The sequence below is a fragment of the Schistocerca gregaria genome, chromosome 5, assembly GCF_023897955.1.
Source record: "Schistocerca gregaria isolate iqSchGreg1 chromosome 5, iqSchGreg1.2, whole genome shotgun sequence".
In the NCBI taxonomy this organism is placed as follows: Eukaryota; Metazoa; Arthropoda; class Insecta; order Orthoptera; family Acrididae; genus Schistocerca; species Schistocerca gregaria.
Window position 1 is genome coordinate 215,968,632 of NC_064924.1, and position 144,179 is coordinate 216,112,810.

Below are 144,179 nucleotides of genomic sequence, written 5' to 3' on the forward strand. Positions count from 1 at the left end.
GTTGGTGGTGCAATATAGTGATCAGTGTAAAATAATTTATTGCCACTGAATGTCAGATCTGGAGAAAGAAAGAAAAGGATGACAATGCTTCCCTAGGGCTGAGGAGCATCATAACATATAAACAGTGTGAGTGTAGGCATATCATAATTTTTTTGGATGCAGTACATATATAAGAGATGACTGCACTGTTTGTGTAAAATGTGTATATATTGCATTGTAAAATTACTGTGGCTTATGTTGTAGCGTGGCTAGAGAAAATGAGTGTGTGTCATATCATGAGGAACATATAGATTTTTACATGGAAAATTATGCACACTATAGATATGAATATTCGTTCCCAATCCACAACAGTAAATTACGTGCACATCGACTGATGTCAGACTGTTGCGGCAATCGCAATAATATTTAATTGTAGTTAGACTGGTAAATACGTTCCTGACTTCCTATATTCTTAAGAGTCTGGTACGTATGCATTTGACGATCAGTAGGTAAATTGTGTGGGTTTGACTGTGGGTACGATTTAGTGATCTGTGGAAAATAATTTTAGCACTGAAAGACTCCTCTGCAGAAACCAAAGTTGAACTGTGCTCCCACTGGATCCGTACTGCAGCTATAGCGGGATGACGCCAGCAAACCATTGACCAGGTGGTCCGGACCCATTGTGAGTGCATTCCGAAAAAATAGGTCTTCACTCTCATCTGGTCACGTTGGCAACTGTGCCCAGGTGAACACATATTTTGAGAGGAATTTCTGAGGTTTTTGTTGTTGTTGTTGTGGTCTTCAGTCCTGAGACTGGTTTGATGCAGCTCTCCATGCTACTCTATCCTGTGCAAGTTTCTTCATCTCCCAGTACCTACTGCAGGCTACATCCTTCTGAATCTGCTTAGTGTATTCATCTCTTGGTCTCCCTCTACGATTTTTACCCTCCACGCTGCCCTCAAGTACCAAATTAGTGATCCCTTGATGCCTCAGAACATGTCCTACTAACCGATCCATTCTTCTAGTCAAGTTGTGCTACAAACTCCTCTTCTCCCCAATTCTATTCAATACCTCCTCATTAGTTATCTGATCGATCCATCAAATCTTCAGCATTCTTCTGTAGCACCACATTTCGAAAGCTTCTATTCTCTTCTTGTCTAAACTATTTATCGTCCATGCTTCACTTCCATACATGGCTACACTCCTTACAAATACTTTCAGAAACGACTTCCTGACATTTAAACCAATACTCGATGTTAACAAATTTCTCTTCTTCAGAAACGCTTTCCTTGCCATTGCCAGTCTACATTTTATATCCTCTCTACTTCGACCATCATCAGTTATTTTGCTCCCCAAATAGCAAAACTCCTTTACTACTTTGAGTGTCTCATTTCTTAATCTAATTCCCTCAGCATCACCTGACCTAATTCGACTACATTCCATTATCCTCATTTTGCTTTTGTTAATGTTCATCTTATACCCTCCTTTCATGATACTGTCCATTCCGTTCAACTGTTCTTCCAAGTCCTTTCTGAGGTACAGAGAATGAATGAGATGTTGTGGGCGGTGCTCATGTGTGTCTGTTGGATTATTTTGAGAACAGATCTGTAGGCCGTGGTGTCGACAGTTTACTAGTTGATTTTGTGTCCACACATGAGTGTAATGAATTATTTGTGAGCATTTAGGAGTGGTGGAAAAGTTTTTGTGTATCACAATCTGTGACATCTGTATGTGCATCACACACACACACATCACGAGCGGTGGAACAGCATGATCTGTAACGTCAGTATGGGCGTCACACACATGTCACGAGTGGTGGAACAGCATGATCTGTGATGTCAATATCCATGTGTCAGAGGTATCCCATTAGAATGGCGATAGAGAGAAAGGTGTCAAACAGATGAGAGGGATGATTGTGTGCTCTGCTGGTGGTGCTGTGCACTAGGTCATTAGGTCACTGGACCTCGTGGTGAACACACCGGATGGTGGTAGTGGCTCATATTGTTTATATAAAGACTGGTGAATGATTTTGGCAGTTGACAATTAGAAAGCATGTTTGCAGAGTCTTTTAGTGGTTCACATGTCTGCAGGCTGTGTGACGTGGCCCCAAGCATGTCCGTGGGTGTGTTTTGTGTCAGTGTAATAAATATACTCCATCCCTAAATAAAAAGTTGCAAAATAAATAAAATACACTCCTTCCTCTCTCCACCATTCCAGTGCATGCTGAGTCCTTCTCCCACTAATCCCTAGGAGGAGCTGGCGGTCAGGTGACTTAGGCTGGTGGAGGAAGTCCAAGTGTCCTTTCTTTTGCGCCATTTTCTTAGGGTGGCAGAGGTAGACCAATTGACCTATCTTCCAGCCAAAATTAAAACTTGACACCAGTTCCTAGGATGAAGTGGTGTTGGGTTGACTTATGTTAGTGGAGGTAGTCCAAGTATGGTGGAGACTTAAACTATTTCATTCCATGTCCAGGTGGCTATGGCACTCGCAAAAATGTAACAAAATTTGAATTTCCCACCTGGGAGGGGGGCGTGACACTTTTTGAGTTTCCCACCGTCGCTATGTTGGATTTGTAGTGGGAACCCTATCAGTGTGTCTGTGACATCACAGTGTAACAATACTTGCATCATCACCTGACATCACGGCCGCCATCTTGGACGACAGCGCCCTCTGCTGGTGATAGTGTGTACTAACTCAGTTGGGCTCTGGACTTCATGGCAAAAACACACACTGGATGGCCATACTGCATGAAGTTATTTAAATAAAGACTTATATCCAAGTCCTTTTCCCACGAATAGGAGGAGGTGGCGGTTGGGTGACTAAGGCTAGTCCATTTTCGTGCCATTTTCCTGCCTTAGTAGACATACGTGAATTGACCTTTGTTTACAGCCAAAATGCAAATTTAGCGGCAGTCTATAGGAAGAAGTGGCGGTCGGGTGACTTACGTTAGTGTGGGTAGCCCAAGTGACCTATCTTCTCCAATTTTTTTAGGTTAGTGGAGATAACTACAGTGTGAGACATTATCCTGTTGGAATTTGAACTTCCCGCCATTTTACTGGGGGATGGGGGCGTGGCAGTTTTCTGTCAATGTTCATACTTCCAGCCAAAAGCCGCCATCTTGTGTGACATCAACGCCACCATCTTGGATAACGTCATGCACTGTTGCCCAAGTCTACATGCCGCCATCTGGCAACAATGTAAAGTGGGGCAGATTGCAGGTTGTTCTATTACTGACGAGGACGAACACTGTGCAACACAATCTATTGTGCTGGAAAATAAAACGACCACTTCCTGACACCAAATTGTTACAATCCCCTGAGCTGAGGGGTTGAAGTATGTCAGAACGACTGAGAAGTATGGTGTAAGAGAGAGGGGAGACTCACGCCAAACTGCGCAGGAAAACACCAGAAAGTGTGTCACTGACTTTATGGCATCGAAGGTAAACCGCCAGTCTTTCTCTGGGGACGACGATGGCGCTGTGCAGCATGCTTGCGTGGATCAGGGCTAGTGCCAATGCTAGAATCTGCCGCATCGGTGTCCAGTCGCTCAGGCCTCCAGCCTTAGCCCCCTTCACAGCTAAGTGGGCGACGCATGCGTTGGCTGCACTGGAAGGCCGGGACACCACCTCACTGCTCCCTCAACGGCAACTCGTAGCCCCCATGTAGAGCACAGAAGGGAAACAGCCGCCCCGTCGTCCTTTCAGTGATCCCTTAACAGCTCCGGCTGTCCGCCCAGTGCAGTAACTTCAATGTATGGGCTCTTCACAGCACGTCTGTGCCAGATGCTGTGCCCTGATAACTTCACACTTATTTACAGTGAGAGATGTGACGTGCCTTCTCACCTGCTAGCAGCATCGTAAAACATGCTTCCTAAATATCAACTTCACCTGCGCCCGTCATTCGATGTGACAACGGTCCCGTAACTACTAATTTTAGTCACAGCTGCGCGAAATTTACAATAATTCCCCAAATCCACGCCTATACTTATTTGTGTCATAGCACTTAGCCTGGTTCATTTCAGTGACGTAGTTATTACCACTTATTAGAGAATTGATCCTTAAGCTAAAATCTTCGGAGTTTTTAGGCCACTTCATACTTTTTCAAAACATCGATATTTCAATGCCCCTGCAGTGATCATCTTCAGGATCTTGTGATGTCCACGGCAGAGTGAGCACTGCCAGAGACTAGTGTCGCCTCCTCTTATGAATGGGTGTTTTCCAGCGTTTGTGATGGATAAAGTAGATCATTGGGGAAAATGTTGGGCTGCCATTTGTGGGCCATCGTCACTGGACAGTAAGAGAAGTTTTCCTGCGCTGATGTCGAAGAAAGGGGTTACTGGCTAAAACTCCTGTGGCTACCATTAATGGACCAACGTCATTGGTTAGGAACGGATTTCTTCCATACATTTGCTGGAGAAGAGTTACTGGTTAAAATTCACCTTGCTACCCACATCATTGGCTAGAAGCAAAATGGACAGAGCTTGAGAGGGCGAGCGTTTATCCAAAACGTTATTTTCCGCAGAGGTGGCTTCCAGGGCGTCGCATGCCGCGGCCGCGTATACACTTCCGTGATGACGCGGAGCTAGGAGGCCGAAAGCCTACAGCCGTCCTCTCTATTGAAGGTAAATGCTATCTTAGAAATATCAAACGCTTTATGGACTTTTCTTCTATTGATGTTGTTTGCTTATCCAGTGCAAGTACGTTGCTGAAATCTAAGTCAAGGCCGTAATTTTCGTGATTTTACACTACCGCCGGTTTCATGCTTTGCTTCCACTTCGCAGTCATCAAGCATAGATTGTGTACCCACCAGAGCAGCGCCAGAAACGGCATGGAGAAAGCGCTGACTTTGGCGGCAATCGGAAGAGCAGGCAGCGCCATTCCTCCAGAAAGACAAGGTTCAACACCAGCTGTCAGCGCGGACTTAATCAGCCGCCCATCGCTAGTTGGCCCCAGTTCGGTCGCAGACTTCAAGAGCATCAGTACTGGGTAATAGGAAAACAATACTTACCCTGCGTCCCGCGAGTAGTAATAGTGTATAAAAGTAGGAGGGACAGGTAGCACAGGAATTCATCTCATAGCAAGAAACTTTTTCGAAATAAAGTGTCCTATTGATTAGAAAGTTTTATATACAGATCATTTTGGGTAGCTGCCATCGGCCATTGAAACTTCCTTGTATGTGTCAGTGCTTACTCCCATAGTAGCTGACAACGTAAGCCGCGTGTGGCTTTCGTGTTCCTTAATACGTTCTTTAACAGTTCTTGTCGTTTCGCCGCAGCCATACGTCATTCCATACACGTCCACAGCTGAAACAAAGTTCAGACTCCATCTAATGACCCCACTTCTTCTGAAAAAGCACGATAAAACTCGCCCTTTATGAGAGAAAGTGACATCGGTTTGACAGGGAACCATCTCTAGGCGACACTACAACATCCTGAAGAAGAGTCAGCAGAGGGATCGAAACGACGATTGTCTGAAGAAATATGACGAAGCCCAACAACCTAGAAGATTTCAGTTTCGGTGACAACGTCAACGAAAGCCAGCAGATTTACATAACTGATCTTAGGCTATTATAATGCATTAGGAATGTTAGAAAATCAATTTATAAATAAATTAACTGTAAGAACAAATTCTAGGAGATTAAAATGTTAAAACGGAAATATCGTTTAAATGAAATAAAGTTTTCTTTAAAATTATTATCAACTCCTCTGGGTTTAATAATGTTGTCAAAAAAGATAATTATCGTTTAAATCAAATAATGTTTTGTTAGAAATAATTATCAAATTCGTAATTGGTAGCTTTGTGCAGCTATGAATTCTAATGACATCACAGATAAAAAATAATTGATTTAGAGGGGAGAACAATGTAAAAAGAATGCTTGCATGGAAGTTCGTTTAACAGCCCATTAATCACGGGATTCTAAACCAAACAATTAGTGCGACAGTGCAGATTCTCACTATCAATCGCGACATAAAACTAGTCTCCAGTATCCCAAATAATTACTGCGAAAAAAATCATAAATCTGTCACATTTGAATGCTGATATTAACTACAAGAAAACAGTTAAAGTTCTCAGCTGCCTCAGGTACCATAAATTAAATCAGTATGGGTGTTCAAGCTCAATCATCGAAACCACTGTCAGACGTATTAAGTCCAATGAAAATTTAGAACATAAGGCTGCGCTCAACAAAATTATCATAAATGTGCACCGAACAGAGGTACTGTTCAACCAATGCGGCTGCCTCGCCAGCTCCACAATTTCGACTGCCGCCAAGCACACCCACTTCTTTAGTATCGCTCGTACAATACGAAAACTTGCCCGGACGAAGGACTGGAAACCAAAGGCTCCGTGCGCATTTTCTGTGACATCGTATACTACTGATTCCAGGTTAAATATTGAAACATTGATAAACATTCAAATCTTATACTGTTAGGACTTGTACACATATTTATTAAAATAAACTTAATTATCACGATCATTTTGCTACCTCTAATTACAAAAACCACACAGCATTACGTGAGTTACTAGCAAAATTTCTAAACATGTTTACACTTCACTTCAAAATTACAAATTACTAAGTGTATGTGGTCAGCTTGAAGAAAGTGCCTCTAGATACACGTTCTTTTACACTTACGTTGCACCCTTTATTATTTGCAAGATTTAAGGCATTCGCCCTTAGTGGTGCGTTTATGCACCATGCAACGTTGTTCGTGACGCAACATTGGTCCTGAGGTTTACTCGTCGGAAACGAGTGAATGTCTATATTACTTCCTGCTCTTGTCTCAGTATAGCAAAGATACAGTATTACGAGTCCGTCATTGTTATACTATTGAACTGCTTTTGTGTGTGATCTTTTCCCGGGGTCAAACTGTTAGCTCATTTCAGAGAGCAAAATGGTTGCGCACTATAACAACAATTGGTGCGCATATTGCAAAAATCTTAGATATTAATAAACTATTGTTTGAATTGTCTTTGGTGAACTGTATTCCGTAGGTGTGTAAGATGGCAGGAAGTTATGCAAAATCGTCGGAGAAGCCTAGCTGTGAAAGCGGTCTTGTTTTGCTAGAGGTGTCTAGTATTGAAGATCTTTAAACGGCAAATTCGCTGGATATCTCCTTTGCTCCTCCTGGCGTCAGGGACGACACAGCCGAAGACAGTGCAGAAGAGGATGTTTGTGGCAACATAAATTATTTGAATTGCCATCAGCTGGCAGCAGAGTGGAAAGCAGCTGTAAGAAAGGCTAATTAAGGTCAAATAACTGATATCTGTGATATTAAACCTAAAAATGAAGGGCTGAACACCCATAAATTGACAGCGAAAGCTGAAGTAACTGTATCAAATACTAATGAAGATAGAATTATTTGTTGCATAGAAACAGAACAACTTAATCGACCTCATTTCACATACGCAAAGGACAAAGACGGCTCGTAGGAGGTTGGCTTCTGTATTGCCTGAAAGAAATTAAATGAAAATGAAAATGACTGAACTTGGTTGGCTGCTTGTTTCAGGGAGTATCACCAAGATACTATCTCGCTAGTATCTGCCGTGTCTCAAGGGTTTCTCCAAATATATCTCCTTAAACATTAGCGGCTACGAGAGTTACATATGCCACCACTGTCCGTACAATATCTCCTTTGTTGGTCTCGAAAATACCATTCCTTATCTCAACAATAGCTGTTCAGTTTTGAACTAGGCCTGAAATCCACTTGATGGTGTCCCATACAAACGAAGACTTAGTGGGACGAATTATAGAGGTTTGGATTTCCTTCCATCATATCTTCCTGATCTGTTCTGTAATATGAGGGCATTTTTCTCTCGCGCTTCGAAAGAAGGAAGGCTCTCAACTGCTGATCTAGACTAAATTTTGTCCTTAAGATTTTAGTGTGGATGCTTCAGTGACGTGATGAATTGTGCTGGTGACGTGATGAACCAATTTTTGGACAATTTCTCCCCATTATAACACAGCCATTTGGCTACACAGCGCCCAAGTCTACTAGCAGAGCTCCGATATTCGCGGCCCACTTTCAGCTACTCGTACTTCTGTGTCTGGTAAATGTGTGCACATTGAGAAGTGATAACTGAAGTGTATATTGTCAATAAAGGGTCTGCGTCCGCTAGGGTGGCTCAAAAGAAGGACCTCAGTATCCCGGCTAGCTGTCCCGACCGTTGTGCAAAGAATGAGTCTTTTCTAGCTGCAGGTATTCACCTTGATCTCACATTTAATCACTGTGGTGGTTGCCAAAAGTCAATAGTACTAGGAACAGGAGGAGATAGTACAACTCTATTTAAATAATAGTCGACTACAAACTTAATAGACAGATGGACCTAATTCGTTGCGTGGAGAGCCATAAATACACTTCCAAGAAGGCTCAAACATTCAATAGAGTGGAAAGCTCTGCGCTAGGTCACTAACGAAAAACCACGTACAAGTATTCAAGGAACATACACTAATTTGGAATTCAAACATAAAATATGGAGAATAAGAGATATTCAGTGCAGTATAGGTACACGGCAGAAGATCGTTGAAGATTAGGTTACCGGTGGCACGAAGGCGTCTGTGACTAGCATATGTTCCTAATTTTCGAGTTACCATCGGAATTCCGCTATCTAAGTGAACTGTCTCGACTAGCGAGAAACAAATGGTAAACTATTTTTCTCGACAAAACTCCGCAGCTATTCATGAACTTCTGCAGCCGTAGACACCCAGGTAAACTACATGAACCTGGCCCCAAGCTGTAGGTCCATGTGGCATAGGAGCTGTCTTTTTTAACTCCATAATACAGGTGTGGCCTGTAGATAAAACCAAGAAAGTGGGACATATCGCTAGGTTTCCGTGCTATTATTTTCTCGGCACTCAAAGGTAACAGTCGTCTGTCCAGAGGCGTGGTGCTGTTTACAGCCACATAACTGCGCTCTTTTTTCCAAATTTGGAGAGCTGCTCTGACACCTAAGTTTGTCAGGCACAGGAGCCTCGTAACGGTCTATACATGCATGAAGCAACTTTCCTCAAGGACTTACTTTTAACGGAAACCACCATCATGGTGAAAATTACCAACTTCTTAATGGAATATAATAAAGATCAACAAAAATTACGAAAGAGTATCTCTAAGGATACGTATCAGCACTAGTTACTGAGTATCTTACAAATCACTTGGTATGAGGTGCATCCACAGCTTTGATGATACATATCAATCGAAGAAAGCCGCAACAGTTGTGTCAAAACGATTTATTAATCACTACTTCCTTCGTGATATTATAATCACATCTTCATGTAAGAAACTGGTGACCCGATGTATATACAATAACCGTAATCAGAACTATCTTAAAACAACATTCTGACTGACATGTTAAATGGACCTGTCAATAGGTAACGCCCTTAAAACCCCGTGATGGTAAATAATGGTAAATAATACAAGTCCCCTATTTCCAGCACGTAGTTAGCACTACAAAGTACGCAACGGACGGGAATGAAATGACGTGAGAAAGATATAGCCCTAGAAACAAGAATTGTTATATAACAACCGTCATTATAAACTTAGAAACAACCGCTAACCTATAACAGCCTTACCGGGCATAGAATGAGATGACAAAAGTCATGGAATAGCGTAAGCAGTTTTATATACGGTGATAGTATAGCGTATACAAGATATAAAAGAGCCGTGAATTGGCGGAGCTGTCATCTGTATTGAGGTGATTCATGTGGAGATGTTTCCGACGTTATTATAGCCGCACGACGGGAATTAACAGACTTTGAACGCGGAACAGTAGTTAGAGCTATACACAAGGGACCAACCATTTCGGAAAATTGTTAGGGAATTCAGTAATCAGAGAGCCACAGTGTCAAGAGTGTGACAGAAACACCAGATTTCATCCATTACCTCTCACCATGCACGATGTAGTAGCTGACCGCCTCCACTCGACGACCAAGAGTAGCGGTATTTGCACAGAGTTGTCAGCGCTAAAAGACAAACAACAGTGCGTGAAATAACAACAGCAATCAACGGGGAACACACGACTAACATATCCGTTAAGACATTGCGGCGAATTTGGTGTTACTGGGCTATGGTAGCAGACGACCGATGCGAGTGCCTTTGCTAACAGCACGACATCGCCTGCAGCACCACTCGTGGGCTCGTGGGCAAATCAGTTGGACCGTAGACGATTGGAAAACCACGCCCTGACCAACTGAATCCGATTTCAGCTGGTAAGAGCTGATGGAAGGTTCGAGCGTAGCGCAGACATCAGAAAGCCGTGGACCCAAGTTGTCAACAAGACACTGTGCAAGCTGGCGATTTTTCCATAATGGTGTGACCGTTGTTTACATAGAATGGACTGGGTCCTCTGGTCCAACTGAACCGATCATTGAGAGCAATTGGTTATATTCGACTATCTATATATCATTTACAGTCATTCGTAGACTTCACGTTCCCAAACGACGTTGTCATGTCAGCGAGCCACAATTGTTCCCGATTGGTTTGAAGAATATTCTGGACAATTCGAGTGAATTATTTGGCCACCCATATCGTCAGACATGAATCCCGTCGAACATTCATGAGACGTAATCGACTGGTTATTTCGTGCACAAAATTTTGCACCGGCAACACTTTCAGAATTATGGACGGCTATCGACGGAGCATGGCTCAATATTTCTCCAGCGGACTTCCAGGGGCTTGTTGGATACATGCCACGTCGAGTTGCTGCACTATGCCGTGTAAAACGTGGTCCGACACGATTGGACGTGGGACGTCTTCTCAGACAGCGGCCATCTATGCTAGTGTCACATTGACAGACTAAGCAAGCCCGACCCTAGCAGGACTGCACAGCGGAGCATGGGCGTAAACCAGCAGAAACAACCTACCGAGCCAAGAGCTACCAACCAACGCGAGAAGTCAAGTGCTGAGCTAAACCGATGTAAATGCGGGTAAGCATTGGAAGATAGAGAAACTGTTGTAGAAATCAAATAACTGATCGGCATCCGTTAGCAGCATTGCAAGCACCAAGAAAATAGCACAGAAATCTGATACAGTGTCATATAAACAAGTCAAAAGTTAAGCCACAGAAAGGTAAGACAAACATTGGTATGGAAGGTATAAGCAGAGTGTAAACATATTTGTCACGTGTCACGCCCTCTGCCACCCATGTGTGTTTTGTATGACCAATCAAAATTTGCTAAAATGGAATGCTGACGTAATTCCACCTGATTATTTCCACGTCTCCTAATTGTTAAGCCGACGACCCTTAGGTTCACTACGTAAAATAGATGAATTTTTGAAAGATTAATATAATATCCTTCATCACGTAAGTAAGTACTGGGTACACGTTTCTTCCTTCTACGGCGGCGTCCTTCTCTAGTTATTTTGTTCATGATGGCTGCGTAATTTGTGACACCAATTTTGTGCTGAAAGATACGGGACTTTTATTATATACCTTTACATAGGTTTATGGACGTTACGTAATGAAATATCCGTATACTCGTATTTCACGTGTCATTCACAATTTTATCAATTCGGTGTTTTGTTTTAAATACTTCTAATAATGGTTATTGTATCTTCTTTAGTTCAATAGTTTGTAACTTGAGGATGTGATTAAACTTCACGAAACTAGTCGTAATTAATAAATCATTTTGACTGTGCTGTTGCGGTTTTCTCTCTACAATTTTTACCCTCCGCTCCAACCTCTACACTCCTCTCAGTTTGAAACTATTCCTTAACAGAGGACCTTCATGAAAAACACACGTTACTTAAAATATGCACTATATCCACAATTTTGGAGACACGGAAGTGAAATTTTGTACCATGCTTTACGTAAAATTAACACATTTACTATTAAATTCCATCGAATATATATATTTACCTTTTTCATCGAATTTAAAAATTCTATTTTCAAAAAATAATATAAGTACCTTTTTCTCAGAAACTATTCAAGAGATTTCTACAAAATTACGTCCGTTTATTCTCTTTGCATACAACAGGCTTCTCTCATGAAGTTTTTGAGTGTATTGAACACGAGGATTTTAATATTTTAAAGTTATGTTTCTGTTACGTATAATGTGAAATTCATCCAAAATTCCAAGCTTTTTGCCCCATATCTCAGTTTGCAATCAGAACAAAATTTACTCTTGAGACAACACTTACTAGATTTATAGAAATGAGTGTAGAAAATTTGATAATTGTATCATTGATGGATTCTGAGAGTACATAAACTTTTGAAAAACGTGATTTTCAGCAAATACAATTCAATGTTGTCTAAGGTTTCCTTTCTTATCTCACGTCTTCAGAAGGCTCTTCCCCTGTAAGGCAACTCTTATGGTGTCTTGCTTTTTCACTTCTTCCCTTTGCCAGCTTTTCAACTGGCTTTTCAACTGCGGAGTGGCGCTACAAATCTATTTTTCTCAAGATGTTTTGAATGAAATTTCCTATCTTGTAGCCCATTCTCCGTAATACATTCATCCTGAATTATAAGTTTAAATGGTGGATAAAATACTCAAGTAGAACAAGGAAAAATACGAATTGCATCTTCATAAACGAAGCAACTGGTTCTTTATTGTTTATAAGATAGGGAACAGAGTCAGAGATGACCTACGAAACAAAAGAATATACATCACAGCCTTCTAGATGTATTCCGTAAAAGTAATACTCAGAATCGTTATTCACTCAGCTATTATTGAAATGTTGCTTCAAAAAGTGGTCATTGCAAGAAGGTCGCGTATTGCATGTAACTACTTTTCAGGGCCTTCGGATGCAGTCTCGTCATTGAGACTTTCGAAACCTATTGTCCATGATTTCTACTAATAAATAAAAAATAAATTGAAAATTAACTTTTTCGGCACATTTCATGAACGTCCCACTGTAACACCACATAGTCTTTCGTATTAGTAGACTCCTCCTTATAGTCAAATTGTGTGCCATTAATTTACTTTCGGCCCGCTTCGGCTCAGTATATCATCATGTCGTCTACTCATCTAGTATTCAACATTCTCCCGTACCAATAAATTTCAAAAGCTACTATTCTTGTCTATGTTGTTCATCCTCTACGTTTCACTTCTGCATAACGCTACGATCCAAAGAAATATTTCGAGGAAAGACTCAGATTGACACTTATCAAAAGATGTCCCAGAAGTATTTAATGTCTAATAATGAAATTCCGAGAATACATTTGTCTAGGTAACATATTTAACTGGTTAGCATTGCAAGATCAGAGATTAATGTCAGCGCGAGATAAGTCTTCGCATATGTGAATTGCTGGCACATTAATAGCCCCTTTAACCGCCAGAATGATGAATGCAAGCGTCCAGACGTGATTGCATTGTGTTTTACGATTGCCGGCTGTCAGTTTGTGGGATGGAGTTTCATGCCTGTTGCACTTCGTAGGTCAATAAGGGACGGTTAATGTTGGTTGTGGATGACACTGTAGTTGTTATCCAACGATGTCCCATAAGTGCTCGACAGTAGGTAGATCTGGTTATCGAGCAGGACAAGAAAACATGTCGATACTCTGTACAGGAGGGTGGGTTACAACAGCGAGATGTTGGCGAGCGTTAACCTGTCAGAAAACACCACCTGGAGTGCTGCCCATGAATGACAGCAGAACAGGTGGAATCACCAGACTGAGGCACAGATTTGCAGTCAGAGTGCGTGGGATAGCTACAACAGTGCGCCTGCTATCATAGAAAATTGCAATGGGGACCATTACTCTAAGTGTAAGTGTAGTGTGTCTAACACGCAGGCAGGTTGGTTGCACACCCTCAACTGGTCTCCTATCCAACACACGGTCATCACTGGCACCGAGGTGCAACCAGCTTTCAACAGAAAACACGACAGACCTCCACGCTCCGTCCAGTTATCTCTTGCTTGGCACCAGTGAAGTCACGGTGGTTTGGAGTTAGAGGAATGCACGCTACAGGCGTTCTACTCAGAGCTATCATTGAAATAACCGACCTGTGAAAAGTTCGTTGCGTCACTGTGGTGGCAACTGCTATATCGAATCGTTAACGACGTCACACGGCGGCATTGCCGTAAGTTATTTTGACATCTATTAAAATTGCACACCAGTAGCATAAGACTTGTGCTTGCAGCGCCGCTGTGAAGATTCAAATCAGGTTTGCATTAAAAAAGGCGCAGTAAGGGTCGTGAGCGTTAGATACCCTTGAGATTGAACCTGTTGTTGTTGTGGTCTTCAGTCCTGAGACTGGTTTGATGCAGCTCTCCATGCTACTCTATCTTGTGCAAGCTTCTTCATCTCCCAGTACCTACTGCAACCTACATCCTTCTGAATCTGCTTAGTGTAGTCATCTCTTGGTCTCCCTCTACGATTTTTACCCTCCACGCTGCCCTCTAATACTAAATTGATGATCCCTTGATGCCTCAGAACATGTCCTACCAACCGATCCCTTCTTCTGGTCAAGTTGTGCCACAAACTTCTCCTCTCTCCAATCCTATTCAATACTTCCTCATTAGTTATGTGATCTACCCATATAATCTTCAGCATTCTTCTGTAGCACCAATGTAGTAGATTGAACTTAGTCAGTTGATATTAGTGAATAATGCCTTTAAGACGACGAAGTTGCCATTACCAATAGATTACTTTGAAGGACATTGTGTAATAGGGTTTTGTAGGAATGTGGCCCTGCAGATGCAGTATGATGCACCACAGCCATACGCCGAACATGCCAGTATTCCCCTTGGAATTGCCACGTGGCCGTTCGGAACCCAGTATTCTTGTGACCATAGTTTTCTGTGACTACCGCTGCGAGCAGTCGTGTACGGTGGCTACATTCCCACAAATTCCTAGTATACAACGACCTTCAAACTCAGTGATTTGTTGGTAACGGCACCTTCGTCGTCTTCAAGACGTTCTTCCCTAATATCAGTTCGCTACGTCCGATCTCAAACACAAATAACGCTCACAACTGTTCCAGTCTTTTTTTGAAAGCAAACCTGATTTGCATCTTCGTAGTGGCGCTTCTAGCTCCCCTCATATGTTCAAATGGTTCAAATGGCTCTGAGTGTTATGGGATGACTAAGGTCATCAGTCCCCTAGAACTTAGAACTACTTAAACCTAACTAACCTAAGAGCATCACACACATCCATGCCCGATGCAGGATTAGAACCTGCGACCGTTGCTGTAGCGTGGTTCCAGACTGAAGCCCCTAGAACCGCTCGGCCACACCGGCTGGCTTCTCATATGTTGCTGGTGCGCAATTTGAATAGATGTCAAAATAACTTACGGGAATGCAGCCGTGTAACGTCGTCAACAATCATCGATGTACCGATGGGAACATACCTGGTCATTTTCAAGGCAAAACTGCCAGTGGAAATGGCAGGGTGTGCTCCTGCCGAAATTCAGCGGTTGTCGAGGACGTCACCCAGCTGCATTTCTCTAAGTTATTTGAACATTGTGTACGCCAGTAGAAGATCAGGCCTTACACTGAATAGACGTAATGTTTCAGACGTAAAAACACACCTACCAACTTTTATATTCCACAACTCCTACATCGTTTTGGGACTATTTTTCCGTTAGTGTATATTATACGGCAACAATTTTTTTTCAGAAAAGTGTTTCTTGTGATTTTAAGTCCATTTTTTGTATTCTCCTTACTTCTACCAAGTCCACCCCGTAGCCAAGTGTTCAACGTGTGTAAACGCCATGCAGAAGATCTGGATCCGGTTCCCGGTACTGCCAGTAGTTTTTCATAGTGTGAGGACTGGCGTGAAATGCATTCAGCCTAGTGGGGCAACTGTGGATTAACTTGAAAGAGAAGCAGCGACGCAAAGATCCAGCAAGCCGACAGCGGCCGGCAAAGCAGTGTGCTAACTCCACGCCCCTCCGTACCACATCCGATGGCGCACTGGCAGAGGGTGATATGATTGTCGATCGGTTCCAATTGGCCAATGAGGGCGAATACGAGGAGATTTGCTTTTTTTTATTTCCGACGTCATCAATTATTTTGCTTTCTAAGTTTTGAATTTATATGTAACTTATTAAGTTGAAATATATATCGTCGGTGGATTGTTATGAATCAAATTATAATGCCCTGTATAATTGATGAATGGAGAAATACGTAAATTATATTGTTCAAGATTTCACCATAACTAGAAGAGTCAGTGTAGCTAACAGCTGTGACATAGGTCAACTCCACTTCTTTCTCAGTTGGGTAATGTCCTGTATAATTTGTGAATACCGAAGAATCTAATTGTATTATTCAAAGTTTTCACCGTAACTGGGAGACTCAGTGCAGATTACAGCTGTGACAGTCGCCCACTTCATTTGTCACATAACCGGGCTGCTGTGAAGTGCGGCAGAGCGGGAATTCGGCGGTAAACAGCCAGTAAAACGCCAGAGGAGAACAAAGGCGCTGCCGGCGTGAGGCGGAAGTTGTTTCGCGCGAGACGCGGCCGTTGATATTAGGTCGCGGAAGAGTGCGCTCCGTTTTACAGCAGCGGCATTGCGGCCCCGTCAGCAGATGAAGTCTCGGCTCTGGTATTCGCACCCCCGGAGCGAATTGTGTTTCGCAAACAGAGGCCGCCAAGTAGGGCGGAAATGCATCCGTCCGCCGGAATGGGACGGAATGGTGCACAGAACGGTTGCCGTGGACTATCTGCGTTAAAAGCAGTCTTCCGTCTCAACTCCCATTCCTCTCGTGACTTCTCACTACAGACGACTTTATGGGACGTGTGATGCATCGTATCTGGGGCATGGGAAACTGTAGTATGCAGTGGTCTAGCTGAATCACAGAACCATTCTTTTACGGAGAGCCCCTCTGCTGATATAACACCATTTCTCGGTTAGGCTGTGAAAGGCAGCTCTTACAACTAAAAATATACTTCATTTTAATAAAAGCTCTTTGTCCAACATTCTTCCAGTAAATAAGTATGGAAACAGAAATCTGACAAACTGGACACAGTAACTCCTCAGGTCGATACAAAACATTTTTCAGCCATAAATATCTTTATTCTTCGGAATAAGTGGAAGTCGGAAAATTGCAGCTATGATAAATAGGGTGGATATTCTAACAATTCGAACTTCAAATCACTCAGCAATCTAGAGTGAAATTTTCACTCTGCAGCGGAGTGTGCACTGATATCAAACCTCCTGGCACATTCAAATTGTGTGCTGGACCGAGACTCGAACTCGGGATCTTTGGAAATATCCTGAGTTTGTCACCAGATCCGTCACACAGCTTTAATCTGTCAGGAAGTTTCAGTCAGCATTTCCATTTCCCAGATATCTTATTGCCTTAATGCGCCCAAATTTTTGCCATTATACAATCAAGACTTTTTCTCTCGCTCTTTCTCATTCAGTTGGTCCAGAAAACTATCGTAGCAGCTTTTCTTTGGTCTAATCAGTAACAAGGAGCCCTTTAGCTTCTTACAAAATACTGGCTATAAGTTTTTCACTTTGAGCTTAGGTGCCGATACAGTCTTAGACACAGTCACCAGAGAAGTCTTGCTGCTCTTACTACGCGTGGTGCATACCAGTTACTAGCACTGAGGGCAAATTTGTGTTTGATATAGAGTTAACGATACGACTAACAGAGTGTCTGATAATTATTAAAGAGAACTTCTAGAGCGACGTAGGAACCGTAATAGCCAACGCAGGTTGAACTTGTGGACAATGACGTCCCTCGTTATGTAGTCAAAAGCGACATTAGGAAAAGTGAAAAGAATTATGTAACAGGTATCATGGATATGGTAATTGGGACTGTTACTACTTTTAAAAATATCAGGAATGCGATATCCCGATATTAGAAAATATGCACATTCTGGACCTCGATATATCTGAAAAGCTATCGATATTTCGTTATATCGACGGAAAAACTCATCAATGCGCCAGCCAAGAAAATATCGGCTGCACATTGTAAATATACTGCCACTTTTAGAGCTGTATATTTAAATATTGATTTATTATTAGACATTTTGTACATGAAACATACTAGCAGCCTGCTTGTCCCCTGTAGAGCAAGAATTGAAAGGAAAATGATCTACGTTCCCGCTTGCCGATAACCACTTTGCTAGCAACGGTAACTGAAGGTAAGTGGCACAATAAAATGTGTTCGATGAGTCCGTCATTCGGTTTCCTCACATACAGTGTCGGATTTGTCTAGAACACTTCATGCCGACTTCCCTGTTTTCTTTTTTCTTTTTTTTCATTTCTGCAAACGGTAGCGACCTAGCAGCTGTAGTGTCAAAACTGCGTGGAGAAGGTTAACTCTGCAGTTGCTATTGGTAGCACCGAGTGCCTATTGTGTAAGCATTTCCTTTCACACGTCTCCATCCACCGAAAAGAGCAGTCTTGTTATTTAGATTTTTGTTCATGAGTTTCAACAACTACTTCTGAATAATGCCAATGTGAAGAAACAGCACATTATTTGCGTTTAAAAATTGTTTTTCAACGTGCAATCGGACTTCCTCTTTGTGCCATCTATACTTGCTTCATGCAGTCTAAAAGACACACTAGGAGTAACAAAAGCTCAAAAATTAATAAGAGTCTTTCACACAATGAAAGTAAAATTATGTTTCAATACAATTACAAAAGAGCAACTTAAAATATTTATTGAAAATTGTGAAAAAATATAATATAAAATAAAAATATCGGCACTCGATATTACCATTTCGAAACCGTAGTATCGATATTTCGTTGAAGGAAGCACCATACACAAATATCGATACATGTTCGGAAGAAACGTTAGTATATCGATATTTTATCTACAGACCTACTAGTAAATCACCAATGGTAAACTTATCCAAGCAAATAAGACACCTAAGAACCAAGATCATGCTGCTATAAACAGGATTAATAGCAAACTAACTGGAAATAATACTGTGATCTTGAAAGCAGGTAAAAAGTTTTTCAGTCATAATGGCATCAAAATCATGGAGAAGGACACAACAGAGGAATTCCTCAATATTCTATCAACGAACCCATTTTCTTGTTAATCAGAAAAATTACCCATCTCCAAAGAAAGTACCAGCACCTAAACTTCGAGCGCAGAAAGAAAATGTTACAGTCAGGCCTATCATTAATTACTGAGTTAGCCCAAGACACATCTTCAGCAAAAAACTGAACATTATTCAGTCAGAACTGAAGAATAGGTAGTGAGATACACTAAGACTATCGTGATTCTGAACGAGACAGAGTTTCTTTTCGTTAAGTGTTACTAACTTGTAAACTAATGAAAACACGGAGAAACCAGTTTCAAGGCTCTTCAGTCTGGAACCGCGCGACCGCTACAGTCGCAGGTTCGAGTCCTGCCTCCGGCATGGATGTGTGTGTTGTCCTTAGGTTCTTTAGATTTAAGTGGTTCCAAGTTCTAAGGAACTGATAACCTTAGATGTTAAGCCCCATAGTGCTCAGAGCCATTTGAGAAACCAGTGAATCGATAAAGAATAAGCTACCTAAACATAGAAAATTATCCTATGGTGAAGCCATTGTGTTGACTAAATTACAGCAGATAGTATTGTCTCATAACTACTTCAGAGGAGCTCACCTGTTAGAATTTTTCAGAGAACTTAACGCATGGTGTAGGGAACAATGAACGAAGACTGTGTACGTGCTACAGACGTAGGGACCCTGCAGGATTCATCACTTAATGATACGGCAGAGACTCGAAGTCATATTTAAAACTCTAAGGCAATTTCCAGGTGCTGATGCCCACTTTGATTCATAATTAACTGCTTATGAACAGCAGATTATAACTGAAAAAGCTGCAGAAAGAAATTTCATTAAGGCTACGGGAATCGAATAAAATGAGGAGAACAGAGGTTGTTGAGAGTTTCAAGGTTAGGATCAGGCATTCTTGGATTGAAATTGGAGAAAGGAACAGAATTAATGATGAATGCTTTGAGAGACGAGACCAACAAAACAGCAGAGGATCACTTAGATAAAACGTCAAGGACTGTTACAAATCTGTGGCTACAACAAGAGACATTGCTGTAACTGACAAAAGTAGAAAATATAAAAATGCAGCAAATGAAGAAGGCGAAAGGAGATACAGTCATCTAAAAAACGAGAAGATCAGCCGGAATGGCTGGAGGACAAATTTTACCTTATAGAAGCATGTATAGCTATAAGAAATGTAGATGGCTGCCTGAATATCAACAGCTCAGATGACACATCAGTACTATGCAAAGTAAAGAAAACATGAAGATTGAAGGAATATACAGAATGTCTAAGAGAGAGAGATAAAATTGAGGACAACGTTACAGTAAGAGAAGAGGCAGTAGGTGAAGATGAAATGGGTGATATGAATATGTGAGAAGAATTCGACAGGGCACTGAACGACCTAAATGGATAGAAATGTAGAATAGACAATTGTCCCTCAGAATGAGAGACTTCCTGAGACTTCAGGAAGATCGTAATAATTTCATTTCCAAAGACGGCTGGTACTGACAGACGTAGATACTGCAAGACCATTAGATTTACATAAGAATGGAAAGGTTCATAGAAGCCAGCCTTGATGAATATCAGTTTCAGTCTGGAAAAATTTGGGAACATGCAAGAGATTTCTGATCCTACTGACCCTAGTGGGTGACAGTTTTAGTGGGACTACACTCTTTGAAATTACGATAGCAGAATGTTCAAAACCAAGGTAGTGAACGTTTATTTACAATTTATCCAGAAACGAGATGGTAGTTGTAAATGTTGAAAGATATGAAAGGGAACCTGTAATTAACAGGGGAGTAATTCAAGGCTGTAGCCCACCCCAGATGTTACTCAGCTGTGTACAGTGAGCAAATAGGAAAGAATATGAAGGTAAAATTTAGAAAAAGAATTGTTCTTTGTGGGCAAGAAATAAAAATTTTAAGGTTTGCTGATGGCTTTTTATCTACATCAAAGACAGTAAAGAATTTGGAGGGTCTATTGAAAGGAGTGAGTAGTGTCTTGAAAGGAGATTTTAAGATGAACCTCAACAAAAGTAACACAAGGGAAATTGAGTGTGATAAGGAAACGAGTGAAGCTGGTGGAAAAAGTGCAGGAAATGGATGATGAATTTTACTATTTGGGTAGAAAAATAACTGATTATGGCCGATGAGAAAGGTATAAAATGCAGACTGGCAATTTCAAGAAAATCATTTCTGAAAAGGAGGAACTTAACTTCAAATATGAAGTGTTATTAAATCTTTTGTGATGGTATTTGTCTGGAGTATATCCTTGTGTGGAAGTCAAATGTATATAGCTCTAGTTGTTTTTAAGTAGAAATTTGTCAATGGAACTGTCCTGGAGAAATGATTTTATATTAGACATAAAATTTGCTTCACTACTTTTCAGACATTTAATGTTATTAGGTAAATTATAAAAAAATTGTTGCTGCCTATTGAACTCCTGTTTTAGCCACTGACAGCCTTAATCTCGGTAATAATGTTCATTTTTCTATCTAGTTTTGTAGGTTTGTATGTATTATTCTTATCAAATTGTGATTGGTTATTTATGAGGAACTTCATTAGGAAATGGATGTATTGTAATGGCGCAATTAAAATGACTGCATCTGTGGGTCAACACCACACATTACTCTTACTGCTTGTTTCTATGCAATTAATACTTTCCTTATAAGAACATTATTGCTTACACCTTACTAAGAGGAAATGAGCAAAGGCTATCAGGAGGTTGATACGTTTCTTTCCGAGATTAGTAATTATATGAAGAGCACAAGTAACTGAACTTAATTGTTTGACAAGCTCAGTAATATGCTTCTTCCAGTTCAAGTTCTCATCAAATGTACACTCTAAAATTTGGATCATTCTACCCTACTTACTGACTTTTGCTCATGTGCTACATTAATTCCTGGCATCTGTTTGTTGTACACTACTGTATGTAGCATGTTTATTTCAAAATTTTCAGAAAACCACTTAATAATACTTTGGAAAATATTATTTACAAATTTTCTGTTGCTTTCTCTCTAATGGGGCTTTTAAAACACTAGTATTGTCTGCAAGGAATACCAAGTTTGCTTGTCAAGTCTTAAGTGGAAGGTCATTCATGTATATAAGGAATACGAGTGCACGAAAAATTGAGCCCTGTGGGACTATCTTTCTCTTTTCCCAGTCTCACTAAAATTTTCTACCTTCCCGACATCGTTTGAATGATTCAGCACAACTTGCTGTTGTCTGTTTGTGAAGTATGATTCCAGCCACCTGTCCATAACGCCATCAATTCCATACAACTTGAGTTTTGTAAGAGAGTATCATGATAACACAAACAGACACAGGGAAAAGATGACAAAAAATACCAACTGGCAATGTATTATTATTTAAGGCTTGTTCTATTTGATGAGTCAGTATATAAATAACATTCTCAGTTGAGGTTATTCAAATTAACCTCATTAAAATTAAGGAAAAAATTCTCAAAGATCTGTCACCTGCATCTGCTCACTGAAGTAAGGCATAAAAACAAAACCAGAAATTATTCATGTTCAGTAACGGAGTAAATGGTAAAACACATATATATGATATGCTACATACATTCTTTAAAGCAAAAAACTATATGATATCCTACTTACACACTCTAAAGCAAAAAACTATCAACATTCAAGTAGGATATCGATAAAACTTGATGTTGCATTGTGCACATGAGATGTGTAAGTGTATATGCACATCAGTGTAACAAAATTAAAATAAACAGAGTAACTAACTAGATGAGAGCATGCCCTACAGTGTATTAATCTTTAAACATGTCTGCCAGAAATATTCCTACTTACATAACATAACATTAGTCAAGAATAGTTCAATAACATTTTAATTTACTATGAGACATCAACAACTGTCAAAAGGAAAGTGCTTTGAATGATTCTACATTGCCTACACAAGGTACTTTAATTAAAAGTAGTGTATATCCGATCTACATTGACAGTTTCCTAACCATCTTCTCTGTGCTACTAAGAGTGTCAAAGTATGAGGGGCATTGAATACGTAAGACAACATGTTTCTTTCTGAAAGCAGATTGATTTAAATCAAGACACCAATTCGCCATATTACTATGCGCTCTTTTGGCTGCAAAATGCTAGTCTTCAACATAATCTCTGTTTACTGCGATAGCCTTACACCTACTCACTGGGAGGGCCTGCTATCACTCTACTCATCTACACTGAAGCTAACGGATGGTGATGGATGAGTTTGTCAGTTCAACCACCAGCGACGCCCAGTTGGGAAGCGAGGTGATTGTAATTAGTCGATCAACTTGAACAAGTGTCCGAATGCTCCAGTACTGCAAGAGATACAGTGTGTGTAGCTAGCTAGCACTCAAGAGATCGGACAATTTGTGCCAGCTTGTTCCGATGATGATAGATGCCTCGCATGACAACTCACTGTGGTTTTGTCTGTTGCAAGGTCTCCATAAACATTCTGCAAGCGATTATTTGCTTTTCCAGTTCTCTTCTTGCAATACACCTCCGTTACAGAGCCTGTTAGGAAGACTACCTATAGCGCCGTCTTATATCGGAACTTCATGAAACTATAGAGACTGAAGCGGAAATGTCCCACAAAATTTCCGAATTTTTTCATCCGAAATTGGCTGAAATAGAAAATGTATTGCCTTATTAATTAAACGACCCTCGTATTTAACGTTTTACACACTATCTTTCTCTAAAAAATTATGATAAAACTGTTAATAGGGAAAAAATATGACTTGTTCTGCAGGGCCAGGATGGCAATAGAAACGTTTCACATTGAGGCACAATTGTTTTCATCATTGTTTCGTGAACTCGGGATTCAAACACACACGTCTGCATGTATTTGTTTCATCTTACAATTTCTTATTATGGTGGGACAGATTTGACAAGTACATAAAGTAATTGTGGTCCATTTTTTTTGTCCACTTCTAATGAAAAATTTCGTTGTATTTTTAGTGCAAATAATAAGTGCTCTAATTCAAATTCTTTATACAACATTTCTACACATTGCACAGGTAGAGTTATCTACAAACCATTATCAACACATTCTTTATGAAACATATGATTACATATAGTTTTCACAAATTGTTAATCATTACTGGTTAAACATTTAGTGCAATCTGCTTCTGAAGAATCATTTAATTGGAAACATTGTCTGTTTCTTGTATGAAAGATTGAGATAGTTCCTGATTTTTTAAAAATGTAATCCCAATTAAATTTATTTTATATATTACAATAAAATTTTAGGTAATTTTTGTTCACAAGATATTTATTTCCAGTGTACCTTATCCTGAAATTCTCTTATAAAATCTAATGGTATGATATTTTTTCCAATCCACTTTGTCTTTAACTTGTCTTATAAAATCTTCAGATAATACGTGAAAGTCTGGCATAATTTCCCAATCAACTTCATCTTTAAATTCTCTTATAAAATTTTCAGATTATATATGATATCTTAATACAAATAACCAGTAAAATTGATCTTGACATTCTCTAATATAATCTTCTGATAAATTTTGGTAATGTGATAATTCATGCCACTCTAATTTGTACTCGAATTCTCTGAGAAAATCTTCAGATAAAATTATTTCCCTTTAATACATCTCTCCATCTGATTTCATCAAATGTGTTATTTCTAATACACTCAGTAACATTAGTACTGTATGTCTCATTTTTTGAAAACAATGTACTTAATTGTTCTAAATTAAAATTTTTCCACATAAGATATTTATCGTTATTATTCTTAAAAAGTGCAAGAAGTTGCTTTCTTCAATTCAGAAAAACCTTTTAATCTTAGGTGTTTTGCCTTATCTTTTAGATCTTTTAGGGTACAATTTAGCTTTTCATTGTTGTTATTATTAGACTTTTGAATAAGATCAATGATTTGTTGCTTCCTAAATTTAGAAAAACCTTTTAAGCTTAATTGTTTTGTTTTAGCTTTTTATTAATTTACGTTTAGAGTCCCGTTTTATATAGGAAAAAAATCTCTGGTGTTGTTGTCCATTTATAATGAGAAATTTTCTAGCTTTTATATCATTTTTTTAGTGCATTTATAGGCAGTTATATTATTGGGTAATTTATTCCAAATAATGATAAATCATTCATACTGCCTCTTGAATTTATTGTACTCCTAAAATCTACCATCTTTGAAAAATTCAACAAGCTGTTATTGTATCTAAATACAGAATTTATACATTTGGTTATCCTGAAAATTTCCTACATATATCACTACATACTTTATTTTTAAAAATTTTCCAACTAATTGTTTTGGAAATTGGATTTTCTTATGAATTTCTTATTTACATGTTCTTCCTTTATTTGGAATTAAAATGTCAGGAGGCAGTATTGCTAACATGAACAAATTTAATATCGTTATATTTTTGCCAAAAATTAAATGCTGCATCTGTTATTTGTAACACCTTTTTAGCGCCACCTTTATAATGCCAATTTATATATTTCTTTCTCAATTTAAATAAAGCAGTACTATGGCTACCAATATTATTTTTTACACAATATCTTTAAATTTTCATCAAATTCAATGCATTGGCGTTTATCTCACCAATTATTTCATCATTAGATGTTAACTGAAACAAACATTAATGCTTCTCTAAAATCATCTCCATTCACTTGAGTTTTTCACTGTCAGGTACATCCAAATAGCCTAAATAAATTAAAAACTTTTTTACTCTATTCCTGTCATCTCCAACCACTATTTGTGAAAACAACAGCAGTAAAAATTATTTATATATGTATAAAAAATACCTATTATTTAATCAAAGACATTTTATGGAACTTCAGAGTCTGTGACCATAGACTCTGAAAATATTAATCAACTACCGACAGGTATCTGATCCAAAATGACATTTCTATCATTTAAAAAATTTAACATTAACAAAATTGAATATAAAAATAAAATATAAAGAACTTTCTAACTCTATACTATATGGGCCTATCATATAGGAAAGGATATAAGATGAACATCAACAAAAGCAAAACGAGGAAAATGGAATGTTGTCGAATTAAGTCAGGTGATGCTGAGGGAATTAGGTTAGGAAAGGAGACACTTAAAGTAGTAAAAGAGTTTTGCTATTTGAGGACCAAAATAACTGATGATAGTCGAAGTAGAGAAGATATAAAATGTAGACTGGCAATGGCAAGGAAATCGTTTCTGAAGAAGAGAAATTTATTAAAATCGAGTATAGACTTGAGTGTCAGGAAGTCGTTCATGAAAGTATTCGTATGCAGTGTAGACATGTATGGAAGTGAAACATGGACGATAAATAGTATGGACAAGAAGAGAATAGAAGCTTTCGAAATGTGGTGCTACAGAAGAATGCTGAAGATTAGATGGGTAAATCACATAACTAATGATGAAGTATTGATTAGAATTGGCGAGAAGAGGAGTTTGTGGCACAACTTGATGAGAAGAAGGGACTGGTTGGTAGGGCATGTTCTGAGGCATCAAGGGCTCCGAAATTTAGAGTTGGAGGCCAGCATGGAGGGTAAATATCGTAGAGGGAGACCAAGAGATGAATACACTAAGCATATTCAGAAGGATGTAGGTTGCAATAATTACTGGGAGATGAAGAAGCTTGCACAGGACAGGGTAGCATAGAGAGTTGCATCAAACCAGTCTCAGGACTGAAGACCACAACAACAACAACATCATAACATAATATATTTTGAAAAAACATACAATTTATATTATTGAATCAGGAATATTTTCTTTAATTATGTTGACAACATTAATCCATCCTTTTTTCCTATATAAATGTGCTGTTTCATGTATGATGAATGTATTTAAAACATCCTGAATAGCAATCAGCATCATATATAACAGTGACATAGTTTTTGTGATAATTGATAAAGAGTATAATCCCCACTTTAAAGTGAAATATATGTTTGATATATTGGAATATTCTAACTCTAGAAAATCTTTGTGTATCCAGCAATTACACTTACATCCATACACCAACTTTATTAATAAGCCAGGTCTATATATGCTAGTTTTGAAATCAAATACATCTTATGCTGAAAAATTTCTAGATCGGGTTTGTGATGAAGTATTACCATCATTTCGAAAACATGTCAAATATAAACGACAATCAACTATCGAAAATATGCAATAAAAATTGACAATTTACAACTTGAAAAGAAATGGTTATGTGTGTTTTGAAAAAAAAGAAGACATTCAACCTTAAAACAGCGTATTAGATAAATACAGCCACATGTAATTCCACCAACTGAGGATATTAATTTGAGACTTATGTTAGTTCATTTAAAGTTGTTTGATGATGAGTGTGAATATGATTATTATGTGATTAGAATACAAAGAAGAAATTTACAAAGGTAGTAATATTGAATTATAGATAGTCATCTAAGCTGTTATGAAATATACAGCATTGAGTATGACCCTAATGCAATAAATTTATACCAAAGAATGAAAGAAAATTTGAAGATTTTCTGCCATTTGAACTATTTTAATATTGTAGACATCTATACACAAGAACAATCGACAGATAACATAATAAATCTTCATCAGATTCTGTTAATATAAGTTTGTTCCTTAAAATATTCATAAACAATGCATACTTTGTCACCATCCATAATTCAATTACTCATCATCTAACTGATTTATGAATACAGATACATCATCATTAGTATAACAAACAGATAGAAAAAGTTGAAGTTTAAGCTTCTTCATATCTTTATACAAAAAAGATTATTTATGTATCACAAAATTACATTATCTTTATTTACACAACTGTTATACATATTATCACCTTTTTGTCTCTACACTTTTTCAATAAGATATACATCTGGATATTTTGTTTTCTGTAATTCTTGTTCATAAAAATTTCCTTTAATATCTTTCAACTGGTGTGTATTTGCATCTGTATATATAACATCATCAATTTCCAATACCTCTATAGACCAAATAGCAGTGTAACCTGTTTCAAAAATTCCTTTATGGTTACTTATACTAACTTTATCACCAATAGACTACTTTGCTTTGGTTGGGTACATAATAACCATTGAATTAGGTTTAAAAATTTCTCATTAACTTCTATTGATTTCATTTTATAGTTATTTGTTTTGTGTTGTTATATTCATCAACTAATTTTGAAACCCTTACTATTCACTTATAGTTACCTTCAATAGAAACAATTTTATACATTTTTTTAATGTCCTATTAAATCTTTCAAGAACAGAAGCATTTATTTAAGAATATTTTGAATAATTATTGATATTTACCTTTATCAGTTTCTAAATAGTTTGGCGCTATATTTCTAAAAAATTTTCAAAACTGTCAGTTTCATTTTTTCCTGTTTTAACTTTAACTGAGATAGCCCAAGCATATTTAGAAAAAAATTACCTTCAACTCACTGTCTTTAATTTTTACTTGTTACTCTTTGAGCATATATGTTTCTGTAAATTTTTTACACTCCAAACATTGATATGGTGTTCCATTTATAAAGCTTAAAAATTATCTATCTACAAGCTTCAGTATTTTTAAATCTCTACCAACATTTTCGTCTAATCTTGGAGCAATAATTTTAAGTGCACTTTCTATGGAATTAATCTTTATTTTCATCTGATGTATCTCTTTATTATAATGTGACATGATGCCATCATAAATACTATTTCTTTCATTAAAATCTGTTTTAAGATTATTAATTGTTTCATCAATATGTATTACAGTGCTATAGCTATCATCATGAAGCTGCATAATTTTTTCATTATGCTGTGTTGTATTGACATAGTTATTAAATTGTGTTAAAACTGACATGCATTCTGGCTTTGTAATAAGATCACTTAACTTATTTTCAAAATTTGTTTGTGAACTTCATCTTTTTTATCAGCTGCGTCATTTACATGTACTACTCTTTTACGTTTTAAGGCAATATAGCTATTCAATGCCTTAAAGAAGTTATAAAATTGTATAATTACATTCTCTAACTCATACTTTTCTCTAATTCTTTAGATATTACGTTTACAGTGCTTTGTTTGCTTATTTTATTTCCAAGAAAGGCCATTTATTAGATTTCTAACATCGTTAAATTCATAACCATCTGATAGTAATTATAACATAAATAAACACAAATGACCACATATTATGTCGTTTTAATTTTGTATCCTCTTATTATTATAGTAGAGATCATTCTTCCTCAAATAATTAACCAGTTGTTTAGGTATATTTCCCCCAAAAGAATCAAAAACATTTTTTTTTCATTTTTCTATAGTAACATATCCAATGTGTACCAGTATTATCCGATGTATCTAAATTAACTATTTCACATTCAAATATTTTTGGCTGTTTAGGTAACTCATCAGTCATGAATACACCACGAAAGTGTTTAATTTTCATTTTTAGTAAGCTTTTCTATATGAAAAATACTTCATTCATTAGGACACTTATCAATTATTTTTTCCAATGTTTCTTTAACCCTCTACCTTTCCTTTCCATTTTTAAATTATGTCTCGATTGCTCCTATAATTCTCTGCCAACTTTTTTCGTGTTTATTAATGCATTTGCAATTGCTGCTGATATATGAGCCAGTAAACCAATTGTGGCTAGATATAGTAATGCTGCTAATAGTTATGGTAGAAACCCACCTTTGTGTTTATTTAAGCCACATCCTACTTTCTTTTTCGCTAGGTATTCAATAATTTTTTTCACAACAGGAGTTATCAATCAATTTTCACCAGTTTTTTATCTCTTTTTTTTTTGTTCTTCAGTTAAATATTGATCAATTCTGTAGAGTTGATGATTATTAGTTTTAATTTTAATTGCTGTTGGTTTAATTTTACCAGTAGGTAGCAATTTGTTAACAATATAAAAGCTACTCATTTGTATAATAAAAATTTGTAAACCCCATCCATTGTGATCAAGCTCAATTTTCTTTTTCCATACATTATTCCTCTAACAGCTGTTATTACTAATTTTTCACCAACTGCTGCATCAGTAGCATAGATTCTTTCTTTTGCACCTAATTGAAGCTCTTTATCTGCTTCATATCTTTATTATCTCTATAGCCTATTGATGTTGTTTGCAAGCTTCATCTAATCGATTTATTCCTTTATCTCCTGTAGATAGTATTTGATCTAATTTTGTACCTTGATCACAAAAATTAAATCCTGGACGATGCATTTTGAATGGAAGTTTGTTAATTAATGTGTTCACTAATTAATGTGTTTTTCCATATTTTTCACTTTTCCAAAATGTATGTACTAGGTTATACAAAAATCTAATTAAATATGGTATACCTTTTGGTTTTTTGACAATAAAATAACTAAAATTATTTGTTTACTCCTGTACTATACCAACTTTTTCATTATAATAGTTTTTATTTCCAGCTAATTCTTATCCATGTATTACTGTGAATCTATCAATTAAATCTCTAACATTATACATGAAAAAAGATTCTACTGGTTTTTCTGTATATTTCTATATTAAACTCATACTCATTTTGGGATCTGAACTTATTTCCAAATCTGATTCTGATCGTCTTAATTTTGGAAAATAATCATCAACAACTTGAATTTATTTTGTTTGGATTATTATCAGAACAAATTTGACCCTGACTTATATAATATACCTGCTTAATTTGATAAATCAACACCTTCAAATTTTTCATTCACGTCATTCATAGTAATCTGCTTTTTTGTTAAATTTTGGGATAGATACCATGAATTACTATAATTCAGTGGAGTTTGATATAACTTATTTTATTTTTGTGTTATTCAAACTAATCGAAAAATTAATCAGTTGATTGAGTCATCTTTATTTCATCACGTATTGCATGGTACATTATATTTGAAAAATTAAGAAATGAAGTATTTCGTCAAGAAATGTGCAATTTAGATTTATCTGAAAGCTTATGATGCATTTCAAAAATTGAAATGTATTACACAACTGAAAGTAGATGTTGATATAAAATCATATAATTTTATTTCAATCTGCCCTATCTATGTGATTAAAATGACATGTAGAAAAAATGTTGTAGCTACATAAAAAAACGGGAATGAAAGTATGTTCTACTTTTAAAGAAAAATATCAGATGATACACTTGTTACATAATTAAGTGTGGAAAGAAAAATCTGTTATGATACGCAACATAGAACACTAACAAAAAATTTTTAGGTCATCATATTTTACTGATATTGTATGAGATCTAAAGTGAGTCTGCATATATTCATAAAATACCTTTTTTTAATTATATCGAAAAGATTCACGTAAAAATTTTTTGTCATTAATAATTGTTACACTTTGTATCATTTATTTTTAATTCACACTAAAATTTAACAAACTGGCTATCTTTGCAATAAAAATTTTTTACGGTAAAGTTTTGGCTTTGTAACATTTGCTAAACACATCAAATACCTTTATAATACGATCCATATCACTACCATCAAACATAGATACAAATCCACCATTGCAATCACTTTTCATTAATCTAGTTAGATTATCCATAAAATATTTCTCTCGATATTTACGATTGCATTTTGGTTTAACTTTATCAGGACAGCAGTAAAGAGAATGAGGTAGTGTGTGGTCACTGTAATGGTTTCCTCAAGTAATTGTTTCCTCATTGGGAGCAGAAGAGAAAATGAGATAATGATAGCACAAGCTGCAGCTTGCTACTTAGATAAAAAGTCAGAGTGCTGTGGCTGTGCCTTACATGGTAGCTCAGTGTGTTAAGGCAGCAAGTTTCAAACCATACAATGTTTCCTAGGGACATTATGTAGTGTTTTGTAGTGTTGCCTGGGGTTTCTCCATACGAAACAGGAGTTTTGAAGAAAAAAACTATGGTTTGAGTGGCAAATTTTCAACTATAAATTTAATTCAAATGCTCAATGGCTCCATATACTAAAAATTTAATAAACAAAGTTGTTAAAAATAATTCTCCATTCAGTACGATAAAAGAGTAGTTTTGGAAAATAATGATACTCTTCCATATGGATATTAATTGAAAACCTGTTACTATGTAATTAATTGTATTATGTGTTAATATTTACATTATTTCCTTTTGAATCGTTTTCCAAACAACCGCCACTACACTCAGCAGTCCCATATACTACTGAAGACTATAAAGAGGAACTAATGGCCATCCATGGAGAATTGTTTGCATGTTACGAAGCGGAATGGGACAATTTTCTCAACATTATCACAGGTGATGAAACATGATCATCACTCATAACCGGAAAGCCTGTAACAATCCATGGAGTTTCGCCACCCCACCCCTCCTCCGCAGAAAAATTTGGAAGGATGCACTCAGAGGGAAGCCATATGTTAATGATGGGAAGGTTATTGATGCAGCGAGATGCTGGTTCCGACATCGACCAGTAGAGTGATACCATGTGGACATAACTTCCCTCCCAGTAACGTGCATATGCTATCCCACTGAACGGAAATTCTGTTGGAAAACAGTGTTCTGTAGCCAAAAGAGAGGGAAATAATATGGTGTATTGAAATCCTAAATAAAGCCAACCTTCTTTCAGAAAAAAATTGTCATGTTATTTACTGAACACCCCTTGTAAAAGAAATATTATCACTGATGACCACCTGTACTGCTTCCATATATAGTAACTAAAATAAAATCCTCACAGCCTATAGTGGGCTAAGACAAAAGATGATATTTCACAAACACAGCTTCAATACTTATAATCCATATGGAAGACAAACTGTTTATTTAATGCTCACTACTTCAGCGTTTACAAGATACACAGAATGAATGCTTCCTGTGCACAGCCCCGTACTAATAATACATAGACAAATAAGTGATCACAAGCTGTCCATCAAACAAAAGGAACACCAGGTACATGCAAACATAACGAAAGACAAGAAGATGACTATGTACACTACAAATAACCCAATGGCCAGAAACATTTCAGTCTATGCCTAAAATTCACAAACAATCACATATTGTGCTGTTCACTCAAAGGTATTAATGTAAGAATTAAAATGTACAACACTGCTATTGTTTCATAATTCCTGTGGTGGTTCCACATTGTTTCTCATCAATTTCTCTGCAACTGTTCAGGATATAATGTGCCTTCGCTTTGTGAAATAGATAGCAATGAGTTTCCTTCCAAATCTACAATTGCAGGCAAGCTGTGAATGTCTTTATAGCTTAAATGGCAAAAGGGGATTCCTCCACCCCAGTTATCTTTACTCTTCTTGAGTTTTCCTCTTAAATAACCACTAGTCTGCAATGCACTTTACTCCAGTAAAAAAACTTCAGTGCCTATTGACTTACATCTGTTCAGAAATCAGCATACCCAAACTCATCATCATTTTCAGCTAGGCTGTAGTGCTCATGACACCAGCAAATATCTTCATATTCTCAGGAACAGAGCTAAATACTGTCTGATGTTTTTGACTACTGCCCAACCTTAAACAGGGAACACAACAAGCCATCAGCTGTTAAGAAACACTATTCAATGTGAAAACCAACAAATACATCACATAGACTCCTTATTAATCCATAAATCAACACAAAAGCTACAACAACACATTAACTCAAACACTAGACAAAAGATTTACTTCAAAAACCATGTTCACAGTACACAAACAAATTAATCACATCACCTACCTCAAGAATTGTTCAGTACCACAACAGATAATGTCGATTATTACATATAATCAACCTTTAGTTCACAGAACATATCTCAAGATCTTATTCAACATAATTCATTCTACAAAATATATGGCTCAGAACCTGAAGCAGAACCACTTTACTTTCATTAACCATTGACACACTCATATTCATTAATTCGTCATTTCTCACAAAGTATTCCTCGAGAGATGACATAAATTCAAACAATCCCAGATTGTCCATGACCATTTCACTTTCATTTACCATTGACTTACATGAACATTCATTTCACACCATTATCACAACATTACTCATAACAATCAATTAATGCTTATACAGGCAAAATATTCTTCAAACCACATGCACTAGTTACCTAAGGAGCATTCTGTTGCAAAATTAAAATTCACTTATCAACATACAAGTAATGAAATCTATATACTCAGATTATGAGAACTGCTAACCTTTGCAATATATCAGTCCAGCTGTACACGTAATGCATAACAAGTAATAAATCTCACAACATAGAAAACCATCCACTCATTACCAAATATCACCGTTCAAATCTCACAATAACAAATAATCATATCACTTCACTATATCATACAAAATCCAGATGCATTCAAAATATTCATCATAAGCATGTGAGAAAACAATTGTGATAACACAACATTGTATATCATTAAATTTAAGCCAAATATTACACACAAAGAAAATCTATGTAAGACATATGGAAAATTACTTCATTGCGGAACACAGGTAAACATAAGAAAATATGCAACATCATAGGGTAAGCACATTCCTAATCAAATTATCTCCATTCACACAAAAAAATCCCTGTAAATTGCCTCATTAAACCTAAACTTCATCGATACTAACTTCCTCACCACATCTGATCACTCCTATGGAAAGAATATCTGAATAAATGAAAAATTGCTTCACTAATAAAAAAATTACCACATGAAGATTGCAATAAAAAGAGATACAGAATCTTCTGGAACACACTGAAGTCACCTTATTGTATACAGAGTTTCAGCTATCACATAAACCCACACACTAAATAAATAATGCTAAATATATGGAAATCATAATGTATGGGACTTACACACATCTTGACATTGATGACTGTGATTATAAAAGACAGAACATATTTTAAAGATATACCCCTTGATAGATTTACACACTCACAGTCATTCTCAATTAGACGAGCCGCAGAAGCTGAAACTGCACCTTGACTTTTCAACATCACTGCCTACTCACTTACCAATACCAGATTTTCAAAAACGTCCAAGAGAGGCTTCACAAATGACATATCCTTTTCCTCTCTCACATTAACAAGCAGATCAGGCTCTGCACTTACCATCAGTGCCTATATTGTAAAAGATTCTAAATCAGATTCAACTCCAATTTTACTTTCAAGTGTTCTGTGTGGCCAGCAGGTTCAGCTAGATCCTAGTCCTGAACAGTTTTTATCTCCATAAAATCACAAACGTTGGTAGGCACTGTGCCAGTTGAACTATGCAAAGCATCAAATAATTGTGCAAAAGAAGTTTCCAAGTCATGTGTATTCTTAATTCTGTGCTGGACCTCTTCACTGGTTTCTGATATCTCCTCCTCCGAACTAATCTTCTGCTCTTAAAAATTATTTTCTAGACTCTGCAGTAATATACAACTACTTGAGTAAATATTTCTGTCTCATTTTTCTTTCATTCCACCCTCATTTTCCAACTGTTTAATCTCCTGAAATTTCGTTAATAATGGCAACTTTTCTTCCAAAAAAAAATTATGTCATCAAAATCTTAATACAATTCTTGTCTTAATTGTGTCATAAGCACATCAAATTCATTAGTAACAATTTCACCTATGGATTCAAATTTTTGCTCTAAACTATCTATGTCTTTCTGTGAAGTAAGCTGTTCTGTGGCATTTGCTTCTAACTTTTCAACTGACTCACTAGCACTGGGCACTGTTCTTTCTCCTAACATCTCAGTCAACTATTAGTGGCCAACACTTTCTCATCAAGACCCTTGACACTAGTCTCTGCTCTCTAGCATACCCTTACTCCATTCCTTATTACTATCCTTAATTTTCTTCGCACTCCCTAAGTATTTTTACATTAAGCTCTAGCTCTTTTCTTCTCCTTTAATTCAGCCACAGTTCTTCCTAGTCTACTACCCATGGCTTGTATCAATGCACTGAATAAACCCTGATGAAATTCAGTTACTTTAACTGATCCAAAATTCTGTTGGTCAGTTTGAACAGGACAAGTTACAGAAGTCCCAGAAGTATCTACTGACAAGCCATTGCTTATAGTATATTCAAATTCCAGTAAGACATCATACCCAGCTGCTCCCTCATTCAAGAGAACATCATTGATCTATGGCTTCACAACACTAGTACACTACTTGGCTAACATACACAAAAAGTGAATCACTATGAGATTTTTGATAGAATTTTCGTAAGCAAACAAAGATTGGGAAGTGGAGTACCAAACCAGACAACATGAGGTTCAGTTCTGTACAAGAAAGTTCCAGTTGATTTAAAGTAATCAAGATAATTAAGAAAAAGTTAGTTATTTGAGAGGAAATTGAAATGTTTCCCGAACAGCTGCTTCTAGCTTGTATAATATGTCACATTGGTGTAGCAATTGTGGACTTCAATGTTGAATCAATAAAATAAATATCAAACTGCAGCATAAACAGAAACCTTTCTTATTTCTGTTGCCTAATATACTCCTAATAATAATACAGTACCGATCTACAATTATATCATATGTAATGTATAATATTTAATACTGTCAGAACAAAACTTGTAAAAAAGAAAGTTTACAAAAAAAACATGGTCAGTTATTTTATGAAGTGGTATCTCTAAAAGTGGGAAATGAGAAACATTCCAAATCCATTTGAAGCGCCTCATTTGCTGTGATATCGAGTATCATTAACAGTTATGTTAAAGGTTTTGCTAGTGTTTCTCATTCTTTTTATTCTTACTTGTAGGCAATTCATCTCACAAAACTTGTGTCGCATTTTTTCAACATTATTCTCATATTCTGTCACATTTCTTCCTGCTATACTAATTATTTAATTTTTTTGTCAAATTATCGAATCAACATTCTGTAAACTATGTATTGACTCGTTCCATGAAAAACCAGCTTTGAACTGCGTGGTCCCATGAAACATGGAAAACAATAATTTTCACTGAAATAAAATGGTACACTGTTAATACAGATTGTGTACATCAATGAGCTCATTATCTATCTCTGTACTTTCCTTATTGGAGTAACAAAACATTTTTGATACTTCTCTCTACGGCGGAAATAGTTCCGAAAGGTACAGATAATCGGACCAACTCCTACGCAATGCACACAGTGTACAATAGTCGTCCGACAGCGACTGTTTTGCCTGTATCGGGAAAGAGGAACACGCTTTGCAGCAACATTTTCTTTTTCCGCTGCAAGTGTTAACCTCGTAGCAAGAAACTGTACTGGGTTGCTGCGGCACGTGTTTAAGTTACAGGATAATTGCCGACTGCCGTTACTAGAGAGAGAGCAACGCGCCGGACGTCTGACACGTGGGTAATTACAGGCCCTGGGCTGGAGCTGGACGACGAGACAGGAGCGCGACGGCGGTGTCTGGAGTCTGCGAACGCCAGCCGGTTCGGCGGCCGTGTCTGCGGCCGCGCCGGGTAATTGATTTCCTCGGAAAAGCGGATAACGTCGACGCACGTCTTTGCTAGCAGCCGCCAGACTTCGGCGAAACCATGCATATTCATAAGCAGAGCGGAGCATCGGCTTGCAAACGCACCACCCGCTACCCTATTAGAGGCCTGTCGCTCAGTTCGTGGAATACTCGTGCCTGTCACTAAAGCAACACTCTCGCTTTCCCAGAAAACAAAACCCCGGCGGGCGGCGTCGTCAGCTGTCGCTGAAAATGCAGGGACGAGCCGGTTGTCGAATAATTCCTCGGTCCCGAGAACGTGGGCTTTGCCAGAAATGAACTAAATAATACATGACTGGTGCAGTCCACTCCTCTACCACGTTTCCGTGAAGCTTGCAAGGGATAAAAGCATGTTTCCAACCCTGATTTGTACTCTTCGAATGTACTACTGTTTGATTTTGCGATGACAAAATCTGTAAATGGACTGATAATTTCTTGATGTGGAGAATGTAGTATGGACGAAGCTTCATCGAGAGATAATTTCAGGACTGCCTCAGGGAAATATATTGGAGCCGTTATTGCCCTTGTTGCATATTCGCGATCTGGCAGACAACGTTAATAATAACCAAAAACTAATAGCAAATTTTAGTTGTCTACAGTGCGGGCGAGATGCCTCCGTAATTTCAGGACTGCCCCAGGGAACTACATTGGCCGGCCGTGGTGGCCGAGCGGTTCTACAGTCTGGATCCGCGCGATCGCTACGGTCGCAGGTTTGAGTCCGAACTCGGGCATGGGTGTCTTTGATGTCCTTAGGTTAGTTAGGTTTAAGTATTTCTAAGTTCTAAGGGACTGATGACCTCAGAAGTTAAGTCCCATAGTGCTCATAGCCATTTGAACCATTTGAACTATGTTGGGGCCCTTGTTGTTGAGGACATTCGCGATATAACAGACAATATTAACTGTAACCTGAGACTAATCGCAAATGTTGAGTTATCTATAGGGTTGCAGAACCCTTGAATCACTGTTTTTAACAGATGCTACTGTAGCAGTTTGGCAGCTATATTACTTATTATTAGTTCTTATAATCAGTTGTTGGAAGCCATGTTTACATGTTTCCGTAGGCACAGTTGCAGTCGAGTTCTAAATTGCAGTCTTGGCAGATGTGAACGGTCATTGCTACAATATTGAGGAGCGCTTACTGATAAGTGTGTGGGTGCACGAATGACAAAACACAGGGCAATGAGAGAGATTAAGGGAGCATTCCAAGAAAGTTTTAATAAGGCTCCAATGCAAAATGCAACACTTGGATTGAAGAAGATGTGCTTTTGCTTTGGGCAGTGATAAAGACAGGTCGCGGAGTGGAAGTTAGAAGACGCGAGAAGAAACGAGCGCTAGAATCTCATCTGCTATTGAACAGTCTAGTACGAAGTCGACAGGTAAACGTTCCTCGGAACTCGATATATCGAAGACAACGACATGAGATCACATGGAAAAAGACCTTAAAACCAGACATCTTTGACCGACGTTCGTAAACGAGTTATTGGATACAGACCAGAATGAGAACGTTTCAGTATGCCTCGCTTTGTTAACTCAATTTTTAAATGCAATGAACCATGCCAATGTTACGTTTGCAGATAAATGTGCCATTTATCGCAGTTCAAGTGCTATAAATATTGTCGTTTGAAACAAAGAGAATCCTCATTGCATAGAAGACTTACAAAGAAACCAGCTTCACTCAGTGGTATAGAGAGCGATAACATCACATCTACTTCAAAGTATTTTTCTGAAGGAAACGTGAACGGCGAAAATTATTTGCACTTCATGAAAGTCTCTTCGGGTTTGCTGCCGGATCCTAAAATCAACTTGACTCGATATTTCGGCGATACAACTGGTCACCATATTCCTGAAGATGACGACCAGTTGGATCGCCGAAATATCGAGTCAAGATGATTTTAGGATCCGGCAGCAAACCCGAAGAGACTCATTACCTATTACGCCGGGAAAGCCTACGTAATCAAATTATTTGCACTTGTTACAAACATGGTTAATACCTCCAGTTGAGGAAAGGAGCGTCTGCCTGCAGAAAGATGGAGCACCTCTTCACTACGCCCTTCCAGTGCGCGAATTGCTAAATGAGCACTTTCCAGAACGGGGATGGGTCGTGGTTTATCAACAACACTAGCTCCCTTGAAATGGCCACCAAGAAGTCCTGACCTCACCGCACTCGACGACAACTCGTTGTGGGGAGTCACTAAGGCTCATGTAACTGCACGTCGTTGTGCTACAAAGAACTGCGCAATGCTGTTGAGGACCCATTCCGCATTACAACACTATAAACAAAAGTACGTCAACAAGAAAATAGAGACGTATGCAGAACTATATACAATACCGTTAATTTCACACTTAAGACTTAAGAAGGTACTTCTGCTAAAATAGATCAAATTAATTAGCATTCGATACTAGAGGATACAGGGACCTCTCGCCTATGCTGTATAGTGAAGTACTATCTGGAAAACGGTGCACAGATACTCAGACATGACTTGATAAGATTTCTAAGTGGATGTTCATAGATATGAAACTACGCACTTCATCAAATGAAGAAAAAGGTGTAGTATGCCTACAACAGAAGTGAGTCACAGCTGGACTCAGTCAACTCATATAAATACCTGTGTGGAACAATTCATACGGATTTGAAATGGAATGATCACATAGGCTCAGTTCTGTGGAACTTTTATTCATTGGTTTGATAGTAGGGAAAATGCAAAGTCTACAAAGCTGTCTACTTACCAAACACTTGTGTGACCCATCCTAGAATATTGGTTAAGTGTGTGAGAGCCATACCAAGTACGACTAGAAGGTGTCGAATGTATACACTGATGGCATCACCTATGGTCACAGGTTTCTTTGACCCATGAAAGCACATCGTGAAGTACATGGGAAACCTGGATGATGCTTGAAGACATATGCCAAATATCCCACGGAATTTTAGTAAAAAGCTGCTTTGCAGCTTTGAAATTCGAACTTTAAGAGCTATGATCACTTACTCATCTTTGATACTACAGAACAACTATCTTCTGCTGCAAGCTCTTTGTTTTCTATACTTTGGGAGGTGGTAGTATGGATCACAAGAAGAAAAAGTTGTCTAGTAAATGTTGGCTCCAAAACAAATACCTTAAGAGTTTTGAGCGCTTATTCAGTAGAGGAGATGTGTTTCATAGTGGTCAAGGTGAACGAATTTAAAATAACTATTTACAGTTACTAAAATAACTAAAGCTATCGATATCTGTCAATGTAACATGGATTCGGACTTTTTGGTTTTATGGAGAGGCATTTCGAGTTGTTCTAACAGAGTTAGGGTCTTACCACCGGCTGCATTTATTTACCGACATTTAAAGTCAGATCTGTGGCAGTGCACAGTAAACTTCATCTATCACCATCTCTTACTGAACTACATTTGAGAGGTGTTTTGAAACGTATAACAAGTGTAATGCATGGGTAATGTGATGTGTGATTACAAAATGGAAAAATCACCTTCTGTTACCATGAAAATGTTAAAAATGTTCTTCCTAGATTTTTCGATAAGTTTTTCACTGTCTCTCATTATACGTTCCATCACCTGATTCGCAAATTAGAATAAATAATATCCCACTCTCTCACAAAAAATGTATTATGTATGACCTCACTCAAGATGGAGGAGACAGAAAAACTTTGCGGCATGCCAACGACATTTTCATTCTGTCAGAGACGGCAAGGGACCTGGAAGAGCAGTTGAACAGAATAGACAGTGTCATGAAACAACACTATGAGATGAACATGGAAGAAAGCAAAACCAGAATAATGAAATGTAGTCGAATTAAATCAAATGATGCTGAAGGAATTAGATTAGGAAATTAGACATTTAAAGTAGAAGATGAGTTTTGCTGTTTGGGGAGCAAAACAACTGATAATGGTTTAAGTATAGAGAATAAGAAATGTGGACTGGCAATGACAAGGAAAATGTTTCTGAATAAGAGAAATTTGTTAACATCCAGCATAGTTTTAAGTGTCAGAAAGTCATTTCTGAAAGTATTTGTATGGAGTGTAGCCATGTACAGAAGTGAGACATGGACGATAACTAGTTTACACAAGTAAAGAATAGAAGCTTTCGAAATGTGGTGCTACAGAAGAATGCTGAAGATTAGATGAGTAGATCACATAACTAATGAGGAGGTGCTTAATGGAATCGGGGAGAAAAGGAGTTTGTGGCACAACTTGACTAGAAGAAGGGATCGGTTGGTAGGACATGTTCTGAGGTATCAAGGGATCACTAATTTAGTATTGGAGGGGAGCATGGAGAGTATATACCATAGAGGGACACCAAGAGATGAATACACTAAGCTGATTCAGAAGGTTGTAGGTTGCCATTAGTTACTTGGAGATGAAGAAGCTTACACATAATGGAGGGCTGCATCAAACCGGTCTGTGGACTGAAGACTGCAACAGAAAGGAAAAGTGAAGATCAAAACCAAGTCCTCTGTAACCAAGACTGCCTCAAGGAAATTCTATATACTATGAATGAAGTCAGAAGTAGAATCTCATTGTAAGAAGAAAAAATAACGCTGTGTTACAAACATTTAAAAATAGTTATAATACTATATTAACTGTTTTTAGATATATGTAGTTATTGTATCAACAATTTATTTTCTTCTTATGTTATATACTATTACAATTAAAACTAAAATCTGCTGAAAGGTGTGTAGGAAGTATCATAAACTAAAAGCAAAATGAACTCATAAAAGACACCTGAATAAATGAGGAGCATTCAACGAAAACCTCATCAACAACAGCATGTAACATTATAACCTTTGGAGCCGTGATATGCTACCCTAAGCAACAATTTATACCTTGATTGTTATTGTATTAGCTGATGTGTTATGGAAGTGGAGTGAAGTGTAGACACAGATGGTACGGTGAGTACCAGTTCCGTGAGAAACTGTGCCAGTTTAGTGGGCGGACAAGCTTTGTGCATCATCAGTTCCTAGCTATATAAGTACCGAATGAAGAGATTCGAGTTGACCACTTTTGACTGAGCTGAGAGTCGGATGTGAGCACTCTGATATATGAGTCAGGAAGGCACAGTTCGGTATAAGGGTCTGTATAATTAAGTTCTATGTTGCACACTATATAGAATGATCTTAAATAATTGCGAATCTTACTGCAAATCACAGACAAAAAGAGATGGGAGTGCATAACTCAGTCTTTGAAGAAAATTTCCGCAATGTATTAATGTACCAGTATTATAAGTATTACAATCATTAACTGTGAATTTGTAGCTGTAATATTTCTTTAAGTATTTTGTTAGCAATATCTGCCTTTGTCTGCTATTTGATTCATGTATGAATTAGAAAACCTCTGGTATTCCTGATTGAAATTCAACTGATTATTTCATAGAGCTGAGGGCCTTGACTTCTCACTAGGTAGTTTATTACTGCCCCACCTCAAGAGCAATGGACTCACAACAAAAGTGCTACATCTGTACAGGGACAAGGACCGCTTTAGAAGACATTAGGTGAGTGGATATTTGCAGAATATTAGTGTCCTGCATTGATTTAGTGGAGTACAAGTAGGCCACTCAGATGTCCTACAGTTTCAGCACAAATGGAAACAGTGACATGTTATCAGTAGTAATATTCAGTTGTTTCAAGTGCTTAGTTCAATGATGTAATTGATGTTCACAAAAGGAAAACCAACCATCCAGTGAAGCATTAAATTATGTAAGAGTCCTAAATGAAACTGACATCACTTTTACTGAAAAAAATAACGTTTATTCAGGAAATTGGGACTGAGCAGTAGAAATCTACAAAGGCTCATCGCAAACACTAGGAAATCAGCTGCCACAGCTGAGATAGATACCAAAGAACTGATTGTCATATTACACAACATAATTAAAATAAATCACAATGGAGCAAGTGACTATAGACAAACCTCCAAAGCTGTTTATGAAGAGATGAAAACAGTGAACAGCATAAACATGAAACTCAATAATAATAAAGCTATGATTGTGAATGCAGACAGAGGTAACTCTATAGTACTAATGAATTAAGACAAGCACATCACTGAGACAACGATATTCTTTACTAATTAGCTTAAACTAGATGTGACTGTAAAATTCCAGAGCAAAATCAGAAAAATCTATAAAACTCGTGTTCCAACAGGTACCTCTGGTTCTAAAAATATAGCTTTCTTTAAATGGCAGTTACTGAATAAAATTCTGAAGAAATACAGTACTTTTGATAAGTGATACTCATTGAAGAACACAAATCATTTAACAACAAAAATTAAAGATATAGAAAGTACTGTAATTGTTAGGTTTGCTTTTTTATCTAAGTGTCTTATGTACAAATTTACCATTTAAGGAAACAATAGAGATAATTTCTATAAACATAGAAAACATCGAAAGTTGTCTATTTCTAAAATATCAGAAGTCGTTTTTATGTTGGAACTAATATTGCCAGTTAATTACTTTACATTTAAATAAATTATTACCAGAAGTAAGATTTCTTGGCAATTATATGTCTCAATATTTTGAAAACTAATTTTTAATGGAAATAATACTGGAAATATGATAAAGGTACGGTGCCACTCTATGGTAGCACAAAGGAGGAGATTGCTTCAATTATTCAATTTCTTTTGCAAAAATATAAAATTCAGAGTAAACGTTAAAAGCATAAATATCCTGGATCTGAGGATCATCAGCCTTCAACAAAAACATAAGTTCAGCCCTTATAGGAAACTCATAAATCCAGACATAGCAATACACAACTTATCATGCCATCCTGCCCAACAGAAACATGTGACGTTTGCGGCCATTCTGCATAGCATACTTACTTAACTTAGAAGTAAACAGAGTGTAAGGTAAAATTGGATGCAATAAAAAGTATCGACTTAAACAATGGCTACACATCCAAAACAATTGATAATTTCTACACACAAATACACTAAATGGGACAACCAATTGACACACTAAGACAGAAAAGAAAATAATAGTATTCTATACATAGGCCCTGTTTCACAACAAATCCCTAATCAGTTAAAAGAAGCAAATATAACAATTGTAGTCTCCACTAACAATACGTTAGGGCACTTAGCAAGGCATAAGAACCCATACCCAAAACTTCAAGAACTGTCAATCCACAATCTTAAAACAACTGGAAAGATACTTCCATAAAACATCAAAGCCTGCATCCATGTTAAACAAATAGGCAGACTTAGCTATTAATTTTAAGGCCTTAGTTTAAATTTATTTCCTTACATGTATAAATTATTTAGAAGTCTGATATTTAACACAATATAATAAACTTCATCTTTGGTCATCTTATACTAAGCTGCAGCTGTGAAGTGTCCTAAAATTATGAGCAAGTGTGTGCCTTGAGTGACGTGACTGTGCCTACAAAATCGATAAATGAACGTCTGCTGGCACTAAACTTTAAAAATTTTGTTTCTAGATTGTTCAGTATATAAAGTGAACATTAATAAAACTGACAAACTACAGGAACAGATTCCTGACTGGAAATGAAGGGAGAAAGGTTATATGAGACTGCGTGTACGCAATAACAGATCATCCTGGAAAACAGTACAAAGCTGCATCGCATCCACGTCACAACGGATTCTCAAAGTGGACTCCATGGGATTGCAGGTGATAGGCATAGTAGCAGTTGTCATTCAGGATACACCTAATCGTACTTTGGCTTCCATAATGTTGGTGGACTTGTACTTCAGTTTGACTCAATATCCTGTAGAATGTGGTCCTACAAATCTGGTGCATGCACAGTCTGTCACATCCCAGAATGTTCATCTGTCTGAAATGACCCAAAAAGGGCTTCAAAGGTTGTGTGATGTGGCTGGTGTCTGTGAGGGTACTTGTTTTGGTGTAGCTGTGCTGGCTCTCGGCCATTTCCATCTGCTTGGTCACACACAAGCACTATCTCGGCTTGTTCCTGACATGAATACTGGACATTTCTGCAGTTTACAGTACGCTTCGTCAGCCACACAGCCTGCAACACACAGGGAACACACAGCACATTGCCAGAGGAACTGTCGTTTGTCAGTTCCACCTACTGTGGCAACGATGCATTTCCAGACACATCTTCATAGGAACTTTTTTCCTCCGTTTACAGTCAGGAACCCGGCCCTGTAGTTTGCCAGTTTTATTAATGTTCGCGCTATGTTTTTCACTGTCTGTCATCTTATTTTATGTCAACTGTTTCATGAATAATAAAACCTAACATCTAACGTTCTCACTGAAGAGAAAAAGCAAATAGTATACTAAATCCTTTGCACCTGATGCCCTATGTAATTCAACTAACCACGAAAAATTAGCGAATGAAGATGTTATTATTCATACTTCTTGTATATTGAACACAGTCACATTAGCAATTGTAAAATATGGCTAAAACCAGTACTTCATTTTGTACATTTATATCAACATATTTATTAATGTGTGCTGTAATTTTCATATAGAAATCAGGAACTAGATTTAGTCTTTAAGCATTGGTTTACGAAGTCCTTAATGGAGTGAAAAATCAAAAATACTAAAGATACATTAAGCCCAGAGAAATCACCGAAAACCAACAGCTGAAGGTGAACACTATCTTCAGACCTATCAGTGGACATTAATACATGTGTATCCCATTCGCCTTTGTGTCTGCTTGAACTCGGCTGGGGACATGTTCAATGAGGTGTGTGAGTATCTATGTAATGATTGAAGCCCATTCTTCCTCAAGAGCCTAAACCAAGTAAGGTAGTGATGTTGTACACTGGTTGTAAGGTAAGTTGACATTCTAACTCATGCCAAAAGTGTTACATTGGGTTAAGGTCAAGTCTCCGCAAAGTCCTGGCCATCTCAGAAATCGTATTGTCCAAGCATAACAGTTACACAGATACTGCGTTGTCATTTAAGGAAAATAAACAAACAAATAAAGAAACTGCAGACACAACACTGTAAAAAAATCCGTCTTACTATTTTCTCTTAACAGACGGGCTTTCAAGCTACATATTAGTCTACTAAATTGAGCATTTTTTGCTTGCTATTTCTTCTCATTTATCTGGTGGCTTCCTCGCTCGTTGTTTGATACATCCATCGGTATTCTGTCTTGGCCATGTTTACTTTCTGCCATTCCAACACCTCTTATATTTCTAGATGGACTGACCAAAGAATAATGGTGCTTGTCCTGGTACTCCATTCATTATAATGTTAATTTCACAAACACTTACTAACAGTAGACACTGCATTTCTTCAAGTGAAGAAGGCCAGAGCCAGAGAAACTGTTTTGTGCTTTCCAAATTCCTTTGCTAAAGCACTGCTCCGTTATTTATGACAAGTAGTGGCACTGTGATTCAGGCATCTAACTGCGTCCAACGTGTGTGTGAGTCTGATGTCCAGCAATGTTGATACAGTGCAGCGTGGTTAAGCAGTGGTGTAACGCTACTGTTTCTGTCAGCGAGGTCCCCGCGCAACGGGACGCAGTGAACGTGACACTGCAGAAGCGCTGTGGCTGCTGCTGTGCTGTGTTCCAGAACGTGGCTGGCCCCACAGCAGTGCTAGCTGCACATTTCATGTCTCAAGGCAGGTTGCCTTAACGGGTGATGAACTGCAGATCCTGTACTGCATTCCAGATGGAGCCCCTAAATGTCATAGTCCCATGGTGATAGTTCTGCAGTACTAACACTAGACGATTTCACTACAAAGGTGCTAGGTATTTATATGTTCTTACTTGCTTGGCTTTGCTATGCCTTGTTGCACTTATACCAAACACTCCAGTGGTTGCTGGTGTAGAAAAGCTGTAGCATTCATCCATTCATATGCCTCTGTTTCAACTGTTTCCTCACATTACCTGACTGGCTCGTCTCACAACATGGGACAGTTGTGTTATGTTTCGTAAGGTCCGACATTCTTGCTCATCTGCGACTGGCTCTGCTGTATTCTATTCTCTACTTAATGCGTGTCTGACTGAATGTCTTCAGTGTGCTACACTGACGGCCCTCACTCTTTACAAGACCTGTTCCCTGAGGTCGTCTCAACTGGACTAGCTTTAAACACTAGAATGACAGATCCTGGTGGCTGGCCCAACTGGCCTCATTCTGCTCTTTCATGATCATTTTTACCATCAAGTTCCTTTAAACGCCTCTTATTCAAAGTCCCTTTGTTCTCTGCTCATCTTATTGTTACAGTTTTCTCCACTGCCTCGCAGGCTCTGGGACCCAAGCCACTGGAACCTGAACGATGGCTGGATCTGAACTTTGTCTGGTGTTCCACTATTTTCTTCATGGAAATCAAGTGCTATGCTTAGCAGAGTAAGTGTCCTTGCCGTAGTTGGGTTGACAATGGTGGACATTGTTTCCTTCCAGTACTGATTCTCGCTGTACTGCATCAGTGTCTCCATAGAGATTCGATGCTCCTACTCACTAACAAGCTTGTCTATGGACTTTGCTAACTTGGGTCCTAAAGTCTAGTTTATCATATTCAGATTTTCGGCTGGCAACAGTTCCATGTTTTCCTTTGGCCAATACAATCGAGACTGAGAAATACTTTTACCGGTTATCCCCAAAAATGTGGGAGGCAAATGGAAAGTAGGTCCCATTATTTCACATGACTTTCCATTTATTAATAATCTACTGGCATCTAACTCTAAACTTTTTACTGTTGTCTATTTCCACGCCTCGAAACAACTGCTTACAACTATTATTTTATCGAAGGTAGAATACAACCAATTAGCCTCAACCTGCTGTAAGTAGAACTCAGGTTCAGTTACCTCCTTCTTGCAATCCTTCTGCAGTTCTAACCCAGCAGTATGGCTTCACTGCACAGGAATTCTGACTCTCTCTCACTGCCCTGTTTGAACAAACGGTAATCTCAACCCTGTAACACTTCTCTACCTCCACTGCTTTCATTTCCACATGGCTGTTCTTGTCTTTGACAACTATTATCAGTCGTTGTACCTTCGATAAATTTGTCAGCATTTCCCACTTAATAGGCTACTTGTGGTATACGTTACATTGGTACCAATCCTGCTTCCCTACTGCTTGAGTGGAACCTGAAACATACACTATGGGCCTGCCGTTGTGCCCGAGCGGTTCTAGGCGCTTCAGTCTGGAACCACGCCGATGCTACGGTCGCAGATTAGAATCCTTTCTCGGGCGTGGATATGTGTGCTGTCCTTGTGTTGGTTAGATTTAAGGAGTTCTAAGTCTACTGGACTGATGACCTCAGATGTTAAGTCCCACAGTGCTTAGAGCCATTTGAACTACACACTATGTAATCAAAAGTAACCGGACACTTGGCTGAGAATGACGTACAAGTCCGTGACGACCTCCATCGGTAATGCAGGAATTCAGATGGTGTTGGCCCACTCTTAGCACTGTCGCGAAGTAGATTGAAGTTAAGGAATTCTCCTGCCTAGGCAGCAAAATAACCAATGACGGACGGACCAAGGAGAACATCAAAAGCAGGCTGGCAATGGCAGAAACGGCATTCCTGTCCAAGAGTAGTCTATTAAAATCAGATATTGGTCTCAATTTGAAGAAGATATTTCTGAGAATGTACGTCAGGAGTACAGCATTGTGTGGTAGTGAAACATGGACTGTGGGAAAATCGAAACAGATGACAATCGAAGCATTTGAGATCTGGTGTAACAAACGAATGTTGAAATTTAGGTGGACTGATAGGGTAAGGAATGAAGAAGCTCTGCGCAGAATTGGAGGGGAAAGGAAATCACTGATAAGGAGAAGGGACAGGATTACAGGACATCTGTATACCTGAGAGAATGACTTCCATGGCACTAGAGGAAGTTACAGGGCAAAAATTGTAGAGGAAGACAGATATTGGAATACATCTAGCAAATAATTGAGGACGTAGGTTGGTAGGTTGCAAGTGCTACTCTGAGATGAAGAGGTTAGCACAGGAAAGGGATTCGTGGCGGGGCGCATCAAACCAGTCAGAAGACTGATGACAAAAAAAAAGAAAAATGTCGAATGTCAGTATCATTTGTTTTATTTGAAAAGATTTAAGAGTTTTCACAGAAGAAAATCGGAGTCATTGCTTTTCAGCACGATCTTATAGTTTGCGCTCAAACTATGCAAATATCAAGCATAGGGATGTTAAAGCACAAACATTTTTCCATACACAGAATTCAGACTGAAAATTTCTCTTATACTGAAACTTTCCTATGCTAAACACAAATGGCTTGGGAGGAGACAGACATAAACTATTGATTCATAACACATTTCCGACTGTCCGCCACAAGATTGAGTGCCACTGGGCTGCGTTGTGGGTACGTGAGGCGGTAACTAAGGTACCAGGTTGTTGAAATTAAAGTACAGCTGCTCACGGAGTTCCAAAAATGGTTCAAATGGCTCTGAGCACTATGGAACTTAACATCTAAGGTCATCAGTGCCCTAGAACTTAGAACTACTTAAACCGAACTAACCTAAGGACATCACACACATCCATGCCTGAGTCAGGATTCGAATTTGCAACCGTAGCGGTCGCGCGGTTCCAGACTGTAGCGCTTAGAACCGCTCGGTCACCGCGGCCGGCGCGGGGTCCAACCTGGAGTTTTATAATCGTATGACAGAGAAACTTTCTAGACATGCTAGCGTGTTAATGCAGAACCGATGTACGCCGGAAAAAATTGTTTGCAACTTCGACCACGAGGTCCAAATCTGTGGCAGTGAATGCAAGAAAGACGTAAAACAATGTTTCCGTACATAAAGGATTAGGAACGGGACGTGGGCGAAAGGCATACGTTGATTTTATAATTAACCGCCGCTTACACAATTTGTTTAGTATGAGCAGCCGAGAGGTCAACGGGATGCTGCACCCGTAAAGTGAAGCGATCAACATTTGCTCGCAGCAGTTTCTGCGAAATCTGAGTAACGTTTCATAGAGTGAGATCAGGTAGAGCTTCAACATGTCCCTTGTCTTCTATATACACCTAGAGCCAAAAGTTACGGGGATTCATATCAGGTGATGTCGCAGGCCATGCACCTGGAAAAGTTTTGAAGGTAACACATTCTTTGAGGGTTGCATTGAGCAGATCTTTCATTGGACTAGTGACTTGAGGTGTTGCCCATCTTGCAGCGGGAATCACTTGCTGTACAAGGAGGCCTCGATAACGTGTAGACGTCACGATACGCATGACTGGCTCTGTGGGTGTATTCTCTTCAAAGAAAGAGGGATCGAGAATAATGGTGCTTGTGACTCCACAACAAACAGTCATACTCAGCGAGTGCAGTGGCTCTTCGTGCACAAACCGCGGTTTAACGGTACCCCAAACACGGTAATTCTGTATATTCAATGAAGCCTGTAATGTAAACACATTGAAGGGCCAAAGAAACTGGTATAGGCAAGCGTATTCCAATATAGAGATATGAAAACGGGTAGAGTACGCCGCTGCCGTCGGCAACGCCTATATAAGACAACAAATGTCTGGCGCCGTTGTTGCATCGGTTGCTGTTGCTACAATGGCAGGTTATCAAGATTTAAGTGAGTTTGAACGTCGTGTTATGGTCGACTCAAGAGCGATGGGACATAACATCTCCGAGGAAGCGATAAAATGGGGATGTCACGAGTGCACCATGAACATCAGTAATACGCTAAAACATCAGATCTCTGACATCGCTGCGGCTGGGAAATGACACTGCAAGAACGGGACCAACGACGACTGAAGAGAGTCGTTCAACGTGACAGAAGTGCAACCCCTCCGAAAACTGCTGCAGATTTCAGTGCTGGACCATCAACGAAACATCATCGATTCGAGCTTCCGGAGCCAAAAGCCCACTCATGACCCTTGATGACTGCACGACACAAAGCTTTACGCTTCACCTGGGCCCTTCAATACCGACGCTGGACCGTTGATGACCGGAAACAAGTTTCCTGGTCGGACGAGTCTCGTTTCAAATTGTATCGAGCGGATGGAAGTGTGCGGGAACGGAGATAACCTGATGAATCCATGGGCCCTGAATGACAGCAGGGGACCGTTCAAGCTGATGAGGCTCTGCAGTTGTGTGGAGCGCCTGCAATTGGAGTGAAATGGGACCCCAGATACGTCTGGTCACGACTCTGACAGGTCTCACGTACGTAGGCGACCTGTCTGATCATTTGCATCCATTCATTGGGCAATTCCAGCATCACACTACGACGCCCCACACGTCCAGAATTGCTGCAGAGGGCCTCCAGAAACACTCTACTGAGTTTAAACACTTCCGATGGCTCCCTAACTCCCCAAACATTAACATTATTCAACATAGGTTGGATGCCTAGCTACCTGCTGTTCAGAAGAGATCTCCACCCTTCGTACTCTGATGGATTTGTGGAGAGCCCTGCAAGACTCATGGTGTCGATTCCCTCCAGCACTACTTCAGACGTTAGTCGTGTTCATACCACGTCGTGTTGCGCACTTCTGCGCGCTAGCGGGGGCCCTACACGATATTAGGAAGGTGTACCAGTTTCTTTGCATCTTCAGTATAGAATATAGTGTAGAATTCCATAGAATCCATCACAGAACCGGAAGAGCAAATTCAGAACTTTGCTACGGACCATGACGTTTCAGTTTCTGCATCGTCTCCGTCTTGTACGGTGTCATTATGAAATAGACCGCATAATTCCATGTTGGTGTACATGGGATAGACAATTCTGGGTAGACTGCACGAGTATCAGCCCAGCACTACCAGGAGCAACTGATGCATGATCAGTTACAGCAACAGCAGCCTCTTCGTTTACTTCCACCGGAACAGGACGCCTTTTACTTCCAGTACCACACCAATGTCAACCTTTTCTTTCGAATTTCATTATCATCTTCTGTAAACCTTTTAATGACATCGGACGTCTCCTCAGACCTTCCAGTGTTTCCCTAGCAGCGTACGGTCTCCCTTCTCGATCGCCATACTTTTCACTCACGTTATGATTTGTCAAATGTCAGCGTGGATGTCGTACGTCGTACCGTCTACAAACAGCGTGTAGTGCCAGATTTTTCACCTGGGGACCGAAATAGGAACTATTGTCTTCCAGCGTAATTCATTTCCACATTAATGCATTAGTATATCTACCAAGTTTCGCTGATAGTCATAGACCACACTGGACCTCTTGTGAGTAGCTACTACAAGGATAACAATCGCAAGAAATATAGAAATTACTGTTAAAATTCCGAGAGTGCCGACCAATACACTGCTGCGCGCTACACATATTTCACCCAGAAATGTACAATAAACGATAAAAGTACAAGGTTCCGAGCTAACACGGAAGTTTTCCCACACTCCTTCTTCCCTTACACTATTTGCAGCTGGAACAGGAAAGGAGAAAACGAAAGTTTTACTAATTTCCCGTCTGCCACACACTCTATAGTAGACTGCAGACTACAGATATAGCATTAGATGTACATAAACCCAAACATATTATAAAACTGGATATCTGTATGTATGTATTTGTGTTGCACTTGATCGATTTGACCCAAACTTGGTACACACACAATTTACTGCCTGGAAAAAGCGTTGGGGGTAAGAACCACCCACCTACGAAAGGGAGTGGGGTGGTGGGTAGAGAAGGAAGGGAGAGGAGAAGTGACAGAGAGAGGCAAGGAGGAGAGGGACACAGATATCGGAGAGTAGGAGATGGACAGAGCCAAGGGAGGAAGAAGAGATCAGTATTTAACGTCCCATCGACAACATCCACTGTGCTGACCACTTCTCTACCCCAGTCGGTGACAGGGACAAGGGGAATAAACAGTTGAACTACCAGAAAATTCTACAAAATACACTCCTGGAAATTGAAATAAGAACACCGTGAATTCATTGTCCCAGGAAGGGAAACTTTATTGACACATTCCTGGGGTCAGATACATCACATGATCACACTGACAGAACCACAGGCACATAGACACAGGCAACAGAGTATGCACAATGTCGGCAATAGCACAGTGTATATCCACCTTTCGAAGCAATGCAGGCTGCTATTCTCCCATGGAGACGATCGTAGAGATGCTGGATGTAGTCCTGTGGAACGGCTTGCCATGCCATTTCCATCTGGCGCCTCAGTTGGACCAGCGTTCGTGCTGGACGTGCAGACCGCGTGAGACGACGCTTCATCCAGTCCCAAACATGCTCAATGGCGGACAGATCCGGAGATCTTGCTGGCCACGGTAGTTGACTTACACCTTCTAGAGCTCGTTGGGTGGCATGGGATACATGCGGACGTGCATTGTCCTGTTGGAACAGCAAGTTCCCTTGCCGGTCTAGGAATGGTAGAACGATGGGTTCGATGACGGTTTGGATGTACCGTGCACTATTCAGTGTCCCCTCGACGATCATCAGAGGTGTACGGCCAGTGTAGGAGATCGCTCCCCACACCATGATGCCGGGTGTTGCCCCTGTGTGACTCGGTCGTATGCAGTCCTGATTGTGGCGCTCACCTGCACGGCGCCAAACACGCATACGACCATCATTGGCACCAAGACAGAAGCGACTCTCATCGCTGAAGACGACACGTCTCCATTCGTCCCTCCATTCACGCCTGTCGCGACACCACTGGAGGCGGGCTGCACGATGTTGGGGCGTGAGCGGAAGACGGCCTATCGGTGTGCGGGACCGTAGCCCAGCTTCATGGAGACGGTTGCGAATGGTCCTCGCCGATACCCCAGGAGCAACAGTGTCCCTAATTTGCTGGGAAGTGGCGGTGCGGTCCCCTACGGCACTGCGTAGGATCCTACGGTCTTGGCGTGCATCCGTGCGTCGCTGCGGTCCGGTCCCAGGTCGACGGGCACGTGCACCTTCCGCCGACCACTGGCGACAACATCGATGTACTGTGGAGACCTCACGCCCCACGTGTTGAGCAATTCGGCGGTACGCCCACCCGGCCTCCCGCATGCCCACTATACGCCCTCGCTCAAAATCCGTCAACTGCACATACGGTTCACGTCCACGCTGTCGCGGCATGCTACCAGTGTTAAAGACTGCGATGGAGCTCCGTATGCCACGGCAAACTGGCTGACACTGACGGCGGCGGTGCACAAATGCTGCGCAGCTAGCGCCATTCGACGGCCAACACCGCGGTTCCTGGTGTGTCCGCTGTGCCGTGCGTGTGATCATTGCTTGTACAGCCCTCTCGCAGTGTCCGGAGCAAGTATGGTAGGTCTGACACACCGGTGTCAATGTGTTCTGTTTTCCATTTCCAGGAGTGTACATACCCGGCAGTACCAAGCAGTCAGATAGTCAGTAAATAAACCGGTTTATGTAAAACTCGGAACAATATAAAATATTATAGCTCCCTGTACCCAACTCATGAGCACACACTGCCACTACCTATGTTTGTGAGATTATTGGTCTAGATATTACCATATTGGCTCGAATATGAGGCGTACATTTTCACCAAACCACAGCCACAAAAAATTATGTTACGGACAGTTATGCGTGGCCCTACCAATGTCGACATATACGGAACTTCAACTGTTGTAGAAAATTCGTGGAAGATTAAGAGTGCCTACAGCCTTCCGATGGTGCTCAGCTACACTCATAATGTATTATTTGAAAGATTCCACCACCAGTTGACTGTATATTCCTTTATTTTTCTTCTGCAGAATCTATATTTTGGCTCTCACGCCATTATCGAGTACAATGTTCTTAGACCATTACCATCGTTTTACTGTGTAATATTCAGGATGACAAATACACAGGTCATTATGTAAGTCTGCAGGCTTTCGTGGCCGTTGTCACGGAAGTTAAAAACTTCTGGGTTATTAGGCTGCCTCATTTTCTTCTAAAATGATCGACGTTTCGACCCTTCTGCTGGGATCATCCTCAGGATCTTCCGGTGTCCACTACTGCTAGATCACTGTTAGAGACGAGTGTCCCTCTTACACATGGGAGTTTTCCCGCGTTCGTGCTGGAGAAGTAGCAGTATTGGTTAAAGTTCTTATGGCTATCACTGGTGGGCCATAGTCATAGGTCAATATTCCCACTCTGATGCAGAAGAAGGGGCGTTGTTGGCTAATCTCCTATAATTACTATTTATCTGCTAAATTGAGACATCTAGTTGGTAAAACAAATACTTTTGCCAAAGATTCGACACATTTTTTGAAATTATACGCACACTGACGATATCTATTAGCTAACATTCTTGTTAGCTTCGATGTTACGTCATTATTTACTAACGTCCCAGTATCAACTGCAATGGAGATCGTGAGGGAGGACCATCCTCCTGATGTTCGTGACTTAATTGAATTATGTCTTCGCCATTTTAAATACAGTCTTCAATTCTATAAACAGGCTGACGGCCTTGCTATGGGATCGCCCACTTTGCCAGCTGCAGCTGACGTGTTTATGGAACATTTTGAGCAACAGGCATCAAGTAGTGCTCCTTTGAAACCATCTTGTTGACTCCACTAAGTGGACCATACATTTGTTCTATGGCCACAAAGCGAAGAAGAATTTCATGTGTTCCACAAATTCTTATATGGAATTCATGTCAAAATCAAATTTACCTTTGAGGTTGTGAGTGAAGTCGGTCTCCCGTTTCTAGATGTGTTGGTATAGATAAGCTCTGATAACACTCTAGGTCACAGAGTGTATAGAAATGCTACTAACACAGACAGACATTTAGATGTCTCTTCGCACCACGACCAAGCTCAGAAACAAGCAGCACTCAACACTCTGTCTTCACGTACCTTCCGTATCAGCGATGACGACAAATTGGAATTGGAGCCGAATTTTTTAAAGAGGACATTGAAGGCGAATGGCTATGATAGTATTCAATAGAAAGGGCTTTTAGACGGAATATCAATAACGTTAATAAGAATGACGAGGAACCGCCTTCTCACTCCGTTAGGGTACCATTCGCTTTTGGGGTCACTAAGAATTCTAGGGAAAAATGGTATTCAGACATCTTTCTTTAGTCGAACCAAAATAAAAGATTTTTTCCTACGGAAAACGGATGCACCTGATTGCCTTCACATTGCAGGCTTCTATAAAGTGACAAGTGGCTGCGGCAAAGTGTATATAGGGGAAACGGGAAGAAATGTTAACGCATTAAGGAACACGAACGGCACATGAGGCTAAATCAAAGTGCAAAATTGGCAGTAGCGGTACATTATGAGAACTGTGGCTTGGACATCGATTTTGATAACGTACGTGTGCTGGCTAAGGAAACTAACTTTTACAGAAGAAAGGTCCGAGAAGCCGTTGAAATTTCCAAGAACAAATCCAATTTCAATAGAGAGGACGGCTATAGGCTTCCGGCATTGTGGCTCTCCGGCACCAAGGAAGTGAATACGCGGCCGCGGTGTGCGAGCGACATAAACAACGCCCTGCAAGTCGCCTCGGTGAACAATTATATTTTGGGTAAACATTTCCCCTCTCTTGCTCTGCCCGTTACGAATCTAAATAATTATGACGACCAACCAATAGCGGTAGGAGGAGTTTCTAACAATAACCCTTCTCCAGTATAAGTGTGGCATAGTGCCTTTCTATCCAATGACGAAGGGCCACCAATAGTATTCACAGGAGATTAGCCCTCAACGCCCCTTCCTCTGTATCAGAGCGGGAATAATTGCCTGTGACTAAGGCCCAACAATGGTAGCCATAAGAATTTTAACCAATACTACCACTTCTCCAGCACGAACGCGAGAAAACTCGCATTTGTAAGAGGACGCGACACTCGTTTCTGACGGTGTTGTAGCAGTAGTGAACATCGGAAGAGTCTGAAGAAGATCCCAGCAGAGGGGTCGAAACGTCGATCATTTTAGAAGAAATATTACGCGGCCTAGTAACCAAGAAGATTTTAATTTCACACAGTTCAGTACATTTCCATAATATTGATATAAACGGTACAACACTAACATCTTCTACGAATGCAGCACATCGTACCATTTATATCAATATTAAGCAAATGTGTTGAACTGTGTATTTGTCATCCTGCACGTTACTCAGAAAAACGATGTTAATGGTCTAAGAACATTGTACTCGATAATTGCATGAAGGCCGAACTCTAGATCATAGAGAAAAAAATTAATTACTATACAGTCAAACGGAGGCTTATTCTTTCCTTCCGTTTTTCTCAACAACAACAAAAAAAACCTGCAGAACTTCTGTGAGGTGGACAGAAGTACTGGCTGGAGGGCGGTGCCTGCTCTGACACCAGAAACGGTTGAGCACTTAACCACCAGGTAAAAGTCTCAAGTTAGAAAGTAGGTCTGGTGCTGTACATAGATTTAATGTGTTTTGGGAGGTTTCCATTTTAGTTCAGACTTCGCTGGAGAGTGAAAATCCAGTCTCGATTCAACTATAGTGTTCTTTCCTTAGTTCGAAATCAAGCAAAAACATGTCTGCTATTTTGAAGTTAAAATTTCTACATAAGGTAGTACTGTAACCGTCTCCGATTCTTGACGTTTCATAAAGGTAGTGATTATTAACGTGCTTACAGTTCCTCTATTTTATACGTCAGGATAACTGCAGTTTTTCTCTAAGGAGTAAAATTTAGTCACCACTATGGGTGGTACCACAGAAGAAAATGATCCACCAGTAACTTCGAAAATCGGTGCACTTACGATACAAATAGCAACGGCCTTGCTGCTGTGGATACACCGGTTCCCGTGAGATCACCGAAGTTAAGCGCTGTCGGGCGTGGTCGTCACTTGGATGGGTGACCATCCGGGCCGCCATGCGCTGTTGCCATTTTTCGGGGTGCACTGAGCCTCGTGATGCCAATTGAGGAGCTGCTCGGCCGAATAGTAGCGGCTTCGGTCAAGAATACCATCATTACGACCGGGAGAGCGGTGTGCTGACCCCACGCCCCTCGTATCCGTATCCTCCGCTGAGGATGACACGGCGGTCGGATGATCCCGATGGGCCGCTTACGGCCTGTAGACGGAGTGGTGGACATAATATCTCTACGTAAAGGCTATAGTTACAGATGAGCTTCAATGATGTGTGGTTTCAGAAACTGCTCGATGTCCAGTGCCATGGATGCTAGTGAAGGCAGAGTGCTTTGGAAGGAGAGCAGCGAAAATGCTGACTGTGTAGGATAATCTTGAAATTAATAGTGACATCAGTAGAGATTTTGAAATTTACGTACATTACAACATCGCAAAAAATTTGATTCAGGACAACGTTGTTGTGAATAAATCTTGTTAATGTCCAATGTGATATGAATTTTTCAGTAAATTTCATCACTTTCTTCCACCATCAAAATTATGGACGCGTCTTATATTCACCTGCGGTTTACACTCGAATAAATGTAGTTGATGAAATTTCCTGGCAGATTAAAACTGTGTTGCAGATGGTGGCTCAAAACCAGAACCATTTATAAAACGACCGTTGGGTGTGTGCTAGTCTACTACGATACTGCTGTCTCTCATAAATCCAATCATTAGTAGACAAATACTCCACTGACTGATAATTTCGGCAAGCGGATGACGACGGGTACTAGGAGGAACAGTTACTGTGAGCAGATCATGAACAATAGGATTAACTGACGGAAGAAGGACTCCCAGCAAACATATTTAAATATGTGCACTAAATCAGTATTCGCGTACCACTATACCATATCAATCTTTTCACACTCAAATTCTCAAGCGAACAGACGCGGAGTGAATTATCATAACACAAACGAATTGGCAACTTGAGCCGAAAAGTTCCGATCCACGCACAGTCAGAACCAAAGTGTCAAGAGTGTGCCGAGAGTATCAGACTTCAGGCATTATCTCTCACCATGGACAACATGGCAGCCGACGGTCTTCACTTAACAAAAATGGCTCTGAGCACTATGGGACTTAGCATCTGACGTCATCAGTCCCCTAGAACTTTGAACTAATTAAACCTAACTAACCTAAGGACATCACACACATCCATGTCCGAGGCAGGATTCGAACCTACGATCGGCGCGGCCGCGCGGTTCCAGACTGAAGCGTCTAGAACAGCTCGGCCACACTGGCCGGCTTCACTTAACAACCGACGGCATTTGCGAAGTGTTGTCACTGCTAACAGACAAGCAACACTGCACGAAATCGTCACAGAAAGAAATGTGGTGCATGCGACGAAAGTATCCATTAGGACAGTGTGGTGAAATTTGGTGCTAATGGGCTATGCCAACACATGACCGACGCGAGTGCCTTTGCTAATATATCGACATCACCTGCAGCGCCTCTCCTGGGCTCGTGAACATATCAGTTGGACCTTAGACGACTGGAAAACTGCAACCTGGTCAGATGAATCTCGATTTTAGTTGGTAAGAGCTGACACTAGGTTTCGAGGGAGGGGCAGACACCACTAAGTCATGGACCCAAGTTGTCAACAAGGCGCAGTGCATGCTGGTGGTAGCTCCATAATGGTGTTGACTGTGTTTACGTGGAGCGGACTGGATTCTCAGTTCCAACTGAACCGGTCATTGAATGGAAATTGTGATTTTCGGCTACTTGGAACCATTCATAGACTTCACGTTTCCAAACGATAATGAGATTCTTAAGGATAACAGTGCGCTGTGCCACTGGTCCACAATCGTTGGCGACTGGTTCGAAAAACATTCTGTACAACTAGAGTGAATGATTTCGCTACCCAAAAAAATTGTTCAAATGGCTCTGAGCACTATGGGAATTAACTTCTGAGGTCATCAGTCCCCTAGAACTTAGAACTACTTAAACCTAACTAACCTAAGGACATAACACACATCCATGCCCGAGGCAGGATTCGAACCTGCGACCGTAGTGGTTGCGCGGTTAAAGACTGTAGCGCCTAAAACCGCTTGGCCATCCCGGCCGGCAAGGATACCGCACCACGCAGCAGTATCCCAAAAGACGACGGACAAGTGCACTGTAGGGAGTCTCTTCAGTAGATCTATTACATTTCCTAAGTGTCGTGCCAATAAAGCGCAGTCTTCGGTTAGCCTTCCCTACGACATTTTCTATGTGTTCCTTCCAAGAAACAGCCTTCTTACACCTAGGGGAAACAGAAGCAGCGGCGGTGTGTTATTTGAGCTGCGTATAGGAGACGGGAGTGGTTTCCTGAGCAGTGCGCAGGGGAGCGCCTAATGGCGAGACACGAGCGCGGATCACGGAGCGCATGCAGAGCCGGCCGGCGAGAGGAACAACCTCGGCTGCGGGCGTGGCGCGCTGGCAGCGGCCGCTGACGGGTGGCGGGCTGTCGCGCCGCTGACGATCCTATTTCTCGGCGGCGGCGGCCTGCATACGCGATTCCCGTTCCGGGAAACCTGCAGCGCCGCTCGGCGGCACGGAACGGCATTCGCCGGTGCAGCGGAGGCGACAGGCAGTCTGGCCGCGCCGGGGAAGTGCCCCGCGTGGGCGGCCGAGCGCGGCGCGCACCGAGCATTGTTGTCTGGCAGCGGCCGCCGCCGCCGCCGCCGCCACCCCCGCCGCCTCCGAGGCCGGAATAATGCATGAGCGGCCGAGCCGCTCCGCTGCCCCGCCGGTGCGCCGACGCCTCGGCCTGCCCGCCGCGGCGGAACACACGGCGACGCCCGCCGCCGCTGCTCGGCCGCTGTCTACGTGTCTGCTCTGTGGAGCCGCCGCCCTGCGTTATCCACCTGCTCCACGTCGCTGCACAAGCAGCTGCCAGACAAGCTACAGACACAGTTCAACCATCAAACTACCAACCTGGCTCACTCTAGACCCAACAAAATAAAATGTTCAGATGTGTGTGAGATCTTACGTGACTTAACTACTAAGGCCATCAGTCCCTAAGCTGACACACTACTTAACCTAAATTATCCTAAGGACAAACACACACACCCATGCCCGAGGGAGGACTCGAACCTCCGTCGGGGCGAGCAGCACAGTCCATGACTGCAGCGACTGAGACCGCTCGGCTAATCCCACGCGGCTAGACCCAACAGATATGGTTCAGATGGCTCTGAGCACTATTGGACTTAGCTTCAGAGGCCATCAGTCCCCTATAACTTAGAACTACTTAAACCTAACTAACCTAAGGATATCACACACATCCATGCCCGAGGCATTATTCGAACCTACGACCGTAGCGGTCGCGAGCTTCCAGACTGAAGCGCCTAGAACCGCTCGACCACTCCGGCCGGCCCCAACAGATATATTTTATTCAGACGTAAAATCGGTGGTGCTACTTAATGATACCTTTTTTTTATTGTCAAATAAGCTCGTTCCCCCATGCCTCTTGTCTTCCTTCTTGGTTACACAACTAGCCTAGTCGTGATCACCGATTTCTTCGAAATCTATGACATGTGCAGTGCGTGGCCAGAAATGGAATTGAAAGAAGCGAAAATTCCACATGGACAAGAATTTAGAAAGTAGAAATAGCGTCTTTGGGGCGGGTAGAGCGTGTTGTGAACCATTAATGTTGATGTGGTCCCCAGACAGTGATTGACAAAGGGGAAACACAACAGAACGGTAGTCCGAGTGTTGTGGAATCGAATACCTGTGCAGACAGCCTTTTATATATTTTCAGTTTTTACGCTACCTACATTGCAAACAAACCAAGATGATAGTTAATGTATTCTATTTGAGCTGATGAAACCCTGTGTCTATGAGAATAGATTTCTTCTGTTAACTGACTCTTGGGAAGGAAAAAAGATGAAGAAGAAGAAGAAGAAGAAGAAGAAGAAAGAATGGTTCAAATGGCTCTGAGCACTATGGGACTTAACATCTGAGCTCATCAGTCCCTAGAACTTAGAACTACTTAAACCTAACTAACCTAAGGACATCACACACATCCATGCCCGAGGCAGGATTCGAACCTGCGACCGTAGCGGTCGCGCGGTTCCAGAATGAAGCGCCTAGCGCCTAGAACCGCTCGGCCACACGAAAAAGAAGAAGAACATAATGCATGACGAGACTTTTGAAAATGAATTTGGTTCACCATCGGGTAGTAGTAAAGTAGTTATCTCCTAAACGCACTCCGCTAGTGTAACCCGGCAATGTCTAATTTCATCAATAATTTGATCAATAAGTTTAGAAACTGCTTTTATCTCTCGGAGAGGAAAAGAAAGCACATTCCTGAGACACTGCATCAAAAGGATGCGTTACACGGGATTGCGGGATTCCTTCCTAGCTGTGCCGTAATAGAGAAGCTTTTATGAATGTAAACCAATTTTTTACGTGGAAACATCAAAACAAATGTATAACTGTAAGAATTCGGCGTTTTTACCGTGTGCTGTTTACTGAGAAAATTACTGCTACACCTGTTTTTACAATGAATATTATTCCAGCCTGTGTGAACCCTCAACTGTGGAACAATAATAGTGTCTAATTTCATATAGGAATTTCTCCTCTTTGCGTTACAATCCCTTCCTGTAAATTTCTTTGCAATCTCAGATTTTCCTTTGCCTTTCCTTCCATGAAAATACTGATCAGTACACTACATTGAGCATTATCTCGCTTTATTTGCACTGAAAGTAACGTTACTTAACCTGCAAATAACACAACACCTGGTCATAAAAGAAGGTTAGCGTAGTATTACCGTTGTGAACTCTTGACCTGCGCCATCTGCTGTTGGGAGATATGCACCAGTAAATGATTCATGCCTCACCAGGACTGCGCCCGTCACTTTCATTCCTGGCCAAGCCCTGCATATATAATAAATGTATAAATGAGTTCGAAATCTGTGATAATGATTAGGTGTGGTCCCCTTGTAACTAAATAAGTTGAAAAGAATAGTTATTTTTGTTGAGTTCTGTATCTGTCGACCCGACCTGGTAGTTGGCGCTGAACAAAAATTTCTGCTCAAGTTATGATCTCTCTTCGTTCCATTGGCAAAATGATGCCACTAATAAACATTTTAATATATTCATTGTTGGAAGTACAAACAACCATTCTTGTTTTGTTTGAATTCGTTTAGTTTATTATTTAGCGTGCGAGATATGATCCAAATAACCCGAGACGTCTTAGTGAAACAATTTCCATGATACGCAGTTATAGTGACTGTGAAGAATCATATAGTGACAATGAATCAGAATCATCAGGCAATGGGAATGTGTTACAGGTAGAAGAAGAAATAGCAGATGAATCACAAAACAGTGTTGACGCAGATAACATTGATAATATACGAACTGATAAAAATCATTTAAGTAAAAATGCTATATTTTGGTCCAGAAATCCACCAAAATTTACGTGTCGAATAGTTCAAGGAAGTTATTGAACTGCTTCCATGAGTTGCAGGAGCATCTAGTGCAACGGTTCCCAAACTTTTTCAGGTTGTGTTAAATCGCTTAATTTTTGGACTCCTTATTTCTAAACTGGCAGAAATTAGAAGTTAATAGCAAAACAGTTCGTTTGTTATTTAATTTTACTCCTCAGGAGACGATTACGCCAGGTTGGGAACCCTTGACGTAATGGAACTGAATCAGTAAGTGATACTTTCAACTTGTTCTTTGCAGACAGTAGGTGAAAAATTCTTGTGAACTGTACCAATAAAAATGCACAGGCGTATGACGGGGAATGGAACGCAAAATACCCAAAAAAGAAGAAAAAAATTGTCGCCAACAGACGTTGATGAAATGTACGTATTTCTAGTGGTTCTGATAACTATGTGTGATGTGTAAACTGAACGGGGGTCTACAGAGCTGTTCTGGACCACAGATCCTATGGACAATAGTGACATTTTCTTTGATTCATTGTCTCCAAGTCTACTTCAGCATTAATCTACGTTCATCAGATGTGATGGCACCACTACAAGAAACGAGAGGGGAAACAAGGATAAAGAGTAACGGACGCCACACATCGTAGGGTGCCTTCCAAAATACCGAAATTGATGTAGATATAGAATTAACAACCCCTAAAATTGTATATCGATATTTATACGTTTTTTGGTTAAAAGAAGGACGAGGAAACTAATTAGACGAAATACTGAAGGAAAGGGCAACATCCTGATTAAATTTCAATCAGATGTGACCATTAAGTATGTGAAAGCAAGATAACTGAAAACAGTGGCTCTATAGATATGTGGAAGCCACAGTAAGAATTTGAACAGATGCGGTCGATGTAAATAAAATATCGTTCGAAGCAACGGGAGGTCATTTGGAGCATGTCACAGTGTCATCTACATATACGTCTACACTACCACTCTGCAATTCATACTTAAATATGTGGTGTAGGTTTCATCGAACCACCTCGACACTATTTCTCTACCGTTCAACTCCCTAAGAAAGCCTGGGAAAACTGAGCACTTAAATTTTACCGTACAAGCTCAGATTTCACTTGTTTTACTTAGCAGATCAATTCTCGTTATGTAGCATGGCGACAGTAAAATATTTTCGCATTCAGAGGACAAAGCTTGTGATTGATATTTTCTGAAAAGATCCTACAGCAACTAAGAACGACTTTTGATGGCTGTCACCCCACTTTGTGTATCATATACGTGACACTGTCTTCCATATTTCATGAAAATCGACTTCCTTTGAACCTTGTCGATATCCTCCGTCAGTTCAATCTGGCAAGAATCCCATATAGTGCAGCAGTACTCTAGAAGAGCAAGGACAAATGTAATGCAGGTGGTTTCTTCAGCAGACCTGTAGCGTCTCCCAATAAAACTCAGTCTTTGTATGTTTGCCACAGAACATATCCCACGTGATCATTGGAATGTAAGCTGTTCGTAATTGTAGTTACCAGGTAATTAGTTGAATTGAATGACTTTAGAAATTGAACGGATTTCTTATAGTACTTGTGTGGATGAGCTCACATTTTTCCTTATTTACAGTCAACTGCCACTCTTGGCACCACACAGAAATCCTGTCTAAGTCATTTTTCAGTTGGTTTTGATCCTCTGATGACTTTACTAGATGGTAAATGGCAGCATCATGGTGCGAAAATAATCTAAGAAGACTGCTCATGTTCCTTCAGAGAGCCCATAACGTTTCCTTGGGGAACGCCAGACATCACTTCTGTATTACTCAACCACTTTCCATCGATTACTACGTACTGTGACTTTTCTGACAGGAAATCACGAATCCAGTCGCACAACTGAGACGGTACTCCATAGCCACGCAATTTGTTTGAAATCTCTTGTGAGAACTATATTCTTGGAAATGTTGATAGTCTGCAGTAATGTCGTAAATCTTTGGATTACTTTAGAATTATCTTTAGCTATCGACAGTGCGCAGTTCAAGTAAAATTGCTGTTAGGTAATCAACTGAACTAGTAAGACCAGACTGACATATTGCTACTTAGGGTTTTGTCCAGTGCAGCAAAAATGGTTCAAATGGCTCTGAGCACTATGGGACTCAACTGCTGTGGTCATTAGTCCCCTAGAACTTAGAACTACTTAAACCTAACTAACCTAAGGACATCACACACATCCATGCCCGAGGCAGGATTCGAACCTGCGACCGTAGCAGTCGCACGGTTCCGGACTGCGCGCCTAGAACCGCGAGACCACCGCGGCCGGCTCCCGGTGCAGCAATGAACAAGAAATATGGGTTCGACTGTTTTGCTTAAATGAGAAACCTGCTGATGTATTGTGCCTGTCTGAGCATGATTTAAATACACGAATAAGAATGGTTAAATTTTGAGGATTATAAATAATTGTTATTGAAGAAAGAGTATGGAAATGGGAGGAGTCATGTGTGAAAAGTGTGAAAGTCATAAATTTAAAACTGTAGATGCAATTACTTTAATTAGTTTTCCAGCCATAATTGTAATTACATTGTTCATTATTTCCGAAAATCTAATCATCAAGGATCGGGAAACGTTGTGTCTAGTTGCGTACAACTATTTTAGGCCAGTCCACCACAGTAAATCATTGGATACTCGGTAGCAAACCGTTACCGCAACCGCAATGACGACGCAAAAGCCTTCGTCGCATTCCGTGTGGCCACTGAGCGCAACTCCTTGCAGCATCCGTGAAAGGACGTCCTCTGCCCAGAAATACTGTGCTACCTGCAGGTTTGTAACATCAACATTAAATGACTACAGTTAGTGATATCTAAATGCTTCTTGTCAATACCTAGTCATTATTTAAAAGTATCTGTAACATTGATAAATATAATACCAGGACTCATTAAACTTAGAATGAGATGAAAGGATGCCGTCTCAACAATAGCGCACAATTTTATTACAACGTGCTACAATTAATGCTCACGAGCTGTGTTAACTGACGTTAGGTTTAAAGTACAGATAATATAACAAACAAAAGTTAAGAACGTTACCAGTAGCTAACATATATCTTCAATTCTCAAGTAATGTCTTTCCTCATTGTGACATTTATAATGACGATATGCAACAAACACTCAACACTACACAAATGCGCCATGAAATCAGGGCTTAAGTGTGTCGTCTGTTACTAATGTGGGTAAATGACTTGTCCAGATATTAATGTTTTTAAGTGTCCGTTGAAATGGTTAATTTTTACTTTTATTTTACTACCAATAAGTACAAGAAGAAAAAAATTACAGTGATTCTTGACCTGTTTTACAAAGTATTATTCGATCCTCGGAACATGTTCCGTCATTTACGATTCGACTTATATTTACGTGGTATTTCAAGTTGCATCCTGATTCTATACAGAAGAAAATTTTAAACAATATGTTTTTGCTATTGCGAGATGTTTAATACCAAACGCTACAGTTACAATATAAATATTTGTGAATGACCACAATATACCATTTCAGTTCTCTATTTTATGCTCTCGCAAAATGAGATTACCCTTCCAGAATGAGATTTTCACTCTGCAGCGGAGTGTGAGCTGATATGAAACTTCCTGGTAGGAGAGCTTCTGTAAAGCTTGGAACGTACGAGACGAGGTACTGGCAGAAGTAAAGCTGTGAGGACGGGGCGTGGGTCGTGCTTCGGTAACTCAGTTGGTAGAGCACTTGCCCGCGAAAGGCAAAGGTCTCGAGTTCGAGTCTCGGTATGGCTCACAGTTTTAATCTGCCAGGAAGTTTCTTAGAGTAGCCTTTATTACAGCATGGATTACACACTGGTAATGCTGATGTAATAGGCACTGTGGGGGGATTACGTCGCTAACCTACTTTCAACATACTTGCAATGTAGTATTTTGCGTGTGTCGCATTGAACCCCTTGCTTTACGAGATAATTGGAGCTTATCTGTGAAAATTGGATGTTGTATTGGTATGGAATTATGTTCAATGTGTCAGCTCTAAGTTCACTGTTTTTCTCTTTATATGCTGATGACGTCTCGTCCATTCTGTCTTCATATAAATATCATTATTATGCCGAGGAACCGCAGCTTTACTTTCGTACCAGATATGCAATTATCAGTACTTCTGTCATACTCCTGAATGATGCTCTGTGACTTAAACTAAACGTGGATAAGTGTCAAGTAGAGATCGGATATCATTATCAATTAATATGTCTTTAATCCCATGAACAAATGGTTCTTTTTCTCGAGGGTTACCCAGTGCCTTATTGGAAAACTTGCATGTAATGTGGGACGATCACGTCCTCTCAGGTGAAAATATTGTCACCATGTGCAGCAGGAGTTCTCCTTATCTGCTTGCCCTCTAGAAATTTCGAAGTACATCGCACCTCGGCCAAAACTGTGAAATAACTTAAAAATGGAATACTTGAGCAAATTAGACTTCAAGAATTAATGTTATAAAACTCATATTGGGATAGTACAAACTTGTTTTAAATTTCAAGTGAGTAATGTTGTCTGTAAATTCCATTATATTTTTTTGCACTTTGGGGCACATCAAACGTGTTTTAACGATACGCACTAAACATGCCGTTTTCCGAATTGTGTCACTTTTCTCGCCGGGATGGGATACTCTCCATAGGGTATGAACGTTAACTTGTAAAATTACTCGTTCCAACAAACCTTCACTAACACCATCTGATACGACGCGGCACAAGGTTTGTGGTCCTGGAGTGCCCTCACGAGTCTGCTTGCGCGACCGGAGGGCTATTCTGAGCAGGTGTGTGACACGGCGATATACCGAAGGCTGCACAGGCGGAAACTTAGGAAGACATGCTTGGAACACTATGCGAATTACTTCTGAGAGGCGGCGGTGAATACTGCAGCATGCATAGCTAAGGAGGATTTTATCACGCCAAAGCAATAACTTTACTACTCAATTCAATAAGTAGTTCTACTTCTGTGGACAAAACTGTAAAAAGTTTTAAATATAGACATTTACCCTTTAGCTGTAATGTTTAAACACTGAAGCGCCAAAGGAACTGATATAGGCATGCCTACTTAAATACAGAGATATGTAAAGAGGCAGAATATAGCGGTGCGGTCGGCAACGGCTGTGTAAGACAAGTGCCTGTCGCAGTTGTTAGAACGGTTACTGCTGCTACAATGGCAGGTTATCAAGATTTAAGTGAGTCTGAACATAGTGCTATAATCGGCACAGGAGCGATGGGACACAGCATCTCCGAGGTAGCGACCGTTTCACGAGTGTACTGTGAATATCAGGAATCCGATAAAACATCAAATCTCCGACATCGCTGAGGCCGGGAAAAGATCCTGCAAGAACGCAACCAACGTGACAGAAGCGCAACCCTTCTGCATATTGCTTCACATGTCAATGAAGAGCCATCAACAAGCGTCAGCGCGCTAACCATTCAACGATACGTCATCGATATGGGCTTTTGGAGCCGTAGGCCCACTCATGTACCCTTGAAGACTGCACGACAACGGTTTACGACTCCCTGCTCCCTTCAACACCGTCATTGGGCTGTTGATGACTGGAATCATGTTGCTGGTCGAACGATCCCCGTTTCAAATTGTATCGAGCGGATGGACATGAACGGATGTAGAGACAGCTTCATGATTCCATGGACCTGCATGTTAGCAGGGGACTGTGCAAGCTGGTGGAGGATCTGTAATGGTGTAGGGCGTTTGCAGTTGGAGTGATACGGGACCATCGATGCGTCCAAATACGGGTCTGTCAGATGAAACGTACGTAAGCATCCTGTCTGACTACCTGCTTCCATTTTTCTCCATTGTGCATTCCAACGGACTTGGGAAATTCCAGCAGGACAATGCGGCACACCACACGTCCAGAATTGCTACAGAGTGTCTCCAAGAACACTCTTCTTAGTTTAAACACTTCCGCAGGCCACTGAACTCCGCAGATATAAACACTATTAATCATATCTTGGATGCCATGCAACGTGCTGCACAGAAGAGATCTCCACCACCTCGTACGGCTTTATAGACAGCCCTGCACGATTCATGACGTAAATTTCCTCCAGCACTATTTCAGACATTTGTCGAGTCCATGTCACGTCGTGTTGTGGCACTTCTGCGTGCTCGCGGGGACCCTACACGATATTAGGCAGATGTATCAGTTTCTTTGGCTCTTCAGTGTAAATTTAAACAAATTTCGATTTTAGAACAATTAATGTAACTTTGACCATGGTTCGTCATAGAAACACGTCGTTTTACGTAAATTAAAATCAATTACTCCCAACGTTGGCGGGACCCTCTCAAGCTCATAAGAGAAAAAATCCTTTCACATACGTACGTTGAACCAAACAATGAAATAACTTTAACAACATGTCTGCAACATCGAGGATATTGTCCTTAGAGTTGAGGTGACAGATGTCATCCGATACCTCCTAAAATCGTGTCGGACCTCCTTCTTCCCGGCGTAGTGCAGCAACTCGACGTGGCATGGACTCAATAAGTCGTTGGAAGCCCCTGCAGATATACTGAGCCACGCTGCCTCTATAGCCGTCCATAATTGCAGAAGTGTTGCCGGTGCAGGATTACTTGCACGAACTGACCTCTCGCTTATGTTCCATAAATGTTCGATGGGATTCATTTCGTGCGATCTTGGTAACCAAATAATTCGCTGGAATTGTCATAAAAATGTTGTTCAAACTATAGCGAACGTTGGGGCTTGATGACGTGGCGAATTGTCCTCTGTAAAAATTCCATCGTTGTTTGGGAATATGAAGTTCATGAGAGGCTGCAAATGGTCTCCAAGTAGCCAAACATAACCATTTCCAGTCAATGTTCGGTTCAGTTGGACCAGACTACCCATTCCATTGCATGCAAACAGCCGACACCGCTATGGACCACTTGGGTCCATGTCTTCGGGGGGTCTGCGCGACACTCGAACCCTACCATCAACTATTACCAACAGAAAATTGAACATATCTACTCAGGCCACGGTTTTCCAGTCGTCTTGGGTCCAACGGATATGGTCACAAGCCCAGAAAGGGCGCTATACGCAGAGTCGTGTTGCTAGCAAAGGGGCTCACGTAGTTCGTTGCCGCCGTAGCCCATTGAGGCAAATTTCAACGCGCTCTCCTGGCGGATACGTTCGTCGTACATTCCATACTGATTTCTGCAGTTATTTCAAGCATTTAGCATTGGCGACTCTGTACAAATACCTGTGTAGTGGAGTGATACGGGACCCTCGATGCATCCAAATACGGGTCTGGCAGGTGTCACGTACGTAAGCATCCTGTCTGACTACCCGCTTCCATTTGTGTCCATTGTGCATTCCGGCGGACTTGCGCAATTCCAGCAGGACAATGCGACACATCACACCAATAATTAGTATTGAAATTAAATTTATTGCTGTAAATGGTCCTGTATTTCCTAATAAGGTTAATAATAAATGTCCAGCAATTATATTTGCTGCTAGTCGTACTGCTAATGTACCTGGTCAGATAACATTTCTAATTGTAAAGTGAAGGCCTTCAGCCGTTGCGTTGTCCGTGGTGAGAGCTGATTCCTGCAATTTTGTAATTCGGCACACATTGTGGAAGTCGAAATCTTGAATTCCGTAACGATATCCGAAATGGAATGTGTTATTTCCCGTCGTACGGCCACAACCACATCAGAAACATTTCCACGCGAACCACGTGAATACATATGACAGCTCCGCCAACGAACTGCCTTTTTACACTTTGTGTACTCGATACTGAAGTCATCTGTGCATATGCATATAAGAGTCTTGCAAATTCCTGGACGACAAAAACATCATTGAGCCGGGTATAGAACAGTACGTCTGTCAACTCAAGTCGGAGGTAATGAGGAGGTACATCAGCAGCGAAAAGCGAACGTCGTTTGATAAATAAATCGAAATCAGACTTCAACGTGCAAGGTCTTGAAATTTCTTTGAGTACTCATGGTCTAATGTTTCAGTTACTGAAACTTGCTCAGTCAAGTTCTGTCGACAAATTACTGCCTTGATCTCCATGTAACGCTTCATGAGGTGAGGCAGATTTTTCCAAAGGATTTGTTTGTGTCTGTTAGCATCAATCTTGTCCGCTAACGTCTTAGCAAATGATACTTCCCTTACATTACAAGACTTAATGAAATAAACTAGTTGGTGATGTTGACCATAAAGTCTCTTTATCCATAGCCAAGTTTTTCCCCTAATGTTCAGCCTGCATTTACTCTCGCTCGTCAGAAGCCAAGTGCATCTGTGGTCTTTGTGGCTGGTGTGGTATTTATGTTCCAGTGAGTGTTATTCCAGTTAGGCGAAGGTGTACTAAGCACTTTGCATGGCCTTCAAACTACACAAAAAGTACAGGGTAGTTATATAATTTCGATACTTGAGCTAATGCAGACGAAAGCTCTTTACACGAAGCGTATCCAAATTTATAGGAACGGTTGTCGGCCTGTGCGCTGCAGGATTTGAAGTCGCCGGTACTGGTACTGCGACGCAGGGTTGAAAGAAAGGTATCAGTGAGCATTACAGCTGCAGGCAGTCACCACAGGCCTGGGCGAGGTGAGCAGGTCTTTTACTGGTATCGCTGTTTTCCCGAAACAACAACAGCCGCTCGGGATTACCCGAGCGGCTGGTCCCGGCGGGCATGGGTGTGTGTGTTTGTCCTCAGGATAATTTAGGTTGAGTAGTGTGTAAGCTTAGGGACTGATGACCTTAGCAGCTAAGTCCCATACGATTTCACTCACATTTGAACAACAACAATAGTGCTGCTGATTTCGTATCGGTACATTAAAGGAATATGGAGAGGTCCTTTTTTTGCACCGGGTTACAATATTATGATTCGGAAGTTCGTCTTAACTAGCGATTTGAAAATTCATCCTGGGAGAGGCCGACTGCCAATTACGCCACAAATTGTTGACAAAGTTACAATTGCCAAAATGCTGACAATGCTGGACACAATTTGCAATCTTCAAGCAGTGTGTGACCTGTGTCAGTGCAGCTAAACATTCCATGGTCCACTTATGTTTGGGGCAATCTCTAGTGCGGTTCTGGGTTGTCGTGGACGCAGATGGTCGTCACACTGAGTAACCTTTGTAACCTGGAATGCGAACAAGTTACGCACTTAACAAATGTTAACCTTTCATGTGGAAATTAAAATTTATTTTCTTTCAGTGGTTTATTCGTTTCTTCTATTCCACGTGCGCTTACAAATGTTTCCACAAAGTTCCCCGATCACTTGTTTGTCATTGGAGCCCTTTCGAGTGGCGAAAATTTAATTGTAACCATTGTGTATATTACGTCCCTCCCCTCCCCCCCTCCCCCAATATCTGACGGTTATGACTGCTTGCAGCCATTTTTTCTGCGATGCTGTTGTCAGTGATTCTGGATTTGTTCGCTTAGTGGAGCGTACTGCACTTCATTATGTGTTGATGAAGCGTTGGTATTCATGAACCATGGAACAAATTTTTACGAGACCTTTCGGTCTGCAACTATGTCGTCAGTGAACCGACTCGGGGAGGCATTTGTATATTTCGTGAGTAGTCACAGTCTTGTAACTTTGAGGCAGGCATATCGATACATTCACTTATGACATATCACAATTGACGACAGCGTCCTGACTTTAATGAAAAGTCTCAGACCTAATATTAAACATGTGCTGATGCTCAGTAAACAAGTATTGTGTTTACGAAGCCCCAGTAGGAGTTACCTCTATGGCTTTCTGGAAGTCAAAAAATACAGCATCAACTGAGTTTGCTAATTACAGAATTTTGTGACTTGCTAACAAGAAAATCAAGTTACTTGTCACCTATCTGCGTTTACCAACTTTCTTTGGATACAGACGGATTGTTCATCTCGAGATATATCATCGTAGACGAACGTAAAATCACAATTTTGGAACAAACTGATGTCGGTGGTAGCTGTCTCAAATTCGCTGTATCTCTCATATGATTATTCCTTGCAACTGTAACTATTTATCTTTCTGTAATAGTGTGAAATGCTACATAGATCTCAAATAAATTGCTATTGGACATGAGACCAATATAACCGAGCTATTTATGCAGGTATTTAAGCTCCAATGCTCACTCCTCTATCCGTTTATTCTGGTGGTTTCAATACAGCATTCACATAGCTGTTAATTTTGCGAAGAAGAAAATGTAGTATGATCATCACCGAAAAAAATTCGGAAATAAAGTGAAGTGGCGCAGCAGATAAGGCACTGGATTCGCTATATGGAGAAACTGTGTCAAATTCCCGTTACGCCATTGTGACTTAGCTTTTCGTTTGTATCCTTAAAACGTTTTAGCCCATTGTCAGAAAGTTTTCTTAGTAAAGAATACAGTCAAAATCCTCACAATTCTCGTCTAAGCTTGGGTCTTCTTTAATGACGCAATCGTCGACTGGACGTTCAATCTAAACCTCTCTTCTTAACTTGTGTCTAACATTTGCTCTGTTTTCAGTGTGGGCCAATGGCATCGTTAATAGGTTAACCGAGTATACTAACAGTTATCTAAAGTGACGTTAAACACCATTTATTGCTATTCAAACTACCAACGTCCCTCATTCCTAGGAACCGGTAATTTTCCCGCTTTTCTGATGTCCTATGAAGAGGTTAGTACATATTTATCGTGAGAGCCAAATTTGTTCCCAAGCTATGACAAAGCTACCGTTTCCGAGAAACTATTGCTGCCTCCCAAAACCTACGGTTTTCCTAGATGGATGACTCATACTTACTAGAGGATGAAACTTAAAGTACAGAAATGCCTAATTGACATACAAACTCATCAGTATCTTCCGCTGATGAATCGGTAAATAATTTTTAAAAGGTCGCATATGACTTAGAGTGCCATAGAAAACGTGCCACGGATAGGCTTACTGCTAGCGGAAAGGTGTGAATTGCAAAGAACCCCTGTTTGTATTCTAGTAGAAACCTGGTAATCACTGAAGTAATCATCTGTCCGTGCGTCACTAAATAGTGCCCCTCGGATAACAAACCCGAGGAAGTGCCGGTTTTAACTGTGCCCCTCTGTTCAAAGGACATAGACACAATAATACTGCAAAGTATTCCTAAAGAGATAGGAAATGTTTTCTACGTAGTTATACGGTAGGGGTAAATGTCTACAATGCGTATGCTGTAGAATGCCTCGTGTGCGTAAAACTGAAGCGCTTGATTCACCATAATAACTTGTAATTTAATAAGTCACTGTTTCAGAAATATGAAACCGCGGCAGAACAGCTTGATTTATGTTCCAGACTTGCAGCCTGTTAGCAAGACCCCCTGCATGCGTTTGGAGTCCGGGAAAAGGAGATTGTGTCATACGTTCTTACCGTGAACAACATAAACCAGACGCCACATGTCTGAGGAGAAATTATTGCTAGCCTTGTTTGACGACACTACGCATAATTCGCCCGAGCTTCCTCTGCAACCCACATGGCGTCTGCAGTGACCCCACGCCCCTCCTAAGATAAGCATCGCCAGCTGTTAATCTTACAGTAGGCCTGCAGTGGCCTTGGTATGAATGCAGACGCCCGTCCTCATACGAGGCACATGTTGACAAGCGGGTTTCACATTTGCACGAGCTTCAGTACAGATTGTGATGTCTTAATTTTGCTGCAGACGAGCAGAACTGTTAACCTGTAAACATTAAGATATTCCCAAAATACGCTGTAGTTCAGTCTGTGATTACAATGCTGCAAATGGGGGATTAATTAATGCAGACAAATGTAAGGGGGCAAGTGAATGGAAATAGCGTGCAAATGACTTCACTTATTATTTGTCGATTGTGCGCTAATAGACGGGAAACTGCTAAGGAATTTGCATCGCTTACTGTGAGATGGCTACCTTGCACATAGGTGCCATAGTTCCCTCGCTGCCCCTTTCCCTTCTCCTTCCCCCATTGATTCTTACATTCCTTATGGTCTATTTGACGAATATTGAAACTGTGCGAGGAAAAGTTGCTGAACTTAAATAGTGCCAAATCAAAATACTTATGGAAACTATATAACTAGAGTAACAGGTTACGATAATATAAGATTTATATATCACGGAAAAGCATTTCAGCGGTAGGGTTCCTTCGTACGGATACCACAGCCGATAAAATTAGTTAACCGACAAGGATTTCCATCTTCGACAATTATTTTTTTGTTTTGGGATCTTATTCAATTTTCAAAGGGTAACAGAAAGGAAAGAACCAGTGTAGCAGATCCTCTCGCAAAAATTCATACGTTAAAAATGAAAACACTTTTCTGCCGCGATGCATTACTTTGTCGGACATACTATACGCCCGAACTGTTGTTTGCGAAAGTTTTACATTCCAGCAAATTTTTCCCTAGATGACCAAGCAAATTGCACTCGACTTTCCCCTAGATGATCAATTCTAAGGCTGTCTTGATGTCCCCACTGAACTTCTTCCATGGAGAACATGGCTTCTACCACGGTATCAAAAACAGTGACGTTTGCAGTTGCTTTTGGGAATGCTACTACGACGCTACAACAATGTCCCTGTTCGTGGGAATTCATTTATTAATCCAAATCAAGCTCAGGAAAAAGCATTTTTATCACAGTAAATCACGAATGAGAGACAGTCTCAACTCATTAAGCATAGAAACCAAAAAGTTATCTGATTACAACACTTAGAGCACCACAATATTAACAAGAGAATTCACGATACCTGTGTCCATGTATCTTAATTTTAAACTATTTTTTCAGTTGTATAGCTACGTCGACCATGGGTCACTTTCTGAAGTATTTAAGTACCACTTATATACGGATTATATATATGTAACGTAACGTGTTTAGTATAATATCCAAGACACACGCAGAGTTACGAACGTTTAGGCAAAGGAGGGTGGTGAGATGCTTTGTCACCAGCAACCTAATAGATTCGTCATCAAAAATAATGTCTCGCCACTAAATTTAACCTCTCTCTCATTCTTTCACCCACTCACCCGAGTAATCTGGTAACTGTGCTTAGTTAGTTTACACTGGCTCTTATTCATGATTTACTGTGACAAAAAAGATATCACACACACACACACACACACACACACACATACACACACGACTCAGAAACGACTTTCGACTTGGCAACGACTTAATTTCAGTATCTCTCAACGTGGTGCAAGGTACAATGGAGCTCCAAATTAAATATTTTCACATCTAAATTGTTTCTATTATAACTATAACTATACAAAACACATGTTAACTAAAATAACACGCTAAAGAGCCAAGGCAGTTTTCGCGAAGGAATTCAGTGGGAATGGGTTCTATGTGGGAGTTGTGCAAGAGTAGGCCCTCAACCAAGTACTTTGATTTACTAAAAAGCACCTACAATGTCAGAGGACATTCTTAAACAAAAAGATAGCCACTTGTTTTTAGTTTTCCAAATTAGTTAACTTCTGACGTAGCGATATAAAATCTTAGAAAGAAAACATAAAGTAATAAAGCAATTGAAACTTCAAATGTATACGAAAAAACATTTAATGGAAAACTTAACGCAAAATACATGTACAAAAATCATTCATATGGATCATTGCCTCACCCCACTGAAACTAACTTTACAAAGGGAGATTACAAAGAGAGCATTAAGGTAACTCTGCAACAACACTGGATCACCAGATAAGAGTAACAATACCGAACTACAACCTACATCACAGCACACACCTGACAGACAACATATGATAACAACATAATCTACATACACATACAATCAGTTGCCAAAGCACATAGACTGGTAACAGATGTGATAAAGCTTATCATTTTGTAACAATTAGATCAAACAATGGCCTCGATGTGCTTTATCAAATGAAGTACAAATATAACAGAATCAGAGCACATAGCAGGGTTGTTGTGCCTTTCCATTTCAAGTCAGTTATGTGAGACACTGCTCAGCCATCATAGTTGCAAAACGGCCACTTTTTTGTTCTGCGAATTCTACTCTCGATCATAGAGTGATGTCAACACAAACGAATGTGAACACAACTCATTAGTAAAAGTCACTTTAGCATCCCAGTTCCAGTTTTCTTCCATGATTCCTTCCTGGCTTTCACCTAGCATATCTTCTGCTGGACTTTTTTTTTCCTCGAGTCATCAGTCTTCTGACTGGACTGGATCGACCCGCCACGAATTCTTCTCCTGTGATTATCTCCTCACCTCAGAGTATCACTTGCAACCTATGGCCCCAATTATTTGCTCGATGTATTCCAATCTCTATCTTCCTCTTCAGGTTTTACTCTCTACAGCTGACTCTAGTGCCATGGGAGTTATTTCCTGTTGCCTTGATAAATGTCCTATCATCCTGCCCCTTCTTCTTATCGGTGTTTTCCGTATATTCCTTTCCTCGCCGATTCTGCAGGGAACCTCCTCATTCCTTACTTTACCAATCCACCTAATTTTCAGAGTTATTTTGTGGAACCACATTTCAAATGCTTCGATTACTTCTGTTCTGTTTTTTCTCACAGACTTTGTTTCACTACTATACGATGCTGTGCTCCCAACTCTCATTATGAGGAATTTATTCCTCAATTCAAGGCCTATGTTTGATATTAATAGACTTCTCTTGGGCAGGAATTCCCTTTTGGCCAGTGGTAATCAGCTTTTTGTGTTCTTGTCTCTTCCATTACGGATTATTTTACTGCCTAGATAACCTTAAGTTCGTCTACTTCGTGATCACAAATTGTCACTGTTCTCATTTCTGCTACTCTCCGTTACTTTCGTCTTTCATCGATTTACTGGCAGTCCGTACTTTGAACTCATTAGATTCATCATTCCATTCAGTAGATAGCGTAATACTTCTTCAGTTTCACTTAGGATAGTAATTTCAACAACGAAATTTATCACAAACAAGGTTTCACTCTGTATTCTAATACCACTATTGAAACTTAGTTTTATTTTCGTCATTGCTTGTTCGATTTATAGATTGAACAGTAGGGACGAAAGACTACATCCCTGTCTTAGACCCTTTTAATCTTGATCTTCCAGTCTTATTGTTCCTGTTGTGGTTGGCAGGAGAGCCAACCCGTATAACTAAAGGAGGCCAAAATGCACGCGTGTTAGCTCACGCAGGCTGGAGTGAGGTCTGGAACATGACAAGGGAATTAGAATTGAGAAAAACGGACGTAGCTGGTGGAATACTTAACTTTAATCCATTAATGACGAACGTCGCTCTTGACGATACATGGTTTACAATATCAATAGTACTGACTATGGCGCCTTGCTAGGTCGTAGCAAATAACGTAGCTGAAGGCTATGCTAACTATCGTCTCGCAAATGAGAGCGTAGAAGTCAGTGAACCATCGCTAGCAAAGTCGGCTGTACAACTGGGGCGAGTGCTAGGAAGTCTCTCTTGACCTGCCGTGTGGCGGCGCTCGGTCTGCAATCACTGATGGTGGCGACACGCGGGTCCGACGTATACTAACGGACCGCGGCCGATTTAAAGGCTACGACCTAGCAAGTGTGGTGTCTGGCGGTGACACCACAGTTCCCTCCTCGTTCTTGTACATATTGTATATTACCCTTACTTCTATCAGAAATTGGAACATGTTTCACCATTTTACACTTTCGTTGGTTATTCATTTCTTTTCTCGTGGTCACCTCCTCCTTGCAAGTCCCGGTCTCGACCGGTCGTATATTTTCCCTACCTGGGGACTGGTGTCTGTTCAAGGACATCATTTTTACGCTAGTGACTGATATTAGTTTTTATTACGCTGCTGCAATATCGACCTTAGGCCATTACCAAGTGCTGATATTATGGATTTAAGCCATGTGAACGTAATGTAATCTGACACATTTGTGTGTCGTTGTCAATCCTGTTAAATTCATTCGTGTCGTTGTTACACAGTGCGAACACACTTATACCTCCCTGTTACTTATTCGCCAGAAACCTGTCCTACAAGAGATGATAGGACCATATCAATGTGGATTTATGGCAAGACGCTCCATCCTAGATTACATTTTTACGCTATGACAGCTAATGGAAAAGTACTATGAATTTGATAGAGAGTTACACCTCGTATTTATAGTTTCCAACAGGCCTATGACAGCCTTAATTGGATGGTTTTATGCAGAATAATGCAGGAGACGGGTATCACAAGAAAATTCATCAAAGTGACTGAAGCATTTTATACAGATACAAATTGCCAAGTATGGTTTGGAAACAAAATGTCAGAGCCTTTCACAATTCAACACAGAATGAGACAAGGAGATATTTTCTCCCCAGTGCTATTCAACATTGCATTGGAATTGCATTGCATTGAATTAATCAGATAGCATCTGACACCACTAGGTTTATTAACGAGGGAAACAACGTGGGATTAGTTGGCAACAATGAAAAAACCAAATACATGATCATCTCACGCCGACTAAAATTCCCTACCACTATCAATATAGGTGGACACAATTCTGAACGAGTAGAAAAATTTAAGTACCTGGGATGGATACATCTTATAAAAGCAAGGTTGAGAAACAGATTTGACGCAAAATAATTAATTCTAATCGTGTCTTCTTTAGTCTCAATAACTTATACAAGTCATGCTTGGTCTCCCAAACAGCTAGATCAAACATTACATGGCATTGGTAAAACCGGTTGTGTTATATGGCTGTGAGACATGGACGACTCCACAAGCACTTGAAGAGGACATTTGCACATTTGAAAGGAAAGTGATCGGAAGTTCTATGGGCCTACATTTAACAGAGAAAATGGAAGATGGGAAATGAGGCAAAAAGAAGACTTGTACCAATGTTTTGTGAAAGCTGACGTTGGTAGGACCATCAGAGGACGACGACTCCACTGGTTGGGACATGTCTTAAGAGCTGCAGAATCTTTCCCCAATAGAGTGTTCAATTACCAGTTGATTGGAAGCCATACAAGAGGTCGTTTAAGGAATAGATGGAAAGATAGACCTGCTAAGGAGACTGCCTACACTACACTTGTCCATCCTCTTTTGGAATACTGTTGCGCAGTGTGGGATGCTTACCAGATAGGACTGACTGAGTACATCGAGAAAGTTCAGAGAAAGGGAGCACGTTCTGTATTATCGCCAAATATGGGAGTGTCACAGAAATGATACAGGATTTGGGCTGGACATCATTAAAAGAAAAGCGGAATCTTCTTACAAAATTCCAATCACCATCTTTCTCCTCCGAAAGCGAAAACATTTTGTTGACACCGACTTACATAGGGAGAAATGAGCACAAAGATAAAATAAGGGAAATCAGAGCTCGTACAGAAAGATATAGGAGTTCATTCTTCACGCGCACTGTACGAATAATAGAGAATTGTGAAGGTGGTTCGATGAACCCTCTGCCAGGCACATGAATGTGATTTGCAGAGTATCCATGTCGATATAGATGTAGATAGGGTAATGGAGTCATTGCAGAAGCTAGAACCTACAGCAACCCTAGAAGATATAACGGACAGAAGAAAGTGGAACAACATCTCCTGGAAATACCTGTAACTATGATCAGGACAATACCCCTTTCTGTGTCACTGATTGTTAATCATCTTTGTATAATGTGTGTTAGTCTGGTTCACAATATTTCTTTTGCTTACTGTCATGGGCCCCAATGGCCTGTTATGTACAATAAATAATGATGATGATGAATTTCAACTGAGAATAAATTTCTGTTCTTTATAGAAAACTTAACTTGTAATAAATACATTTTTCTCTTCACATTATGGACTAAATTTTTAAAAGGAAAATGACATTTTTGAATTTTTATTCTTTAATAATCGAATAAATTTTACTTCTAATGGACAATGCATCTTAAAGTTAATGAATTGAAAACCAAAGCAAAGGCTAGGGCTTAAAGGTTATTCGCAACTAAGAAAACAACTTATTCATCATGCCCTTTAGACTAATGCACCACTGGTGCATGATCTTAATAATATCTATAATACTGAAGTTCAAAATTATACTGCAGAAGTTAACTTACTACATTATTTAATTACAATTTTGAAATTTTACATTTTGAGGAATTATATAAGTCGTATACATTAACAACTGAAACATATAAAAACAAAATTGTTCAGCATATTAAAAATAACGATACATTTCGTCGATTTCGGTAAAAACATGTCAGGACAATATTCATTATCCTCACATTCAATGACAGAGTTTTGGGATAAATTAGAATGGTATATTATATCAAACTATAAAGAATTATCTGCAGTTTTATTATAGAATCTCAAGATAAATTTCATCGGAATGCAATATCACAAAGCAAACTGACTAAAAATTTTATTTGAGAATTTCAAAACAATTTAGATTGGAATATTATATCATGTAAAGAAATAAAACTTAGCTGAAAACTTTAAAGCTGAATATCACAATAAAGTTGTCTGGGATAAAATATCAAGTTATCAAAATTTTCTGAAAAGTTTACGTGAGCATTTCAAGGTAGTATAAGTATATTGGGATGAAATATCAGCTAGACAAAAATTGACTGTAGATTTATAATAGAATTTAAAGGAAAAGTTAACTGGGAATATACAAACACCAAAAAGAGTTTTTCATCACCTCAGTTCCGAGACTTCTGGATGCTGTATAGAAAATTGGAATAGAGATCAACATAATCATGAATTCCGCCCTTTCTATTGCAAATGAAAACCACAAATTGCATTTTGTACCACCATACAGTAAGACCTTCAGAGGTGATGGTCCAGATTAATGTACCAACTGGTACCTCTAATACCCAGTAGCATGTGCTCTTGTATTGATGCACGACTGTATTTTTTGTGGCATACTATACACGAGTTCATCAAGGCACTGATGGTCCAAATTGTTCCACTCCTCAATGGCGATTTGGCAGAGATCACTCAGAGTCATTGGTGGGTCACGTCGTCCACAAACAGCCCTTTTCAATCTATCTCAGTCATGTTCGATAGGGTTCATGTCTGTAGACCATGCTGCCTACCCTAGGCAAGTGATGTCGCTATCCTGAAGGAACTCATTCATAAGATGTGCACGATGGCGGCGCGAATTGACGTCTGTCAAGAATGCCTCGCCAATATGATGTCGCTATGGTTGCACTATCGGTCGAAGACTGGCATTCGCGTATCGTACAGCCGTGACAGAGCCTTTCTTGACCACCACCGGCCTACATCGGCCCCACAAAACGCCTGGTGTCGTGGTTGCAAAGATGGACCTCGACATGGACATCAGGAATGAACTTCTGCATCATGCAGCCTATTGCAAACAGTCTGTCATAACACGACATCTTGTGGCTGCACAAAAAGCATTATTCAACATGGTCACGTTGCTGTCAGTGTTCCCCCGAGTCATAAACTTTAGGTAGCGGTCATCCACTAGAGTAGTTACCCTTGGGCGACCTGAGCGAGGCATGTCGACAGTTCCTGTCTCTCTGTATCTCCTCCATGTCCGAACAACATCACTTTCGTTCACTCCTAGACACCTGGACACTTGTCTTGTTGAGAGCCCTTCTTAGCACAAAGTAGCAATGCGGACCCGATAGAACTGCGGTACTGACTGTCTAGGCATGGTTGAACTACAGATAACATGAGCAATGTACCTTCTTCCTGGTGGAATGACTGTAACTGATTGGCTGTCAGACCCCCTTCGTCTAATAGGCACTGCTCATGCATGATTGTTTATGTGTTTGGGCAGGTTTGGTAACATGTCTGAACAGTCAAATAGACTGTGGCTCTGATGCAATTTTCACAGTCAATGTCTATCTTCACGAGTTCTTGGAATCAGGATGATGCATAACTTTTTTTGGTGTGTGTATTTTAATATATCAGAATCTATCAAAATCACTCTGCCAAAAAAAATTAAACCATATGAAATGATAGAACAATTTGAAGATAATAATTTTTCTATATGCTTAAATAATGGATAACATTAATCTGAAAATAAACATAAGCTTTTTAATAATTGTTTTATAAGGTCAAATCTAATTGTACAAGCACTGCAACACTGCAAAGCCAATTGATAATTTTACTTCACAAAAATATATAAGAGCTTGTCTTTAAATGGATGTGCATACAGTGTGTAAATGAATATCATGTAAAAAATTGTAACAGTAAAAGGAATTCTTGAGTATGTCAAAAATATTTATAAATATTATTGTAAAAGGCATTTTTATAGTTTATTCCAAGTGAAGAACATTCTAAAATATTATTGTCGATGGAAAATAATGCGAATCTGACACAAATTGAAAAAATTTATTTGTGGTCAAGAAATTAAGGATATAGCTTGTGTTACATTAATCCTTCATATAAAGACAAACATACCAATAAATGTAAAACCTGTACTGTAAAAATATGGTAAATAAGAAATTAGACTCATCTCATACTTAATTTTTACATATCGATTAAGTTAGATATCTTAGAAGTGTTATATTTTAAAATCTCATGTTTTACAAACATAATCAGTTTTTATGTAAATAAGAAAGCCAAAAGGAGATTTTCACAGTTGCTCAACTTTGTGTTTATTGTAAAACAAATAAGTTGAGACCATGTACACCACACACACCAATATACACCAGCTGATGCAAGATCAAAGGCTTCAGCACAATTACCTTATTATCATGATGTTTTCAAAAATAATGATGACAAACCATTGAAAAAAAATTTCAATTTTCTAACATCTTTGAGAAACATAACATATTCAGAAAAAAGTTCATGATTATCTACCTGACACTGCATTTGCAAACAGCTTACAAGCAATAAAATAGGAAAATAACATAAACTCAATTGAACCTAATCATGTCTTAACTCCAATAAAATCGAACGTTATTAAAATTGTAAAAGATAATCTAAAAATACAATGTGGATTGAAAGTAACTTTTAAACTTTTTTTAGTACCAAATGCAGACACATATAAATATTAAAGAATTTATTTCCAAACAGAAAACTATAGAATCACAAATGAATGAGAGCTAATTAGAAAATTTAAAAATGGTAAACAAAATAGTCTATAATGAATGGATAATTTTCAAGCTCATTTATCAAGACGCTCACGAATTAGGATTATTGGCTTACAACTAGGAATTAACAGATATGTTCCACTGAGAGGATAATCTTACATTGAATTATCAGATAAAATAAAAAGTAAAAAGCGTGTTTTAATGTAGAAAGAAAAGATCATAAATGTATTTTGTGGTCCATAAAACTTGCATTATATCCTGTAGATAAGAATTGCGCAAGAGCTACAAAAAATAAAGATGTTGGACTTGATCAGTAACCCTAAAGCTTTGCTGTGGTGGTTCTTAATACTCAGACACTGAGAATAAAGTTAATGTATCTATTAACTTCTATTCGTTTGATGAAAAATATCAAATAAATCCATTAAAAATTACAACATGTAAGTAAGAGACACATGTGAAGGAAATATATAAATCTCATTTATATCAAGAAAGAAAATAATTCACACTATTATTATATAAAAAATTTATCAAGACTTCTTTCGAAGTGTTTGTGATTTGTGTTTACTTCATTTTAGTATTAAAGAAAAATTGGATAATCACACACCAAATAGTGGACCTTATGTTTTTTGTTTTTTTTTAATAGTCAACATACACATCAATTCCATTTGTTATTTGTACTGACTTTGAAAGGTTATTTTTGAAGATGGCCAACTCTCAACAAAATACAGAAAATTTATGTAAAGAAAAAAATATCACAAAATGAACCAAGTTATTCTGTTGTTATATCGGTTGAATTAATGGATATTATAAAGATTCTGTAGTATATAGAGGACTAAATTGCCATAAACAATTTATTGATTGTATTGAATAATAGGTTGAAGAAATTGGGGAAATTTGTTCTGAAACTGAAGAAAGGAGACCATTAATAGCCAAAGAACAATAAAGATATAGTAAATCTGAAATTTGCACATTGTGCCCATGTCATTACAGAAGATAAAACAAAAGAGGTAATTTACATCTTCAGACTTGTTTGGTGCTATCTCTGAAGAGTCAAATGGACTGTGTCTGTGATACAATATTCAGTCAACATCTATCTGCAGGAGTTCTGAAAATCGGGGTGACGGAAAACTTTTTTACGTGTGTATCTTGTGATGGAATGAGATGTGTTAAGGCTGTGCCCTCCGCCAGCAATAATTTTCTTATATTATTTTTAATTTATTGAGAGATATATTGTAAATTCATTCAGAGGACTTCAAACGGCACTGTATTAGCACATTTACCGAGGCATACAAGAGCAGTGTTTCATTGGGTCACCGATTTAGAGTGGAGATTTTTATGTAAATGTAACAATGTATGATTTACTGATTTTTGTCCAAAGATGGATACCATATGTGTTTTTAAGAAAGTAAAGAGATTTTTTCAGGTTTTGTTACTATTAATGTAAAGAGAATCCTTAATATTTGAAGTGTTAAAATATTTGGTTTTAGTGATGTAAAGTATTGATAACACAGTTACTTTATTTTTTCTCCATTAATCAGCATTCGTTTATTTATTTCAAGTTTCACATACATAATTTTGCTTTCCTGAGGTTCTTAGTAAAGGAATTTTAATTGACAATGATCATTCCAGTAATGATGTTTATTAGTACAGAAGTTTTGTGGATATCTCTATAGTTAAAAGCATGGTTTGCAAACACGTTGCTAGTAGTATGAATCTTTATTTTTTAACTATCAATGCAGCAGAAGCTGCAGTAATTTTAAGACAGTAGCAGCACAGCATTTACTCACTGTGCAAATAGGTAGGTCATTTATAATTTATGTCTGATACAATGAAAATTTAACAGTGACATACTTTCCAGGCAGGGTATTTTTGATATTTATATTTCATATTTTTCTCACACTCAGATTGCTTGTATTATTGCTAAGAGGACAGTTTTCTTAAATTTAACAAAACAGCCAATAGTATTGCAGTACACAGTTTACTGTTGCATTTCTGAGTAACTTTTGCATTGCTTATCACTTTTTACGAATTACAAGATTACTTATGAACTTAAACACGAGCTTAACTGTTTCTCTAATCTAGCATCACCAGATGCAGAAGTATGAAAATAGGACGAATAGCTTCAAGAAGGAGGACAAAGAAAAAAGAGGACACACAGAAACAAATGTTCAAACTTAAAAAGTGATTTGACTTGTAACCATAATAAACTTCCTTCGAGTTTTACTGATACTGCTCTGAAGACCACATTTTCTATAGAAGGATAGAACTGCTTTGCATCGAAGTAAAATTTTTACTAAATTGTACTGGGCCAACAACATACCTTTAACAGATTCAAGGTTTAGCCTATTCCTGTCACCAGTACACTGTGTTGTAATGAGCAAAAGTACTCTTTCTGCATTAGCGTCGTGGCCTGCTATATTGAAAAAGTGTTCAGCAAGTTTCAACTATTGGGAATCACAATCAGCAGACATAGTTTCACAAAATTACTTATCCCAATTTTTATTAGAAGGTGAGCCACTAAATTCAGGATCATCACTATTCTGTTTCAGAAATTGCCTAAAATTACAGAATGGGTCAAACCATTTTACATCTCCAATATCAAAAGCCTAAACTTTTTCTTTCCAACACAAAAGGCTTTTTTCAACCTAACTGTACTTAACTTTTTCAAGAGACTTCCATTTGAAGCAGAAAAAGTCGTCGAACATATGGAGCCATCTTTCAAACATACATGTCACGATTGATAGAGCAACACTGCTTGTTTCCGCATATAGTTTAACCTCCTTCTGAAAGCTACATTCCAAATCAACGCAGAGACTATCAATAAACAGTACTGAGTACATGACATTAAACCTACGACGCCAAGCAAAGACAATGTGAATCTGTAACTGAAAATACGGAACGGAAATTGTAAATAATCGATATTTGCTCACATCTTATTGATCGATCTATGATAAGTAACGAAAATTCGATAAAATCGACGATCCTGCTGCCATCTGTAGATATGGTATTTAAGAAAAGAGCAGCAGAACGGGAATAACTGCAAATGCAGTTCATTTTTGGTCAATTTTGAAAGAAAGGAGAACAATGGTAAAATCCGACCGGACTCTGGACAAATAGAAAAACTGGAGGACATCTGGTCACTCCACTTTAATCACGATTTCAGATTCACATTACCACAGAGACAAAATAGAAGTACATATAACTATACATTACCACACAACAAAATCTAATTAGTCACCTCTAGTACGTAAATATGGGTGTCAATTTTCCTGAATGCACAACTCCGTGAACCTTCCAAGAGACTTGTGGACGTGATGTAAAATTACTGACTTACATGTCTCCCCTTAGGGACAAGATAGGACTACTAATGAAAAGGACTGGGGCTTCTGGCCTGGTGGCGGTGTTGAGACATCGCTACGATTCGACCAGTATCATACTTATCATAGTTTTCCGGTTATTTTGCAATAAGGTGATCAATTTGACGCTCTTAGGAACGTCGCTGCGCCTCAAAATTTAGAGAACCGACATTTGAAGCTCACTTCCCTACGGTTCTACAGCTGTCAGCATACATTGCATCTAAGGACCACGAATATAAGATACGAGAAATTAAGGTGTATATGGAGCCATATAAATAGTCGTTTCTCCCTCGCTGTATTGGCGAGTAGAATAGTAAAGGAAATGACTAGAACTCGTACAGGGTACCCTTCGCCACACAATATACGGTGGCTTGCGAAGTATGTATGTAGACGGAGATGTAGAAGATTGACACCCAGCTGGATGCCCGAGAGAATTTTTTAGAGATTAGATTAGATTAGATTAGTACTTGTTCCATAGATCATGAATACGACACTTCGTAATGATGTGGAACGTGTCTCGTTAATAAAAGGTGTCTATACAAGATATTACATTAGACAAAATATTACATGACACTCAATATTTTTAATTTGGTTAATTTTATTTGTGGATTTGGGAAATTACCCACTTACTATACCCAAAAATTCATCTGATGAGTAGAAGCAGTTGCCATTGAGAAATTCTTTAATTTCCTTTTCAATGGTATATGGCTATATGTCAGACTTTTGATGCTATTAGGTAAGTGACCAAAGACTTTTGTGGTAGCATAATTTACCCCCTTCTGAGCCAAAGTTAGATTTAACCTTGAGTAGTGAAGATCATCCTTTCTCCTAGTGTTGTAGCGATGTACACTGCTATTACTTTTGAATTCGTTTGGATTGTTAATAACAAAATTTCATAAGTGAATATATATATTGTGAGGCTACAGTGAAGATTTCTAGCTCTTTAAATAATTGTCTGCAGGATGATCTTGGATGAGCTCCAGCAATTATTCTGATTACACGTTTTTGTGCAATGAACACTCTTTTACTCAATGATGAGTTACCCCAGAATATGATACCATACAAAAGCAGTGGATGAAAATAGGTGTGGGAAGCTAATTTAATCAGATATATATATCGCCAAAATTTGCAACGACCCTAATAGCATAAGTAACTGAACTCAAACGTTTGAGCAGATATTCAATGTGTTTTTTCCAGTTCAACCCCTCACCAATGCATACACCTAGAAATTTGTAATATTCTACCTTACCTGATCGAAGTCTATATTTATTAATGGGGTCATTCCATTTATTGTGTGCAAATGTATATACTGTGTTTTGTCAAAGTTTAATGAGAGCCCATTTGCAGAGAACCACTTAATGATTTTCTGAAAAACATCATTTACAAATTCACCAGTTAATTCATGTCTGTTGGTTGTGATAGCTATACTTGCATCATCGGCAAAAAGTCCAGCTTTGCATCTTCGTGAATATAGAACGGCAAGTCATTAATATATATTAAGAACAGCAGAGGACCCAAGACCGAACCTTGCAGCACCCTATTCTTGATTGTTCCCCAGTTTGAGAAATTACCAGTTTTTTGCATATTATGTGAACTGTTTATTTCAACTTTCTGCACTCTTCCAGTTAGGTATGATTTAAACCATTTGGGCACTGTCCTATTCATACCACAGTACTTGAGCTTATATAGAAGCATTCCATGATTTACACAATCAAAAGCCTTTGATAGGTCACAAAAAAACCCAACAGGTGACTTCCAGTTACTCACAGCATTTAATATTTCATTAGTGAAAGTATATATAGCATTTTCCCTTGAGAAACCGTTCTGGAAACCAAACTGACATTGTGTTAAAACTTTATTTTCACAAAGGTGTGAAGCTGCTCTACAATACATTACTTTTTCAAGAATTTTGGATAAGGCAGTCAGAAGAGAGATTGGGTGGTAGTTGTTGACATCAGTCATATCCCCTTTTTTATACAGAGGTTTAACAATGGCATACTTCAGTCTATCGGGGAAAGTGCCCTGCTTCAGAGGGCTATTACATATGTGGCTAAGAATCCCACTTATTTCTTGGGAACAAGCTTTTACTATCCTGCTGGAAATGCCATCAATTCCATGTGAGTGTTTATTCTTGAGAGAGTTTATTATCTTCCTAATTTCAGAAGGAGAGGTGAGTGGAATTTCAATTGTATCAAATGGTGTGGGTAAGGCCTCTTCCATTAACTGCTTTGTTTCTTCTAATGAAATCTTTTCCACTTCCAGCTTCTTGTTTATCAAGTTTCCATTCGCTTTGATGGTGATACCGTCTTCCTGTACTCTTGGTTCTCCTGTTACAAATTGTTTTGATTTTGTTATCAGATGTATTAATCTCAAGATCTTTCTTAATGTAGCACAGTAGCTGTATCTGGGTCATTACTCTTTCTTGTTGTTAGATACAGTTCCCTATTGTGGTTACAAGATATTGTTATTCATTTAGTAAGCCAAGGTTTTTTGCATGGTTTCTTACAATTAGATTTAACTACTTTCTTGGGGAAACAGTTTTCAAATGCTCTTACAAGTTTATCATTTTAAATTAGGATCAGGTTCCTTGTACACCTCATCCCAGTGTAATTGCTGAAGATTTTCTCTGAAATTTCTAATTGTTGAGTCATTAACTGAATGCACAACTTTGGAGGGTAGTTTTGAATTACTGAATGGAGATATGTCATATACTGTAACTAGCTGAACATCATGATCAGAAAGCCCTTTCTCAACAAGACAAGAATCTATGTTTTTAAAACTATCTTGGTCTATAAAAGTGTTATCTATCAATGTGCTGCTAGCCTTTACTACATGAGTAGGAAAATTAATGACAGATGTCAAATTGAAAGAACCGAGCAAGACTTCCAGGTCATTCTTCCTATTACACTCTTTCAGTGAATCAACATTGAAGTCCCCACAAATAATTTACTTTCCCCTATCTGACAGATAGCGCAACAAGTCATTCATGTTTTCCAGGAATAAATGAAAGTTTCCTCAAGGGGACCTATATACTGTTACAATTATAAAAAAACCTCCTTCAGTTTAAGTTGACAGGCACATGCTTCTATATGTTGCTCTTTTTTTACTTTCCCCTATCTGACAGATAGCACAACAAGGCATCCATGTTTTGCAGGAATAAATGAAAGTTTCCTCAAGGGGACCTATATACTGTTACAATTATAAAAAAAACCTCCTTCAGTTTAAGTTGACAGGCACACGCTTCTATCTCTTGCTCTAGACAAAACTTTTTTGTATCGAAGCTTTCTACACAGTGATAACTTTTGTCACATATGGCAACTCCTCCTCCTACCATGTCTCTCTACTCATATGTGCAACTAGTTTAAAACCACTGATATTTACCTTTTTCATATCATACAGAATGTGCTGCTCAGACAGGCATAGTCTATCTATTACATTATCAGATTCAATGTCATCTGATAGTACCCTGTGTGATAATTATTGAACTGTATGAAATAAAATCGTCGTAGGTTCTGGACGGTTTCCGTTAAGTCGGTCTACTGCACTGCTGGCCACGGAGCATGATGCGAGTTAGTATGCCCATGCACTTTGGTTTAGCGACGGAGCCCACTTCCATTTCGTTGGGTTCATCAATTTAGCAGATTTGGCTCATTTGGGGGATCACGATCGAGAAGTCTCTTCACCCTCAACGGGTGTATGAGTGGTGTGCAAAGTGCACTCACGGAATAATCGGTACAATATTCCTTAATGGCATGGAGACTACCAAAATGCACCTGAAGGTTTTGGAAGATGATTTCAAACCCATTATTCAGAGTGACTCTGATTTCGCCAAGGTGTGGTTAATGCAAGACGGAGCTCAACCCTATAGAAGCAAGAGAGTGTTTGATGTCCTGGTGAAGCACTTTGCGGTCGCATTCTGGCTACAGGCTACCCAGAGGCCACTGGCATGGACCTCGATTGGCCGACGTATTAATCGGATCTGAACACATGCGTCTCCTATCAAAATCAGTGTGTACAGCAATAACCCCAAAACCACTGCTGGGCTGAACACAGCCATTCAGGAGGACATCGGCAGCATCGGTATTCCGATACATAAGCCGGTCATGCAGAATTTCGCTATTCGTCTGCTCCGCCCCATCATCAAGGATAGCAGGCATATCGAACATATAACCTAAATGCCAATATCTGTAGCGACGTTTACATGTTGAATAAAGTGTGTGCATCCCGTAGTTTGTAAATAATTTACATTCAATAACTGTCACACTGTGCATTCACAGAAGCATTCAAGTCATCATTTTTTTCCGCCTTCCATATGGGAATGGGATGGGAAGAAACTTAAATACTTGATACAATGGGAAGCAATCTTTGTCATGAACCTCACAGTCGTTTACAGAGCTTGGCTACAGGTATTCTAATGCAGAACTGATTTAAGTTGGGGAAAAATTTCAAATTTTTGCCACCAGGTGCCAAACTGGCGCGCTGAATGCAAGAAAGGTATGTAGAAAAGTTTTCATCGATTAGGAAGGGGCCTTGGGTTGGAAAAGGCTAAACAAGTGAGAAGGGCGTAATGTTGATTTCATTATCAACCACCACTTACACAATGTGTTTAAGATGAACACCGGAGACGTTGGCGAGAAGCCGCACAGCGACAGGTTTGCAGCTGGTGACCAAAATTGTAACTAACTTTTTTCCAGCATAAATTGGTTCAGCATTAACGCATTGGCATATTCTGCTGCCATACTATAATTACTGCCAACACTGGAAATTCATAGCCACTTGGTAATTAGAGATGTTATACACGTATTAAGTTCCGTCTTTTGAGGCTTCAGTATTCAGCCATGAATAAGAAAATTATTTCAAAGAAAGAATGCATGCGTATCAAATGATGTATCCCACAGTGTATATCATACTAAGCACCAAGAGAGAGACAAGTAAAATTCAACACAAAATATTCACGTACGCCAGTGAACTGCCAAAACGAGTATAAATACAAAATGTGCCGTCAGCATACATGAATGTGTCTCTGGGCTCCGTTCCCACTGTGGCGGAGTGCGTACTACAAATTGGTAAGAGAAAAGCACTGCGAAAACAAGACAAGTGTGACAGTGGAATGGCAGCGACAGGTGCGGTTAGTGCAGCGCTGGCAAGATGTTTCAATTACTCAGACGCTGGAATTAGTTTTAATTTATCTGCCGGGGCCGTGACTAGAAGCAGTTGTACAGCAGGCACAAACGCGCTGCATCACTCGTGAGGCAGACATTCTGGCAAAATTACTTTTATCGACGGTGCGGGATACTTACGTTTCGCCGTCAGACGGGATTTTAATGAGAACTATGAGGGATGTCATGATTCCATATGAAAGGATTTTGACAATGTCTTCATCCCATTCTGGATCAGAAGCATGTGCCAACAAACCTCGAACATTGGATCCTTTCTTGCTTTTCACAGACAGTTGTTTCGATAGTGGACTCGTATGTCATGCTGCAAAATGACCAGTTATGTCGACGTCATTTAAATATACTTCTCATAGTTTAAATATCAACTTTAGGAACTAGTAAACTACGAAATTCATATTGCTGTTATTACGAGAGCAGTTCCAACATAAAACACGAAGTCTCAGAAGCGATCAGAAGCCTGAAATACAAAGTGTCATACGATTGAGATAAAATATCGGTGTCATTAATAAGAAAAAATTGTTTTACAAATTTTGTGAAAACAGCATTATTCCAGAGATTAAAATTTCAAAAATGATGTCATTATTCGAACAGTAACAGGGACAAAGGAGAAAACTACCGAATCAAATGTGGCCTGTCCAAATTCTCGAAAGCTTTTGAGTGATAGCTGAAGCAGTGAATCAAATCACTAAAGACTGAAATGACTACAAGATCTACATCTACATGACTACTCTGCAATTCACATTTAAGTGCTTGGCAGAGGGTTCATCGAACCACAATCATACTAACTCTCTACTATTCCACTCCCGAACAGCGAGCGGGAAAAACGAACACCTAAACCTTTCTGTTCGAGCTCTGATTTCTCTTATTTTATTTTGATGATCATTCCTACCTATGTAGGTTGAGCTCAACAAAATATTTTCGCATTCGGAAGAGAAAGTTGGTGACTGAAATTTCGTAAAAAGGTCTCGCCGCGACGAAAAACGTCTATGCTGTAATGACTTCCATCCCAACTCGTGTATCATATCTGCCAAACTCTCTCCCCTATAACGTGATAATACAAAACGAGCTGCCCTTTTTTGCACCCTTTCGATGTCCTCCGTCAATCCCACCTGGTAAGGATCCCACACCGCGCAGCAATATTCTAACAGAGGACGAACGAGTGTAGTGTAAGCTGTCTCTTTAGTGGACTTGTTGCATCTTCTAAGTGTCCTGCCAATGAAACGCAACCTTTGGCTCGCCTTCCCGACAATATTATCTATGTGGTCCTTCCAACTGAAGTTGTTCGTAATTTTAACACCCAGGTACTTAGTTGAATTGACAGCGTTGAGAATTGTACTATTTATCGAGTAATCGAATTCCAACGGATTTCTTTTGGAACTCATGTGGATCATCTCACACTTTTCGTTATTTAGCGTCAACTGCCACCTGCCACACCATACAGCAATCTTTTCTAAATCGCTTTGCAACTGATACTGGTCTTCGGATGACCTTACTAGACAGTAAATTACAGCATCATCTGCGAACAGTCTAAGAGAACTGCTCAGATTGTCACCCAGGTCATTTATATAGATCTGGAACAGTAGAGGTCCCAGGACGCTTCCCTGGGGAACACCTGATATCACTTCAGTTTTACTCAATGATTTGCCGTCTATCACTACGAACTGCGACCTTCCTGACAGGAAATCACGAATCCAGTCGCACAACTGAGACGATACCCCATAGCTCCGCAGCTTGATTAGAAGTCGCTTGTGAGGAACGGTGTCAAAAGCTATCCGGAAATCTAGAAATACGGAATCAACTTGAGATCCCCTGTCGACAGCGGCTATTACTTCGTGCGAATAAAGAGCTAGCTGCGTTGCACAAGAGCGATGTTTTCTGAAGCCATGCTGATTACGTGTCAATAGATCGTAAGTAGAAGTACTCTCCGCCGTATGTTGTAAGGCGGCTTTTGGAGAATTATGTATACTGAAAGTGGTACTGCGCAGGCATCGCACTGTAGTGGGTCCTCTCAATGGAAAAGCAGTTCATGAACTTTTTGAACTTTTTTGAGTGGTTGAAATACAACATTTACTGCCTATACCCTCTTCTTCAACAAACCCATTCTGACATCGATGCAAGTTATTGAGGATGCACATGCAAGGAAAGGCACATTGTTTGTTGTACAGGTCTTCTACTTTTTTCTGCCCAAAAACATAATTTCCTGAAATCCATTTTTCATTAAACAGAATTACAAGTATGAGGAATGGTTATCAGGAATCATTCTGAGCTAGTGCGATCGGTCGGTATTTAATGGAATTGCAAGGGGCACCTAACAGTCGCTTTGAACTAAGACCGCCCACTCTCGGCAAATAAAAATCCGACAAGTGTCCCGGAAAGTTTCAAGGAAGGAGGAAATTCCTCTCCGTATTGTCGAAGAGATTTTTGTGTGGGAAAGTACAATGTGCACGTATGCCTGACGCCGAATTAAAACACATTCAGCACTACGATAACCCTGACACAAAACATGGAGACGGTTCGCCTATGAATGTGCATGTGCGTAAGAGACCTTACTGCACGAGGCACCTAAGGTGTACACCTATTCAGCAGCGCTCCAAGCGTCCATGTTAGGAAATGCGGAGTGGTTTACGTAGCCCGATTACACGATAACCGCGGGATATTCCTCCCGCCAATCCGCGCTTGCACACTTGACGCCAAAAAGGCAGGAAATTCAGAGTGACTGTCTGACTTCTTGTAAAGTCGTTCGTTCAAATTAAATATTTCTGAGAGGTCAAGTATCCTATTTATTGACTGTTTCAGTTTCTATTATGATAATTATTTACTAAGTAATTGTTATTCTCTTTTTGTAGCGATCACGGAATTATGATATAACTCTTCTGAATTATGGGTTCAGCTATTCGTTTTGTATTGTGAGCAGAACGGTAGCCAGTATGCACAGTGAACAAGCATCAGCAGAGGGACGTCAATAAAGGACGATACAGACGAAATAATAAAAAAATCTAGAGAATAACAAAAATACTACAAAAATCTCCTTAAAGTTTTCTAAAGCTTTCAATAGGGTTCTTTTACTTTACGGAGACTAGGAGAGTAGAAATGGTTCAATAATATTTACAAAACAGTACGCAGAAAGTGATCAAACAGTCAGATTGGTACCTGATGGAAAGGAAGAAAAACCATAAATCAGCACACCGTGTCTTTAGCTCCTTTTTATTTACATAAACGACTTTCACTTAGATCGCAGACACCATACCCACGATTTAAATGCTCGTATAGTAACACTTGTCTAATAATGATGGACATAAATGAGACATCATGAATAGATACCGGTTAACTTTCCAAGTTGTGTTGTTCATTTTTTAGCATCAATCATTCTGCAGAGTTTGGTATAAAAAACATGTATGTTTAAATAAATGTGGGAGATGTTCGAGGAAATGTAAGACATGATCTTTGGTCTTACGTGTGCGAAAGTGTAGTGTACTTCGCTCTGTGGAAATCAAACTTCGGTTCGATGAACCCTCTACCAGGAACTACCCTATCAGAGAACACACGTACCCTATGTAGGGTATTCAAAAATTATCTTACGATTCGTTCAGAGTAAACGTAAGTAAAGTAAATGTGTGTGAAATCTTATGAGACTTAACTGTTAAGGTCATCAGTCCCTACACACCACATAACCTAAATTATCCTAAGGACAAACACACACACCCATGCCCGAGGGAGGACTCGAAACTCCGCCGGGACCAGCCGCAGAGTCCATAACTGCAGCGCCTTAGACCGCTCGGCTAACCCCGCGCGGCGATTCTCTCACAAATCAACTTACAACGTGTTCAAAAATGTTCAGAAACCAATAGGGATGCATTTCAAAAATGTATGAATAATCGATAGATTAACGTACAGTGGATGATAGGCGCTCTGTGAAACAAGGTTGTTTTCTTCAAGAATAGGAATTGGCGCCTCCTGAAATTGCCGCCCGGGCAGATACCCCAGTTGTCCCCCAGTTCCCCTCTCCCCATACCCCAGCCTGCCATAACGCACTGTACAGGATTTGGGATGGGAAGTCATTTCGCACCAACCTTATTCACATGATCTTGGGCCCTCTGATTTTCATCTTTTCCGCTCTCTATAGGAACAGCGTTCAAGAAACTTCGTCTCCGGATAAAAATGCGCTCTGATCGTGGCTCGGTGTGTTCTTTGACCCAAAACATAGTGTTTTCTACAGTCAATGATTCGAAAAGAGCAGACTATATTATTTCACACTGAAGTCTCTGTTATGTGTGTATGTTGTGTTTATTAACCTTATGTAAAAAAGCTACGCTCTTGTGCGTCAACCTGAAAGTCTTAGTAGTTCGACATTCGATGAAAAAATAAATTACGAAACTTCCTGGCAGATTAAAACTTTGAGCCGCACCGAGACTCGAACTCGGGACCTTTGGAAAGATCCCGAGTTCGAGGCTCGGTACAGTACACAGTTTTAATCTGCCAGGAAGTTTCATATCAGTGCACACTCCGCTGTAGAGTGAAAATATCATTCCAGAAACATCCCCAAGGCTGTGGTTAAGCCATGTCTCCGCAATGGCCTTTCTTCCAGGAGCGCTATGTCTGCAGGTTCGCAGGAGAGCTTCTGTGAAGTTGGGAAGGTAGGAGACGAGGTACTGGCGGAATTAAAAGCTGTGAGGACGGGTCGTAAGTCGTACTTCGGTAGCTCAGTTGGTAGAGCACTTCCCCGCGAAATGCCAAGGTCCCGAGTTCGAGTCGGTCCGAGACACAGTTTTAATCTGTGGGGAAGTTTCATATCAGCGCACAATCCGCTGTAGAGTGAAAATATCATTCTAGAAAATAAATTACTCTTGATTAACAATCATGAGTTGGTGATAGAGCTAGAAATAGTGCCGTGATGATATGTTTTGGGTCCTTCCATTCCTTTGTAACTTATGGAAAAGTAGTCTGGATAAAACAATCAGCTGTTTAAAATCACCTTTTTCATTGCAAAAAATCGTTATTTGGTTCATGGCACATAGGCACACTGCAGAGACCAAAAACGCACGCATGATTGTCGTAATATCCCCATACATGTTAAGGTGTGAACTCATAGTCAAAGCCAGCCTTGGATATCTGGAAACTAACAGCAATTACCATAGCTGCAGTAGACTGTACGTGCTGGTCTGCAAGCACGAGTGAGAAAAACACACGAGCCACCTTATAATAAACAACTGACTGCGTGGTGAGGAAGTGAGAAGGAATTTTAGAGGAGAGTAAAAAACATTTCGACTTCAGAAGTTTATTCACAGTTTAAGTGAATGTGTTATCTCACAGAAATGATAATCAATTGTACTTACATTCAGAATATTTATACACCGATAGTAGTTGTACCACGTTTAATGTATGTTTTTTATAGGAGTTTCGTGAGCTGTTTTCGCTTTCCTCTGTTTCAGATACAAGTGTTTATGTGGGATCTAGAAGAAGCGAATCTAATAAACCAATAGTATCAATGTTTTATGACTGAAATTAGTGTGACAGAAGGTCGTGTCTTTATGCTGGTAACGAAGCAGTGTAAGGTTTCGATTTACCTGTAATGTAATTACTTACTTAAGTTTAACATCATGCTGTGGCAAATACAATCCCAGATTCAGGGTTTTAATTGCGTAGACCCAGAATAAGTATAGGTTTAGTGCCGTAGAGGAGAGATTGCACTCCTGCATGTGTTTTTAATACATATTTATGAACATTTAAACTGTACACCACACCTTAACAGCTCTCTTTACAGATGGCTCCAAATATAGATGGACTTCGTGGTTGCTCTGTTATATTCACTGATCGTGACCTCAAGGTCCGACTGCTTCAAGAATTTACTGTCATCGATGCAGAATTCTATGCAACTTGCAGGCACTGGGGCAGATGAGCCGGAATTAGAGTGCTACATTCCTTGTCTGTTCAAATTCTCTGAGTGTCCTTCCCTCTCTACAGCGCTTCTACCCAGCAGATAAAGTTGCCCTCCTTCAACTATAACGTCTGGGGACGGTGGTGTTTTTCTGCTGGATGTCAATGCACATGGGAATTGTTGGGAATGAAAGGGCAGATGTAACTGCCAAGGAGGCGTGAAGCGGCGCTCAGTTAGTTCGGTATGCCAGTCTTGCGTCGATGGTAGGATGGAAGTGACAGACAATAAGCTCCGCCTAGTAAAGTCACAACGCGGTCGTGGCGTACCTCCATCTAGCCATGTCGACGGAACGAGGTCCTCGTACTCTTCTTCGCATGGGTCACAACCCTATGACGGACGCATGGCTTCATGCTTCAGCGGGAGGACCCTCCGATGTTTGGTACTTGTGCGTACACATCACTATTCGACACAGATTATTAGACTGTGTTTTATTTTCCAACTAGCGGGCAACTGCGGATTTACCGACGGATCTCCGCTCTACTTCAGGTGACATTCAAATGAATCTGGCAAGAGTCTTAAAGTTTTGTGATTGGCCAAAGTGTTCCCGAAACTTTTATTGATATGTTTTTCGGTGTTAACGGGGTGCTGGCTCACCAACGTTTTTTGTAAGTGGTCAGGCAGTTACATTTCTCTATGCCTTTCTTTCACTTCCCCTGTTGTTCTGTTTCTGTTTTAATGCCACTTATAACACCTTTTCTCCGTTGTCGTTGGGCATGAATTAGAGTGTTGTGTGGTCAATACGAGTGAGGTAGGAGTGAGAGGATGTGTGTCATATTATCAGTTTCCTCCTCACTGTTTGATAAGATTTTATCCACATTCGTTTCTTTTAACGTGTGTAAGGGGGCTGATAACCTCGCTGTTGAACGCCTGTAAGCTCGAAACACACACACACACACACACACACACACACACACACACACACACACACACTCGAGTCCCTGCCTGGCATTTCTTCATATAAGTAAATACAAATTAGGTGGCGATGCCACCTTCCCTAATTCCTCTCTCACTCCATTGGCATTCGTGTGATTCCTCTAGTGTAATCACTCTAAAACACTCTACTGACAGTCATTAGAACATACACGTAAATCGAAACGCTTTCTGTTTGTTTCAAATACTGATTAAAAACACTTCAATGAAACATGTTTTTAATGAGACACTGTATTAAACACTTTTTAAGACATTAAAACACCTTGCTTTAAACACACTAAGCAGGAATAATCCTAATTCAGGTTTATAACCGTCGGACAGACCGACAGAAAGGTTCCTGAAAGTAGTAGGCCTAACTTAACAGCTGGCCGGGGTGGCCGAGCGGTTCTACGAGCTACAGTCTGGAACCGCCCGACCTCTACAGTGGCAGGTTCGAATCCTGTCTCGGGCATGGATGTGTGTGATGTCCTTAGGTTAGTTAGGTTTAAGTAGTTCTAAGTTCAAGGGGACTGATGACCTCAGAAGTTAAGTCCCATAGTGCTCAGAGTCATTTGAGCTTAACTTAGCAGGTCGCTAAAAATTGACCTTTTTTAATGTTATGGACGAATGTCACTGAATCTTACTATTCATATGAAACCTTACCGTTACGTATCTTTTCAATTTCTTAATTTACATGATCACTAAGGGAATTCTTGTCAGTGGACTTGAGCTTAACTTCCCTCTCTCTGGGACGTATGTTCCCACTTGTCAGCAGGTCTTTAACACACACGATGCAAAATTTTTGGTACAAATTCATTTTAAACACAATGACGTACATTTGTGAGTTGCAAATTATCACTAGACTTTCTCAACTGACATGCGTGGATTCGGCCGCTCTGCGACGGAACTTCCCAAATGAAATCTGGCGATTGTGCGGCACGGTTTTCAGACTGGGGAATACCAGATATTCCGTAGTATAATGCATTCAGTTGAAATCATAGTCTACATAAAGACTGATGCGTACTTTAATATTGTCTATACTCGGGACTAAGTTTATAAAACCAAATATTATCTTTTATTATAATGCGGTTTATCTGTATTAAAAAGTTAACAAGAGGTTTTAATTGACCTCTCCCTTGAAATGAGAACTGGTGAGGTTTTGCCGGACTAATTTCCTCCATTCTGAGCTCACATAATTAATTGACGTGCCCTAAATCAGCAATAGAACTTACCGGTACTAACTGCTTGGTAGTAAGAACTAGGCTGAACACTTCTAATGGCATTCGATTTCAGTTGTTCGTACAATTCTTCCGTAGGCTGAAACATAGCTACTTCACACTGGAACAATATTCACGATGCAAATGCAATAATAGCGGGGTATTCAGAAGAGACATATACTGTTTTTTTTTTATGGAGGGCGTTAAACAAGCCAAAGCAAAGCAGAAAAAAGACAGTGTTGTCTATCGTCGATTAATAAAATATGACGTTATTGAAGTTGATGGAAAAGAAAAACTTGCTGCACCAGTAACACGGGACTACAGCGCTATTTTGTACTTTGTCCATACAGAATAACTGTTCGAAATACTGCACGTTACTCAGTTGAAAATAGGACATTGATGTTGCGCACGGATGGAGAAGGAAGTGCAGTTTAAGTACAAAAATGTTACAAAAGAGCTCATCAAGAGCTCATCAAGAGCTCATCAAGAGCTATTAGATCAATTGTGTGATTGGATTGAGGAGTTCCTAGATAACAGAATGCAGCATGTCATTCTCAATGGAGAGAAGTCTTCCGAAGTGAGAGTGATTTCAGGTGTGCCGCAGGGGAGTGTCATAGGACCGTTGCTATTCACAATATACATAAATGACCTGGTGGATGACATCGGAAGTTCACTGACGCTTTTTGCAGATGATGCTGTGGTGTATCGAGAGGTTGCAAGAATGGAAAATTGTACTGAAATGCAGGAGGATCTGCAGCGAATTGACGCATGGTGCACGGAATGGCAATTGAATCTCAATGTAGTCAAGTGTAATGTGATGCGAATACATAGAAAGATAGGTCCCTTATCATTTACCTACAAAATAGCAGGACAGCAACTGGAAGCAGTTAATTCCATAAATTATCTGGGAGTACGCATTAGGAGTGATTTAAAATGGAATGATCATATAAAGTTGATCGTCCTTAAAGCAGATGTCAGACTGAGATTCATTGGAAGAATCCTAAGGAAATGCAATCCGACAACAAAGGAAGTAGGTTACAGTACGCTTGTTCGCCCACTGCTTGAATACTGCTCAGCACTGTGGGATCCGCACCAGATAGGGTTGATAGAAGAGATAGAGAAGATCCAACGGAGAGCAGCGCGCTTCGTTACAGGATCATTTAGTAATCGCGAAAGCGTTACGGAGGTAATAGATAAACTCCAGTGGAAGACTCTGCAGGAGAGACGCTCAGTAGCTCGGTACGGGCTTTTGTTAAAGTTTCGAGAACATACCTTCACCGAAGAGTCAAGCAGTATATTGCTCCCTCCTACGTATATCTCGCGAAGAGACCAAGAGGATAAAATCAGAGAGATTAGAGCCCGCACAGAAGCATACCGACAATCCTTCTTTCCAGGTACAGTACGAGACTGGAATAGAAGAGAGAACCGATAGAGGTACTCAGGGTACCCTCCGCCACACACCGTCAGGTGGCTTGCGGAGTATGGATGTATATGTAGATGTAGATTACTTTATATCTTCGCTTATACAAACCTTCTCAGACTAAACCGTATAATCCAAAGAAAACTTCGGTTTACAAAACTCTACTATATGAAGAATTTAATTCAAAATGCCAGGTAGATCTGATAGACATGCAAAGTAGGCCTGACAAGTTCATACTCAGTTATCAAGATCACTTAAGAAGTTCATATTATTGCGACCCCAGAAAAGGAAAAAGATCAGAATAAGTTGCTTCCCATTTGCTTGACATACCACTATAGTTGCTCCAAGTGTGCTGCAATCAGTTAATAGTAGTGAGTTTTCAAATCAAGTTACAAATGAGCTAAGTAACATGTGGTCTGAACTGAAGTCATAGTTAAAGGCAAGGTCTCATCGAAAGGACTAATTAATGATTAATGGTTAATGACATGGATGCAGACAAATAACTCAGCACATTGGGTTGAGAGTCTTCGATTCACCTAATTCACGAAAAGCCGTTCTTTTCATCAAGGAATTCAGGAGTCGACATGGAGGCAACGTTTAGCTGTAGCGCAAAAGTGGGGCTGAGCACATCAAATCTGCTTCAAGAAATTATTGATAACAAAACGACAGAGGCAGATGTTGAGAAAGTCGAACAATAAATGGAAGATGCTGTAAATGTAGGGACTGCTCCCAACAATGAAACTGCCGCCATGGAGGCCGAACTGTCGGAAAATCGAGACTAGTTACCTGACAATAACAAAGCGAAAGTATTCTGTGTTGCTTGTGAAGAAGAGTGTATGCAGCTCATTGTTGTACATCCTGCGGCAAAGATGTTCATGCAATTTGTGGAAGAAGTAATGAAACACAGGAAGGATATGGAATGCAAACTACGTTACAATAAACAAGAAATCAGAATGCCGACGCAGAACGTAACCACCGCAATTATGTTTCATAATTCTGCCAGTTATCTTTCCTGTTAAAAAGAATCCATTGATCAGGTTATGTGATCTCCACATCGCCATTTCGCATTCCTCACAGTTATAACCACGTCTTCTGAGAGTGTTTGTTCTCTCACCCCTTTGTTTGTTTTCCTCTCCTTTAGTAAATCCCAACGCGCTAACTGAAAGTTTTTTTGTTAAAAGTACGAGTCTCACTGTCATAACTCAAAGCATGTAACGTGTGCTATTTGTAAACTTTTCTTTCCAATGTATTTAGTTTACGAACACCTTTTTAGTGTAGCAAAAGCTATGTGATATTTAATTTTCTGTTTATTTCTCTTTCTGTGCATACAGCCATTGTTATCAACTGACCTAAATATAAATACCCATAAACGTACTCAGAACTTCGTTGTTAATTTGTACTAGTCCATTTTCTGTATTATGCATAAGAATTCGACTTATAGGCTTATGCTGAATACACCTCCTCTTGCCCCTCTACCTCCCTCTAGCTGGCCAAGTACTCCTCCCACCTCTTTCTATTTATCTCATCTTCCACATCTCTTCATCTTCTCTTTTCCATTTCCTCCATTCTCTCCCTCCCTCCCCCCCCCCCTCTCTCTCTCTCTCTCTCACTCTCTCTCTTTCTCTCTCTCTCTCTCTCTGACAACTTCATTTCGCCTCACTCTCATATTATGCTTTTCACCCTCTCTCTCTCCATGTCCACATACCTTCTTCAGTTTATACCTGCTCAACAATGCCTCTACACCACCTGCGTCATGTATTTTTCCCAGCTCCCCGCTCTCTGTCCATTCCTCCTCCCACTTGCTCTGTCCATCTCTCCCCTATCCATCGCATCCTACCCCCAATCATGCTCTCTGACACATGTAGCCCGTGCAATACAGTTTACTAAAGAAGGCTGATACAACAGCCACAAGATGCCTGTCATACAGGGGAAGCTACACATCAGGGGCTTGAAAATCATTTATTTGCGCTTGACATTACCACGCAAGGCAGTTCGATAAAGTAGGCCAATACTACTCCTAAACAAGACATCTGTCAAGCAGGGAAATCTATACGTCGCAGCCTGGAAAACAGTTTCTTATTACTGACATGTAAGCTGCTCTCCAAAGCAGATTCATTTGGCAGGTCGACACTGTTCGCATACAACATGCTGTCGTGCAGGAAAGACTATACGCCAAACGATGGGAAAAAAACGTTGTGATCCGTATCTCCTCTCCTATTGGAACAGGAGATTATAATTCCCACAGAACTGATATTCATAAGGACTACCAGCTGTAGAAGTATGAAACCGGAATTTCCCTACACATGCTGCTAGCCGTCTGTGTAGGGCCCTTGAGACGCGTCTGCAGCGCCATCTGCTTCTGGCGACGAATGTCAGCACATAGTAATCCAAGTTCCATACATTTGTATCTGTTTCAAACCCGTAAACATGTCGAGTTTTGTACCAGCTAATTACGATTTACGGCCAGTATTTGGTTTCTGTTATAATTTGAAGAAAACTGCTCCAGATTCGCATCGAATGCTTGTCGAGGCTTTCGGCGAACATGCTCTTGGGAAAACAGAATGTTTCTAATGGTTAGAAAAATTCAGAAGTGGTGATTTTGACGTGAGAAACGACGATCGTGGAAAACCATCGAAAATGTTCGAAGACACTGAATTGCAGGCCTTATTGGATGGAGATGATAAACTAAACAGAAACTCGCGGAACAATTGAATGTGGCGCAGAAAGCTTTTTCTCTTCGGTTGAAAGCTATGGAAAAGGTGGAAAACGTGGGAAAATGCTTTCCGCATGATTCAACAGAAAACAGAAAGAGATTGAAAGACTACTTGGGAAATACTGCTCGCCAGATACGTTTCTTCATCGAATAGTGACAGGTGATGAAAAATGGATAAATGGATATATTTTGAGAATGCTAAGCGTCGTTAATCATGGGTGAATCCAGGCAAACCATCGATATCCACTGCGAGAGCAAATAGCTTTTGAAAGAAAAGAATGCTCTATGTTTGGTGGGAGCAGAAGGGAGGGTGTCATCTATTATGAGCTGCCTAAATCTGGTGAAACCATTAACATTGATCACTACCAACAGCAAATGATCGAGTTTAATCGAAAATTACGTTAAAACGATCGGAATATGGAAAAATGGAACACAAAATCACATTGCTCCGTGATAACGTCCCATCACACACAGAAAATGGGTCAGGAAAACGATCAGTTGGGAAATACTAAGCCATCCGCCTTATTCTAAAGACTTGGTTCCGTCCGATTACCATCTGTTTGCATCAACGGGAAGTGCTCTCGCTGGTTCCGTCCGATTACCATCTGTTTGCATCAATGGGAAATGCTCTCGCTGAACAACGCTTCAGTTCATATGAAAACTGGCTGGTTCGCTTCAAAAAAAGAACTTTTTCTTTCTTGGCGCGGCATTCATAGCCTGCTGGAGAGCTCGGAAAAATGTATAAATGGCAATGGAGATTATTTTGAATAAAATATGGTTTAAAAAAAAAAGTTCAAATGGCTCTGAGCACTATGCGACTTAACATCTTAGGTTATCAGTCCTCTAGAACTTAGAACTACTTAAACCTAACTAACGTAAGGACATCACACACATCCATGACCGAGGCAGGATTCAAACCTGCGACTGTAGCAGTCCTGCAGTTCCGGACTGCAGCGCCTAGAACCGCACGGCCACCATGGCCGGCTGTATGGTTTATCAGTTTAAAACAATAGACGTGTAATTATTGGAACCCAATTCCGGTTTCATACTTGTACACCCGCTATATGTTTATACGTGCTACATTAAATTGTCCAATTCGTTTTTGAAGTTTCAAAGCTTGCTCTCTTTCTCAGATGTTAACCTGGGAGTTCATTGGAGACAGTGGTTCCGTTTTTACACCACGAAATGTTATCTCTTCAGTTGAATCTGACCCACATGTCAACAAACACTATCTGACTGAATTTATTTATTTATCGTAGAGGCTTTGATTTTGATGAGGCACAATGGAATAATGATAAAGGTTGTTTAACCAGAGCTAACCAAGATAACTGAAACCTGAATACTTGCTATAGACTTCATAGAGTTACTATGTATGCAAAGGAACTGCATGTAACAGGTGCATTTCGTGGAATACAAATGGTTTTGCAACCTGTGCCATACATCACGTAGTAGTAACAGAAATTATCTCGATGATTAACAGCAACGCAAACTTACCTACATAGCTGAAAATTTTACGTAATAGAACCCCAGTCTCTGTTTAACGCGGGATATTTTCTCACAGCTTTAAATACAATCAAAATAAATTATTGATGGTGTACAGCAACCAGCGACATATTATTTCTTCGTCAATTTATTGAAAAAGTACCGTTTCCGGTTTCGAATTTTTCACAGTTCATCATCAGACAGATTTTTCATGCTTTCCTTAATGCATATTATACATTGGTTTCCTGTGAGTTGCCCTAGGACAGTTTGTGAATTATTGTTTATTGTAAAGCAACTCACAGGAAACTGATGTATATTCTGTATTGATTGAAGCATGAAGAAAACGGTCTGATGATTAATTGTAAAAATTTTGAAATTAGTAACGGTACTTTTTGAATAAAGTAACGTAAAACCAATTTGTGGTTGGTTGCTGTACACTATTAACAGTTTTTTTGTAACAGTATTTTATGTAACAGACACGAACTCCAGCCATGTCTATATATGTCTAAATTGCAACAATTAAAACGAATGTAACATGTTTCGGGAAAGTGGCTCTTCAAGGATCGCATGTGGTAGTATAGGATTTAAGGTTCGTGTGTTGTTGTTCTTTCTCTTGTTGCTGTTGTGAAGTAGGAAGAATGGTTTGATACAATCCTCAACGCTGCTGTACCCTGTGAAAGCCTCTTCATCTACGAAAACCTACTACAACCCGCATGCTTTTGAATCTGCTTACTGTATTCATCCCCTGATCTACATCTACAGTTTCAAACCCCCCCCTACTTCGACCAGTAATAAACTGGTGTCCCTTAATGTTTCAGAGTGTGTCCTATCAAGAGATCCCTTTTCTTCATTAAATTCTTTTCTCCCAAGTTCTCTTCAGAACCTACTCAGCAGTAACATGATCTACTCACATTATTATCAGAATTATTATGTAGCACCACATTTCAAATGCTTCTACTCCGAATTGTTTGAGACTACACTACAGAGAAATATCTTCAGAAAAGACTTCCTAAACCCTAAATTTATACTGTACGTTAGTAAACTTCCCTTCATCAGAAACGTGTTTCTTGCTATTGGCCGTCTTCATTTTATATCCTCTCTACCTAAGGCATTGTACTTTATTTTACGCCCAAATAGCAAAACTCCTCTACTCGTTTCCTATTCTAATTCCCACAGAATCACCTGATCTAATTCCACTATATCCCACTACCTTCGTTTTGCTTTCGTTAATATCCATGTTCTATCCTTCTTTCAAGACACTGTCCATTCCGTTCAACTGTTCTTCCAAACCCTCTACAGTCGCTGGCGCAATCACAATGTCATCGGCAAACCCCAGGTTTTTGTTTCTTCTCCTCAAACCTTACTTCTTTCTCCAAACTGTTTGATTTCCTTTACTGCTTGCTCACTGTACATGTTGAATAACATTATGAATTGACTAGAACCCTGTCCGACTCCCTTCTTAACCACTGCTACTCTTTCATTCTCCTTGACACTTATAACTGCCGTCTCGTTTCTGTAAAAGTTGTAACTAATGATTCACTCCCTGCATTTGACCCCTGACACCTTCAGAGTTTCAAGCGTGTTTCAGTCAACATCGTCAAAAGGTTTCTTTATGTCTATGTGATAAATGTAGGTTTTCCTTTCCTTAACCTATCTTCTACGGAAAGTCGAAGGGTCAGTATTGTATCGTGTGTACCTACCTTACTCCGGAATGTAAAGTGATTTTCCTCGAGATCGGTTTCTACCAGTACTGCCAACCTTACGTAAATAATTCGTCTTAGTATTCTGCAACAATGACTTATTCACACCTGTCAGAACCTGCTTCCTTTGGGATTGGTGTTACTACATTCTCCTTGAAGTTTGACGGTACTTCGTCTGTCTCATACAACTTGCACACCAGGTGGGATACTTCTGCCAAGGCTGTTTCTCCAATGGTAATAAAATCAATTTCATCCCGCAGAAATATATCTCCCATCTCATCTCCAACTACAGCCTCTTCCAGTTCTATAAGATTGCCGTGAAGTTCATCTCGCTTGTCTAGAGCATCTATACACTCCTCCCACCTTCCAGTTTTCCCTTCTTTGCTTAAGACGGGTTTCCATTTGAACTCGTGATATTCACACAGCTGCTTCTCTTTTCCTTAAAGGCCCCTGTAATTTTCGTGTAGGTGGTATTTATATTTCCCTTAGCCAAATATGCTTCCAAATCTTGACATTTGTCCTCTATTCATTCCTGCTTAGCCGTTTTCTCTTCCTGTAACTAGCATTTTTTATGCGTTTGTGTTCCCATTCCCCTGCTTCATTTGCTTCACTTTTATTTTTTCTCCTTTTATCATTTAAATTTAACGTCGCTTATTATATCAAAGTAATTCTAGTAGGCCTCTCGTCTTTATGTATTTGATCTTTTGCTGCTTTCACTATTTGATCTCTCAAACCTACCCTTTGGTCTTCTACTATGTTGGTTTCACCTGATTAAGTCAATCGTTGCCTAATGCTCCCTCTGAATCTCTCAAAGACTGGTTCTTTCAACTTACTAAGGCCCCATTCCTTATTTAATTCTTTCATTTTTAATCTGCAGTTCACAAACAATAAATTGTGGTTCGGGCCAACGTCTGTGTTACAGTTTAATGTCGTTACGTAATTCTTGTCTTACCATTGTATAATCAATATGAAATCATCCGGAGTCTCCAGGCCTCGTCCGCGTATACAAGCTTCTTCCAGTATTTCTCAACCGACTGTTAGGAATGGTTAAATTATGTTGTCAGAAATTTCTAATAGGTGTCTTCCTCTTTTATTCCTTATCTCAGGTCCATATTCGCCTTCTACTTTTCCTTGTATTCCTTTTCCTACTATCGAATCTCCGTCCCCGACACATATTTTCCTCTCCCTTGGGTATCTGAATAATTTGTCTCACCATATATTTGTTTCTACGTCTTTATCATTTGCAAAGCTAGTTGGAATATAAACTAATACAGCTTTGGTGGTTATTGGCTTCGCGCCTGTCTTCGATACGATAATACATTCACAACGCTCTACACCTTTGGGGTATCTGCATTCCTATTATCTAATTCATCACTAGACCTACTTCCAGTTGTCCCTATTTCATATGGTATTTTTAACACTATAATTATCTGGTAAGAAGGCCTGTTCCTCATGTCAACGAACATCATTAACTCACACTCTATCTAACTTCAGTCTACCTATTTCCTTTGTTAAATTGTCTAACCTTGTAGGTCTAACCTACTCTCCTACCCGTAGAATGCCAGTTTGTGTTGCCTAATGACAACATCCCCACATGAACCATAGACCTTGCCGTTGGTGGGGAGGCTTGCGTGCCTCAGCGATACAGATAGCCGTACCGTAGGTGCAACCACAACGGGGTTGTGGGAGAGGGGGGGGGGGGTGGGGGGGGGGGTATCTGCTGAGAGGCCAGACAAACGTATGGTTCCTGAAGAGGAGCAGCAGCCTTTTCAGTAGTTGCAAGGGCAACAGTCTGGATGATTGACTGATCTGGCCTTGTAACAATAACCAAAACGGCCGTGCTGTGCTGGTACTGCGAACAGCTGAAAGCAACGGGAAACTACGGCCGTAATTTTTCCCGAGGGCACGCAGCTTTACTGTATGGATAAATGATGATTGCGTCCTCTTGGGTAAAATATTCCGGAGGTAAAATAGTCCACCATTCGAATCTCGAGGCGGGGACTACTCAGGAGGACGTCGTTATCGGGAGAAAGAAAACTGGCGTTCTACGGATCGGAGCGTGGAATGTCGGATCCCTTAATCCGGCAAGTAGGTTAGAAAATTTAAAAAGGGAAATGGATAGGTTAAAGTTGGATATAGTTTGAATTAGTGAAGTTCGGTTGCAGGAGGAACAAGACTTTTGGTCAGGTGAATACAGGGTTACAAATACAAAAATCAAATAGGGGTAATGCAGGAGTAGGTTTAATAATGAATAAAACAATAGGAATGAGGGTAAGCTACTACAAACAACACAGCGAACGCATTGTTGTGGCCAAGATAGACACGAAGCCCACGCCTACCACAGTAGTATAAGTCTATATGCCAACTAGCTCTGCAGATGACGAAGAAATTGTAGAAATGTATGATGAAATAAAAGAAATTATTCAGATTGTGAAGGGAGACGAAAATTTAATAGTCATGGGTGACTGGAATTCGGTAGTAGGGAGAGTAGGAAACGTAGTAGGTGAACATGCATTGGGGGTAAGAAATAAAAGAGGAAGCCGCCGGGTGGAATTTTGCACAGAGCACAACTTCATCATAGCTAACACTTGGTTCAAGTATCATAAAAGAAGGTTGTATACATGGAAGAAGCCTGGATATACTGACAGGTTTCAGATAAATTATATAATGATAAGACAGAGATTTAGGAACCAGGTTTTAACTTGTAAGACATGTCCAGGGTAGATCTGGACTCTGACCACAATGTATTGGTTATGAACTGTAGATGAAAACTGAAGAAACTGCAAAATGGTGGGAATTTAAGGAGGTGGGACCTGGATAAACTGACTAAACCAGAGATTGTACAGAGTTTCAGGAAGAGCATAAGGGAACCATCAACAAGAAAGGGGGAACGAAATACAGTAGAAGAAGAATGGGTAGCTATGAGGGATGAAGTAGCGAAGGCAGCAGAGGATCAAGTAGGTAAAAAGACGAGGGCTAGTAGAAATCCTTGGGTAACAGAAGAAATATTGAATTTCATTGACGAAAGGAGAAAATATAAAAATGCAGTAAATGAATCAGGTAAAAGGAATACAAACGTCTCAAAAATGAGATCGTCAGGATGTGCAAAATGGCTAATCAGGCATGTCTAGTGGAAAAATGTAAGGATTTAGAGGCTTATCTCAGTAGGGGTCAGATAGATACTGCCTACAGGAAAATTAAAGACACCTTTGGAGAAAAGAGAACAACTTGTATGAATATCAAGAACTCAGATGGGAACCCAGTTCTAATCAAAGAAGGGAAATCAGAAAGGTGGAAGGAGTATACAGAGGGTCTACACAAGGGAGATGTACTTGAGAGCAATGTTATAGAAATGGAAGAGGATGTAGATGAAGATGAAATGGGAGATATGACACTGCGTAAAGAGTTTGATAGAGCACTGAAAGATCTAAGTCGAAACAAGGCTCCAGAAGTAGACAACATTCCATTAGAACTACTGATAGCCTTGGGAGAGCCATTCCTGACAAAACTCTACCATCTGGTGAGCAAGATGAGACAGGCGAAATACCGCCAGACTTCAAGAAGAATATAATAATTCCAATCCCAAAGAAAGTAGGCGTTGACAGATGTGAAAATTACCAAACTATCCGTTTAATAAGTCACAGCTGAAAAATACTAACGCGAATTCCTTACAGACGAATAGAAAAACTGGTAGAAGCCGACCTCGGGGAAGATCGGTTTGGATTCCGTAGAAATATTGGAACACGTGAGGCAATACTGACCCTACGTCTTACCTTAGAAGCTAGATTAAGGAAAGGCAAACCTACGTTTCTTGCACTTGTAGCCTTAGAGAAAGTTTTTGACAATGTTGACTGGAATACTCTCTTTCAAATTCTGAAGCTGGCAGGGGTAAATACAGGGAGCGATAGGCTATTTACAATTTGTACAGAAACAAGATGGCAGTTATAAGAGTCGAGCGACATGAAACTGAAGCAGTGGTTGGGACGGGAGTGAGACAGGGTTGTAGCCTCTCCCCGATGTTGTTCAATCTGTATATTGAGTAAGTAGTAAAGGAAACAAAAGAAAAATTCGGAATAGCTATTAAAATCCATGGAGAAGAAATAGAAACTTTGAGGTTCGCCGATGACATTGTAATTCTGTCAGGGACAGCAAAGGACTTGGAAGAGCAGTTGAACGGAATGAACATAGTCTTGAATGGAGGATATAAGATGAACATCAACAAAAGCAAAACGAGGATAATATAATATAGTCAAATTAAGTCGGGTGATGCTGAGGGAATTAGAGTAGGAAGTGAGACACTTAAAGTAGTAAAGGAGTTTTGCTATTCGGGGAGCAAAATAACTGATGATTGTCGAAGTAGAGAGGGTATAAAATGTAAACTGGCAATGGCAAGGAAAGCGTTTCTTAAGAAGAGAAATTTGTTAACATAGAGTATAGATTTAAGTGTCAGGAAGTTATTTTTGAAAGTGTTTGTATGGAGTGTAGCCACGTATGGAAGTGAAACATGGACGATAACTAGTTTGGACAAGAAGAGAATAGAAGCTTTCGAAATGTGGTGCTACAGAAGAATGCTGAAGAATAGATGGATAGATCATATAACTAATGAGCAGGTACTGAACAGGATTGGGGAGAAGAGAAGTTTGTGGCACAACTTGACCCGAAGAAGGGATCGGTTGGTAGGACATGTTCTGAGACATCGAGGGATCACCAATTTAGTATTGGAGGGCAGCGTGGAGGGTAAAAATCGTAGAGGGAGACCAAGAGATGACTACACTAAGCAGATTCAGAAGGATGTAGGTTGCAGTAGGTATTGGGAGATGAAGAAGCTTGCACAGGATAGAGTAGCATGGAGAGCTGCATCAAACCAGTTTCAGGACTGAAGGCCACAACAACAACAACAACATGTCAAAGATCGCCAATCTCGGGGATTTTGCGTCTGTTTAAATTTGGCGTGTTAGTTCCGTTGTTTCTGCAACAGTGTCCTGATCTGTTTTGTGTACCAAGGTTGATCAGCTCCGTCGTTTGGCCGGTAAGTGTACATGTACGAAATATCAGAGACCACACTTATGAATATGACGAAATTATTGTCTTGACAGGTCGTGCGAGCTTAGGCGCGAGTCAATCAGTAGCAAGACTATGACGCAAAATTAATTTTCGCGAGGATTCGTAGCCGGCACTCAAAGACACTCTCTCGTCTTTCTTCTTTCGTAATGACGACCTGTCAATCTGCTCGAGAGTAAAGACGCGGTTTCTTGTGATAGTGAAATGGGCATTTTTTCATATTTCGTTCTCGGCTGTGATGAAATTGTGGCTAGTTTTGCACATTTCTGCTACATTTTCGTGATTGCCCTTTTTGAGCGTTTGTGTGATCATGGGTCCTTTGAAAGAGGCAAACGTGCATGGAGGTGGCGGCCTGTGCGTACACCAGATTTAGAGGACCGGGTTCTATAGGATATTAACACAAATTCTAGTACAAAATGCAGGCAAGGTCCTGTCAACGTGACGTAAGCAAAAGTACTATTATGATTATCCTGCATGAAAACTGGTGCTATCCCTACGACCTACAACAAGTTGAACATTTGTGTCGATACAGCTCACTACTGTGTTCTGGGACGATTTGTTTTCGTTGCAAGATCGCCGACCATTTTAGAACACATGTTGGTAAGCTCTTTCTCCTTCCATTTCTAGTAAGGAATTCGTCCCTGCAGATTGTCGGCTTTATTAATGTTCACCATATATATCTGCACATGAAATATCTTATCTTGTCGTCAAATACTTGGCATTAAATTAGGATGATCATAATTTGGGGCTTTTAACAGCTTATTGTCACTTATTGTGACTTTTCGTAATCTTCGTCCAACTTAACTCTCCGCTAGCTACAGAACACCATGGATTTACATACGTTCTCAATTATTTGCTTGATTTATTCCAATTTCTGTTTTCCTCCATAGTTTTTACCCTCCACAGCTCTCTCTAATAACATGTTTCGTGACGTCTTAACAGATGTCCTACCATCCTGTCCTTTCTTCTTTCCAGTGTTTCCCATGTATTTCTTTCCTCGTCGATTCTACGCAGAGCCTCCTCTTTCCTTATCTTACCAGTCCAACTAATTTTCAATACGCAGAGCCTCCTCTTTCCTTATCTTACCAGTCCAACTAATTTTCAATATACTTCTCTACCACCACATCTCAGATGCTTCGATCTTCTTCTTTTACGGTTTTGTTGCAGTCCAGATTCACAGTGCAAACGTACGTTCTCAAAAATTTTCTCCTCCGATTAAGGCCTTTCTGATAATAGAAGACTTCTCTTGTCCAGGAACGCCCTTTTGGCCTGTGCTAGCCTGCTTTTTATGTCCCGCTTGCTCCGTCCATCATGGCCTAGGTAGCAGAATTCCATATCTTCATCTACGTCGTGATCAACAATCTTGATGTTAAGTTTTATGTTGTTCTCACTACTGCTGTTTCCCATTACTTTCGTCTTCCTTCAATTTAGTCTCAGCCCAAACTCTGTACTCATGATACTGTTCATATCATTCAACATACCCAGTAATTCTGCAGCACATACACTGACGATAGCAATGTTAACAGCGAATCTTATTAATTGATATCCTTTCAGTTTAAATTTTGATTCTACTCTTGAACCTTTATTTTATTTCCATCGTTGCTTCTTCCATGTGTAGATTGAACAGGGGGGCGGAAGAATATATCCCTGTCTTACACTTCATTCTTCGTCTTCGTTATTACTGTTTCCTCTTCACTGTTGTACGTATTGTATATTACCCTCCATTCCCTATAACTTATCCCTATTTTTTTCAGGACATCAAACGTCTTCTGCCGTTTTACAATGTCAAACGCTTTTCCCAGGTCGACAAATCCTACGAATCTGTCTTGATATTTCTTCAGTCTTGCTTCTATTGTCAATCTCAACGTCAGAATTTACACTTTGTTGTCTATATCTTCTCTAAAGCAAAGCTGCTCAAAGGTCACTCAATTTTATTTTTCGCTCTTCTGTACATTATTCTTGTCAGTAACTTGCCTGCATTATCCTTAAGCTGATTGTGCAATAATTTGCGCACTTGTCGACTCTTGCAGTCCCCGGAATTCTGTATGATGTTTTTTCCGATAGTCAGGTGGTATATCGCCAGTCTCATACATTCTAAACAGCAATGTGAATAGTTGTTTTATTGCCACTTTCCTCAAAGATTTTAGAAATTCTGATGGAATATTATCGATCCCTCCAGCCTAATACGGCCGCAAGTCTCCCAAAGCTCTCAAATTCTGATTCTAATACTAGATCCCCTATCTCTTCCATATTGTTTCCAGCTTCTTCTTCTGTCGCGTTATCAGACAGTCTTTCCCTCCGCCCTCCCTCCCTCCCTGCCCATAGAGGTTTTCAGTGTACCTATTCCAAATATCTTCTGTCTCTTCTGCATTTAACAATGATATTTCCTTTGTACTCTTACTGTTATTACACTTTCTTTTAATTTCACAGAAGAGTGCTTTGATTTTCTATATTCTGAGACAGACCTTCAGGAAAACCTTCCTTTTTACAATTCATCACAGTTTTCACGCAGTCATTTCCCCTTAGCTTCCCTGCAGTTCCTATTTATTTCATTCCTAAGTGATATGTATTTCTGAATTCCAGAATTTCTCAGGACATTTGTACTTCCTTGTTTCATCCAACAAATGAAATATTTCTTTTGTTACCCATGGTTTCCCTGCAGCAGTTACCGTATTTGTACTTACGTTTTTCATTCTAATTTCTGTGACTGTCCTTTTCAGAGAAGTCCATACGTCTTCAACTGAACTGTCTACTGACCTATTCTTTACCGCAGTACCTATAGCCTCATAAAATTCCTTAGTATTTCTGCATCCCACTTCTTTGTGCATGTATTCTTCCTGACTAGTCTCTTAAACTTCAGCCTACCCTTCGTCATTATTAAATTGTGATCTGAGTATATATCTGCTCCTGCGTACGCATTGCAGTCTAATACCTGATTCCGGAAACTCTGCTTGACAATTATATAATATACTTGATTTCTTCCCGTATCTCCTAGCGTTTTCCAAATATACAACATCTTCTTTTGATTATTGATTAGAGCATTCATTATTACTAACTGAAATTTAATGCAGAGCTCAATTAGTCTTCTCCTCTCTCATTCCTAATGCCAAGTCCATATTCTGCCGTAACCCTTTCTTCTACTCCTTCCCCTACAACAGCATTCCAGTTGTTAGATTTTCGTGTCCCTTTACGTATTGAATTAACTGCTCAATATCTTCATATACTTTGTCTCTCTCTTCAACTTCTGCTTGTGACGACCTGACGACCTGATGAGAACAATCCTATCACTGAACTGTTTACAATAAATCGCTCTCTTCCCTACCTTAACGATACCTCCTGCAGCCTACCTCCTTCTGAATCTACTTAGTGTATTCATCTCTTGCTCTCCCTCTTTAGATTTTTACCCTCCACTTTATTCGACTACATTCCATTATCCTCGTTTTGCTTTTGTTGATGGTCATCTTATATCCTCCTTTCAAGACACTATCCATTCCGTTCAATTGCTCTTCCAAGTCCTTTGCTGTCTCTGACAGAATTACGATGTCATCGGCGAACCTCAAAGTTTTTATTTCTTCTCCATGGACTTTAATACCTACTCCGAATTTTTCTTTTGTTTCCTTCACTGCTTGCCCAATATACAGATTGAATAACATCGGGGATAGACTACAGCCCTGTCTCACTCCCTTCCCAACCACTGCTTCCCTTTCATGTCCCTCGACTCTTATAACTGTCATCTGGTTTCTGTACAAATTGTAAATAGCCTTTCGCTCCCTGTATTTTACCCCTGCCACCTTCAGAATTTGAAAGAGAGTATTCCAGTCAACATTGTCAAAAGCTTTCTCTAAGTCTACAAATGCTAGAAACGTAGGTTTGCCCTTCCTTAATCTAGCTTCTAAGATAAGTCGTAGGGTCAGTATTGCCTCACGTGTTCCAACATTTCTACGGAATCCAAACTGATCTTCCCCGAGGTCGGATTCTACTAGTTTTTCCATTCGTCTGTAAAGAATTCGCTTTAGTATTTTGCAGCTGTGACTTATTAAACTGATAGTTCCGTAATTTTCACATCTGCCAACACCTGCTTTCTTTGGGATTGGAATTATTATATTCTTCTTGAAGTCTGAGGGTATTTCACCTGTCTCATACATCTTGCTCACCAGATGGTAGAGTTTTGTCAGGACTGGCTCTCCCAGGGCCGTCAGTAGTTCCAGTGGAATGTTGTCTACTCCAGGGGCCTTGTTTCGACTCAGGTCTTTAAGTGCTCTGTCAAACTCTTCACGCAGTATCGTATCTCCCATTTTATCTTCATCTACATCCTCTTCCATTTCCATAATATTGTACTCAAGTACATCGCCCTTCTATAGACCCTCTATATACTCCTTCCACCTTTCTGCTTTCCCTTCTTTGGTTAGAACTGGGTTTCCATCTGAGCTCTTAATATTCATAGAAGTGGTCCTCTCATCTCCAAAATTCTCTTTAATTTTCCTGTAGGCAGTATCTATCTTACCCTTGTGAGAAAGCCTCTACATCCTTACATTTGTCCTCTAGCCATCCCTGCCTAGCCATTTTGCACTTCCTGTCGATGTCATTTTTGAGACGTTTGTATTCCTTTTTGCCTGCTTCATTTACTGCATTTTTATATTTTCTCCTTTCATCAATTAAATTCAGTATTTCTTCTATTACCCAAGGATTTCTACTAGCCCACGTCTTTTTACCTACTTGATGCTCTGCTGCCTTCACTACTTCATGCCTCAAAGCTACCCATTCTTCTTCTATTGTATTTCTTTCCCCCATTCCTGTCAATTGCTCCCTTATGCTCTCCTTGAAACTCCGTACAATTACTGGTTCTTTTAGTTTATCCAGGTCCCATCTCTTTAAATTCCCACCTTTTTGCAGTTTCTTCAGTTTTAATCTACAGGTCATAACCAACAGATTGTGGTCAGAGTCCACATCTGCCCCTGGAAATGTCTTACAATTAAAAACCTGGTTCCTAAATCTCTGTCTTATCATTATATAATCTATCTGAAACCTGTCAGTATCTCCAGGCTTCTTCCATGTATAGAGCCTTCTTTTATGATTCTTGAACCAAGTGTTACCTACGATTAAGTTGTGCTCTGTGCAAAATTCTATCAGGCGACTTCCTCTTTCATTTCTTCGCCCCATTCCATATTCACCAACTACGTTTCCTTCTCTCCCTTTCCCTACTACCGAATTCCAATCACCCATGACTATTAAATTTTCATCTCCCTTCACTATCTAAATAATTTCTTTTATTTCATCATACATTTCTTCAGTTTCTTCGTCATCTGCAGAGCTAGTTGGCATATAAACTTGTACTACTGTAGTAGGTGTGGCCACAATAATGCGTTCACTATGTTGTTTGTAGTAGCTTACCCGCATTTCTATTTTCCTATTCATTATTAATCCTACTCCTGCTTTACCCCTATTTGATTTTGTGTTTATAACCCTGTAGTCACCTGACCAGAAGTCTTGTTCCTCCTGCCACCGAACTTCACTAATTCCCACTATATCTAACTTTAACTTATCCATTTCCCTTTTTAAATTTTCTAACCTACTTGCCCGATTAAGGGATCTGACATTCCACGCCCCGACGCCAGTTTTCTTTCTCCTGATAACGACATCCTCTTGAGTAGTCCCCGCCCGGAGATCCGAATAGGGTACTATCTTACCTCCGGAATATTTTACCCAAGAGGATGCCATCATCATTTAATCATACAGTAAAGCTGCATGCCCTCGGGAAAAATTACGGCTGTAGTTTCCCCTTGCTTTCAGCCGTTCGCAGTACCACCACAGCAAGGCTGTTTTGGTTATTGTTACAAGACCAGATCAGTCAATCATCCAGACTGTTGCTCTTGCAACTACTGAAAAGGCTGCTGCCCCTCTTCAGGAACCACACGTTTGTCTGGCCTCTCAACAGATGCCCCTCCGTTGTGGTTGCACCTACGGTACGGCCATCTGTATCGCTGAGGCACGGAAGCCTCCCCACCAACGGCAAGGTCCATGTTTCATGGGGGGATCTTTGACATAAGCTCGAAATTTAGCGCGGACTCCAGTGCGAGATGCTTATATCAGTTTTCACAACGAAACTTTTTCTGTAACCTGGCATGAAATCCAAAGAGATTCTGGTCGTATGTGAAGTATGTTAGCGGCAAGACATAATCAATGCCATCTCTGCGCGATAATAGTGGAGATACTATCGAAGACAGTGCTGCCAAAGCACAGTTACTAAACAGACCCTTCCGAAATGCCCTCACGAAAGAAGACGAAGTAAATATTCCAGAATTCGAACGAAGAACAGCTGCTAACATGATTAATGTAGAAGTAAATATCTTCGGAGTAGTGAAGCAACTTAAATCACTTAGTAAAAGCAAGTCTTCTGGTCCAGACTGTATACCAATTAGGTTCCTCTCGGAGTATGCTGATGCATTAGCTCCATACTTAACTATCAAATACAGCCGTCCCCTCGACGAAAGATCAGTACCCAAAGACTGGAAAGTTGCACAGGTCACACCAATACTCAAGGGAGGTACTCGGAATAATTCACTAAATTACGGGGCCATATCATTAACGTCAATATGCAGCAGGACTGTGGAACATATATTGTGTTAGAACATCATGAATTACCTCAAAGAAAACGGTCTATTGACACACAGTCGACATAGGTTTAGGAAACGTTTTTCTTGTGAAACGCAACTAGCTCTTTATTCTGATGAAGTATTGAATACTACTGACAAGCGATTTCAGATCGATTCCGTATTTCTGGATTTCCGGAAGGCTTTTGACACTGTACCACACAAGTGGCTCGTAGTGAAATTGTGTGCTTATGGAATATCGTCTCAGTTGTGTGACTGGATTTGTGATTTCCTGTCAGTGAGGTCGCAGATCGTAGTAATTGACAGAAAGTCACCGAGTAAAACAGAAGTGATTTCTTGCGTACCCCAAGGTAATGTTATAGGCCCTCTGCTGTTCCTTATCTTTATAAAGTATTTGGAAGACAATCTGAGCAGCCATCTTAGATTGTTTGCAGATGTAGCTGTTGGTTATCGACTAATAAAGTCATCAAAAGTTCAAAAGAAACTGCAAAACGATTTAGAAAAGATACCTGAATGGTGCAAAAATTGGCAGTTGACCGTAAATAACGAAAAGTGTGAGGTCATCCACATAAGTGCTCAAAGGAATTCGTTAAGCTTCACGATATATAAGTCTAACCTAAAATCTGTTAATTCCACTAAATACCTATGAGTTATTATTATGAATTACTGAAATTGGAAGGAACACATACACTCCTGGAAATTGAAATAAGAACACCGTGAATTCATAGTCCCAGGAAGGGAAAACTTTATTGACACATTCCTGGGGTCAGATACATCACATGATCACACTGACAGAACCACAGGCACATAGACACAGGCAACAGAGCATGCACAATGACGGCACTAGTACAGTGTATATCCACGTTTCGCAGCAATGCAGGCAGCTATTCTCCCATGGTGACGATCGTAGAGATGCTGGATGTAGTCCTGTGGAACGGCTTGCCATGCCATTTCCACCTGGCGCCTCAGTTGGACCAGCGTTCGTGCTGGACGTGCAGAACGCGTAAGACGACGCTTCATCCAGTCCCAAACATGCTCAATGGGGGACAGATCCGGAGATCTTGGTGGCCAGGGTAGTTGACTTACAACTTCTAGAGCACGTTGGGTGGCACGGGATACGTGCGGACGTGCATTGTCCTGTTGGAACAGCAAGTTCCCTTGCCGGTCTAGGAATGGTAGAACGATGGGTTCGATGACGGTTTGGATGTACCGTGCACTATTCAGTGTCCCCTCGACGATCACCAGAGGTGTACGGCCAGTGTAGGAGAACGCTCCCCACACCATGATGCCGGGTATTGGCCTTGTGTGCCTCGGTCGTATGCAGTCCTGATTGTGGCGCTCACCTGCACGGCACCAAACACGCATACGACCATCATTGGCACCAAGGCAGAAGCAACTCTCATCGCTGAAGACGACACGTCTCCATTCGTCCCTCCATTCACGCCAGTCGCGACACCACTGGAGGCGGGCTGCACGATGTTGGGGCGTGAGCGGAAGACGGCCTAACGGTGTGCGAGACCGTAGCCCAGCTTCATGGAGACGGTTGCGAATGGTCCTCGCCGATACCCCAGGAGCAACAGTGTCCCTAATTTGCTGGGAAGTGGCGGTGCGGTCCCCTACGGCACTGCGTAGGATCCTACGGTCTTGGCGTGCATCCGTGCGTCGCCGCGGTCCGGTCCCAGGTCGACGGGCACGTGCACCTTCCGCCGACCACTGGCGACAACATCGATGTACTGTGGAGACCTCACGCCCCACGTGTTGAGCAATTCGGCGGTACGTCCACCCGGCCTCCCGCATGCCCTCTATACGCACTCGCTCAAAGTCCGTCAACTGCACATACGGTTCACGTCCATGCTGTCGCGGCATGCTACCAGTGTTAAAGACTGCGATGGAGCTCCGTATGCTACGGCAAACTGGCTGACACTGACGGCGGCGGTGCACAAATGCTGCGCAGCTAGCGCCATTCGACGGCCAACACCGCGGTTCCTGGTGTGTCAGCTGTGCCGTGCGTGTGATCATTGCTTGTACAGCCCTCTCGCAGTGTCCGGAGCAAGTATGGTGGGTCTGACACACCGGTGTCAATGTGTTCTTTTTTTCCATTTCCAGGAGTGTAGAAAACGTTGTGGAGGATGCCAACCAAAGAATGCGTTTTATTGGCACGACACTAAGGAGACTGCCTGCACCACGCTTGTCCGTCCTCTTTTAGAATATTGTTGCGCTGTGTAGGATCCTTACCAGATAGGACTGACGGAGTACATCGAAAAAGTTCAAAGAAGGGCAGCCCGTTTTGTATTATCTCGAAATATGGGAGAGAGTGTCACTGAAATAATACAGGATTTGGGTTGGACATCATTAAAACAAAGACGTTTTTCTTTGCGACGGAATCTTCTCACGAAATTCCAATTACCATCTTTCTCCTCCGAATGCGAAAATATTATGTTGACACCTAACTACACAGGGAGAAACGATCACCACGATAAAATAAGGGAAATCAGAGCTCGTACAGAAAGATATGGGTGTTCGTTCTTTCCGCGCGCTATACGAGATCGGAGCAATAGAAAATTGTGAAGGTAGTTCAATGAACGCTCTGCCAGATACTTAAATATAATTTGCAGAGTATCCATCATGTAGATGCAGATGAACATTATGACCACTTCACAACGCGACACTGGATGCCGCTTGGCGTTGCGGGCACATGACGCGGTTTTAAAAGTATATAAGCGGAGCAGACATGGATGCTAAAAAATGGAAATGCCGCGTGGCTAGGGCCTCCCGTCGGGTAGACCGTTCGCCTGGTGCAAGTCGTTCGGGATGACGCCACTTCGGCGACTTTCGTGTCGATGGGGATGAAATGATGTTGAAAGACACACAACACCCAGTCATCACGAGGCAGAGAAAATCCCTGGCCCCGCCGGGAATCGAACCCGGAACCCCGTGCTCGGGAAGCGAGAACGCTACTGCACGACCACGAGCTGCGGACGACATGGATGGTGATCATCCTACGGAAGATATGGGCTGAAAATGGGGAAATCCACTGAGGTAAGCGAGCCTGTGAACGAGTACCTAGAAAACGGTGTAGCTTGTCGAATGTTCACGTACTACTTTCGTGAGATTCTACGGAAAATGATAGGACAGTGAAACTACTACTAGGCACTAAGTGGTTAGACGTCCACGACTCTTCCCACAACATGCTGCTCGGTCTTGTCTGCTCTGTAAAACAGGATCTTTGCCGAAAAAGCACAATGCTGGTGCAAGCACATATGTTTTGGAGCACACCGTTCATCGCACACTGTTGAACATTGAGCTTCGCAGGAGACCACCCCTACGTGTTCACATGCTGACCCAACTGCATCGTCAATTACGAATGAAGTGGGCACGGGACCATCGGGATTCGATCATCGATCAATGGAAACGTGTCGGCTCACATTTTTGCTCCACTAGGTTGAAAGTCGTCTCCACAAACGCCGTCATCGACGTGAACGGCGGCTCGAAACGTCTAGCGTACCTTGGACTCACGCTGGTGGCAGCAGTGGGAGTTGTTTTCCTGCGCTGGCATGGGTCCTGTGGTAGTAATCAAAGACAGCTGCGAACCACATGCATCCCTTCATGCTTGAGGTCTTCCCCTACTGCGATGTCGTCTTTCAGCAGTATAATTGTCCATTTATTGGAGTCTGAACCCTGTTGCAGTGGTTTGAGGAGCACAATAGTGAACTCAAGTTGATGTCTCGGTCGACCAAATTCGCCTGGTGTTAGTCCTATGGCATCCATGTGGGTCGCTGTCGGGCGCAATCATCGCGTACGGGAATCGGCGGCCCGTTGTTTACGCGAATTACATAAACTGCGCGTAGACATATGATGCCTCATACCTCCACAAACCTACCAACAAACTGTCGGATACCTGATACGCAGAATGAGTGACGTATTTGGTTCTAAAAGATGGAAAAACAAGCTACTGAGCAGGTGGTCATAATATTTGGGCTCATCAGTGTGCACGCATCTTGCGGCAATTAAAGGTCATTAATTGCTGATGCACTATTCGTCCAACCTCTTGTGGGAATTAACGTGATGCAGCGAGCAATGAGGGTAATGGACAGGGGCACTACGTGTGTAGTGCGTGACAAGTTGGGAACTTGGGTAGGACCTAAAATGTGCTCGGGTAGCCGAAGCCGTTAAAGTGATCCCTTGTGTAAGGCAGGAAATCTGGGTTCGCTTCCTGGTCCAGCACATAATTTCACTTGTCACCACTGAATTTGTTACATTGTCCGACTGCAAACTAATATTGGAATTTCTAATTTGACACAAAGATTTCAGTATCCACAAGAGCTGTACTGCCCCAGCAGACAGAGAGATGACTACAGATCTTTGAGGCAGACAAGTACCTATCATCGAATACACGAATACGCGGTAAAAAATGATTTTTTTACATAGTCGCAGATGCCTTTTATGTTTGTCTGGCAAATAGCAGTATTATCTGGAAACGAAGTTGTTCAACGTATTATTCATTAATAGGCTTCCCATCCTCTTTTTTCCTAGTGTAATGACCTGGGAATTTCCTCGGAATTGGATAGAATAGTTTTGGTGACGTGTGACGTTATGGCCTGTCTTGTCTTCCGATTCTTAATTTGTTTCTGTCCTGACGGAATCCAATGAGTGTTGGAGTCTCAACTCATACCCAGTGATAGGGATGTAAGTGCAAATATTATGATCATTGGCACCTTAATCAGTACCAAATGTTTCAAATGGATCAAATGGCTCTAAGCGCTATGGGACTTAACATCCCCTACACTTAGAATTACTTAACCCTAACTAACCTAAGGACATCACACACAGCCATGCCCGCGGCAGGATTCGAACCTCCGACCTAACAGCACCGCGGTTCTGGCCTGAAGTGCCTTGAACCGCTCGGCCACCGAGGCCGGCCCACGTCAGTGTGTCAGTTGTTTTTTCTCTGTGTCTAACAGTCTTCCCGCAAACATATCACGTAAGTTACTATCTAATGTTTTTGTACAGTCATAACTGTGCCACTAAGTCGACTATGCCTGGTAGTATAAACTATCCGTTTTGCGTCCTAGTGTCCACACTTCAACTCCTGACCTGTAAAATAAGCATTTATGGTTTGCTCTTGCCGCATGTACTTGGTGCTACTAGCCAACCTAATATCTGTAATTATTAGTCGACAAATGAGGTGAATAATGATATGATGGTGTTCAGTATACTGTCCGCAGTCACCAATCTGTACTTATTGAAACGTGATGCGTACTGGAATTAAGGAAAACGTGTAAGGGAAGAACCACCAATATAATTTCCTTTTCATACAACATATTTATTTAACAATTTATAACCATAATCCTTTTTTTACAAATGAGAAAATTTGCAAAATTACTTTGACCCTAAAGCTTGAGATGAATAAGCTTTTACAAAAGAAATCAAAACAGCAAACAATATGACAATGATAACAAGACGGCCTGCGGCCCGCCCGTTATCGGGTGAAACAAGGGTATTTACTGCCGCACTCGGCACAGTCTCTCTTATTAAATACCCTTCTGCAACGCATGAAAACTATATAAGCACCATTGACGACGAGAATGATTCAATTACTCAGAACAGATGACGTAACTTTTAATATGAAAGCTGTATGTCGAAAGGTTCGGGGTTTAGATGCGGACCTGTGCTTAAAGGTTAAACAGATTAGGAAACTATATGACAATGGTAAGGCTTACTTCAAAGCAACCAACCTCTTAATTTCAATCTGCAGCCAAGTTCCTACTGGAACCCAACTCGTCCCTTTTGACAAACTTATTTGACTAAAGCCTTTTGGTTGTTAATATTTTCAAAGTTAAACTGATTGTTAGTTATAAAGACCGCTGTGAAGCAACGTCTTTAAACATTACTTGTGAACAATTGTTACAAGAGAACTCACTCGGCGGAACCACGAGATCCAGCTAAAATACACCAGTAATGACCCGGTCTTCCAAACACAGCAACGCACAGCTTAGAAGAACAGGTTGTTCAGTTTATACCTAGTGACTGAGAAATGCAATCAAAGAATTGAACGTGTTAACATCTAAATCTAACTACAAGGCCCCTGTTTTCTTTAACGGCAACCTGTGACTTAGTAAATTGTTCCAGCTGTATTTACGACCAGGAGCTGATTCATTAGAACATTACTGATCAGGTACAAACTAGAAAGGAAAGACAATATAATAGCGGAACTCATTTTTAAACGACAACTAGTGACTTAATACAATACTACGGCCTATATTTACAACCAAAGAGCCTACTGAGTAAAACTCTGAGGGTCGTGTAGAAACCAGAAAATAATAAGGAGGCAATTAGACAACGCCACAAATGACCACGAGGATTACAGAATGTCACTCCCCTTCATCAGCAAACAGTTCCGCGAATCCACGGTGCGTCGCAGCGGTCACTGAGTGGTGCCGATGAAAACCAGGTAGAAGAGGGCAGTCGGATACGAGCGGTCGTCCGACACGAATGTTGTCAGCCAACCGACGGAATGTCCGTATGCTGCTAGTAGTCGATGCTGACCCCGGTGAAGTCCTCCGGTATCTTCGCTCTGCGCAGGTCCTCCCTGCGCAGCTCGAGGCTTCGGCCGCTCGGACCTCGTGACCACCTCTTGTCGCGGCGCTACCGTCAATCCCCAAACTTCGTGCCTTCTTCTCGGGCCAGCGAACCTCATGTACAGGGTGTTACAAAAAGGTACGGCCAAACTTTCAGGAAACACTCCTCACACACAAAGAAAGAAAATATGTTATGTGGACATGTGTCCGGAAGCGCTTACTTTCCATGTTAGAGCTCATTATTCCACCTTCTTGCAAAATAATCGGCTAACTATGATGGGTATGATACGGGTCGAATCGTCACCATGTCTCAACACCGCCACCAGGCCAGAAGCCCAAGTGCTTTTCATGAGTAGTCCCATCATGTGCCTATGGGGGAGACATGTAGGCCAGCAGTTTCACATCTCGTCCACAAGTCACTTAGAAGACTCACGGAGTAGTGCATTCAGGAAAATTGGCGCTCATTTCAACGCACTGGTTGTGGCTAATTAGTTTTTGTTGTATGGTAATGTATAGTTATACGTACTGATATTTTGTGCCTGTGGTAATGTGAAGCTGAACTCGTGATTAAAGCAGAGTGACCAGACGTCCGGGTGAACGCGGACATATCCTCCAGTTTATCTGTTTGCCTAGAGTCAGGTCAGGATTTTTACATTGTCCTCTTTTATTGCAAAGTTGGCCGAAAAATAATTATATTTGTAGTTATTCCCGTTCTGTTAATCTTTCCTTAAATTCCTGATCTACACATGGCAGCAGGATCGTTGATTTTACCGAGTTTTCACTACTGATCATAGATCGAACAATAAGCGCGTGCAAATGCCGATTATTGTCTCCAAATTACTGCATCAGCTGCTGCTATGCTAGCTAAAAACTAAATATTCAAACTACTAGCAATGTGGTGTGCACTGTGTGCTTTGTAGCAATATAGACGTAAACAAAACTTCTGTGCTAATGGGTCTCATTACTGCAATGATCGTTATCAGTTAAAATTCTGTTACTGAGAAACTTGGGAAATCAAAATTATGTATGTGAAACTTGACATAAATAGACGAATGCTGATTGACATAAAACAATAAAGTAACTGTATTAACAAAACTTTAAATCACTAACACCAAATATTTTAACACTTGCAATATTAAAGATTCGCTTCACATTAATAGTAGAAAAACCAGAATAAATTCTCTTTACTTTCTTAAAAACAGTTGTGCTATCCATCTTTGAACAAAAGTCTGTAAATCTCACATTGTTACATTATCATAAAAATATCCAGTTGTAAGTCCCTGACCAAATCAATTACTACTCTTGGATGCCTCAGCGGTTGCGCTATTATAGTGCCTTTTCAATTCTTCTGAACGAATTAACAATCTATCTTTCGATAAATGAAAAACGATGTAAGAAAATTATTGGTGGCAGACAGCACAGCCTTAACACATCTTACTCCATCAGAAGATACAATGTGACTCATTTTCTCTCTCTCTCTCTCTCTCTCTCTCTCTCTCTCTCCAAGGCTGCACTCCACTCCTCACAACCAAATATTCTATTAACAGCAGCACTAACCCTTTTCAGAGATGTTGTCCACTATTATTCAGATGCAGGATGGTTATTGTACATTACATAAATTAGACAGCAAAATTCTCACTCCTCATAAAAAGGAAAAAAATGCAATAAAAAATAATCACACTTAACATGAAAGGAAAACTATAAAATTAAAGTTATTGGTTTGTACAATGCACATATTTGTAGCTGTAATGCACTGATGCAAAAAAACAAGTCACATACTTACATATGAAATGAGTACTTGACAACTTTGAGCTTCATATTACCCAGTCCTATGCTAAGATGTATCATTTCACTTATTCATTGTTAGTACAAGAAAAATGTTGCAAACAGTTTATGAGCATCATTACTGTAGAACGACGTTTGAAAATCGTTAAATAGAAAAGCAAAAGTTTCTAATGACATAATGCTAAGTAATATATCAATTTCAGTACACTTCATTGAAATCAAATGCTATTAAATAATAGTGAACAAGAAAGCCTGCTCCCCACTTCCATTTTTCAATAGAGAGTATATAACTAAAGAGACTGATGGCAGACTCAGAAGATGGATCCCATTGTTGTGTCCATGTTATCATAACCTCAACTGACAACCATACAATAATGTTTCACTGCAATGTTGGCAAATATTAGCGTCCAAATTTGTCATATATGTTGTCACTTGAAGTCTACTGTAGTTCAATTATAGGAAGTAAAAAGAGATACACATGTCCTAATAAAAATGCACATGTTACATCACTTCCTAAACACTAAATTGTTCAGTCATTAAAAGTCCATTAATGATATAAGTATTGACTGCATCTCAATGTTCCTATTCACAATACTGTTCAACCGAAAAGACTCCAAGTAATATCTACATCTCAGTGCAGAAAATTACATGACAGGAAACCAGTATGAGAAATTATCCATACTTACATGTTATATGTTCACTTATCACTAAAATAATGTACAGTATTTTATGAGAAAATACATGGTAATATAACTGTAAGACCACCTTTACACAGTTACACTAGACATAGAAAATAGTTGATAATACATGATATATGACTTAAAAATACATTAACGTTAACAGTAGTAAATGAAACGAAGCTGCATGGTAAAACAAGTAACGCAAAATAAATATTGGCCATATGAGAAATAAAATTTGCTGGATTAGTCAAGGGAAAAAAGGATTACAATATTTTAATGTAAACCTTTGAGTAAATGTGTGCTGTCTTATATGTAGGAATAAAACCTTGCTGAACACCAGATTTCATAAAGAAAACACATCTCTCTCTCCACTGAAGTTTTGTAAAGGGACTGCTGAAGCAGTCTCAGAGTCAGTAATGTCCCTAAGGCAATGTATATTCTTTTTTATTTTTCAGTATACATCGTTTATCATCATTGGGGCTTCATACTTTCTTGTTTCCCTCAAATGTCTAGATTTCATGTTTTTCACTTCGAATCATACTGATATTTCTATACTGTTCATTAGTGAAAAACAAAAAATTCTTCCTTAGCATTTTTTCTCTATTTCATCGCCAACTTCATAAGCATACTTTTTTTATTTTGCATTGTATTCATATTTCATTTTTCCATAAATTTTATATCCACTCTGTTTCTTATATTTTCCACTGACTGATCAAACAGAGAATTATTTTTTAGTTTGTAGAATTCTTTTTCAAAATCGTCTCTGACTGCATCCTCATTTGAATATCAAACTTATATATTTCCTCAACTAATCAGATTGCTCAAATCTTAAGACTATGTATTTTTGTTCTTTTCAGAACTAAGGAAGATGCTGTTTAAGATTTCTATAGTAAACTACATAATTAGTTCTATCTTTCAAAGTAGTCAGTAAGTTGATTTCTTTAGTTCCTCATACTATTTTCTTTTCGGGAGTGACTGACCAATCTTTATGTAAATCATGCAGCTATTTTTATATTCTAAATCCACTTCCAAAACACAATCAATTTTATCAGTATTTGAAATTTCACTCTTTTTGTACTATCAAAAGAATCTGGATTGTCCCACTCAAATTCATCATACGATATGTACTGACTCATAGCATAACCATATAAACTGTTCACATTTAAATAAGCTAAAAAATTTGTCCTCCATTGTATTCTTCCATATAGTTGTTATTTGGTTTCACATATCTTTTCAATATTGTCATATACAACCTCATATTACTGTTTCAGTCATAAGATTCATATCGTAACTATGTAATAATGCAGGTGGTTTTCACTCAATTTCAATCCTATGAGAAATCAGGTGCAGAAAAGAACCAAAATGGATCTAAATCATATGCTTTTATACACGTTTTCCTAAATTTATCAAATACAATAGATAGTAACAATGCAGCAGTTTTAAGATATAAATCATGATATTCACCAGGATTTTTCGTATCATATTTATTCTTGAATATTTATAATCCATTTTACATCCATTCTGTTTACTGATAAATTCTGTTTTTGCTAATTTTCATCCAAAAATCCATGTAACCATGTGAATAGACGTCGTTCACTATCACTAAATTGAATAACTAGTCTGAGAAAAATTTCCTAATGTTTGTTACTTGATTCGTTTTCAATTTTGACGAATGTTTGTCAAGTGCAGAGACCATAAATTTAAAAGTGTGAATAAATCTCATTTTCATAATTTCTGAACTTTTATCAAAACTAATACTGTCTTCACTGTCTGTTATTAAATGTATGTTTTTTTATTATAACCAAGCAAATTTAACACACAAATGAGAATCATATCATGAAAACTTGTGTAAATAAATTGTTATGAAATTCAGTTATTTGAACTATAAATTACAATTATTTAATAAAGGATTGATAAATTTTCCAGTCAAATAATCATGATGACGAACTCTTTTGCTGTTTCTCATATAATGACATCTACACAGTGTGCAAATCTTAAATTTGTCATGTCTTGATTCTTCTTCACATGTTAATTTTCTCGTTTCTTCAATTCCAGAATAAATTTTCCCAATTTCTTCAACTTTATTTTCAATAACAATTTGGTCCTGAATATACAACAGTACCTTTATTCTGTCCTTTAACATTATTGATATAATAACAGAACCCACTTATTTCATGTTTTTATATATCACTGTAGATGAATGATCTGTATTTCATTGAGAGTTGGCCATCTTGAATAGCCAACTCTCAAAAACAGCACAAATAACAAATGTAACTCTTTGTGAGTATTGATAATTTTTAAGACAAACACATGATCTATAAATTTAAACAATTTGGTGCATGATCATCCAATTTTTATTTACTACTGAAATGTAGTAAACACAAATCTCAAATAAATATATGTTAAACTGACTCAAAACAAGTCTAGATAAATTTTTTATGTAACAGTAGCATCAATTATTTTCTTTCTTGAAATAAAGGAGATTTACAACTAATTTTAGTAATTCTTAGTGGAATTATTTGATACTTTTCATCAAACAAATAGAAGTTGATAGTTATATTAGCTGAATTCTGAATTTTTTGAATATTGTTTACCACTACTGGAAACTCTAAATTTTAGGTTTTCTGATCAAGACCAACATTTTTAAATTTTCTAACTTCTGTTGAATTTTTATCTGCAGGACATAAAGCAGATTTTACAGGCCACAGAAACCACTTCTGATCTTTATTTTTTACATTAATGCATCCCCTTTCACTTTTCATTTATCTGGTAGTTCAATGTAAGATTATTGTCTCAGTGGAACATACACTATGTGATAAAAATGTATCTCGACACCTGGCGGAAAGTAACTTATAAGTATGTGGCACATTCCATCGGTAATGCTAGAATTCAGTATGGTGTTGGCCTACTCTCAGCCTTTACAGCTTCCCTCCTCACAGGCACACATTCAATCAGGTTCTGGAAGGTTTCTTGGGGAATGGCAGCCCATTCTTCACAGAGTGCTGCACTGAGAAGAGGTATCAAAGTCAGTCAGTTACGCCTGTCATGAAGTGAGCATTGTAAAACACCACAAAGGTGAGGTATAGGGCTCAGGTCAGGACTTTGTGCAGGCAATCCATTACAGGGGTGTTACTGTCGTGGAACCACTCTGCCCATGCATTATGAACAGATACTCGACTGTGTTGAAAGGTGCAGTTACCATCCTCGAATTTCTCTTCAACAGTGGAAACAAGAAGGTCCTTGAAACATCAGTGTAGGTCTGTGCTGTGATAGTGCAATGCAAAACAACATGGGGTGCAAGCCCCTCCATGAAAAACTGGACCACACCATAACACCACCACACCCACTGGAAGATGACACTCACCGGGCATTCACCATGCCAACAATCTACCATTGGATCGCCACATAGTATACAGTGATTTGTCACTTGATAGAATGTTATTACACCATTCAATTGTCCAATGTTTATGCTCTTAACACAAGCGAGAGGGCATTTGGCATTTACCATCATTATGTGTAGCTTATGAGCAGCAGCTCGACCATGAAATCCAAGTTTTCTCACCACCTGCCTAACTGTCGTAGTACTTGGAGTGGATCATGATGCAGTTCGGAATTCCTGTGTGATGGTCTGGATAGTTGTCTGCCTATTACACAGTATGGCGCTCTTCAACAGCTGGAGGTCTCTGTCAGTCAACAGACGAGGCCGACCTGCACACTTTTGTGCTGTACATGTCCCTTCACGTTCCCACTTCAATATCACATTAGTAACAGTGGACCTATGAATATTTAGGAGTGTGGAAATCTCGTGTAGAGATGTATGAGACATGTGACACCCAAAACCTGACCACATTCGCAGTATGAAACAAACAACTGTGTAAATTTTCAGATGGTCTCCCTATGTATAAAAAATTAATAGATTTCAAAATTTAACATCTCTCATATTTCTTATTTAATAGATATTTTAAAATTAAGTATGGGACGAATAACCTTCATTATTTATCATATATTCTACAATACACATTTTACATTTACTATTTTGTATATCTTTTCATCAAGCATTTATGTAAAAACAATTTAAAAATTTAATTTCCTACAACCATTATATATTTTTTTTACAATTTTGTTTGTATTCTTGTTTCTCATCATTTTCCATTGACAATATTATTTATGAATGTTCTTCCCTTGGAATCCTCTGTAAATGCTCAAAGAATTTTCCTAGTGTTGTAATTTTTTCATGACATTCATTTAGACATTGTTTGCCCATCGATTCTACAATGTTTTTGTATTTGCATAGTTTATATTTGTCTTGCTATATTTATATATAAAAAATTGCAGTTTAAAAGATATATATATATATATATATATATATATATATATATATATATATATATATATATATATATATATATATATTACTAATCAAAATAATGAATAATGTTTGTTTTCATGAATTGATGGTTTTGATTACTTAAGCATATAGAAAATTCACAATCTTCAGTCTGTTCTGTCATTTCATAGAGTTTAAATATATATGCTAAAAATGATTCTAATAGATTTTGATACATGAAAACACATTCCAGTTAACTTTTTCTTTAAATTAATTCATAAATCTTCTAACAATACTTGGACACTTGAAATGAAATTCTATTTAATTTATCACGAAATTCTCTCATAAACTGTAAAGATAATGCATAATTTCCAGACATATTTCGATCCCAGCCCACCAAATAGGTTATTTTTAAAATGAAAACCTTTTTTTTCTTTTTGAATTGTTGTCGATCACAATGTATATAATTCCTCAAAATATAAGTTTTAATAGTATAATTAATTAATGCAATAAGTTATTTTCTCAGTTTTGAATAACCTTCAATTACTAGTTATTTTTCTTTAGCTTTTAATTCCCTTATAGTACAATTTTCACATCATTATTATAGTTATAGTAAGATCATGCACTGAAGTTATGTAAGTCTCAAGGAAACAATCAATAAGTTGTTTTCTCTGTTTTGAATAACCTTTAAGCCATGGTTCTTTTGCTCTCCTTTTTAATTTGTTAAGATTTAGACAGCTTAGTCCGTCATTCATTAGAAATAAAATTTATTAGCTATTTAAAAAATATAAATTGAAAAGCATTATTTTCCCTTTTAGAAATTACTCCATTATTTGAGGAACACAATTTTTAATCAAAAGTTAACTTTTATATATGGAATTGGTCTATTTCATAAAGTACTCATATACAATGCAAATTTATTCTCATTTTAAACTGTGTAAATTATTCACATTTTCGGCAGTTTTATTTGTACTTTTTGTTAAATGTATACACGAAAATTTTTATTAGATAATATTATATTTATTTATGCACATGATATGCAAATTATCAAATTCTCCCTGTTAACATATACTTCATCTAATAGACATATAGATATTTTGGTCTTGAATCCATATTAGTAACAATTTCCATCAATATCTGTAATTTGTGTGTTACTGGATTAGAATGAATTACAGATTAAAATAGAAAATTTTTTGTTGAGCAGCTAGCACTATATTCTTTGTCACATAGTCCTTTTGATTAGTTTATTTTCACTTTAACTCCTTTTTTAAATTTAGCTTATCAATTGGGTAAAACAATAGTCCTTTCATTGCCTTCTAATGGATTCATTATTAAAGTTTTATGTTTGGTGTTCCTACACTATTTAACTACATTTTTATTTAATTCATTCACTTACAATTTCCTCATGGAAATTTACACAGATACAAAAATATGGAGACAAAAATACATTCAATTTTAAATTAGTGTTCCATTCCTTCATCGTCATTTCATTCTAAAATAAAATTATTTTTAAAACTAGAGCTACAATTTTAACAGAATCTTTCAATCTTACTGTTCGACAATATAATTCATTCAGTAGTCTCACTCATAAGCACTAGGAGTTATTTGATAAACTTTATCAAATACACTTACCAAAATATCGAAATCATAAAATGAGATATCTTTATTTATACTTACACCAATAACACAATTTTTTAAAGATGAAACTGTACTTGAAATTATTAATTTTTGTTCATCTCCAGTGATAAATGTAAATTCAATTGCATGTTATCATCTAATTTATATTAAAGATTCCTTAGTGCGGTATATATGGTATTAAATCTGACTCTGAGAAATAATCTGAATAACCTTTTCAATTTCCATTTAAGTAATTTAATTTACTAGGTCAGTTGGAAAATTTGTTTTATTGACATAATTACTGAAATGTGTTAGAATGGTTGGATGAGCCACTTGTTTTAAGAAGTCGTGTTTGTCGTAAACTAGAAAGTTCTGAATCTGTATATGTATGGCGTAAGAGTGGTGGTTCCTTGGGTAATGATTGTAATGTGCAAGAAGATATGTTTTATTATTGTAATGTTTGAGATTAATAAATTTATTCATTTCCTTTATAACCCGTGAGATTTATTTTAAAATAACATAAAAACTACACATTGATCTTGCCAATTGCTGTCACGAGGGCAATGGCGACGTGTTGCTTGTAGGTGTATCTCTGGCCTCTCTTGTGATAAAAGCGCTTGTTGCAGCGCCTACTGTTTATCTCTGCGCTACATCTTTTCCGACCGGTGTGCTGGTGAAAACTTATGCCAGCACAATGTGAACATGTGTTAATCACAAATACTTCATTTTCCTTTCGAAAAATCATGCAAAGTTTAATTTTGACTAATGAATCGTTTAGAATAGCTATAATTGTGGCTCTTTTTTCAGACGTCTGAACGTACTGCACTGTGCTTAGAAGGAAAAATTCCTATTGCATCCCGCTCAGATTTAGCGTAAGATGGGTCAGTGGATAGCCCATCAAAAACTGCACACAGATCAAGCATGAAAACAGGAAGAGGATGTATTGAAAATCGAAAAAAAGCAAAATGAAAACAGTGAACGGTTCAAGCTTAATAGGTGTAATAGTGAGCCATACTTTACAGGTGTGGTGTCATAGTTATCTATGTTGCCTCTCGCGTCGAGCGAGCAGGTCGTAGCAACTTCCGCCCGTGCAGTAGCGCCACTTGTGTCGAAATAACTCAGTTTTGTTGATGTAACGGCCGGAGTCAGATCATAGTTGCGTAGCGGAGTTTGTTGTCGTTTTTCTCTTCGCGGCGGTGTTTCCTGCCCGCGCCATAGTGTCTGTCGAGGCTCTTACGTCTGTTCCTCGTCGAGCTACTGTTCGTTTCAGTTTTGACAAGGGTGCACGTTGTGTTCAGCCTGGTTCTTTAGAGATTCACGATTGGTTTTGCTAATGTTATCCATGTTACACATGATCAGGTAGATACTGCTTACTTTGGTTCTGATTTTTATGCATTCTTTGTGAAGTCTTATGATCCCATTCAAGTAGATCGACTTCTCTCTCAGGTTGGTTCTAAAGTGTTGTTTACACATCGAGATGGTTCCGTTTGTAAGTCAAATGGTTCAAATGGCTGTGAGCACTATGGGACTTAACTTCTAAGGTAATCAGTCCCCTAGAACAGAACTACTTAAACGTAACAAACCTAAGGACAGCACACACACCCATGCCCGAGGCAGGATTCGAATCTGTGACCGTAGCGGTTGCTCGGTTCCAGACTGTAGCGTATAGAACCGCTCGGCCACCCCGGCCGGCAGTTGACAGTTCTGCGCTAAAGACGGCTACGATAAACTGGAAGTCTGTCACAGATAAGATTTAGGTAGTAATCATTGGACACGAACGTCGCTCCCTCTCACTTCTTCATAAGGCTCGGGCCATGGAAACATATGTGTTTAGCAAGGCTTATTTTATTGCACATACACTCCTGGAAATGGAAAAAAGAACACATTGACACCTGTGTGTCAGACCCACCATACTTGCTCCGGACACTGCGAGAGGGCTGTACAAGCAATGATCACACACACGGCACAGCGGACACACCAGGAACCGCGGTGTTGGCCGTCGAATGGCGCTAGCTGCGCAGCATTTGTGCACCGCCGCCGTCAGTGTCAGCCAGTTTGCCGTGGCATAAGGAGCTCCATCGCAGTCTTTAACACTGGTAACATGCCGCGACAGCGTGAATGTGAACCGTATGTGCAGTTGACGGACTTTGAGCGAGGGCGTATAGTGGGCATGCGGGAGGCCGGGTGGACGTACCGCCGAATTGCTCAACACGTGGGGCGTGAGGTCTCCACAGTACATCGATGTTGTCGCCAGTGGTCGGCGGAAGGTGCACGTGCCCGTCGACCAGGGACCGGACCGCGGCGACGCACGGATGCACGCCAGGACCGTAGGATCCTACGCAGTGCCGTAGGGGACCGCACCACCACTTCCCAGCAAATTAGGGACACTGTTGCTCCTGGGGTATCGGCGAGGACCATTCGCAACCGTCTCCATGAAGCTGGGCTACGGTCCCGCACACCGTTAGGCCGTCTTCCGCTCACGCCCCAACATCGTGCAGCCCGCCTCCAGTGGTGTCACGACAGGCGTGAATGGAGGGACGAATGGAGACGTGTCGTCTTCAGCGATGACAGTCGCTTCTGCCTTGGTGCCAATGATGGTCGTATGCGTGTTTGGCGCCGTGCAGGTGAGCTCCACAATCAGGACTGCATACGACCGAGGCACACAGGGCCTACACTCGGCATCATGGTGTGGGGAGCGATCTCCTACACTGGCCGTACACCTCTGGTGATCGTCGAGGGGACACTGAATAGTGTACGGTACATCCAAACCGTCATCGAACCCATCGTTCTACCATTCCTAGACCGGCAAGGGAACTTGCTGTTCCAACAGGACAATGCACGTCCGCATGTATCCCGTGCCACCCAACGTGCTCTAGAAGGTGTAAGTCAACTACCCTGGCCACCAAGATCTCCGGATCTGTCCCCCATTGAGCATGTTTGGGACTGGATGAAGCGACGTCTCACGCGGTCTGCACGTCCAGCACGAACGTTGGTCCAACTGAGGCGCCAGGTGGAAATGGCATGGCAAGCCGTTCCACAGGACTACATCCAGCATCTCTACGATCGTCACCATGGGAGAATAGCAGCCTGCATTGCTGCAAAAGGTGGATATGCACTGTACTAGTGCCGACATTGTGCATGCTCTGTTGCCTGTGTCTATGTGCCTGTGGTTCTGTCAGTGTGATCATGTGATGTATCTGACCCCAGGAATGTGTCAATAAAGTTTCCCCTTCCTGGGACAATGAATTCACGGTGTTCGTATTTCAATTTCCAGGAGTGTATCTTTCCACTTCCATGATGTACCACAAGTTGCAAAGTTTAACTGGCTGTTTTATCTGGCGCAACTCTATATTTCACGTGCGTTATGAGGTCATAGCGCACCTCCGTCTGCTGGGAGACTCGGACCTCCGTGACATTCGGGTTAAGGCTTCTGCCTTATTCATCTGTCTCACCATTTTAATATGTATAGGAGTAAATAACCTTTCCCAAGCGAATCTCTCTCTAAAAATGCTGTTAAGCCGCTGGCCAGTTCCTCATAGTATTCCCTCTGTGGAAGCCCTGTCGCCAGAAATGAACTGGAAGGTTGTTTGGTCTAACGTTAGCCTTCCGATTTTCCCGATGGACGTGGTGTCCTCGCGGTACCAAGTTGTTCATGATATTGTAACTGCTAACGTGCGACTTTATCATATTGGTCTCAATGTGACGGATCATTGCAATCGTTGCCATGAAATTGATACATTATATCATCGGTTGATCTCCTGCGGTAATGACCATTGGAGATGGCTTCGCCGAAAACTGGCTTTTCTCCTCAGGACGTCGGAGGCGGCTATGTCGGGGGAGATTCTGGTACGTAGCGATTCAACCTTCTTTTTCCAATCGAAGAACAATGCCATCGTGTATCGTGTGGCTTGTTGGACATTGTGTTCACTACGTGATGGTGAGTGGATATGACGCAGATCGTGGATATGACGCAGATCCTTGTGCCTTTCCCCAATATATGGCCACAGCCAATGGACGTGGCTCAGGATGCCACATTATCGTGAGCTTTTTTCTAATACGCTGTATCTTGTTTTTCATCGACAAGGAGTTGTATGAGTTGAAATCCCCCCTTTTTGTGGACACTTTTGTTAGGATTTAAATGTTCCACAATGTAGAAGTGACGGAGCAAAGAAGGTGTGGCCACGTTAAAATTAACGCCATATTCCTTCTCATAGGTTTTTGTGATTTAACCCTTTTGTTTTTGTCGAAATGATTTTCTATGTGCTATTTTAAATGATTTTCTTAAATAAGTGCTTTGGGAAAGAAAAACAAAGCGTTGTCTGTAGCGTTAGTGATTCACCGTAAAACTCGTGATATCGCGATGGTCCCCATACTCCTAGGTCTGATTTTTTTCTAACGCTCAAAAAAAAAAAAAAGGGGGGGTAGTTGTCGTGCATTGTACACTTATAGTCACGAGTTCGTGTCCAACTGTATTTCCTTTTTCTTTTCCCTCTTCTAAAGTTATGAGGAAAAAAAGTGGTCACATTGTTTTACTATAAAGTGGACGAGCCAGGTTCGAAACTCCCTTAAGCCTTTTATATTTATTCTTATTTCTTTCATAACATTATGAACTGTCGGCTTAATCACTGAAAGGTTTCTTCTCTTTCTGTAGTCTTGGCAGTTGTGGAACTGTACATTGGTTTTAGCGCGTAAACCATGTGGTAAGCATATGTTATCGTCCAAGTAAACGTGGTGAATAATAAGAGCAGGCGAGTTAGCGTATAGATCTCTCACAGAAATGAAAGCAACCAGTGAATGGGTGTGAACTACGTTACAAGAAAGTAATTCAAAAGTCAAAACATCCCAAACGGAATGCAACTTCAAAAACATTGAAAACATGGGTTTTGACAAAGCACAGAGAAACTGTGTTATTGTGGAACTGTTGCGTTCATTTGTTGCAGCTGACGTGACAAAGTATTAGTTTTTCATCATTTTATTCGGAGTGACCATATTCACATTCATACGAACACCTAAATAGGGCAAGGAGGCATTTCTCACTAACTTACCAGGCATACAAGTTAGGAGTCTCGATAAGAGATTCCTATCATATGACACACGTACTGTCACTCATGCCATGTATGACAGACAAGGCGCGTTTTACCGGTGAAGAATTCGATTGACTTGACGCCTTGTCATCAAACGTTTGCTGTTCCCATTCGAAAAACACCTCCATTCGGCTGCTAACAGAGTAGTTCTGCAGAATCAACTGTCATTTTAGGTCCCCACCTTACACCTTGCTAATCCAAATGGACGTTACACCACGACACAAACACAAATTTGAATACAGCGAACAGCGAAAAAAAAAGGTTATTGGCAAGAGAGGGCTTCAATATGGATCGCCCGCTTGTTATTCCAACACCATGAGCACTTAACTCCTCCGCCATTGCTCCTTTATATTGGACTTCCTGTTCTTGGACCTTTCACTGCTTCTGTTTTGCTTTTTTTTCAGTTCAGACAACCTCCTTTCTGTTTTCATGTGTCATCTGTGTTCAGTTTTGACGGGCTGTCCACTGGCCCCTGTTAGAACTAAATGTGAGGGGGAGGGGGGTGATTGTGAGTTTCCCTTGTTAGTACCCGTATGCAAACCATGACGTGACACGTGCGCGCCATCAGCATGCAGGGGCGAAGAGCAAAAATGGTTCAAATGGCTGTAAGCACTATGCGACTTAACTTCTGAGGTCATCAGTCGCCTAGAACTTAGAACTAATTAAACCTAACGTTTGGTCCCTGGCTCTCTTCTGGGGTAGGAACAGTGAGGTCGAACATCTCGATAGTACACTCGAGTCATTCGCCTCTTGGTTCAAATGGCTCTGAGCACTATGGGACCTAACATCTGAGGTCATCAGTCCCCTAGAACTTAGAACTACGTAAACCTGGCTAACCTAAGGACATCACACACATCCATGCCCGAGGCAGGATTCGAACCTGCGACCGCAGCAGTCGCTCGGCTCCAGACTGTAGCACCTAGAACCGCACGGCCACTCCGGCCGGCGGGCGAAGAGGAGCGAGACTCTTTATCATCCTGAGACACTTTCGTCACCCATAATTTTGCGTCGTCTCTTTCAGCTACACACGCACCCACACCCGCCTCCACATCTCCTTCACACACACACACACACACACACACACACACACACATGCATTTGCTTGTGAACACACAGCGTGCACTAAGTATCAAAATAGGTAAAGTTGTTGACAAACTACATGTACATCTACGTGATTACTCTGCTATTCACAATGAAGTGCCGGCAGAGGGTTCAATGAACCACCTTCAAGCTGTCTATCTACTGTTCCACTCTCGAACGGCACGCGGGAAAAATGAGAACTTAAATTTTTCTGTGCGAGCGCTGATTTATTTTATCGTGATGATCATTTCTCCCTATGTACATGGGTGCCAACAGTATGTTTTCGCAATCGGAGGAGAAAACTCGTGATTGAAATTTCTTGAGAAGATCCTGTCGCAAAGAAAAACGTCTTTGTTTTAATGATTGCGACTCCAATTCGCGTATCATGTCTGTGTCACTATCTCCCCTATTTCGCGATAATACAAAACTAGCTGCCCTTCTTTGTACTTTTTCGATGTCATCCGTCAGTCCCACCTGATGCGGATCCCACATCGCACAGCAATACTCCAGAATAGGGCGGACAAGCGTGGTGTAAGCAGTCTCTTTAGTAGACCTGTTGCACCTTCTGAGTGTTCTGCCAATGAATCGCAGTCTTTTTATGCTCTACCCACAATATTATCTGTCTGATCGTTCCAATTTAGGTTATTTGTAATTGTAATCCCTAAATATTTACTTGAATTTACAGCCTTCAGATTTGTGTGAGTTATCGCGTAATCGAATTTTAGCTGATTTCTTTTAGTACTCATGTGAATAACTTCACACTTTTCCTTATTCAGGGTCAGTTGCCACTTTTCGCACCTTACAGATATCTTATCCAAATCATTTTGTAAGGCGTTTTGATCATTCGATGACTTCACAAGACGGTAAATGACAGCATCATCTGCAAACAATCTAAGACGGTTACTCAGATTGTCTCCTGTGTCGTTAACATAGATCAGGGACAATAGAGGGCCTACAACACTCCTTTCGGGAACGCCGGATGTTGCTTCTGTTTCACTCGATGACTTTCGTCTATTACTACGAACTGTGACCTTTCTGACAGGAAATCAGAATCCAGTCGCATAACTGAGGCGATACTCCGTAGACACGCAGTTTGTTTAGTAAAAGCTTGTGAGGAACGGTGTCGAAACCCTTCTGGAAATCTAAAAATATCGAATCAGTTTGACATCCCCTGTCGACAGCACTTATTACTTCATGAGTATAAAGAGCTAGTTGTGTTTCACAAGAACGATACTTTCCGAAACCGTGCTGACTACGTGTCAATGAATCGTTTTCTTCGATGTATTTCATAATGTTCGAATACAGTATATATTTCAACACCCTACTGCAAATCGATGTTAGTGATATAGGGCTGTAATTCAGCGGATTACTCCTACTTCCCTTTTTGAGTATTGGTGTGACTTCAGCAACTTTTCAGTCTTTAGGTACGGATCTTTCTGTGAGCGAGTGTTTGTATATAATTGCTAAATATGGAGCCATTTTATGAGCATACTCTGAGAGGAAGCTGACTGGTATACAATCTGCACCGGAGGTCTTGCCTTTATTAATTGATTTAAGCTGCTTCGTTACACCGAGGATATCTACTTCTTTGTTTCTCATCTTGGTAGTTGTTCTTGATTGGAATTCAGGAATATTTACTTCGTCATCTTTGGTGAAAGAGTTTTGGAAAACCGTGTTTAATAATTCTACTTTTGTGGTATTGTCATCAGTAACTTCATCAATGTTATCGCGCAGTGAACGTATTGATTGCGTCTTGCACTGGTGTGCTTTATGTATGACCAGAATCTCTTTGAGTTTTCTGCCAGATTTCGAGACACAATTTCGTTGTGGAAATTATTAAAAGCATCTCGGATTGAAGTACGCTCCATATTTCGAACTTCTGTAAAACTTTACCAATCTTGGAGATCTTGCGTTCTTTTAAATTTGGTATGCTTTTTTCGTTGCTTCTGCAACAATGATCTGACCCGTTTCGTGTACCACGGGGGATCAGTGCCATCAATTATTAATTTATGTGGTATATATCTCTCAATTGCTGTCGATATTATCTCTTTGAAAACATTCCACAGCTTTTGTACGCTTACATGATCAGATCGGAAGGAGTGAAGACTGTCTCTTAAAAAGGCGTTAAGAGCATTTTTATCAGCTTTTTTAAATAGATATATTTTTCTTTTCTTTTTGATGGTTGTAGGAGTACTCAGCCTAGCAACTACTGCCTTGTGGTCACTAATCCCTGTATTTGTCACGATACTCAATATCTGTTCAGGATTATTTGTTGATAAGAGGTCAAGTAGGCTTTACGCTTTACGCTTCGAGTGGGCTCATGAACTAATCGTTCAAAATAATTTTCTGAGAAAAATTTCAGTACATTTTCGGACGTCGTTTTATGCCTGCTGCCGGCTTTAAAAGTATAATTTTTCCAGGTTATCGAGAGTAGATTGAAGTCACCACCTACTACAATTGTATGAGCGGGGTACTTATTTGAAATGAGTCTCAAGTTTCCTTTGAACTGTTCAGCAACTATTTCATCTGAGTCGGGGGCTCGGTAAAACGATCCAGTTAATAATTTAGTCCGATTGTCAAGTATATACCCACACTATTTCACACGAACTATCTACTTCAATTCCGCTACAAGGCAAACTACCTCTGACAGCAATAAATACTCCACCACAAACTGTATTTAATGTATCCATTCTGAACACTGGCGTGACTAACAGTATTTAAATGTCACAAATGATTGTCTTATTTATCAAAAATATATAATCTTCATCAACAACATAGAGACACATAATGTCTATGTCAGCTATAACAATGTCGTTTTCGAGTCTTAAATATTTGTATTATTTATTCAAAATACCTGGATATATGGACAATAATGATGTAACTCACAGTATTTCCACATCTAAAATGTCTGTATAATATACAACAAATAAGTAAGCTTTGTCAGCAGTAAGCTTTGTCACACACAGTTTAACTTTAAGTGGCATAATGTTATTTCCACAATTCAATTGCCTGTATTATTTATCAATAACCCGAAAAGACATTAACAATACCAGTATAACGTACAGTATTTTCATAACTGAAACATCTGCATTTTTGATTAAAAATATAGGCCAGTACTGACTTCGCCAGCAACACACACACACACACACACACACACAGAGAGAGAGAGAGAGAGAGAGAGAGAGAGAGAGAGAGAGAGAGAGAGACCACTTGGTGCAGTGCACAATGTACACTGTTATTAAATATTTTCTGTATTTAAAAAAAGACCCACCACGAATGAATTATACTAATGGGATGGAAAATTTTAGGTGGTAGCTCACTAAATGGAATAAAATCGTCTTCAGTGATGAGTCCTGCTTC